The sequence below is a fragment of the Eurosta solidaginis genome, chromosome 3, assembly GCF_040869045.1.
Source record: "Eurosta solidaginis isolate ZX-2024a chromosome 3, ASM4086904v1, whole genome shotgun sequence".
In the NCBI taxonomy this organism is placed as follows: domain Eukaryota; kingdom Metazoa; phylum Arthropoda; class Insecta; order Diptera; family Tephritidae; genus Eurosta; species Eurosta solidaginis.
The window spans coordinates 86,882,374-87,026,552 of NC_090321.1; the positions used below are offsets into that span (position 1 = coordinate 86,882,374).

Sequence of the window (144,179 nt, forward strand, 5' to 3'; positions counted from 1 at the left end):
CAAACACCGGGATGTCGAACGTCGAAAGAAACCTGGCCTAAATGGGATCCTAAAAGGTCCCGTCACGTTTACAACCTAAGAAGGGATACAATTTCCACACTTGTAGGGGCACTAACGGGTCATTGCCTCATAGGTAGGCATGCAGAAAGGCTAGGAGCGCCTTATCGTCGTTGCTGTAGGAGTTGTAAAGAAGATGAGGAGGAGGAAACGGTGGTTCACCTCATTTGCAACTGCCCAGCGCTAAGCGGAGCACGGCAGCGCTTTCTGGGAGCTCCATTTCTTGATACTATGAGTCAGGTTGTGGAGCATGACGTCAAGGACCTGGTAGATTTCATCAGGTCCTCAAAATGGTTCGAAGAGGAGAGGTAACGGTGTTTTTCGTGGTATCACAACGGGCCTAGTACTACTGGCCTAAGTGTGCCCTCGGGCAGCCACCCCAACCTAACCTAACCTAACCTGTGTCACCCCTTTTATATCTTCTTTCTTCGCCCTACTCGCCTAACGTTAATCTCTCTCTTTCTTATCCGCTAATCGTTTGCGGTTCCAGTATAGCAATTTTTTTGTTTCTCCAATCTGTCTATATACCAGTCTTTATGCTACGTCCGGCAACCCTATCCAAAGCTCTATCTTTCGTTAAGTTCTTTTTGTTTTGTTGTCCGCCATCATTTTGACATACGAACACGCAAGCAAAACAAACCAAGTAAAAAAAATAATATCAAAGAAAATTTTCGTGATTGTCAACAATTGAAAATAGACTTAAAAATTTAACACATAGTGTACAAGTACAAGTGTGTTGACTTATCTGTCAAGCATTCTGACAGGCACTCGCTGGATTCGGAATGACAGCGAATTCAAAATGGATACCATTACCGAGTGCGCCGAATGATTGAAAAATTGAAAAAGTCGATACGATTGGTAGTCAAAAATGTTGTCGTTGAGACCAAAAATGCGACTCTAGACCTGAGATTTCCATCAGGTGAGCGAGGCTGTTTGTATTTTTGACGTTTATCGCTTAGTGAACACACTTGGTATAGGTACACTATGATTTAACAAAGAAATGTATTATAAAAATAAAGAAAAAATAATTATTAACATACGTTCACATTTCCGCCAAGAGAAGCCAGTAGTGTACCAGCAACAAAAAAGAATAGCCAAAAGTTGGAGAGAATGTCGTCAATGTCGCCATCGGAGCGAAGACTGCATAAAGAGTTGATGTCATTGATAAAGGAACCGCCACCGGGCGTTACCGTTGACCCCGATAGCATAGGACAAAATTTATCAGAATGGAAAATAAATTTTGCCGGTTTCGAGGGTACACTATATGAAAGCGAACATTCTCAATTGCTATTCAAATTTAATAATAAATATCCCTTCGATTCGCCTGAGGTGACGTTTGTTGGCAATAATATACCCGTTCATCCGCACGTCTACTCCAATGGACATATCAGCCTTTCCATATTAACAGAGGATTGGTCACCGGCGCTTTCAGTACAATCCGTTTGTTTAAGCATAGCATCAATGCTGAGTAGCTGTCGCGAAAAGAAAACATCCTGTCAGCCCAACGCGGGGAACAACCACCCCTGACACGCTAAACCTATCAAAAGCTTTTGATACGGTCAACCATGGCACGTTACTGCAAGAATTGGAAGGGTCTACCTTTCCCCCATGTCTTAAAAGGTTGACCGCAAATTATTTGGGTGGGCGGCAGGCACCGGTGCAATTCCGAAACAAAATATCAAAGCCAAGAAGAATTAAACAAGGGGTGCCTCAGGGTTGTGTCCTATCCCCACTTTTGTTTAATTTCTACATATCAAAACTACCTTCGGCACCAGAAAGAGTTACTATCGCTTCTTACGCGATGACTGCACAATAATGGCCTCTGGCCCGGGCCCAAAGATCGATGAGATTTGCAATAGAATAAACGGCTACCTCCCTGATCTCTCCGGTTTTTTCGCCTCGCGAAACCTGGCATTATCACCGACTAAATTATCCGCTTTCCTATTTACAACTTGGACGTCCCAACGGAGTCATCTCCGTAAGCATTTTGAGGAAATACGGAACCTGAGAACTCAGCCGCATGAAGCAAAAAAACAAGCAGGTCCTTGGTGAACTCCACAAACAGCCGTCGGACCTTTATGCCGGGAATTGCCCGATGAATCCAGTACTCGGGGAACAGTACCCAAAACTTGCGGAAGAAAACGCATACTCCCCAGGGAAACGCGAATCACTCTGGCTCAACTTCGTTGTGGATACTGTAACAGGTTAAACTCTTACATATCCAGAATCATCCCCGACATACAAAATGTATGCCCCGCTTGCAATGTGTCCCCACATGACACCAACCATCTCTTTAATTGTAATGTGGAACCAACGCCTCTAACACCCCTCTCATTATGGTCCACCCCTGTCGAAACAGCAAGTTTCCTTGGACTCCCGTTAGAGGACATTGATGACAATTTGTATTCGGTCGCAGCTATTAGGTGGAGCGAAACATTGCTACAACAACAGCAACAACAACCGTACAAAGTTGTGAAGAGGATCAGTGATGTCATCTACCACATACAAACAATTGGGAAGCCACGACATAGAAGGGTGGCTCATTTTGATAGGCTAGCAGCGGTTGGATCGAGAGATTTTATCTGATCGGGACGATCAGACTTAGGTGGAGGGCAGTGTGACGAATATTAGCATCACTAAGCTGTTAGTAAATAATCACACAATAAAAAAACATGAAGCAGCCACCCTTATGTATACGTACACCTTAAAGCAACACTTAGGTACAAGGCGACGAAGAGCTATCTCACATACCCAGATGTCGCCGAAGTAGTTACTCACACATACAGACGCATATGGCTATAAACTACAAAAATGCATGTACCAAGGCGAATCTATACCCTGTTGTTGTACTGTATGGAAAATAATCATGGTTCAATTATGTACAGGTTGGCTCATCTCATCAGCTGATTTTATTTATGTCATTGCATGGTCGAAGGGATTGTCAAAAGGAGATGGCAAACTCAAAATGAAACCAACACATTGGCAACATTTTACTTACACATACAAAAACTGCTAAGTTTTGTGTTTCCATTCCATACCATTCGCACCAACACCAATACACAGATTTTGACAATTTGAACAGACATATTTTGTTGCTTTACAGATGAGCCAACCTGTATATAGTTGAACCATGGAAAATAATCAAGAAGAAGCAATCAGCTGTTGGCAAGGCGAATTCAGTACCAGGTGATGTTATCCCAACAGCTGATTACTTCTTCTTGATTATTTTCCATGGTTCAACTATATACAGGTTGGCTCATCTGTAAAGCAACAAAATATGTCTGTTCAAATTGTCAAAATCTGTGTATTGGTGTTGGTGCGAATGGTATGGAATGGAAACACAAAACTTAGCAGTTTTTGTATGTGTAAGTAAAATGTTGCCAATGTGTTGGTTTCATTTTGAGTTTGCCATCTCCTTTTGGCAATCCCTTCGACCATGCAATGACATAAATAAAATCAGCTGATGAGATGAGCCAACCTGTACATAATTGAACCATGATTATTTTCCATACAGTACAACAACAAGGTATAGATTCGCCTTGGTACATGCATTTTTGTAGTTTATAGCCATATGCGTCTGTATGTGTGAGTAACTACTTCGGCGACATCTGGGTATGTGAGATAGCTCTTCGTCGCCTTGTACCTAAGTGTTGCTTTAAGGTGTACGTATACATAAGGGTGGCTGCTTCATGTTTTTGTTATTGTGTGATTATTTACTAACAGCTTAGTGATGCTAATATTCGTCACACTGCCCTCCACCTAAGTCTGATCGTCCCGATCAGATAAAATCTCTCGATCCAACCGCTGCTAGCCTATCAAAATGAGCCACCCTTCTATTTCGTGGCTTCCCAATTGTTTGTATGTGGTAGATGACATCACTGATCCTCTTCACAACTTTGTACGGTTGTTGTTGCTGTTGTTGTAGCAATGTTTCGCTCCACCTAATAGCTGCGACCGAATACAAATTGTCATCAATGTCCTCTAACGGGAGTCCAAGGAAACTTGCTGTTTCGACAGGGGTGGACCATAATGAGAGGGGTGTTAGAGGCGTTGGTTCCACATTACAATTAAAGAGATGGTTGGTGTCATGTGGGGACACATTGCAAGCGGGGCATACATTTTGTATGTCGGGGATGATTCTGGATATGTAAGAGTTTAACCTGTTACAGTATCCACAACGAAGTTGAGCCAGAGTGATTCGCGTTTCCCTGGGGAGTATGCGTTCTTCTTCCGCAAGTTTTGGGTACTGTTCCCCGAGTACTGGATTCATCGGGCAATTCCCGGCATAAATGTCCGACGGCTGTTTGTGGAGTTCACCAAGGACCTGCTTGTTTTTTTGCTTCATGCGGCTGAGTTCTCAGGTTCCGTATTTCCTCAAAATGCTTACGGAGATGACTCCGTTGGGACGTCCAAGTTGTAAATAGGAAAGCGGATAATTTAGTCGGTGATAATGCCAGGTTTCGCGAGGCGAAAAAACCGGAGAGATCAGGGAGGTAGCCGTTTATTCTATTGCAAATCTCATCGATCTTTGGGCCCGGGCCAGTGGCCATTATTGTGCAGTCATCGCGTAAGAAACGATAGTAACTCTTTCTGGTGCCGAAGGTAGTTTTGATATGTAGAAATTAAACAAAAGTGGGGATAGGACACAACCCTGAGGCACCCCTTGTTTAATTCTTCTTGGCTTTGATATTTCGTTTCGGAATTGCACCGGTGCCTGCCGCCCACCCAAATAATTTGCGGTCCACCTTTTAAGACATGGGGGAAAGGTAGACCCTTCCAATTCTTGCAGTAACGTGCCATGGTTGACCGTATCAAAAGCTTTTGATAGGTTTAGCGTGTCAGGGGTGGTTGTTCCCCGCGTTGGGCTGACAGGATGTTTTCTTTTCGCGACAGCTACTCAGCATTGATGCTATGCTTAAACAAACGGATTGTACTGAAAGCGCCGGTGACCAATCCTCTGTTAATATGGAAAGGCTGATATGTCCATTGGAGTAGACGTGCGGATGAACGGGTATATTATTGCCAACAAACGTCACCTCAGGCGAATCGAAGGGATATTTATTATTAAATTTGAATAGCAATTGAGAATGTTCGCTTTCATATAGTGTACCCTCGAAACCGGCAAAATTTATTTTCCATTCTGATAAATTTTGTCCTATGCTATCGGGGTCAACGGTAACGCCCGGTGGCGGTTCCTTTATCAATGACATCAACTCTTTATGCAGTCTTCGCTCCGATGGCGACATTGACGACATTCTCTCCAACTTTTGGCTATTCTTTTTTGTTGCTGGTACACTACTGGCTTCTCTTGGCGGAAATGTGAACGTATGTTAATAATTATTTTTTCTTTATTTTTATAATACATTTCTTTGTTAAATTTTTAAGTCTATTTTCAATTGTTGACAATCACGAAAATTTTCTTTGATATTATTTTTTTTACTTGGTTTGTTTTGCTTGCGTGTTCGTATGTCAAAATGATGGCGGACAACAAAACAAACAGAACTTAACGAAAGATAGAGCTTTGGATAGGGTTGCCGGACGTAGCATAAAGACTGGTATATAGACAGATTGCAGCAACAAAAAAATTGCTATACTGGAACCGCAAACGATTAGCGGATAAGAAAGAGAGAGATTAACGTTAGGCGAGTAGGGCGAAGAAAGAAGATATAAAAGGGGTGACACAGGTTAAAATGAAGACAGTTTGAAGTGTTAAAGTTCTGGCATACGACTGCCTCCGCGCCACGGTGTAATGAAGTTTGGGTTTGTGGTAAATTTTCATTGTGCGTTTTTTAAAAAAATAATTTAAAAAAATAAGTTTTTGGCGTTCCGGCAACAAAGGAGGTTCCCGAGACGAGGATCGGAGTTCCAGGGCAGCAGATTGAAGGTGAGCAGAGTTAGATAGCTTAGAGAAGTAGGAGTATGTGCGTACATATGTATATACATACATATATGAGTACATATAGGTAAATGTAGGGTTAATAGTAATTTTATAATAATTTCTTTTGCTTAAATGGGGGTAATCGGAAATTTTTTTTGTACATAAATTTTTTTTTTATAGTTTTGTCGCAAAAATCAAAATAGTTTTAATGCCTGTAGATTCAAATTGTCCTGCTTATGATAGATTTTTTTTAAATTTGAAATTTTAATCTCCTGAAAATTTATTGTCCATCTAATTTAATGGCTCAATAATTTAATTATTTGCTAAATTAAAAGCTATGGTAGATTAGTTAAATGAAATAAATAGGGATCCTGTATATAGGACGTTGAGAATAATTGGCTTAAATTTTTGATATGCGCACATATCGGTACGGACATATATACGCACGTAGGAAGGTAGTCACCTTAATTTACGAAATCCTGACATTTTGACTTAATCCGGTGTGTCATAGGAAAGACAATTAGTGGCGAGTCGAGAAGAGTGACTGGAGTGACGACAGTGTTGTTGTTGTAAATCGAACAGTGCGGCGACGTGTAAGTCCCAAAATAAATATTTTTTTGAGTTAATCGGTTTTGTGATAAGATCTTATTGTTTTATAGTGTGCCCGGAAATTTTGACGTGGAGGGACTAGGCACAACTCGCCGTAAGTCGTTATTTCTAACTTACCTTTTTTATATATATACGTATGTCCAGTTACATAATTTTTATGCACCCGATGAGCCCAAAAGCAAATTAGAGGACCTAGGAAAGACGTCCCGTTAAATATATATGTGGTTACATATACATTTTTGTTTAATACACTGAGGCAGGAGAATACCGTTAATGGTATGCCTCGTGATTTTTCACCAGAAAACCAAAGCGATTTTTTTCTTAGCAATCTTTCTGAGCGCCTATTTTGTTTTGCGGTGTGCCTTCGACACAGAGATCAAAATTTGAATTTCTCGACATATACCGTTTTGCTATAATAGCCAATGTCCAAGTCAAAAATTAATATTTTTATGCATATCCGGTTTCACCGTGAGACTCCAATATAAGGCACAAAGGCCAATAAGAAGCAGTACAAAATCACCCAAGAAGTTGGTTTCGGATTTTACGTATATTTATAATATCTTTATGCATATATATTTCTTGTAGTTTTTAGTTTTTTTGTGTTTTTACGTTTTTTTTTTGTTGCGTACACGCATGCACACACGCATATATGAAAAAATTATTAAATTTTTTCTAAATTTTCGTGATATACATATTTTTGGTACAATCAAGACTTTTTTTCGTACATTTTGTACACACCCTATTGAGGTTATGGTAACGAACCAAAAGCTTTTTATGTGTGTTTTATAGTGTGCGGGTTGTTGGACTTGCCAATTAAAGTTTAGCTATCTGCGTGTTTGCAAGCGAGCAAAGCAGTCACATTAGAGTGACCAAATTTCTTATTTTTTGTTAAGCTGAAATTAATTGTTAAGAAAATTATTGTGATTATGTTAGATGTATAGTATCGTTGTCCTCTATATGATAAGCGGTTCTGCCCGCAAGGAACGTTGATATCGAACACTTTTTTTTTGAGAAATTCTTAAAATTTCGTACATATCTACATACATACGCAGGGGTAAAACCAACTAAGAGAGCTCGATTAGGTAGGATCCCTTACCCTTAACCTAGTAAAATTTTAAAATTCATTTTTATATGTTCTTGTTGTTTTTATTGAATGATCGGCAGGACGTTTCATCATAGTCAAAAATTTTTTTAGCCTAAATAATAAGATTAGTTTTTTATTATGATTCATTGTAATTCTTTTTATGATTTCAATATATTTTGAGTTTGTTGTTAAGAGTTAAAATGCGGAGTTAAGCACTTTTTGGGCGGGAGGTGAAGATGGCGTGATAGAGAGGTAAGTGGAGGGGACGGAGCATGGCGAGAGGGAGACCGCTGAAGTTAGGGTACATGAAACGAGCGGTCCAAGGTAGAGCGGGCTTCCTGAGGTGAGATGTGTGTGAGGCTGATAGGGTGGCTGATGAGAGGAATAAATATGCGTCCGTACGGCTCCTTGGTGGTAGGGTTGAGGACCACTGCCCCTCTTATACTGAGCTAGTCCGGGGACCCCAAGGAGCCAAACAATACGTGTACGTGACATATTTACGCCCAATCTAAAATACAAGAAATGTACATATATTCGCATAGTTATATGCAGGTATAGGGTACATAGAATTTTAAAGTAACATCAGCGCAACAAACGAAAACAAAAAAAAAAAGGTTTAAATTGGCGCCCATACAGCTTAAGTTTCAAAAAAAAAAAAAAGAAAGACTTTCAATTTTTTCGTTTTCTTGCATTTTAAAAAATTTATTTAAACCTTTTTGATTCAAATCATTCATCGAAAAAGGGTTTGATTAACGCTGTCAGCTGTGCGGCTTAGGTGGCTTACTTATAAAGTTTTTTTTGTAGTTTAATTGCACTAAGGCGTTAGGTGATAGCACATCAATCCCCAAACAATAGCCAAACAATAGCCAAACGGTGACATAGTTACCGAACATTAGGGTGATCTATCTGCACCGCCACAGTACAATGCAAAGATAATTTTCAAATTTCTTTTTTTGGTATAATTTTTTTTACATTTTCTTTTTTGATTAACAATGTAAATCAGTAGTTTCTATGTATGGAGACCGAAATTGAAAGTTTAAATTTTGATGTTCCACGCATATATACATACAAACATATTTAAATAGAGTAGTTAGTGGCCGCAACACTCGTTTAGATACAAAGGTTGTGAAGCATAACTTTTTTCTGGATATACATATTTATATTTTTTTTTTTATTATTAAATAATCAGTCCACACACGAACTCATACAGGAACGATAAACTATGCTCCAAACCCTCTGTTTGGAAAAACCTCTTCGGGAGTCATGCCATCTGAACTCCTGCAAAGTAGAACATTGTTAGAGTTTTGAAATTACAATACGGGTTTGCTTTACACAAGCATATTAGAAGTTTTGTGTAAAATATTCGAAATTACAATAAGAGTATTTTTTTATTTGGATTTTTTTTATTTGAAAACAATTTGGCGCTTAACATACATGCGTACATACTAGGTATTTTAGGTCTTATACGAGTTTTGTGTAAAATACAAGGGTCCGAAAGACATTGCGCTTTTGATTATATTTTTTTTTTGGTGAAGAAGAAGTAATCAGCTGTTGGGATAACATCACCTGGTACTGAATTCGCCTTGCCAACAGCTGATTGCTTCTTCTTGATTATTTTCCATACAGCGCCTTGTACTCAGGGATGATAAATGGATTTTTTCATTTTGTACCAAACGAGGTAAAAATATATACCAAATCATCCAAAAATTTACCAAAAGTCTCCGAATGTGTATTTAAACCAAACTAGAGCTATATTCAGCTTCCTTGTCCAAAAACTGTTTTTAGCCAGGAAACTTTCTAACACAAATTAAAGGGAAATATGCTTTATGAAGAAATACTTTTCCGGTAAATATAATAAAAGAAGTACAATTATGTACATATATAAAACCACTTAGTTTTAATTAAATTTTGTATAGAAAATATCCTTTCTACGTTTGTGGATGAATGTGGAATCGACAATATGCCTTGAACTATTCTATAAATATTCGAAAACATTTTCGCATTTAATTCATTTTTAACCGATCTTAATTCTTCCTAAAAGCTGCATATATTTAAATTCTTAAATTTTTTAAGGCTCTCATGCTCTGCTAAAGCTCTAAATTCAGAATAAATTTTCTCTATTTTATCAAATGCAGATTTCGGAAAGAAGTCCATAACTAAAGGCACAATACTATTTGTTTCACCGCTTAAAATACTTTCTGGTAAAAGCTTTGCAGCCCACAACAAAGTTTTATCATTCAAATTTACTTTCTTTACTAAAGTACTACAAAATTGTATATAAAATTGTCTAGCACAGCTCTTAAATATGTGTAGGTATGTCATCTTTTTCGAAAAGGTTGTTTGATAGAATAATATCCACATTAACACGGCAGTAAACTTCATCTGGGGTTAAGTGATTTTCATCTGAATCAATATTTAACATCCAAATAGGACTGGAGTCTAAATAAGATTTTTTTATAAAATTTTTAATTTGGTAATAAGTCAATGTATGCGAATATCTTCAGACTGCATTTCTATACTCACATTATTTATTTCATTTAAAATATAAAAAGCAGTGTAAAATATACTTTGTTAATAGGACTTTGAAAAATTTCATATATATTGGTACGAATATTAGCAACACTACGGGGTACTGCCATCTCTAAGCCGATGCTAAGCACTGACTGTATGCACATCCATAAATCAATCATGTATCTACATAAACGAATAAATCATTATGTCTACACATATGTACGTACACGCAGCGGAGAAGAGATGCACAAACACATGCAGATATCCTATCTGGGATGTTCCCAAAAGTATTCAATTGTAATTGTGGAAGTATCGCTCACAAACACACGCGCATATGAGAAGCTATATACGTGCATCTGTAGTTATAATTATATGGTGGTAACTAAGTAAATTCTGGAAGCGCCTAGAAGATGCCACGAGGAAATCACAGAGTATAAAAGCACCAACAATAGAGACGCGAGGGGCAGTTTTTGATTAAGACGCTATCTGGCGAGCAATAGCAGTATTATTTATTGTGAGGTACTTCAACTTATTCAATATTGGAGTTATTTATTCAACAGTTTAGTGATTCGAACGTTAGCAGAAGATTGCAAATAAGGGGCATTGCAGTAAATTCGTTACAATTGGTGTCAGAAGAGGAATTGTTGAATAAATTCCGAAGACTTCGAATACAACTTGGACATGGCAAAGTGGAGTGAATTGAAGATCTAGCAGCTGAAGGAGGAGTTGGAGAGCCGTGGATTGAATACGAGTTTCGGCAAGCAATCCAAAAGTAAAAACACCATCCTTTGACGGTTCTGTTCCTTTCCAGGTCTTTAAGTTACAGTTACGCAGCAGTGAACAACTGGAATGCTGAAGATAAAGTTGCAGCTCTATTTGTAGTATTGAAGGGGCAGGAGCCGAAATCCTACAGACGATTCCCGAAGGGGAGCGGAACAACTATGAAGCACGAATCGAATATTAGCAACACTAAGGGGTACTGCCATCTCTAAGCCGATGCTAAGCAGTGACTGTATGCACATCCATAAATCAATCATGTATATACATAAACGAATAAATCATTATGTCTACACATATGCACGTACTCGCAGCGGAGAAGAGATGCACAAACACATGCAGGTATCTTATCTGAGATGCTCCCAAAGGTATGCAATTGTAATTGTGGAAGTGTCGCTCACAAACACACGCGCATGTGAGAAGCTATATACGTGCATCTGTAGTTATAATTATATGGCGGTAACTAAGTAAATTCTGGAAGCGCCTAGAAGATGCCACGAGGAAATCACAGATTATAAAAGTACCAAAAATAGAGGCGCGAGAGGCAGTTTTTGATTAAGACGCTATCTGGCGAGCAATAGCAGTATTATTTATTGTGAAGTACTTTAATAAAGGCCATTTTTCCATTATTCAATATTGGAGTTATTTATTCAACAGTTTAGTGATTCGAACATTACCAGAAGATTGCAAATAAGGGGAATTGCAGTAAATTCGTTACAATATGATTAATATTTTGATTACTGCTTTTATTTTCAAATACGTAAAAGTTAAAATATTACTTTAGGGCATCCCATTGCTCAAGAATTCTATCTATGACTGCTTGTCTAGAAAGCCACCTTGTAGTAGCGTACTTTAGTATAACATGCATTTCTGTACCGAAGTGTTCTTGAAAACTCTGAAAGTCTGCCTTTCTAAGGGGGCTGTTACAAAAATGATAGTTTACGTCTTTTAAAAGTGTATCAATTTTGTTGGCAAATACATCACAAGCGGCCATTGAAGCTAAATTTAAAATGTGACAAACACATCCATTAACATGCAGATTTCGAACAACTTGTTTAAGACTTGCTTGCATTCCGTTGTTTGCTCCCATCGTAACCGAGCAATTGTCGGCAATGAAACCAATAATTTTTTCAAGTGGTATTGAATGGTCTTTCAAAGATTTAATAATGGCATTAAAAATACCCTCCGTGCTACTATAGGTCAAAGGTATTAAATCTAAAAATCTATCAACGCACTTTTTTATCAAAAACTCGAATCGAAACTGCCAAATTTTTTGGTATACATATATCAGTAGTTTCATCTATTATTAGAGAGTAATAATTCTTCTCACAAAATGCAATTATAGATTTATAATTTTCTGGCCCCGTTATTTGAGTTATTATTTTCTGTGCTTTAATTTTATTGATGCAAATTTTGTTCACAATTTTAGAATCAGTTATGCTATTTTCCATAAGCATATTTAAAAGATCCATAATTGCAAATGGCAAATTGTGCTCGGCAACAAAATAAAAAATAAAAATAAAAAATTTTAAATTTTGTTGTATATTCAAAGCTGCTTTGCAAATGACTTGAACTGTAATGCTGTATTTTACAAAAATGTACCAAATATGTCAATGTAGTACCAACGTACTTTCGGGAAGCGAAATGTACCAAAAAAAGTAGAAATGTACCATGATTATCATCACTGCTTGTACTACTCCAATATGTCAATTAATCGAAATCAATGAAAATTTTGTTTTGATTTGACATTCTTCTGCACGGCGAATTGGCTGTGCCACCACCTGGTATGGATTCGCCTTTGCATGTACTCATATAACTCAATACCAAGCAGGAGATACCAGAGTTCTAGAAGGTGAAACGTTTAGATCTTTGGAGAAATATGCGAACGAAGCAAGGGAGAGTATAAAAGTAGCTCAAGCTGGAAAATCAGCACCCAGTTTGATTTAAACACGCTGTTGTGAAGTACGTGATATTCAAGTGTAATTGTACTACTCCCAAGTAGTCTAAATAAAGACCATATTGCAATACTGAATATTGGAGTGATTTATTCAACAGTTTAGCGATTCGAACGTTAGCAGGTTTGGAATAAGAGGAATTTTCCCAAAAATTCGTTACAATAATTTTTTTCCAATGTCAAAGACGCTATGCGTCTGAATCACGAGTAATTTTTAATTTTTTTTTATATTGCCGGTTATCATTCAAAAATTTTTATTGGGGATCGCAAATGACGTCTTTTTGTACACATAACTGTAAAATTTTCATATAAGGCACATATGCTAACTGCGTCAATTGTATGACGAACTTTTGTGAATCCTCATCGCCTGTCAAACCACGTATTTTATTGAAGAAGTAGCGCCAGAGCTTGCACGCTACGTAACTCATTCTCTTAAATAACTGAAACAGCGCCTGCCAAAACTTCCATTGTATTTAGAGTAGTTCGTACGTAGAAAAACATTTTATTTAGCGCCAAATTCCCAGCAAACAACTTCGTGAGTTTTCTTGACAGCTAGTGCACACTATTGTGACATTCAAGACTCATACGCACTGTTGTACAATAACTTTTTTCTTTCCATGGCGTTTCATAAACACTTTCTCACTCACATACGACTTTTACATTCAGCTCTCATTCAGCAAAATAATGTGCACAATAATTAACAGAATTTCATGAAAATTTGAAATGTAAATTTTGTGTGCAAATGAGTTTTCAATAAGTGTACATTTTTCAGTTTTCACAGTTAGGGATTTAAGCTGGAGACATTGGTGCTTTATCGGTAACCGTATCGGTAGCATTATAACAGCTGATTCGACCTATCTTATGAGAATCAATGCAATCGATTATTGGTGCCGCTAAGGTCGTAACCGTATCGTAGCCAAGCAATTGGGTTTTGGTTTAAGCCGGAGTCATTGGTGCCGTATGTCGTATCGCTGTATCCGTATTCCTAACGTAATCAGCTGTTTATCGTTACGACGGTGAACCAAAACCCAATTGGTTGGCTACGATACGGTTACGAACTTAGCGGCACCAATAATCGATTGCATTGATTCTCTTAAGGTTGGTCGAATCAGCTGTTAAAAGGTTACCGATACGGTTACCGATAAAGCACCAATGTCTCCAGCTTTACCGTCGTAACGATAAACACTGATTACGTTAGGGATACGGGTACAGCGATACGGCATACGGCACCAATGAATCCGGCTTTAACCCCCTGTTATTGGATCATGAGGCCCGTTTTAACTTTTACGACTTCAAATGTTTGCTGGGAATACGTACATATGGGATTGTTTTTGTTGATTTTCTTTGTGACAGTTATTCTTATGTATGCATATTTTGGATGTTGAAAAATTGTTGATAGTCGTAAAATTTGGTTTTATAAAATAAATAAAATAAAAAAAAAAGCTTAGCCATATTTATATTTGTTCCATTAAATTCTAGATTCAGAGTTTATTAAGAATTGGTATATATTCCAGTGCTCCAGTCAACAGCACTTGGAATGATGTGGTAGAGGCAGAACGTATTGCGTATATAACGAAATCCATGTTTGCTAAAGCCGAATTCCAATAAAAATTTATTGAAAAAATTTAGTGAAAAATTAAGTGAATAAGTGAATTTTGTCATTTTCGTACAAGTTACTCCATTACAAAAATAAGTAAGTATACCATATGTATATAGTTTTTAATGTCTCGTACACCCATTCAGGGCTAAGCTCATATTCATATTCATACCAGGTCCTGCCTGTCACTACGGCACCACTTCTAAAGTTATTGAATGGTGTTTTTCGTATTAACATCAGCAACAAAATCGAGGGAATTGATTGATACCCGTAAAATTTTGCATAAGCGCACCACGTTTTCACAATAAATATAGTTTTTGCTTATAAGCTACTCATGGCAGAAATACACTTGTAATGTATGCCAAATAACTGCCGCGGGGCGACGTCGCGAAAGACTTTAACCTAATTGAAAAAACTTGTTTCTAAATTTTTGATGTTGCTTTGCCCGGGAGTTGAGCCAAGGATGTTCGGTGTGGTAGGTGTAGCACGCTACCACAACACCACGGCGGCGTAAAGGGCCGATCGGAGTAGAATTCAAGGCAGTTTGTATGGTAGACAACCGTATAAAATATTCTTGCCGAACTTGTTGTTATTGTTGTTATTGTTATTGTTGGTGTTATTGTTGTTGTTGTTGCTGTTGTTGTAGCAATGTTTCGCCCACCTAATAGCTGCGACCGATCACAAATTGTCATCAATATCCTCTAACGGAAGTCAAAGGAAACTTGCTGTTTGTTGTTGTTGTTGTTGTAGCAGTGCTTCGCCCCACCTAACAGCCACTACCGATCACAAATTGTCATCAATATCCTCTAACGGGAGTCCAAGGAAACTTGCTGTTACAACAGGGGTGGACCATAATGAAAGGGGTGTTGGAGGCGTTGGTTCCACATTACAATTAAAGAAATGGTTGGCGTCATGTGGGGACACATTGCAAGCGGGGCATACATTTTGTATGTCGGGGTTGATTCTGGATAGGTAAGAGTTTAACCTGTTTCAGTATCCGGAACGAAGTTGAGCGAGAGTGACACGCGTTTCTCTGGGGAGTATGCGTTCCTCTTCCACAAGTTGTGGGTACTTTTCTTTGAGTACTGGATTCATCGGCCAATTCCTGACGTAAAGGTCCGACGCCTGTTTGTGGAGTTCACCAAGGCCCTGCTTTTGTTTTTTTGCTTCATACGGCTGGGTTCTCAGGTGCCGTATTTCCTCAAAATGCTTACGGAGATGGCTCCTTAAGCCCCTGTTGTTGTTGTTGTTGTAGCGAAAGGTTACTCCCCGAAGGCTTTGGGGAGTGTTATCGATGTGATGGTCCTTTGCCGGATACGGATCCGGTACGCTCCGGTACCACAGCACCATTAAGGTGCTAGCCCGACCATCTCGGGAACGATTTATGTGGCCACATTAAACCTTCAGGCCATTCCCCCCTCCCCACCTCCAAGTTCCATGAGGAGCTTGGGGTCGCCAGAACCTCGTCTGTTAGTGAAACAGGATTCCCCGCGGATAGGTGAGGTTGACAATTGGGTTTGGAGAAGCTATATATTGCGCTGGCAATCTGAAGGGTTGCGCTACACATCCCCTTGAATCTGGTATTTTAGTCGCCTCTTACGACAGGCATACCTACCACGGGTATATTCTGATCCCCTAACCCGCTGGGGTCCTTAAGCCCCTAGGCGGTGTTGGCTCAATCAGATGTCTGTTTGGATGCCCAGGTTTCTGGGTATTCAACAGGAACTGTTTGGTTAGCATCTCATTTCTCTCCCTGATGGGGAGTATTCTCGCCTCATTATCTACATAATGTTCTGGGGACATAAGAAGACAGCCCGTGGTGATTCTGAAAGCAGTACTTTGGCAGGCTTGGCGACCATATGGGTGACGCGTAGCACGAAAACGGCTGGCCAATTGCTTTGTATGTAGTAATGAGCGTTTCTTTATCTTTTCCCCAGGGTGTTAAAGGCGTTGGTTCCACATTACAATTAAAGAGATGGTTGGTGTCATGTGGGGACACATTGCAAGCGGGGCATACATTTTGTATGTCGGGGTTGATTCTGGATAGGTAAGAGTTTAACCTGTTTCAGTATCCGGAACGAAGTTGAGCAAGAGTGACACGCGTTTCTCTGGGGAGTATGCGTTCCTCTTCCACAAGTTGTGGGTACTTTTCTTTGAGTACTGGATTCACCGGCCAATTCCTGACGTAAAGGTCCGACGCCTGTTTGTGGAGTTCACCAAGGCCCTGCTTGTGTTTTTTTGCTTCATACGGCTGGGTTCTCAGGTGCCGTATTTCCTCAAAATGCTTACGGAGATGGCTCCTTAAGCCCCTGTTGTTGTTGTTGTTGTTGTAGCGAAAGGTTACTCCCCGAAGGCTTTGGGGAGTGTTATCGATGTGATGGTCCTTTGCCGGATACGGATCCGGTACGCTCCGGTACCACAGCACCATTAAGGTGCTAGCCCGACCATCTCGGGAACGATTTATGTGGCCACATTAAACCTTCAGGCCATTCCCCCCTCCCCACCTCCAAGTTCCATAAGGAGCTTGGGGTCGCCAGAACCTCGTCTGTTAGTGAAACAAGATTCGCCGCGGATAGGTGAGGTTGACAATTGGGTTTGGAGAAGCTATATATTGCGCTGGCAACCTGAAGGGTTGCGCAACACATCCCCTTGAATCTGGTATTTTAGTCGCCTCTTACGACAGGCATACCTACCACGGGTATATTCTGATCCCCTAACCCGCTGGGGTCCTTAAGCCCCTAGGCGGTGTTGGCTCAATCAGATGTCTGTTTGGATGCCCAGGTTTCTGGGTATTCAACAGGAACTGTTTGGTTAGCATCTCATTTCTCTCCCTGATGGGGAGTATTCTCGCCTCATTATCTACATAATGTTCTGGGGACATAAGAAGACAGCCCGTGGTGATTCTGAAAGCAGTACTTTGGCAGGCTTGGCGACCATATGGGTGACGCGTAGCACGTAAACGGCTGGCCAATTGCTTTGTATGTAGTAATCAGCGTTTCTTTATCTTTTCCCCAGGTACTGCCCGCAAGGGATTTGAGGATTTTATTAGGGCTCTGGATTTTCGGAACAATTGCAGCTGCGTGCTCACCAATGTAGATCCTGATCAAACGTCACACCCAAGATTTTGGGGTGTAGGACAGTCGGTAGCGTAGTGCCATCGACGTGGATGTTCAAAATGGTCGATATATGGGACGTCCATGTTGTAAATAAGGTCGCGGAAGATTTAATCGGTGATAATGCCAGGTTTGTCGAAGCGAAAAAACTGGAAAGATCAGGGAGGTAGCCGTTTATTCTGTTGCAGAGCTCATCGATCTGTGGGCCTGGACCTGTGGCCATTATTGTGTAGTCATCAGCCTATGAAACGATAATGACTCCTTCTGGTGGTGAAGGTAGCTTAGATATGTAGAAATTAAACAAAAGTGGGGATAGGACACCACCCTGTGGCACCCCTTGTATAGTTCTTCTTGGTTTTGATGTTTCGTTCCTAAATTGCACCGATACCTGCCGACCACCCAGATAATTTGCGGTCCACCTTTTAAGACATGGGGGAAGGGTAGACCCTTCCAAGTCTTGCAGTAACGTGCCATGGTTGACCGTATCAAAAGCTTTTGATAGGTCTAGCGCTACGAGTACTGATTTAAATCGCAATTTATCTGGGTGCTGATGGCATTTAGCGCGGTGGTGGTGCTATGGTGTTTTCTGAAGCCATGCTGATGACAGGCTAGCTGCAAATTTGCTTGGAAGTAGGGGAGCAAAATGGCTTCAAGCGTCTTTGCTTCTGGCGATAGGAGAGATATCGGACGATACGACTCTACTATATTAGCTGGTTTCCCAGGCTTTAGTAGCGGGATCACCTTGGCCATTTTCCATTTTTCGGGTATGACAAAGGTGGAAAGAGACGGGTTGAAGACATGTGCTTAGTATTTGAAACCCTCTTTCCCTAGGCTTTTAAGCATCGGCATGGCTATGCCGTCTGGGACCACTGCTTTGGATGGTTTAGCGTGACCAATGGCATCTTCAACCTCTCTGACGATGATGGTAATTGGTGACGCGCTGAATTTATGTTTATGTGCGTGTCTGTTGGCCCTCCGTCTATCTTTGTCGACCGTAGAATGCATTACATATTGACGGCAGAAAGCGCTCGCGCATTTGGTCGAATCCGACAGCACTTTATCGCCGAAGGCGATGGAAACTTTGTCAATGTGCTTAGACGGATTCGATAGGGACTTTACGGTGGACCAAAGTTTACCCACACCGGCAGAGAGGTTACAACCTCTTAGGTGCTCCTCCCATTTCGCCCGCTTGTGTTCATCCACAAGCAATCTGATACGTTGGTTTATATTCCATATTTGGGGATCGCCTGGGTCGAGCTGTCTGATAAGGTCACGTTCTCTCGCTAAATTTGCGTCCTCCGCCGGGAAGTGGGGCCGAATTTCGGGAATTCTCGCGGCGGGAATGAAACGTGCCGAGGAGGATTCAATGACTTTGCGGAAAGCACGCTCCCCTTGGTGGGATAGGGAGGGCAGCAAAGAGGTTGTCTGTAAAAGATTTGTATTCGTCCCACTTTCCTTCTTTAAAGTTTATGAAAGTGCGTTTTTCTGTAACGATGAAGTCGGTGGTACGCTCGAACGAAATAAGTATTGGCAGGTGGTCGGATGCCAATGTTACCATCGGCTGCCAGTTGACGCAGTTTACGAGTTCTGCGCTCACGATTGAGATATCCGGCGAACTGTGACAGCTTCCTACCATACGTGTGGGGGCGTTGTTGTTGTAGCAGTGCTTCGCCCCACTTAACAGCCGCGACCGATCACAAATTGTCATCAATATCCTCTAACGGGAGTCCAAGGAAACTTGCTGTTTCAACAGGGGAGGACCGTAAGGAAAGGGGTGTTAGAGGCGTTGGTTCCACATTACAATTAAAGAGATGGTTGGTGTCATGTGGTGACACATTGCAAGGGGGCATATATTTTGTATGTCGGGGTTGATTCTGGATAGGTAAGAGTTTAACCTGTTACAGTATCCAGAACGAAGTTGAGCCATAGTGAGACGCGTTTCCCTGGGGAGTATGCGTTCCTCTTCCGCGAGTTGTGGATAATTTTCTTTGAGTACTGGTTTCACCGGGCGACTCCCGGCATAAAGGTCCGACGCCTGTTTGTGGAGTTCACCAAGGACCTGCTTGTGTTTTTTCGCTTCATACAGCTGGGTTCTCAGGTGCCGTATTTCCTCAAAATGCTTACGGAGATGACTCCTTAAGCCGCTAGGCGGTGCTGGCTCATCAATCAGATGTCTGTTGGGATGCCCAGGTCTCTGGGTATTTAACAGGAACTGTTTGGTCAGCATCTCGTTTCTCTCCCTGATGGGGAGTATTCTCGCCTCATTATGCAGATGGTGTTCTGGGGACATAAGAAGACAGCCCGTGGCAATTCTGAGAGCAGTATTTTGGCAGGCCTGTAGCTTCTTCCAGTGGGTAATTTTTAGGCTTGGCGACCAGCTGGGTTCTCAGGTGCCGTATTTCCTCAAAATGCTTACGGAGATGACTCCTTAAGCCGCTAGGCGGTGCTGGCTCATCAATCAGATGTCTGTTGGGATGCCCAGGTCTCTGGGTATTTAACAGGAACTGTTTGGTCAGCATCTCGTTTCTCTCCCTGATGGGGAGTATTCTCGCCTCATTATGCAGATGGTGTTCTGGGGACATAAGAAGACAGCCCGTGGCAATTCTGAGAGCAGTATTTTCGCAGGCCTGTAGCTTCTTCCAGTGGGTAATTTTTAGGCTTGGCGACCATATGGGTGACGCGTAGCACGTAATCGGCTGGCTAATTGCTTTGTATGTAGTCATGAGCGTTTCTTTATCTTTTCCCCAGGTACTGCCAGCAAGGGATTTGAGAATTTTGTTACGGCTCTGAATTCTCGGAACAATTGCGGCTGCATGCTCACCGAAATGTAGATCCTGATCAAACGTCACACCCAAGATTTTGGGGTGTAGGACAGTCGGTAGCGTAGAGCCATCGACGTGGATGTTCAAAATGGTCGACATTTGGGACGTCCATGTTGTAAATAAGGTCGCGGAAGATTTAGTCGGTGATAATGCCATGTTTCGCGAGGCGAAAAAACTGGAGAGATCAGGGAGGTAGCCGTTTATTTTATTGCATAGCTCATCGATCTGTGGGCCTGGGCCTGTGGCCATTACTGTGCAGTCATCGGTGTAGGAAACGATTGTGACTCCTTCCGGTGGTGAAGGTAGCTTAGATATGTAGAAATTAAACAAAGGTGGGGATAGGACACCACCCTGTGGCACCCCTTGTTTAATTCTCCTTGGTTTTGATGGTTTCGTTTCTAAATTGCACCGATGCCTGCCGACCACCCAGATAAGTTGCGGTCCACCTTTTATACATGGGGGAAGGGTAGACCCTTCCAGGTCTTGCAGTAACGAGCCATGGTTGACCGTATCAAAAGCTTTTGATAGGTTTAGCGCTACGAGTACTGTTCTATGGTGGGGGTTTTGATTTAAACCGCAATTTATCTGGGTGCTAATGGCATTTAGCGCGGAGGTAGTGCTATGGAGTTTTCTGAAGCCATGCTGATGAGAGGATAGCTGCAAATTTGCTTGGAAATAAGGGAGCAAAATGGCTTCGAGCGTCTTTGCCACTGGCGATAGGAGAGATATCGGACGATACGACTCTCCTATGTTAGCTGGTTTACCAGGCTTTAGTAGCGGGACCACCTTGGCCATTTTCCATTTCTCGGGTATGACAAAAGTAGAAAGAGACAGGTTGAAGACCTGCGCTAAATATTTGAAACCCTCTTTCCCTAGGCTTTTAAGTATCGACATGGCTATGCCGTCTGGGCCCACTGCTTTGGATGGTTTAGCGCGACCAATGGCGTCCTCAACCTCTTTAGCGGTGATGGTGATTGGTGACGCGCTGAATTTGTGTTTATGTGCGTATCTGTTGGCCCTCCGTCTATCTTTGTCGATCGAAGAATGCATTATATATTGTCGGCAGAAAGCGCTCGCGCATTTTTTCGCATCCGACAGCACTTTGTCGCCAAAGGCGATGGAAACTTTGTCTTTGTGCTTAGTCGGATTCGATAGGGACTTTACGGTGGACCAAAGTTTACCCACACCGGTAGAGAGGTTACAACCTCTTAGGTGCTCCTCCCATTTCGCCCGCTTGTGTTCATCCACAAGCAATCTGATGCGTTGGTTTATATCCCTTATTTGGAGGTCGCCTGGATCAAGTTGCCTTATAAGGTCACGTTCTCTCGCTAAGTTTGCGGCCTCCGCCGGGAAGTGGGCCGGATTTCGGGAATTCTCCCGGCGGGAATGAAACGTGCCGAGGCGGATTCAATGACCTTGCGGAAGGCACGCTCCCCTTGGCGGGCATCAGTCGGGATAGGGAGGGCAGCAAAGAGGTTGTCTGTAAAAGATTTATATTCTTCTCACTTTCGAAGACACTGTCCCTGCGGTCGATGTCGGGATCAAATATATGATATTGCACAGTGTGGTGTATGATAAACGCGAGGCCGCCTCCATTTCCGCTCTCGCGATCTTTTCTGTGGACATTATACCCAGAACAGGTCTGCAATGCAGATCTTGCTGTGGGTTTAGTCTCTTGAATCGTTGTGCCGCTTCATGAAGTCGAATATCTCCGTGATCTTCCCATTACAGTTTAACTGCAGAATTCTGAAGTGCATAGGGGGGACGTCATCACTCTGGGAGTAAGTGACGGGTGACTACGCCTGGGTTGTGAAAGGCCAGAAAGCGATTGCTGTTGTGGCCCTGGGACTAGACGTCCTTGGGTAGGCATTGGGGTACCCGCTGTATTTGGGTATGTGGCCTGGCAACATGGCGCAATGAAACCCGTCGGGGGTTTACCGTCGCGGAGACCAGAACATCTAGGAAAGTGGCACCGTCCATGGCAAGAGCTGCATTTGGCGGATGTCGCAAACGTATATATTCTGTGCTGGCAAACGGTGCAAAGGGAGGTAGGGACTAAGAGTCTGTTTCCCTGACCTACACAATTGCTGCCGGAAAAGAGGGGGGAAGAAGACGGGGGCAGGGGCTGATGCTCGGCATTGCTCCCGACTCTACTACGGAGATTGTAGGTATGAGTGGGAGCAGCCGTGTGAGTTGGTGGCGCCGTGGGGCGCGAGTAACAGCGAGTACTTGTTGTGGCTTGCTGAGCAGGGGGGCTGCTGGAAGGAAGCGGGGGGGGGCGCTAAGGTGCAGACAACGGGACGTCCTAGGACGTGAACAGCATGGAGCTACAAAAGATTTATAGAAGTTACGTGGACGTCTGGTTTTGGGGTCTAGCCCAGAACAACCTGTCCGATGCAACCATCCCTTACACGAGACACACTGACAAGAGTATGACCGTCCTAAAAAGATTCTTTTCCGGCAGATGCAGCAAAACCATTTCTCAGGACCGGGGTCAGGAGACGGACCCGGATTGGGTTCGACACCTTCCCGGAGAAAGAGAATATGGAGCAGTCCCGCTGCAAGGAGCTGCTGGGAGGATGACAATTTGTGGGAGGGACGCAACAAATTAAATGGGGTTACACTGAAATGGCAGTCCTTGGTCGGGAAAAATCCCGAGTCGCTTCGGTACATAGAACCGACGGCCTTGGGAAGCGATGCCGAACTTGTCGGATGAAGCATTATATCTCTTGTGCGGAAAAATACATACTGGATTATTTCAGCTAAGTAAGGCCAGAGGTATACTAAATCTCAAATCAAGAAGCGGAAACATTAGCAGAAGTGTATACAAACAATTTGGGTGCAAGGTATAGTACCAATGTAGTTACATTCTGACCAAGGCAGAAATGGTGCACCTGAAATATACTGCCTCATCTGGCCATGACTTTGTGCTCTGGGCCCTTTTGCTCTGCTGCAAATCTCGCAGTTGGCAACCCACTCAGTGACCTACTGACGGCAACCAACCCAATAGAATCTCTGCTTAATTTTTCGAGTGCCTTCGTTATTCCAAGATGACCCCCGCTTGGACCGTTATGTAGCTCACTGAGAACGTCCTCACTCTCCTACATTCGATGCAGACAACCGGATATATATCAATTGTAAACTTTGGGGAGTGTTATCGATGTGATGGTCCTTTGCCGGATACAGATCCGGTACGCTCCGGTAACACAGCACCATTAAGGTGCTAGCCCGACCATCTCGGGAATGATTTATATGGCCACATTAAACCTTTAGGCTATCCCTCCCTCCCCACCTCCAAGTTCCATCAGGAGCTTGGGGTCGCCAGAGCCTCGTCTGTTAGTGAAACAGGATTCGCCGCGGATAGGTGAGGTTGAAAATTGGGTTTGGAGAAGCCATATATTGCGCTGGCAACCTGAAGGGTTGCACTACACAGCCCCCTGAATGTCTGCTAACATCTCTCTATTTGGTCCTTCGTTTCGTTCGAGCCCTTACATACATAACATATCCATGTCACACTAATCCGTACATGTTATAGTCATAAGCCGGACATCTATGATGTCTTTTTTTCCATGGGTACTACCTTTTCGATGGTCAATGGAAAAGTCATAGCTTTGTAGCCGCTCGATCCACCGAGCCAATTGCCCTTTTGGATTACGGAACTGCAGGAGCCAGTTACGGAACTCCTCGGGCTTCGGGGAGTGTTGCTCCTAAGGATTTTGGGGTCGCCAGCGCCTCGGCTGTCAATGAAACAGGATTCGCCACGGACAGGTGAGGTTGCGCTTAGTTCATGCAGGTTCTGTAGCTTCGGTCAATCCTTTACAGCTTCTATCTTTTCGTTCGCAGTGCAGATGCCCTCTGTCGTTACTTAATGGCCCGAATAACTTACTTCCTTTTTAAATAGTGAGCACTTTTTTGGACATAGTTTCAGACGAGCACCAGATATTCTTTGGAAAACCTCTTCCAATACGATGATGTCGTCTAGGTACACCAAGCTTGTTTTCCAATGTAGTGCTTTCAGTGCCTGATCCATAAGTCTCTCAAAAGTAGTTGGAGCATTATATAGTTCAAAGGGCGTTACCTTAAACTCCCAAAGACCATATCCTACACCCCAGCGGGTTAGGGGATCAGAATATACCCGCGGTAGGTATGCCTGTTGTAAGAGCCGACTAAAATACCAGAGTCAAGGGGCTGTGTAGCGCAACCCTTCAGGTTGCCAGCGCAATATATAGCTTCTCCAAACCCAATTGTCAACCTCACCTATCTGCGGCGAATCCTGTTTCACTAACAGACGAGGCTCTGGCGACCCCAAGCTCCTCATGGAACTTGGGGGTAGGGAGGGAGGGAATGGCCTGAAGGTTTAATGTGGCCACGTAAATCGTTCCCGAGATGGTCGGAGCGTACCGGATTTGTATCCGGCAAAGGACCATCACATCGATAACACTCCCCAAAGCCTTCGGGTAGCAACCTTATCGCTACAACAACAACAACAACAACCATATCCTACACTGAAGGCTCTTTTCCCTTGTCTTCCTCCATCCACTTGCCAGTAGCCGCTTTTCAAGTGCAGTGTGGAAACCCATTTTGTACCAGATAGCGAATCCAGAGTGTCGCCAATTCTTGGCAATGGGTAGCTATCCTTTTTCGTACATCATTTAACTTCCGATAGTCTGCTCATTTTTCCATAATTTTGTGTACAACTACCACCGGTGAGCTCCATGGACTAGCTGATGGTTCGATTACGCCGCTGTCGCTCATTTCATGTATTTGTATCTTTGATTCACAACTTCCGCTTGACCAGTGGAATGCTACGAGGAGCTTGACGGATCGGCCTCGCATCTCCAGTGTCAATTTGATGTTTCACAACGTTGGTGCGGCCTGAACCATCCTGGTCAAATATGTTTGCGTACTGTAGGAACAGTTGCTTTGCCTTACTCTGATAGTCTTCCTCTAGCCCCTCCGTCCATGTCGTGATGTCTAATGAATGATCAATCTTGCTAGTTGAAACGTTTTCCTGGAGCTGTTCATAATTAATTACTACTTCAGCCTCTTGTGGCATCTTCCCAAGATAGTTCCTTTGGTCAGTTTCAGGGGTGACTTAAACTCATTAAGTAGTCTTACCGGAATACGTCCATCCTGTTTTGCAATAGCCAGGGTTTTTCCTACAAGTAAGTTCGATGTCGATTTGTTTGCTGCTTCGACAACCAACAATTTCTTTGTCCCAAAATCTCCATCAACCTTTACCCAGATGACTGCCTCCGAATTTCCTGGTATTTGCTGATTTTCCACCACCAGTTTACTGCTGTAGCCTTTCTCGTAGCCGAAATTAAGTGGCACATCCATGTTCTTATATCGCATTCTTTGCATTTCAATATTGATGCCTTGGTCGATTAAGAAGTCCACTCCAATTATAATTTCATCAACAATCCCTGCCACTATAAATTGTGTAGTAACTTGACGTTCCCAATTGCGCTTCAAATGCTACTTCTCCCATTACGTTGGTGTCCTCCAGGGGCTGTACGCAATCTTGCTCCATGCAATGGTCTTATACTTTTGTTGAATAAATCCGATCGAATGATGAATTGAAATGCGCCAGTATCTACAGTCAGTACACGTTCCTTTCGATTGCTCGACCTTCTTCAAATTTGCGAGATAGAGATTATGCGGCATTCAATTGCAGGAGCCAGCTGTGGGGGAGGGACGCAACAAATTAAATGGGGTTAACTGAAATGACATCCCTTGGTCGGGAAAATCCCGAGTCGCTCCGGTGTATAGAACCGGAGCTAGCTGTGGCCCCTTGCGGCTGACTGGCTTTAGTTTAACGATTGAGTGGACTTGGAGATCTGCTCACCTCCTTCAATTCTGCGTTCACGACCATCCACACTGTTGGAACTATCAGTGTTGGTGCTGCAATAACGTACAATGTGCCCTGACTTTCCACACTTAAAGCATTTGACTGCATCATTATTCTTCTCTGCGTTCCCTTCAATGCTTCCAAAATTGTGTCTACCCACTCGGGTCTTTCTACTTCCACACGATGGGCATTGTATGCTGGTTTACTCAAAAGTGAGGCAGTTTCCTGAGTCAGTGCATGGGATACCGTTTCAACAAATGTTGGCTTTGGGTTTGCGTATGTAGCTCGCTTCGTTTCCACGTCCCGTATGCCATTTATAAAGCTCTGGATTTTCATCCACTCGGTGTATTTCACGGGTGCGTCCGCATTTGCTATATGGGCCAGCCATTCGACATCGGACGCAAACTCCTGCAAAGTCTCGTTTGCTTTTTGTAGCGGCCACCAATGCTTCATAACTGTTCCGTTCGTACTTTGGAATAGTCTGTAAGATTTCATCTGCAGCCCCTTCAATGCCACGAACAGTGCAACAACCTTATCTTCAGCATTCCAGTTGTTCACTGCTGACGTCTTCTCAAATTGAAGCTTAAATACCTGGAAGGAACAGATCCGTCAAAAGATGGAGTTTGTACATTCGGATTGCTCGCTGGAACAGCTGGGCGATTAAGTTTTAACTGCTCCATACGACCTTTTTAATCCGCTTCCCAAGGCAGTCGGTTCTATGTACCGGAGCGACTCGGGATTTTTCCCGACCAAGGACTGTCATTTCAGTGTGACCCCATTTAATTTGTTTCGTCCCTCCCACCTTTTAAATCATCGACTTCTGCCTGAAATTGCGCGATTTTTGCATCCTGCGCTTCAAGTTTGGATGATACCCTTGCTTCCTGTGCTTCTATCTGTGAAGACATTTGTGCCACCTGCAATTATAAGCGCTTCTCCTGTGCTTTCAATTTGAATGCCATATATGTCTTCTGTTTATCCAGTTGTATTTCCATCTTGGATGTTACCGTGTCTCCTAAACTACGAGCTGGTTGATATTTGTGACGACATTTGGTTCAGCGCGGCTAGTATCGCGTTAGTGTCTACACTTGCCAATGGATTCGTAGTCTGTATCTTCTCCTCCATTTTAATTGCTGACTCTTCCACATCAGGATGAAAAATGTGTTCATCAACGTCGATTCCTTCCGATTCCATAGCTTCCCTTAGTCCTGATTGTAGTTCGGATTTATTGCACGTAGTATTCAATCCACGGGCTTCCAACTAATTTTTCAGTTGCTGAATCTTCAATTCACTCAACTTGGCCATGTCCTTGTCCTCTGGAATTTATTCAAAAATTCCTCTTCTGACACCAATTGTTACGAATTTTGGGGAAATTCCCAAATTCCTTCTGCTAACGTTCGAATCGCTGAACTGTCGAACTCAAATATTCAGTATAGCTAAATGTGCTACTTTATGAATAGTACTTCACAAATTAATTACTCGTGTGCTTCACTAAAAGCGTGTTAAAATCAAACTGATTGATTGCCGCTTGCACCGCGCTGCTTTTATATTCTCTGTTAGCCTCGTTCACCAATTTCTCCTAAGGTCTAGATTTTTCTCGAACATGCCTTCTGGAACAGTTGTATCTCGTTCGTGGTTATTTACCTACATGAACCAATAAACAGATCCCGCATTAAAAAATGACAGAGCAAAAAAATCATAGTTGGCTGGGAAATAAATATCTCGACGTGACGTCACGCTTTTGACAACATGTTTTATTGCTGACGCAGTGTTCAGACTTTATTTCAATCGGAGTATTTTGCTCCGCTCTTACCTCCTACTACATTTTTTATTTTAAAGATTTATTTGGGTCGAGTTGAAAACTAAATAGTATTAATGCCTAATATCTTTTAGTTGAACTTTTCAATGCATATGTACGTATGAAAAGCTGATTGTTTACAAGTGATGATTGGACGAAATGATTGTTCGTGTCTTAAGACATGTTTGTGTCTTAAGATTGTTTGTTCACATTTTTTGTACGGAATCAGAATAGAAGGTGTAAAATACAAGCAAAAAATGTGTCCGGACGCAATTTGTAAATCCCGCCTAAATTCAACATACTGCTCTTCTTGAAGTTTTATATAAAAATGAAGTACGTTGAGTCAGTGAGGTCAGCTAACCCTGTTCTGCGATAACAGTCGCCAATTGGGAGCACCAAGCAAGGTCAAAGCTTCCTCCAACTGTCTCAGCAAACTCAGTGAAGGTCTTCTCTCTCCTCATAACATGACCCAGCTAGCGAAGCTTTCTGTTTTTATTCGCTGCACTATTGTCATATCTGCGAAAAGCTCATATAGCTCATCATTATACCTCCTTCGATACTCGCCGTCGACATCACGGATAGGACTATAAATCCTCCGAAGAACTTTTCTCTCGAATACTGCAAGAACCATCTCATCTTCTCTCGACACCTTCCATTATTCCGAGCCATACATCAGTACAGTTATGATGAGTGAATTGTAGAGCGAGAATTTTGTTCGTCGAGACTTTACGTTTAAATTGCTTAATGAAGCACTTGTTGGCAAGAGTTATTCTCCGTTTGATTTCTAGGCCGGCATTGTTTTTGCTTTTAATTCTGCTTCCCAAATAGACGAAATCCTTCACAGTCTCCAATTTATATCCGTCAACAGTGACGTGGCTACAAAGGCCACGATGACAGCAAGTACTTCGTCTTGTCCACATTTACTGCAAGACCCACTTTTTTTGCTGCTTGATCTTATACCAACTCTTCGCCTCTGTACGTCAGTTACCGTATTATTTGAAGCAGATAGCAAATATTGGTATAGAAATTCCATATATAAAAAAATTAAGTGGTGGAGGGAGTAGTTAGCAATGAAATTCAAAGTGGAGGTAGGAACGAGTGGGAGTGCCACAAAAATCTAAAACTTGCTATATATTCAGTATATATTAGATTATAACGAATTTTGGGAAACTCCTGCTTATTTTGCACATTCTGGTAACGTTCGGATCGCTGAACCATCGAATAAATAACTCCAATATTCATAATGGCAAAATGGTCTTTATTTACAAAATTCACAATTACAATTATCGCGTACTTCACTGATAGCGTGTTTAAATCAAACTGATTCTTAATTCCTCAGCTTGCCCTGCTTTTATACTCTCGGATACCTCATTCACCCATTTCTCCTAAGGTTTAGACTTTTCGCGAACAGCTGCTTATTTATGTCTCCTTTATGTATCTGGTATTTACGTTTCTCTTCTAGTTATATGCGTGTATAAGCGAGTAACAACTTCTGCTCTTAGCTGCCGACTACATATATGTATGTATGTGAAATATTCTCTTTGCTGTTAGCTTAGCGGTTTACATATAGGTGCGGCTGCATACTTTGCTGTTGTGCATTTATTTACTAGCAGCATAGTGATGCATAGAACTGCTAATATTCTTAAAAAAGGTAAAAAGAGTGAAAAGAGGAGTGAGGTCGGATGTGCAAAAGAGAATGAAAATATGAGAAGGAGTGAAACAAAAACTAAAATTCGCGTATCTATGTATGTAATTATCTTAAGAGGGTATATAATATTTGATATATAAATTCTATGTACATATGTATAATGTTAAGCAGGTGGAAGAGGTAGAGGGCTTGGGAGTGGAAGCGCGAGTGGTAGAGGAATGAGATTGCGACTGAAACACATATTTAATTTCGCTATATCTCCGTAAATATTTGAAGGAGTATACCATATTTGTTGCATATGTGGATTCTATAATTAAATTCTTTATATCGACCTATCCTAAAAGAAAGGTCGTAACTTAAAAGTTTTATTAACAAGGACGTATCTTATACATTCTGTCGTATCTCGGGAGACCGACTGAAAAAGTTATAACTGAAAAAAATATTTTGTTGTAAAAAAATCTTTGAATTCAACTGAAATTATTTGCTTTTTTACAATTCGCAAACGACATTCTTAGCGTTACCGGTAAAATAGTACCCAGAACATTAAAATCGTTACCACTTGTTTTATTCGCGATTCTGGCCAAAGTGGTAACGCTGTCATCACCGAAAAACTCACCAGTGTCTGTGGTGAAATTTAAAAGTTGGGTTTCTGCGCTTTACCCAGGGCGGAACGATACAAGGTGGAAGCATGGGACAGCTGACTATAAACTTTTTTATTTAATTTGATACATCAACTTCCGGCGCAGTACGATTTGGACATTTGTCCATCGAATTTACAAAAACGAAGTACATGGAATTTTTATTTATGTTTGTATGTATGTCATCATGCAGCCACCGTGTATGGTTCCGCCATGCCTTTACCGAAAATGTGTCACTCGTAGATACGATTTTAACGAATAAACGGGACGATGTGTATATACATATGTGCACACATGCATACGTTTTTACATATCTATATTGTAATATATACTTTGAAAGTACATGGAAACAAATATGTATAGCAATAGGCAACACTTTTTTACTATTATGTTTACTTATTTGCGCTCACAATTCTTTATTTTTCAGTATTGCCTTTTTCTAAACAACAGCTTTTGTGTGGTTACATCGATGTTACCACCTATTTTAGTGGGTAAACAATTATCCTGCTACTTTCGTGGGCAGAATACCAAGAGGGTACAAAAGTTACCACATTAAGAAAGTTGCAGTGGTGAAGAAAGTTGTTACCACATTAGAATCAGGCTGTAATTGGGAAACTAAAATATAGACTCATGTGTCTTCTATGGTATAGTTAACGAATTGTGAAAAGAGATGAAACTAAATTTAGTTCATATCTCTTTTGTCAATTTTTATCTCAATTAAATAAATAAATATAAGGCGCGATAACCTCCGAAGAGATTTTAGGCCGAGTTTCTCTTCCAATTTCCGTCGTGCTCATTTTCAGTTTTTCCTACAAATTGCCGGAACCGGACCTACTTGTTTTATGCCGACTCAGACCGGCATCTGCAAGGCAGATGAGTTTTTCACTAAGAGCTTTTCATGGCAGAAATACACTCGGAGTGCTTGCAAAACACTGACGAACACAAAAAGTCTGAGATACGACCGCTTCAGTATTTGGTATATAGATTCCATATATGAGATAAATTGGTGGAAGAGTTAGAGGAAGTGGGATCAGGAGTGAGAGTGTGTATGAAACAAACATTTCATTCCTAATGCCTCTGTATTTTTTTTAGTATCCAATATTTGGTATGTATATAAATTCCATATAACTATGAAGTAATTTAGATGGAAAAGATAGAGAGTGGAAGAGTGGGAAAGGGCTTGGGAGTGAGAGGGAGCATTACAATGAGAATGGAGTGGAGATAAAGGCAATAAGAAGGAGATGAACAAAAAATAAAGTGGCAGAAAAAGTAGTAAAGTTGCAGCCCATTCGATGATATAGAGTGTGATAGAGGGAAGGCAGTACACCTTCTGCCGGCTAGTATCATATTGTAACGAATTTAGTGAAACTCCGCTTATTTTACACCTTCTACTAACGTTCGTATCTCTAAATTGTTGAATAAATAACTCCAATATTCAATAATGCAAAATGGTCTTAAATCAAACTGATTAGTCATGCCTCAGCTTCTGCTGCTTTTAAACTCTCTGCCCAACTGTCAAGACGTTTCCTCTGCTAGAATTTTCTACTTGGTTGCCAGCTATACGCTACCAGCTATAAACTACAGATACACGTTTATAGCCTCTCGGATAGCCATATGCGCGTGTAAACGGGAGTACTACTTCGACCGATGACTATACCTGTATGTGAGTTATCTCTTCGTTGCCTTGTGTGTATGTGGGTAAATGATGATTAATGTGTTTATATAGCTTGCTTAATGTTTCTGTTGTTGTGCCTTTATTTAATAACCTTAGGGATGTGAGACAATTATTGATGCTAATATACGTCACAATATATAAAAATAGGGTCATATAAAAAATAAGGCGCATATCGGACGACCATCGCAAGAACGAAATTGCTTTCATATCTGACTCCTAAATGAGCTCAATGAGCGTAAACGATCCGATCTAGGGCTCCTTTTTGATTAATTTTTGACTCTGAAGGTTTGCTGGCTCCTAACTGCTATAACGTCATAAATATTATTTGAAAACGGGTATTCATTAAAGACTGGGAGATTTTTCTCATTTATCTTTGTTATAAGAAAAAAACATATGAGCAGTTCCAAATCAATTATTGCAAAAAAAAACAAAGTTGACCTTCTCAGCGCGGCTTCAGCCAAGATTTTCACGATACGTAAAATCATATAGACTGCTCACGATCAGACATGAAAAATCTTTTTACTTCCTTTATATTAGGTCGCTTTCATTCACCTATTCATTGCAACATTTCCACGATTATTATCATTTAATGGCAGTTTATTGTACCTGCTGAACAATTTTAAAATGTGGACACATGCCCTTTTATTAATAAACGTTTCAATCAATTTCTACAGTTTTGTACAATCCATGATCCAAAAATTGCAAAATAATAAACTGTTTTGGCGTGTTGTTTGGTGTGTTGTGCATATATTGTTTTGTACATTGATCAAAATTATACAATTGTAAATTAAAATGTACTAAACAGGCTATTAAAAAATTTAGAACTGGAAAATTGGAAAATGAAGAAATTATTACCTCACGAGTTTTTAAAATTTTCATGCTTATTTTCTAAAGATACTCGACATTATTTATCGGGTTTCTTCATCATTCCTTGAGGATGCTCTCTGTACCCATAAAAGATCCGTTGAGGATCCTTACGGAATAATTTCGTATTGGTATGGGATTTGTTGGGATCCCTTCCTAGAATGGCTTTGGTACGATTCCGTATAAAAATTGGTATCTTACGTAATAATATAGGTACTACTCCAGAACCAGTTCGCATATCTGCGAGGATATCGGAGGCCTACTTCAGGAACTTTTACGAATTATTTCGGAATTACTTTGGAACTTTTACGAAACCATATCGGGGTCACTTTTTATCGAAAGTGTATCGGTTCGCTATCGAAAACAACCTTTATCGGATCTCTATCGCTTCGTTATGGATTTGCTATCGAAGTGTTATCGGCGGGCTATGGGTATGTTATTGATTTGTTGTCGACGAGTTGTCATTTTGGTATCGAAGCATTATCCGTTTACTGTCGGTTTTTAACGACGAGTTATCGAAGTGTTATCGTTTTGGTACCAGTTTCTTATCTACGGATTATGGGCGGGATATAGGTTGGTTTGACGATGTATTGATTTGTTATAAATGTAAACCATTTTGGCCGGGTTATCGATTTGTCATCGACATGGGATCCATATTGATTATAGGCGCATTAGCGATATTTTAGCTACGAGTTCGTGGTTTGTTATCGAATGATATTTGTTTTTATCGGTGTTCTATCGACAAGTTATCCGAGAATTTATCGATAATATGCCTATAACATTTAAATAACAACCCGATAACCTGCCGATAACAAATCGATTACTTACAAATAATACCTCAATAACAAAGCGAAAGTACGTCGATAACACGCTGTGTACCATTTTTAATAAAGATATCTCGGCGTGTTATCGGTGTTATATCGACAAGTTATCCGATAATTTATCGATAGTACGCCTATAACGCTTAAATAACAACCCGATAAGCTGCCGATAACAAATCGATTACTTACAAATAATACCTCAATAACAAATCGAAAGTACGTCGATAACACGCCGTGTCAACTTTAATAAAGATATATCGGCGTGTTATCGGTGTACTATCGACAAGTTATCCGAGAATTTATCGATAAATGCCTATAACACTTTAATAACAACCCGATAACCTGTCGATAACAAATCAAGTACTTACAAATAAAACGTTAATAACAAAGCGAAAGTACGTCGATAACACGTTGTGTGTCAACTTTAATAAAGACATCTCAATGTTTGTTATCGTGTTTACGGGCGTACACGGCTCAACTAAACTCCTTTTCGATGCTAATAATCTTGATATATGGAAGTCTACATCTATGTTCATTCTTTTATACCAAAACCGGACTGAGTTGCTGAGCATAAAAGGGTAGCTTGGATACCAAGCCAATTTTTCCACTATGGAGCAGTCTATCTCTTTGAACAAAAATTTACGCTCGCTCGTTTAGATTATTCCTATAGGGTAGATACGCGCTTGTCGATTATAACTCTACAGACATCTTCGATTATTTATATTTTTGAGAAACTATGACATCATTGTGTTTACAAATGAGCGAAGTCGTCCAACAGCATTGCACTGAATGTTAGCAAAACGAAAAACCAAAATTATTTTGTGTTTACAAATCAATTTTAATCTACTGAATCCACTTAAAGGACGTTTTTCTGTGTTATCCGTCAAAGATAATAATGTGCTTTTGAAGTTAATTAATTTTTAATTATTTATACCTGTGAAGCATTTCAAAATAATCATCCACAAGGAAAGTTGCTGTGTTATGTTTCATTTCAAAGCAGTATAAATCTACATACATACGTTCCAAACTTTGTTTACATACATATGTACATATATTGAGCAGACCTGTAAAAAGTAAGTACTAGTACAAGCATAATTTGTGTTTTGTGTTCTTTGTTTTTGTTAAGAAATTATATATTTTGTCAAAAAGTATATTGAAATACTTGTATGTACATATGTATGTATTTGATAAGTATGTTTATTAGAGCGTAGATATCACTTAAATGAGTTGAAGATGTGCCCGCCAGGCTCGAACACTTACTACGTGGTTTCAAAACTGGAAGAAATATTTTTTCCAGCACATTGTAAAAATAGTGAAATTACTTCTTTCTTCATAAATTATCTTTTTGACCGCTGATTTTAATTAGTTATGTATATATATGTATATATTCCCTCGGCAGTGTTTGGCAAGCACTCCTGGGTATTTCTGCCATGAAAAGCTCTCAGTGAAAAACTCATCTGCCTTGCAGATGCCGTTCGGAGTCGGCATAAAACGAGTAGGTCCCGTCCCGCCAATTTGTAGGAAAAATTAAAAAGGAGCACGACGCAAATTGGAAGAGAAACTCGGCCTAAAATCTCTTCGAAGGTTCTCGCGCCTTACATAAATTTTTTGTTATTTATTTTTATGTGTATATTGTTGTAACAATATATATTGTTGGCAAAATGCGTCCCAAGAACTGATTAACCTATCTGGCCACGTTCCGCTTTTATCGATGTTTGCCTAAAACATATACCCTTTATACGAGCGATATAACAATAATTAAGTACATTTTTAATTTAACACTTTTCTTAATTTTTTATGTTGCTTTGCCCGGGACGCAGAAGATTCAGTGTGACAAGCAGAGCACGCTACCAAAACACCTCGCCGCACAGTGTTTCGTGTAGAACAAGCTAGCTGGACAAAAACAAAGTTCTTATTCCAAGAAAAGTGTAATGAGAAATGAAAGAAAACAAACAAAATAACGGGATTTTTGCTTTTTTTTTATATTTTTGCTCATATATATTGAGTAATTGAAGTAAGAAGGCAGGAGTGGCCGTAAAATGCATTGATTAATTAGCAAAATTCTTGTTGAATAATAAGCTTCATATTTCTTTTAAGTGAACACTTTTATATAATTTTTTGATGGATTCTAAGCTCGAAGGAAAGTAAAATTTTTTAATAGTAATTCTTTCGCAATTAGAGTATTTTCAATATATTTAACATTCCGCTATTAAGAAGAAAAGGTATTTTTTCTCTATATTTTTAACTTTAGGGACAAAAAAGTTACATACATCCCCGGACACCCGGGCTAAATTTTACATATGTTATAGTCGCAATATTCTCCAATAGTCGAAAGAAAAAACCATTGCGAATTCTTTGCACATCTATTTTTAATTTTTTTTTGTAGATTTAGTTCTCTACATATAAAATAGGACGTATGTACGTACCAGCTCCGACGAGATATTTGAACCTTTAAAGCTGATCTACAAACGGCAAAACCAATTCCCAGGTACAGGGAACAAACACGTAGCCATAAAACACACAAAAATAAACGCGCAAGGTCAACAAGAGCACACCAAAAGCAAAAAGGCGAAGATCACTGACTTCAACCTGCCACAACCTACCGCACCAGTCACCAAGGCATAAAAACAGGTACATACAAAGCAATCCTAATGCAGGTCTAACCACACAGGAACGCTACACAAAACAACCCCATTTGGTAGCATCTACGCCAATACCTGAATGTAATATAAATACTGCACAACTGATAACAAATCAGAACGATCAACGACACTTAAGATGGCAGCACAACAATCATCAACAATTCACCCTGTCGGAAAATTAACAACACAAAGCAGTTTAGTTATAACCTACCAAGAACGGAGTTTTTTGACATTTGGGTTCAACATTCGAAGGAAACCAGATATAAAGAATTATTGAGTTTTGTTGTACTTAAGTACGATTTCAGCGAAGCTGCCGAATATTTGATAAAAAGTTGAAGCTTACAAATATCGGCATATTCGTCGAGGCTGGATCAAAAGTGGAACACTTCTGGAAGACATAAGGAGCGATTTTTGAATAAAAACTCGGAGTGGCTTTCGGGTCCAAACATTTACAATAACGGTGGATTCAAAGTTGCCATCAGACCGAACAACCACTTCTTCAGGTAACCCCGGCCCCGGAAGACGAAAGAAGGACTTTGTTAGCTGCATTGAAAAAACCAAACGGCGTCGAGTGGATGACCTCTTGCAATCTAGAAGTCCTGGTGAGTTACTTTATGCGTCAGAAGTATCAACGCGTATGTCCGGCAACAGAAATGTTGCTAACATTATAAAAAAATCACAGGAAACCACTCAAATATCCGGCAAAAAGATAAGCCAGATGCAAGATGCTTGAGCAATGTAGAAGCTTTAGCATACTACGTAGATAGCAAGTCGACGACTCATGGGTACAAAACGACTCGGAAGTGAGCATCAAGGCAGGCCATAAGGTTTATCTATCATTTTACAGTCTAAGAAAAGCTAAGGCAGAATGCTATCCAAATGAAATTGATGTGGGTGAAACACGTGCTGAAATTAAAGTCCAGTCCGTATTAGTTAAAACTGTTGAGCGTTTAGTTTTAGCAAATCAAGAAGTTTTTGTTAGTTTATTACCTACAAACTTGACGTATACTTTAATCAGCAAGTGGGGTTCCGATGGAAGCTCTGGCCATAGCACATATAAGCAAAAGTTTATATGCAGTTCTGACACTGATGAGTTTTTGTTTATATTTTCTTTCGTTCCTCTTCAATTACAGGATGAAAAAGGTAACATTGTTTGGCAGAATCCTCGACCTTCTTCTACCATGTATTGTCGTCCAATTAAATTTATTTTTTTCTAAAGAAACAAAAGATTTTATTGTTTTTGAAACGAACAAAGTTTTAGAAGAGATAAATGCGTTGCTGCCAACAAAGTACATGCTCGAACAATACGAAGTTTCCGTAAATCACAATATGCTTCTAACAATGATTGACGGAAAAGTTTGCAATGCTATGACTGAAACTTCTTCCGCACAAAAGTGTTATATTTGTGGTGCCACTCCAAAAGATATGAATAATGAGTTACGGGACTTTACGCCTAACCGAGATAATCTTGGTTTTGGTTTGTCTACTCTCCATGCATGGATAAGATGTTTTGAATGCTTGCCTCACAAAAGTTATCGCCTCGAAGTAAAAAAATGGCAGCTTAGGAATGAGGCAGATAAAGAGAGTGTAAAACTACGTTCCAACGAAATCCAGAATAAATTTAAAAGTGTACTTGGATTGATAGTAGATAAACCAAAACCAGGTTCCGGCAATACCAATGACGACAACACTGCTCGTAGGTTTTTCGAAAATTCTGAGGCTAGTGCTGAGATTACAGGATTGGATGTAACTCATCAAAAGATTCAACAATCTCCTTCGCGCATTAGCATCTGGGTACAATATAAATATCCAAAGATTTGAAAAATTTGCGGTCGAGACTATACATAGATCTCTATCCATGGTTTAACATGCCTGTTACAGTTCATAAAATCTTAGTGCATAGTACTGATATTATAAAATGTGCAATTTTACCTATTGACTGACTTCAGAAGTCTTAAATTTACTGTCCCCGATAATGTTGAGGAGTCAATAAATACCCCAGTTGTTTCAAGCTTTCATAGTAGTGTTGCTGATGCTCATTACTATTCCACAAGTCACTCATCGAATGAAAGTGATGATAGCGAATAATAATATAATTATAAAAGATAACCTACCCTATAACTTTTTGTTGGATCAGGTTTTATTTAATTTAAATCTATTGTCTTTTCTACGTTGTATGATACTTTACTTTTAAGTTTTTGTAATAAGCAATTTTCACATAATTAATTAAATTATTTACATTGTTATTATTATTGTAATTCACTTTTACATTCCTGACTGGTACTATAAAATAATTTTGTAAAAATTGTAGTGCCAGGATAAATACTCAAATAAATACAAAATATGTATGTATATGTATTTTAACTTATTTCCCATAAGAAAATTTGTCACGATCTATAAAAAAAACTAAATTATATTTAAAAAATGTTTGAAAAATTCGACGAATTTTCATAAAAAATTTTAATTTTTTTTTCCGAAGTTTTGGAATTTTTTAGAGTATTGAGATTTGTAGTCCATTCAATTTAAGTACAATAAAGTAATATTCTTAAGTCCTTTAAATTTTTTTGTATCTATGTCACTTATTCACATGAGTTACTGTATATGAAATAGGCAAATGTATGCATATGAAGTAAAATTTTGGGAAAAAAAAATAAAAAAAAAGAACATATGGCTGAAAAAAATGACGTAGTTGTAATAAATGACTGCATATGAAACGGAAAATCTCATTAAATAATTTTGTCCAGCTAGCTTGTTCTACACGAAACACTGTGCGCCGGCCAATTTGTCATATCACCTTCATTATTAATTGTACAGCGTGATTTATGTTCGTCGAGAGAGGACCTTGTCTTTGCCTACTCAGTCCAAAGTAGCACCTCTTGGCAAGAGTTATTCTCCATTTGATTTCTAAGCTGACATTGTTTTTGCTGTTAATCGAAAAAGTGGGCGTGTTATAGTCCGACTCCGTTAATTTTAAATAGCGATCTGAGATGAGTGTCCAAGAACTTACATACCAAATTTCATTAAGATACCTCAAAATTTACTCAAGTTATCGTGTTTGCGGACAGACGGACGGACGGACGGACATGTCTAAATGAATTTATTTTTTCGCTCAGATCATTTTGATATATAGAAGTCTATATCTATCTCGATTAGTTTATGCCGTTATGGGGTACCGTTATACGAACAAAATTAATATGATATGTGAGCTCTCCTCAGCGGAGTATAAAAATTTCGAAGGAGTTTTTGTGGCGAATGTTGACATCACTAGGCAACAAAAACATGAAGCAGCCACTCTTAAATACATGTCCACGTTAAAGCTAGCAACACTTATGTAGAAGGTGACGAAGAGATATCTCTCACACACACACATGTAGTCATCAGCCGAAGTAGTTACTCCCACATACACACGCATATGGTTATAAACTACAAATATACACGTATATAGCTGGTAACCAAGCATGAGCTACAAGAGTTCTAAGGAAAGGTCCAGACCTTTGGAGATACTATGCGAACGAAGCAACGGAGAGTATAAAAGAAGCGCAAGCTGAGTAATCAGTTTTCAGTTTTGATTTAAACACGCTATTGGTTGTGAAATATAATTGTGAAGTACTACTCTCAAAGTAATCTAAATAAAGACCAGTTTGCAATACTGAATATTGGAGTGATATTTTCAAACCAAATTTACAAACTTACACATTTTTTATTTGAAAATACATGCATATGTTTTCGCCTTTTTTATACTCAGTTGAGCAGAGCTCACAGAGTATATTAACTTTGATTGGATAACGGTTGGTTGTACAGGTATAAAGGAATCGAGATAGATATAGACTTCCATATATCAAAATCATCAGTATCGAAAAAAATTTGATTGAGCCACGTCCGTCCGTCCGTCCGTCCGTCTGTCCGTTAACATGATAACGTGAGCAAATTTTGAGGTATCTTGACGAAATTTGGTATGTAGGTTCCTGGGCACTCATCTCAGATCGCTATTTAAAATGAACGATATCGGACTATAACCACGACCACTTTTTCGATATCGAAAATTTCGAAAAATCGAAAAAGTGCGATAATTCATTACCAAAGACGGATAAAACGATGAAACTTGGTAGGTGAGTTGAACTTTTGACGCAAAATAGAAAACTAGTAAAATTTTGGACAATGGGCGTGGCACCGCCCACTTTTAAAAGAAGGTAATTTAAAAGTTTTGCAAGCTGTAATTTGGCAGTCGTTGAAGATATCAGGATGAAATTTGGCAGGAACGTTACTCCCATTACTATATGTATGCTTAATAAAAATTAGCAAAATCGGAGAACGACCACGCCCACTTTGAAAAAAAAATTGTATAAAGTAAAATTTTAACAAAAAATTTAATATCTTTACAGTATATAAGTCAATTATATCAACATTCAACTCCAGTAATGTTATGGTGCAATAAAATACAAAAATAAAATAAAATCTCAAAATGGGCGTGGCTCCGCCCTTTTTCATTTAATTTGTCTAGGATACTTTTAATACCATAAGTCGAACCAAAATTTACCAATCCTTGTGAAATTTGGAAGGGGGTTAGATTCTAGGACGATAACTGTTTTCTGTGAAAAAGGGCGAAATCGGTTGAAGCCACGCCCAGTTTTTATACACAGTCGACCGTCTGTCCTTCCGCTCGGCTCTTAACACGATAACTTGAGCAAAAATCGAAATATCTTAATAAACTTAGTTCACGTACTTATCTGAACTCACTTTGTATTGGTATAAAAAATGGCCGAAATCCGACTATGACCACGCCCACTTTTTCGATATCGAAAATTACGAAAAATGAAAAAATGCCATAATTCTATACCAAATACGAAAAAAGCGATGAAACATGGTAATTGGATTGGTTTATTGACGCAAAATATAACTTTAGAAAAAAATTTTGTAAAATGTGTGTGACACCTACCATATTAAGTAGAAGAAAATGAAAAAGTTCTGGAGGGCGAAATCAAAAGCCCTTGAAATCTTGGCAGGGATACTGTTCGTGGTATTACATATATAAATAAATTAGCGGTACGCCACAGATGATGTTCTGGGTCACCCTGGACAACATTTTGTTCGATATCTCGAAAACGCCTTCACATATACAACTACCACCACTCCCTTTTAAAACCCTCATTAATACCTATATTTGATACCCATATCGTACAAACACATTATAGAGTCACCCCTGGTCCACCTTTATGGCGATATCTCGAAAAGACGTCCACCTATAGAACTAAGGCCCACTCCCTTTTAAAATACTCATTATCACCTTTCGTTTGATACCCGTATTGTACAAACGCATTATAGAGTCAACCCTGGTCCACCTTTATAACGATATCTCGAAAAGCGTCCACCTATAGAACTATGGCCCACTCCCTCTTAAAATACTATTTAATATCTTCCATTTGATACGCATGCCATACAAACACTTTCCAGGGTTACCCTAGGTTCATTTTCCTACATGGTGATTTTCCCTTATTTTGTCTCCATAGCTCTCAGCTGAGTATGTAATGTTCGGTTACACCCGAACTTAGCTTTCTTTACTTGTTATTATTAATTTTCTTCATAAAATTGGTTCCGAGATGAGAGCAGTAACCATAAATTAAAGCCTGGAAATATTTATTGAGCATTTTTTCCCCCTTGAATAATTGCTCAAGAAATGCCAAAGAAGTCCTTGTACGTTTCAATTGATGCATACTGACAACACCTTGAACGAAATTTTGTAAAGAATGTGAATATCGATAAGGAAAAATACATATTTTCAAATAAAACAACTTCAACTTTGGCTTACAAGGGGGAAAAAAAAATAAAATTGTGCAGCATTTTCTTACGATGTGGATAACGCGCTAAAGCAAAAACAAAAACTGTGATAAAATATCTAAATTTTTCCAGTTGGTAAAGTAACGAGACTTAAATTGAAGGGGCTGTGAAGCAGCCTAAATGTTTTAAAAAATTCTATAAAGCATTTCAAAAATTATTTACATTTTTCAAGTATGCAGTTCATTAGCTTGAAGAATCATCACTACGAATTGCCTCTTTAAATTTGGCCCAGTACCGTATTTAACGGTTCGTGATCGAAATCAATATCTCTTATCATCGGACTTATTTGAATTACGGAAATGATAATTTGTTATCATTTTTATAAACAGTTTGACAGTTTCCTATTTACGGTTAGGTGAAAATGGTTTTCGATATGTGTAATGTGGCTTGATTACTCTAACACCAACCGTTGCCGAGATATTTGATTTTAAAAAGAGTATTAAAAATTGTTATTATTATTGTTACGAATATTAGCAAAACTAAGGAGTGCTGCCAGCTCTAAGCCGATCTAAGCAGTGACGTGAATGCACATCAATAATTCAATCATTATGTATCTACATAAACGAATAAATAATTGCGTCTACACATATGTACACATTCCGACGAGCAACATTTACATACAAGGCAGCAAGAGATGAGATGTCACACACCGATGAATTTACTTATACGCTTATGTGTGTGCGGGAGACTGTAAACTACAAACACATGCATATACCTTATCTGAGTTGTCACAAGAGAGAGCAATAATTTGTGCACGTAGTTGTGGCTGGCGATTTTGTAGCCGAAACAACTAGTAACTTCTGGAAATCGAAGAGCCTAGAAGTATGCAGCGTAAACTATAAAAGCGATGCAGGCGAGTAAGAAGAATTCAGTTTGATTTGAATTGTCCAGCAGCTACGAGTAAGACGATATCTAGCGAGCAATAGCACTATTATTTTGAAAGTCAGTTTCCTTTAAGATATCAGTTTGGTTATTAAGCTATTCGTTGCACAGTTTGAGTGTTATTGTGAAGCATTTTAATAAAGGCCATTTTTCCATTATTCAATATTGGAGTTATTTATTCAACAGTTTAGCGATACGAACCTAGCAAAAGGGGCAAATAAGAGGATTTGCAAATAAAAATTCGTTACAATTGGTGTCAGAAGAGGAATTGTTGAATAAATTCTAGAGGACAACAAGGACATGGCAAAGTTAAGTGAATTGAAGATCCCGCAACTGAAGAAGGAGTTGGAGAGCCGTGGATTGAATACAAGCGGCGTTAAACTCGAACTTCAGGCACGGCTACGAGAAGCAATGGAAGCAGAAGGAATTGATGTGGAAGAGCATGTCTTTCATCTTGATGGCGAGGAGACAACAAAAATTGAAGAGAAGAACGAAACATCGCAGACGGTTACCAGTACAGACTTGAACATGATTTTAGCTGCAATATCTGCTCAAACATCGACAGTGTCATCTCAACTGGCAGAACAGCAGACATATATGGAATCGCAGGAGAACCGTATAACATCCAAGATGGAAGAACAGAAGACATATATGGCATCACAACTAGAATCGCAGGAGACACGCATAACATCCAAGATTGAAGCACAAGAAACGCGTATGTCAGAAATGTCGACACAGATTACATCGAAGATTGAAGCACAAGAAACGCGTATGTCAGAAATGTCGACACAGATTACATCGAAGATTGAAGCACAAGAAACGCGTATGGCAGAAATGTCGACACAGATTACATCAAAAATGGAGACACAACTGAAAGCACAAGAGGCACGCATAACAGTACAACTCGAAGCACAAGAGGCGCGTATATCATCAAAACTCGAAGCACGTATGGACGAGAAAATAACGCAGTTTGAGGAAAAAATCGAAGCCGAGGTGGATGCTTTGAGAGGTCGTATACAAGAGTTGCAATTAAACCGCCCAGCTGTTTCAGCAAGCAATACAAAGGTAAAAACACCATCCTTTGACGGTTCTGTTCCTTTCCAAGTCTTTAAGCTACAGTTTGAGAAGACCGCAGCAGTGAACAACTGGAATGTGGAAGATAAAGTTGCTGCACTATTCGTGGCATTGAAGGGGCCAGCAGCGGAAATATTACAGACGATTCCCGAAGGAGAGCGGAACAATTATGAAGCATTGATGGCTGCTGTAGAACGACGTTATGGAAGCGAGCATAGGAAACAGATATTCCAAATTGAGTTGCAAAACCGCTACCAAAAAGCAAATGAGACATTGCAGGAGTTTGCTTCAGATGTTGAAAGGTTGGCTCATCTCGCAAATGCAGACGCACCCGTGGAATACACCGAGAGGGTAAAAATCCAGAGTTTTATAAATGGCATACGAGACGTCGAAACAAAGCGAGCTACATACGCAAACCCAAAGCCAACATTCGCAGAAACGGTGTCACAAGCTCTGATTCAAGAAACAGCGTCGCTTCTGTGTAAGCCAGTTTTCAAAGCACGCCGTGTGGAAGTAGAAAGGCCAGAGTGGGTAGACGCAATATTGGAGGCACTGAAAGGATCGCAAAAGCGAAGTGAAAAAGTTATCAAATGCTTCAAATGCGGGAAGTCCGGTCACATAGCACGTCATTGCGATCTTGGTCTTAATAGTTCCAACAATGTGGGTGGCCGTAAACGCAAAGCTGGAGGAGATGAGCAAGAGCGAGTAAGAGGTAGAGAGCTAGATCCAGCTATTGAATGCCCTGTGATATCTGTGTCGCAAATTGGAAGGAAATCAAGCAGTCTTACCGTCAGAGGGAATGTGGATGGCAAAGAACGAATACTGACTGTAGATACGGGCGCATCTCATTCCTTGATCCGATCTGACTTGGTCAACAGGAGAGTAAAACCGTTACCTGGAGCAAAGTTGCGTACGGTCACTGGCGAGTATAACCAAGTTCAGGGAGAAGTGATATGTGAAGTATTGATTGGGAAGGTCATGGTCCTACACAAATTTGTTGTGGCGGAGATTGTTGATGAAGTTATATTGGGAGTAGATTTCTTGGTTGACCATGACATCAAGATCGATATGCAGAGAAGGGTGATGCGTTATGAGAACCAAGATGTGCCACTTAACTTTAGTTTGGAAAAAGGGTTCAGCAGTAAGCGAGTGCTGGTCGAGGAGATTCGACAGAGACCACGAAAGTCAAGGAAAGTAGATCGAGCAAAGGTTGATGGATCGCATGTGCCAAATAAAGCGAAATTAAAAGTACCTGCGAGGAAAAGACCGGCATCAACAAACCCTAATGGACGCACTAAATTCACTGAAAGAATTTTTCAGAAAGAATGCAAGGATGATTTCAAGCCAGCGCGCACTTTTGTTGGGAAACGTCGGAACGATACTGAGTATGTGAAGCCAATCCGTCAAGAACAAGCTCTACAAAGTAGTTCTTCATTGGCCAAGCAACAGAGTGCGAGAGAACGATCCAGAATAATGAGTAGTAAGATGGAACACAGGTACGACAGGGAAAATAATTCGGAAGGTTTCCGGAATGGAGATTTGGTACTGTTAAACAACCCTCACCGGCGGAAAGGTGTCCCAGCCCAATTTCGGTGCAGTTGGGAAGGCCCGTACAAGATTGTGAAGAAGCTCAGTGATACCATCTACCGCATACAAAGCATTGAGAAACCACGGAGTAGAAGAGTGGTACATTTGGCGATGCTAGTAGCGTTTAGATAGAGAGATTTGTCTGATCGGGACGATCAGACTTAGGTGGAGGGCAGTGTTACGAATATTAGCAAAACTAAGGAGTGCTGCCAGCTCTAAGCCGATCTAAGCAGTGACGTGAATGCACATCAATAATTCAATCATTATGTATCTACATAAACGAATAAATAATTGCGTCTACACATATGTACACATTCCGACGAGCAACATTTACATACAAGGCAGCAAGAGATGAGATGTCACACACCGATGAATTTACTTACACGCTTATGTGTGTGTGGGAGACTGTAAACTACAAACACATGCATATACCTTATCTGAGTTGTCACAAGAGAGAGCAATAATTTGTGCACGTAGTTGTGGCTGGCGATTTTGTAGCCGAAACAACTAGTAACTTCTGGAAATCGAAGAGCCTAGAAGTATGCAGCGTAAACTATAAAAGCGATGCAGGCGAGTAAGAAGAATTCAGTTTGATTTGAATTGTCCAGCAGCTACGAGTAAGACGATATCTAGCGAGCAATAGCACTATTATTTTGAAAGTCAGTTTCCTTTAAGATATCAGTTTGGTTATTAAGCTATTCGTTGCACAGTTTGAGTGTTATTGTGAAGCATTTTAATAAAGGCCATTTTTCCATTATTCAATATTGGAGTTATTTATTCAACAGTTTAGCGATACGAACCTAGCAAAAGGGGCAAATAAGAGGATTTGCAAATAAAAATTCGTTACATTATTATTATTAATTAGTCTGGAAGCACTGCGACCTTTGTGCAGATCTATTTTGCAAGACCTTTCAGCCTAATTTTGTATCTGGAGGCTCTTGATGTATCTAAGTACCTCTTCAGGCTTTTTACTCCATATCACATGGGGATTAAGAATCCCACCACCTAGATAGGATAGTCTCTCCTAGCTGGAGCGACGCATTCGCAGAGAATGTGAACCGGCGTTTCATCATCCAGCTCACAGAAACGACAAATTTGGGTATCAGATAGATTTAATTTACTTAGGTGATATCGTAGACCGCAGTGTCCCGTGTAGTACCCAGTAAGAGTTCTTAGGTCCTCCCTGCTTAGGTTAATGAGTTTGGCTGATACTTTCGTTGCCGGAAGTATAAACAGTTTGACCTGCCCTTGCCCTGGGCAATCAATCCAGTGACGTCTGAATTGTTTAGTTTCCCAGTTACTTATAGTTTCCCTGGTGTGTGCTTTTGTGAGTCCACAAAAGGGCTCTGGGCCATAGAATGCTGATGTTGTTGTTGTTGTTGTTGTAGCGATAAGGTTGCTCCCCGAAGGCTTTGGGGAGTGTTATTGATGTGATGGTCCTTTGCCGGATACAGATCCGGTACGCTCCCGTACCACAGCATCCTCCCTCCCCACCCCCAAGTTCCATGAGGAGCTTGGGGTCGCCAGAGCCTCGTCTGTTAGTGAAACAGGATTCGCCGCGGATAGGTGAGGTTGACAATTGGGTTTGGAGAAGCTATATATTGCGCTAGCAACCTGAAGCGTTGCATTACACACCCCTTGAATCTGCCATTTTAGTCGCCTCTTACGACAGGCGTACCTACCGCGGGTATATTCTGACCCCCTACCCGCTGGGGGTAGAATGCTGATGTAGCACCCTGCTTTGCTAGGTAATCTGCATGTTCATTACCTTCATGTCCCTGATGTCCGGGAACCCATCCCAACAAAACCTTGTTTTTGGCTCCCAGGGCATTAAGGATTTCAGTGCATTCATCCACCAGCTTAGATGTAACTATGTAGGATTGCAAGGCACGCAGTGCCGCCTGGCTGTCCGACATAATGCAGATGCTCTTCGATGTTGAGCCTCTCCGCAGACATTCTCTACCACAGACCTCTATTGCATGAATTTCTGCCTGAAATATGGTGGGGTAACAACCCATTGGTATCGATTTTTTGAAGTTTGGCCCATAGATGCCAGCTCCCGTTATTCCGTCATCGAATTTCGATCCATCCGTGTACCATACCTCTGAGTCAGGGTCGTTATAAGGATTCCCTATTTCCCAGTGGGTCCTGTCTACAATGGACACTTCAAAGTTCCGTGAGATTCTGAGCTTAGGGGACATTACGTCACGCAGTTGTAATGAGGGATTTCCTATGAATTTGCATATTACTTTCATATGCCCTATCATATGTCCTTCCTTCAACTCAGAAATATTTGGAAGTCTTAGTGCACCTAGTATTACCTCTTTCTCTATCAGAATAGGGAAGGGAGGTATTCCCACTAAAGCACTAAGTGCGTCAGCAGGGGTGGTTCTCATCGCACCCGTTATGCCAACGCAAACTAATCGATGCAGTTTGCTTAGTTTAGCCGTTGCCTTTCTTTGCGTGGCCTTCTGCCACCAAACTAGAGAAGCATAGGTGACTATTGGCCTTACGACAGTATTAAATGTCCGATATACCATTTTTGGATAAATACCCCATGTTTTGCCGTAGAGACGAGTACAGGCGAAGAAATCTCTTGTTGCCTTGTTTAGGATAGCATTCAAATGAGCATTCCACGTGAGAGTTCTATCCAGTGTGACCCCTAGATATTTAGCCTCCATTGAGAATTGTATTTTTTTACCACCCAGGGATGGTTCTGGGATAGATACTTTCCTTCTGCGGGTGGAAGGCATTATAACAGTTTTGTTAGGATTTATAGACAATCCTTTGGTATCGCACCACGTCTCTATGATGCAAAGGGCTTTTTGCATGCGATCTGATATTGTATCTTCGTGCATCCCTGTGATGAAAATAACTAGGTCACCTGCATATCCTGTGTGTCAAATCCCTTGGTTTTCATTAACTGAAAGAGGTCATCAATGACCAGGGTCCACAGGAGAGGGGAGAGCACACTTCCTTGTGGGCAGTCTCTTGTGGCCGCAATTGATTCAGTTGTTCCTCCCAGTTTCAAATGGATTTTTCTACTCTTTAACATAGGCAGCACCCATCGTATTATTATAGGGATGTCCTTGTCAATCATAGCTTGTTCGATAGCTTGATGTGTTGTGTTATCGAAAGCCCCTGATATATCAATAAAAGCGCAGAGGGCTATATTTTTTGACTCTACAGCCTTTTCGACTTTTACCGTGGGACTATGAATAGCCGTCTCCGTGGATTTCCCTGACTGGTAGGCGAACTGATTCCTACACAGAGAGAGTTTATTTAGATTGACCTCCCTGATATGCTGATCTAAGATTTTCTCCATACCTTTTAGGAGAAACGAGCTGAGGCTTATTGGTCGATACCACCAGGGCAGTTGCTCGGGTTTCCCTGGCTTTGGTAAGAATACTACCTTAACCTCGAGCAGTAGTGATGCCTTATAAAAAGTGGAAAGGACTGGGGCTATATGCTTTATCCCTTGCTGTAACAGACAAGGGTAGACCCCATCCGGTCCTGGTGACTTGAATGGGCTGAAATTAGACAGAGCCCATTGCACTCGTTTCACAGTGGTGAGCTTTGTTGCTAGGCTTTTTTCATTACCACTGATCGTTGGCAAATCTGCCATTATAGGTGTTGATTGATAGCCTGCAATGCAGTCAGGGAAGTGTGTTTCGAGTAATAGTTTGCTCATCTCTTCCGGCCGCGTGGTGTAGCTCCCATCTGTTTTTGTTGTTGGGTCTATCTTATAAAAGTCGCTATATATTAATTAAATATACGAAATCTCGACTTGATTTTTATCCACCCTCGCGAAACGGTTTGAGGGACGGAGATCCAACAATTTATTTTATTAAACACCCTAGTGTACATACATACATACATATGTGTGTATATTTAACACACATATAACACATGCACCCATCTTTTCTGTTTTAGCGTTCTTTAGTATGCTTTGATTGAACTGCGACTATGGCACGATGCATAAACGTTCGGTCTAGAAATATTTATCCCGTATGTAACCCACGTAAGTTCGATTACCACAACCTAAAATCATCTTCGAAAAAAACTTAAGTAATTAACGCCATAAACGTTTTTAAAAATATATAAATATTATATGTATGCATGTATGTAAGTATGTATGTAGTTTTAATAATAAATTAAACAGCTTATCAACTATGGGTTTTCAATAAATTTGCAATTGTTTACTCATGTTGTTCAACAATAATATTGGAGCTGTAAAATAAGTATTCAGACTCAGGCTTATAGACTTATAACGTAAAAAGAATAGTTGTATAGTCTAAACTCCCTAAGTTACAATTTTTGCTTCCTTGTATAATGCTTGGTTTTTATTAGGTGAAAATTCAAATTTGTCATGCCGTTGGGCAATTGTCGTTTTCACTTATTTCGCAATTTAAGTGTCCTTTATAGTCAAAACGAACGGCAAATATATCTGATGTTGTAGGACAAGCCGTTTTCATGATACGGCCAAGTCTGTGGTCAAATTTGACTTGCAAAAACCAAGCATAAGGAAGCTTGCTAAGTGTAAAGGCAAAAATTTATGACCAAATTGCAGTGCATTGCATGCTGTGTTGCCAGAAATTTTTCAGAAGAAAGACTAGATGGACAACATAAAAAAGCTGAAAAAAGTTGAATAAAAATTGGTTAGAGTAAAAAAGCTAAAAGTCGTAAAGCAACTTTTCAAACGTTTTACATTTTTCATAAAAAACATAAAAGCATAAACATATTATACATCTATTAAAAATTTAAATTAGTTCGTACTCCAATTTCATAAAAAATAAAAAAATAATTTACAGGCGCAATTTGTGTTTTTTTAAATTTTCTAAATTCAAGTATTTGACTGTTTTTCTAATACTACTACAACGACTATTGCAGTGTTTGCAACAGTATATCTAAAAAACAGGTGTGTTAACATAAATAAGTCTTAAAATATCATAATAATACAATATAAATATCACAGTTTTCAACATTTGATGAATGAGAATAAAAATGTATTTGAATTGTTATTAGTTCAATGAGACCGTACTATACATATAAATATGTTAGGTAGGTTGAACTGGCCGGTCCATGAGGACCTCACATAGACTGATTGAGTCCGTAGTGTTACCAGAATTTTGTTTTAACGACCAATCTGAAAAACCCTATCAAAAACCAGGACCTATGTTATAAAATAACTCCGTCCTCTTGGCAAATACTAGAAGCTTCCTAGGACTTAAGCCACTTGCTGCTTCTAGATCTGACAGCTGTATCACTCCTAATAGCTGGAGTCTTAGCCTGGCAAGTGCAGGGCACGAGCACAGAACGTGCTCGATCGTTTCCTCCTCCAACCCGCACTTCCTACACCTGCTATCACTGACCAAGCCTAATTTAAAGGCATGTGACGCCAGAAGGCAGTGTCCAGTCAGAATACCCGTCATGAGTCTACAGTCCTCTCTTTTTAATGATAGAAGCAACTGTGTTAGTCTAAGGTTGTAAGACCTACACATAATCTTCGACACTTTACAGCCCCGCGCTTGAACCCACGCCTTTTCTGCTTGGTCGATCATGTGCACCTCTCGCCTTCGCTTAATCTCGCCCAATCTAATTGGGACGTCTACGGAGCAAGCTTCAAGGGATGCGCCCTTTTTAGCTAATTCGTCCGCTTTTTCATTCCCATCTATTCCCATATGCCCTGGGACCCAATATAGATGTATGCTTCTCCCTGTCCCGATTCTCTCCAGAGACTGTCTACACTCTAACACGCATTTAGATGCTGTGCTATGCGAGATTATTGCCTTAATTGCTGCTTGACTGTCAATATAAAAGTTAACACGGTTGCAGCTTAAGCTATTCTCTTCCAGGGTTTCTACTGCTTTGGTTACGGCTAATATTTCCGCTTGGAAAACGCTACAGTAATCCGGCAGCCTGTAGGATCTGCTTAATTCCGGATCAGCGCAGTATACCGCAGACCCTACTCCTTCCACTATTTTGGAACCATCGGTGTACACATGTATCGCCTCGTCCGCCATTTGCGCACCCTTGCGCCAACCGTCCACCTCTATTGTGGCCTTAAGATCTCCCTCAAAGTGCAGGTAGGGAATCATGTAGTCTGTTCGTCTTGTGACTGAGGACGCTATACTACTATGGCCATATGGTCGGCGCTCAAGCTGCCCCGAAGCATCGAGCCTGGTTGCGGTCGTTAACGCTTTGTTCTTTGCTACCAGGTCTACACGTGGAATGTGCAGAATGGCATACAGTGCAGCCGTCGGGGTTGTTTTCAGGGCTCCCGTAATGCAAAGCATCGATAGTCTGCATACCCCCTCTAATTTTTTGAGGTATGTTGTTTTTTGTGTGGCTTTCCACCAAACAAGAACTCCATAGTATAGAATAGGGCTTACAATCGCTGTAAAAACCCAATGAGAAAGAGAGGGCGATAGGCCCCACGTACACCCCAGCATTCTTTTACATGCATAGAGTGCCGTTGAGGCCTTCTTGACCCTCTCCTCCACGTTGAGCTTCCATGACAGCTTAATGTCTAGGATGATTCCTAGATATTTTGTGCAAGGTTTCTCCTGTAAGGTCACCGCTCCTAACTTAGGCCTGGTCCAATTTGGGACCTTGTATCTCTTTGTAAACAAGACCATATCCGTCTTCTCCGCATTGACTTTCAGCCCGACATTAGATGCCCAGGTATGAATATCCCGAAGCGCCCGATCCATCAAAGAACTAATCGTTGGAAGGCATTTTCCACTTATGACAATTGCAACGTCATCTGCGTAAGCCGTAAGTTTTACGGGTCCCTCATCGAATTGCCTGAGCAGTTGGTTGATGACCAGTGTCCACAGCAGAGGTGATAGCACCCCTCCCTGCGGCGTGCCCCTGTCCACTGATTTCGTGGCCTCGTACAATCCCCATTGTGATGTAATCTTTCTGCAATTTAACATGCAGCCGATCCATCTGATTAAGGCAGGATGTACTTTAATGTAATTAAGACCATCCATAATCGCCCATTTTGCAACATTATTGAAAGCCCCGGCAATGTCCAAGAAGACTCCTAGAGCATACTCCTTATATTCCAGGGATTTCTCTATGCTTATTACCACCCTATGCAATGCGGTGTCTACCGACTTGCCTTTGGTGTACGCATGCTGTGTTGTGGAGAGCAGCTTTTCATCCACGTTGGACTTTATGTACACATCTATCAGCCTCTCAAAGGTTTTGAGCAGAAATGATGTTAATAAAAATGTTAAACTGAATCTAATATTTTTAAATGAATTTTCTTGCGCGATTCGTTTTTACTTTATTTATAAGGACTGCGTTCGAAAAAATTGTCGTCTATGTTTTTAACCAATATTACCCTCTCATCTTAATCAATTTGGAAAATTTTTGCTGTTTGTTCTGAATTTGATTATCTGCTAATAATGGGAAATTACTCCACCTTCTACTAGGTTAGGTTAGGTTAGAGTGGCCACCGGTGCGAGCACCAGTGTACTTAGGCCCAAAAAGGTCCCATTGTGATACCACGTGGATCTTTCCCCTATATAAACCAACAGCAAATGTCAGGAATTTCTTAGGTTCCAACTTAGTCAGATCACAAAGATCGTCAAAGAAGGGATATCCCAGAGATTTCTTCCTCTTGCGCCAAAGTGCCGGACAATAGCTCGGAACATGCTTGACTGTTTCTATCTCCTCTTCGTCTTTGGAGCTCCTACAGTAATCATTATAGGAAGCACCCAGCCGTTGTGCATGCTTCCCGATTGCTATGTGGCCACTTATAAGTCCAACCACCAGAGATAGCCCCCCCCCCCCCCCCCCCCCCTTCCAAGAAGAAGGAAACTTCTTGTGCGTCTCGATTCCTATTCAACACGAGCTTGGTGTGGTAGCAGGATTCGAGATTGCTCCATCTCACACCCGCTTCCCTAAGGAAAATCCCTTTCAAAGTGAGCTTGCAGGTTACGAGCGGCATGCTCAACCCCTTCCAGGACGACGAAAGTGGAACGGATGTGCCTCCTCTTGCAAGTTCGTCAGCCATATCATTGCTCGGTATATCGGAGTGTCCTTCTACTAATGTAACATAAAATCCTTGCGATTAAAAATTATTTTCTAATTTTTGGTTCGGTTAGCTCTAAAAGCGTAGTTTTTTGTTTTTTTTTTAAGTATTATTTATTTTTAAATTTTAGGTCGATGTATTTTGTTTGTAGATTTTCATGTTTTTGAGTACGCTCCGACTTCGGCCATTTGATTGAATGTGAAGGACCTTGACCGTTTGGCTGATTGATGCTTGCGCCTGAAGAAAATTTGGAATAAAAAATTCAGCGGCGTTAATTTTCCTATATTCTTTTTTGACTCAAATGTGAAATCCAGTAAAAAAGCTATTATAATTTAAGGTAAAATTGATTCTGCGGAGCTTGTTTGCTTTTGTGTTTGTCTCACTTCAGTAAAAATATGGCTATGGTCTTTTTACCGAAATGGTCATGTGGTCGAACGGAAATTTCCTAAATGTCCCCAACACCAAATTTTGATGAGCCTTAAAGTCAACTTGGCCTATGGCCGCTTTAAATTGCCATTTAACCTTATGACCAATTCAAAATGGCCATAAGGTAAATTAGCTTTAGACCGCTTTGAAGTGGTCATAAGGTCAATTGATTTTATGTCCTTTGAGCTTATCTCGACTCACCATCAAAATATTGCATTGCCATCGGTCCTTAATACGTGTGCAAAGTTTCAACTAACCTTGGGGCCATTCTAAATAAGGTCAATTGACTTATGTCCATTAAGCTTTTGTCACCCCTCCATCAAATTATTGCACTGTCACAGGTCTTTACTACGTAGGCAACGCACACTCTCTAGGGAAGCGCGAGTCACTCTAGCACAACTTCGATCGGGATACTGTAGTAGGTTAAACTCTTACCTATCCAGAAACAACCGCTACACACAAAATGTATGTCCTGCTTGCAATGGTATTCACATGACACCAACCATCTCTTCAATTGTAACGTGGAACCAACGCCTCTAACACCCCTCTCATTATGGTCCACCCCTGTTGAAACAGCAAGTTTCCCTGCACTCCCGTTAGAGGATATCGATGACAATTTGTGACCTATTGGATGGGGCGAAGCACTGCTACAAAGATTCCGTTACATACCTACATACTGTGACGAATATTAGTATCACTAAGCGATACTACCATTACTAAGCCGATAATAAGCAGTATGTACGTAAACAAAGAATCATCATGGACACACATACATACACGGCAGCAGAGAGGTACTCACACACGCATATGGATACAAACTACAAATATACATGTATATAGCTAATTACAAGTAGGAGATATTTACAGCAGTTCTAGCAGGCGAAACGTCTAGACTGTAGTAGAAACATGCGAATGAAGCAGCAGAGAGTATAAAAGAGCGCAAGCTGAGCAATCATGAAGCAGTTCGATTTAAGCACGCTATCAGTTGCGAAGTGAAGTTTAATTGCGAAGTACTTTCAAAGTAGTCTAATAAAGACCATTTTGTAATACAGAATGTTGGATTGTTTTAGTTAACAATTTAGCGATATGAACGTAAGCAGAAGGTTGCAAATAAGCGGAATTTCCCTAAATTCGTTACAATACATACAGACAAAACAAGGTAATAAAAGCTACGTAAAAACGAGGAGGATTCCAAGTCACGTATCATGCCTTTTTCTTGTAGAACATTGAGTCAGCTTAATTTCGACCCAAATTGGACTCTGTTCATCAGATCTGGTTTGACAAAACGCTTGAAAAATTAATTTAAACCAAACTTCCCAGAATTGCGAGCAATGGAACGATACCGGGTCACTGGCATGCAAAAATAAACTTGAGTTGTCCATACCGTCAAAAAATTTGGAAAAAAATATAAGACAGTCAAATATTACTTTTCTGTGAAAACTAAGAAATTCCTTTTTTGCTTCCTTCAGGTTTTCTTTAGAAGAACATTGAAGGAAATAAAGTCGAAATTCATCAAGCAAAATCAAGTGTGCACTTTCTTTCCAGAACATTCTTTATAAACCAAATTTAACTCATTCAGCAAAACCAGAAGTGCTTGCTATAACTTAGAAACAATTTAAAATTTCGAAAAGTTGGCAATTATGGAATTTTTTTTTTTTATTTGCGGCAACCAAAAATTATAAAAAACACCAAAAAGTCGACCGAAAAATTTCACCCAGCTTTTAAATGTTAGTGGAAAATAATTTCCGAGTATGAAATTCTTACCCTATGGGGAAAATCTCTAGTTCAAAACTGGTGCGCTTCTACTTGCTTTCAACTGGCGAATTTAACATGGCGATATCCTGCTGCATAATCTTTTCTGTAGTGGAAATTGTCCCGCTTTCCACTTTAGAACTAGTTGGTTTATTGGTACTAAGGTATCGAATCCAGGATTATCCAGAGACTGTTATTTTTGAATTTTGATTCAAAAATAATGATGTAATATAAATGCATACGAGTAGTTAAATATACATATGTATTTATTTAGTCCAATGTTTTAAGAATAATTCAGGACAAACTTTATAAACAAAGACACAATTTTAAACAAAAATAAATAATTTGTCTTGTACACTTTAACAAAAGTGTTACATTTGAAAGTTCAGCCAATTCAAAACTTCTTTATTTTAAAGAATACACTCGTCATATTAAGGCAAATGCAGTTTCATCCGAAAGACTTGATTTTAATTTGTACCGCATGCAACCGGAAGTTAAGAAACATCTCTCGGACTCCACACTAGTAGTAGGGAAATTGTTGATAGCATGTTTTACATCATTAGAACTGAGAACACGAGATCCACCGGATGGAAAATGTCTATTTCCTTTGATTTCAGATCATTGAGTTTTGTAACGTTTAAAAGAGGCTGTATGTTACCCGGAAAAGATGATTTCCTTTGATGTAAATAAGGTCTTGCAAAAATAAAAAACAGGGATATCATTCGACAGTTAAAGTTTTTAAATTTGCACTATGACATCCCAAGAAAACCCCGGAATCGCGGGATTTTAATAAATATAATCCCGCAATTTCGGGATGGCAAAGAGGATCGGATATCCCGGTATTCGGGATCGGGATTCCTGCACCTCGATGTCTTAGTTGGCAATTTTTCTTTAGCTCCGAACTAGTGTACATAGGACAGACTGATCTGAAGAAAATTATTCAAGAAAAAATTTACAGTTCAGGTCTCTTTCTTTTGTTCGCATTATTTCGTGGGCGTGGTCATAGTCGGATTTCGTTAATTTTTTATACCAAGATAAAGTGAGTTCAGATAAGTACGTGAACTAAGTTCAGTAAAGATATGTCGATTTTTGCTCAAGTTGTCGTGTTAAGTCCTTCCGCATAGACGGACGACTGTGTATAAAAACTGGGCGTGGCTTCAACCGATTACGCCCATTTTCACAGAAAACAGTTAACGTCATAAAATCTATGCCCCTACCAAATTTCAAAAGGATTGGTAAGTTTTTGTTCGAGTTATGGCATTAAAAGTATCCTAAACAAATTAAATGGAAAAGGGCGGAGCCACGCCCATTTTGAAATTTTCTTTTATTTTTGTATTTTGTTGCACCATATCATTACTGGAGTTTAATGTGTTAAAGTTTTACTTTAAAAAATTTTTTTTTTAAAAGTGGACGTGGTCCTTCTCCGATTTTGCTAATTTTTATTAAGCGTACATATAGTAAAAGGAGTAGCGTTCCTGCCAAATTTCATCATGATATCTTCAACGACTGCCAAATTACAGCTTGCAAACGTTTTAAATTACCTTCTTTTAAAAGTGGGCGGTGCCACGCCCATTGTCCAAAATTTTACAAATTTTCTATTCTGCGCCATAAGTTCAACCCACCTACCAAGTTTCATCGGTTTATCTGTCTTTGGTAATGAATTATCGCACTTTTTATGTTTTTCGAAATTTTCGATATCGAAAAAGTGGGCGTGGTTATAGTCCGATATCGTTCATTTTAAATACCGATTTGAGATGAGTGCGCAGTAACCTATATACCAAATTTCATCAAGATACCTCAAAATTTACTCAAGTTATCGTGTTAACGGACGGACAGACGGACATGGCTCAATCAAATTTTTTTTTGATCCTGATGAGTTTGATATATGGAAGTCTATATCTATCTCGATTCCTTTATACCTGTACCAAAGAGTATATATTTGTCAAGAGGCGTCACTCGATACTTTTGTTGTTGCCAAAGCAAATTACTCGATGTTTTCTCAAGGTAGTCGTTGGTTTTTTTTATCAGATGTATTTATAAAAACGCCTTCTATACATTTTCGTGGGGTATTTGTGTTTATTTTATTGATTGTATTAAATTAATTAATTAATTCTCTTTCCAAATATCGTAATTATGCAAAGTCACTTTACCGCATAACTATATAGGATTAAATTTAAAAAAACTAAACAAAACTTCCTTGAGAATCACATTCGACATGACAGGGTTGCTTTGGCAACAACAAAGTATCGAGTGACGCCTCTTAACAAATATATACTCTTTGCCCGTTATCCAATCAAACCTAATATACTCTGTGAGCTCTGCTCAACTGAGTATAAAAAATCCATGGAAAAAGGGTGCATCTAGAACATACAATGGATGTTAATTGAAAGAAAACAAGTGTTTCTTTTCGTGTTTAAAAAAAATTTATTTATATAAACAAAATTGTCTGTATTCGTAAATAACCTACAAAAAATTAGTTAACTGTTATTCGTTATTTGAATAAATTTTGCCCGACTCTGCATATAAATAGGTATCTTATTAATAACCCATACATAGCTAGTTTACCTATTTTTACATATTGAAAGCATTTTCTTATTGTTATGAGTCTTTTGTTTAAATTAATCCAAATTTAGTATGTCGACCTTGACACAGTTTCCACAGCAATATCACAACCTAAAAAGTTGATTAGTTGAAATGGACATACATACACACATACATGTATGCATGTTTTATGCACATCTATTTGTAGATACATTTATACCTGTAAACATGCCCAATGGGAAATACGAAATGCATTACCTAAAACTAAAATCTCAAGGAAATGTAACGTCACTGGACAAGTATTAAACGTTATAGACTTACAGACAGCACGTTAGTCTGGGATTATATGACTTATTTGGAATAATGAAAGACATTTTTCAAATCAAGGTTTGTTATGCTCTGAAACTTCCCGATAAGCCACAAGCTTGAAACTTGCAATATAGTTCAGAACCCGATGACAATGCAATAATAAGAAAAAAACTCCGATAGGTGGCGCATGGATCGAAATATTTCAAAAAATCGTATTTGTGGTCCGATTTAGTTCATATTTGGAACACATACATACATGAAAATAAAGCGACATATGATGTCCGATTTGACTCATATTTGGAACAAATACTACATATAGTCCGGTAGAAGTGACATCAAAATATTTTGGAACTCGAGGAGGGACAAGCATACGTGGCGCAGAGGCGAGTAAGGTCTTTGGAAGGATTATGTATTGAGGACTTAGATTGTAACAAATTGTCAGGAAAGAGTTCTTGTAATAATGAGTCACTAAATGAACTAAATAGAATAAGAAATAATAGGCAATTAAATAAAGACTAATAACTTGAAAATTAAATAATTAAAAAAAAAAATTTAAGTTAAACGGTTTTATTGAAAACAATACTTACATGAAGTAATAATAATACTAAAAGCTGGAAAATAATTAGGTAGGTTCTAGGTACTAGTCATCACACTCCTCATCAATCTAGAGCGTTGATCAGACAGTTAAATAAAAGAATAGAATAATAAAATAGAATAACAACTTTCGACTTTTACCTCACTGGAAGAAAAAGACTGGTAAAATCAACCGAAATACGGGTCAATTCAACCGAAATTTCTGTAAATTTTTATCCATCGCAACAAGATGTTGAATCAACTGCGCACAAATCGTTGATTCGTAATTGACCGTTTTAGTAGTCAAATGAACAAAAAAAGTTGTTGCGAAAGCTTTGTACGTAAGTACCTATGTTGCCATATACATACATACGTAAATATGTGAATACATAAATACGCATGCTTGCTACATATACATACATATGGACGCACTTACTAACCGAACTTCAATTGGGCGTACATCAAATATGCTGGCACACATTAAACATTATACACTTTATTATTTTGTTTTATTAAACGGACTTTCACCAAATTTTATATTTTATAATTTATTTAATTTATAGTTTTGAACTTCGCTTTGCAAATAGAAATGAAAATAGTAGTCACAAAACTGATTCCCAATTCTTTCAGTTGCAGCTCAGCTCATTCTCAATTTCTTCTCTCGCATGTAGTTGCCACACTTAATTGTTTCGAACAAAACTTGTAGTATAAATGTTGGACATAACATTTTAAATAGAGAACCTGTAAGTTATAGAAAAGTAAAGAATCAAATCGCAGGAGGGTAATTCACCACTGGAATAACTTTTTTATTATCTTATTAGATTCGTTCGCGTGAGTGAAAATTCGTAAAAACTTGAACAAAATGTTACTAACGAAAAATCCTGTTCGTTCAAACAAAACTTTTGCAACAAGAAGGCGCAATTTTGCATTTCGCTTGGAGGAGAAGTTGCAAAATTGTAGCCGATAAATAGGTGTCCCGGTATCTCATAATTTTTTGTACAGTAGATTCAAAAAAGGGGTTTTTCGTTTTGTATTGATAACTGAAAACTAGTTTTTTGTTGTTTTCCCACTTTGTGTGTGTTTTTCGATTTGGTGGTTTTCTTATTTTGGTGTTTTTTTTTAACAAGTGGCACCATCGTCATAAGTACAAAGTAGAGAGCGCAGTGAGCGTAAAATTCTCTTTGAAATTTGGTCATGTATTGACCGTTGATCGCTGTTGAAATGACCAGTGAGATAAGTTGTGTTAACAGAAAAATCGGTTAGATTGATTAGGAATCTGTCAATTTTACAATATTTTGTTAACTTAAGAGCGACAATTTCTCTTCTGTTGAAAGACTAAACTAATTTGTTAGCTTGACAAAGAACTCGGTCGAATTAACCATAATTCGATCAATTTCCCCGAATCTCCGTTAAGTCAAGAACAACAGAACCTATTTGTTGCTTTTACTAGCACCATTTCTTTCTATGTGGCAGGGGTGGGACAGAGCGAATACTGTTCGATACATACATATATCTAATATAAAAAATATTATATTAATAATTTTATATTGAAATCAGCTTCATTAAACAAAGATGAAACAAAAGAAACAAAAAAGATAAACAACGGTAATTGTTTTTCTTATTAATCACTCGAATGTTTAATCACAAATTGTTTGGCAGCCCTTTCAAAACAAGCTATGTATATCAACATTATTGAAATAGTTAAAAGAGCCCTTCATTTTAAGAGGGAAAAAAGTTTTTAAAGAATAAACTAAATATTGGAATTCAGAATTTTATGTATTTGACGTTGAAAACATTGCTATACCAAATAAAATCTACGGATCGTGAGCAACTTTTTAATTTTAAATTATTTCTTTGCATTTTTTGTTGTGTTTTGACATTTATGCAATTGAAAATATATGTGGGGTGAAATCATGATTCAATTACTAGAGTTTTGTTCTCCAATGATGGCAGAGCCTTTACACTCCTAAATTTAAAAAGCTGGATGGGTTGCTTTTATGAAGTAAGGAAAACAGGGAATAATTCAGTCCCCTTCAGCGAAAATTGTAGTAGAAAAGTACCTTTAGTAGTATGTTAGTAGTGATAATAACAATTTTTGGGGGAAATAATTCATTTTCTACTAAATATTTCGTGAATTGATAGAGAGTTATGTTGGTTTGGTCATTCTGTCAGAATTTGTTTGAAGAATGCCGTGCGTTAGAATTTTATTCAAAAATACACTATCCCAAAATTTGTTTCAAGAACACCCTATCTGAGCATAAGTTCAATGCATTTTGACATAAGAGGGAGTTAATGAAAAGCATTCTGAGATAAGGCGTTCTTCAATCTAATTCTAATATAGGGCGTTTTTGTGACAAATCCTAAAATGGGAAATTTTTGAAAAATATTTGGAGATAGGACGATTTTGAACACGCAGCCGATATGGACTGACAAAAACAAAATAAAAGAAAATGACTTATTGTCTTAGAACTTTGTATTCCGGCCTTGACTTTGACAGAAGAGTTCAGCTTTTATGCGGTCCTGCTACACAGGGAGTATTCACCTTTTTATTCTGAAATTTCGGAAAGCTCTTTTCCGTTAAGGATTCCGTGTTCCGGATAAACCGTTAATTTATAATTTTCGGAACGCGTTCGTTTGAAACTACCTCACGAGGACCGTATGTATGAAATAAGTATATACATAATATTCCAAAAATAAACAGATTAAGTTAATATGCTCAATGAGTACATTTCGTTGTGGCACCTTCATTATGTACTAATGACATTTTTACGTGAATTTTCAATTGGTTTAGGGGTCGTATGTTCATAGGTTTACGAAAGTTCACGATTCCTTGGTGTCCGTACTTTTCATAAAAATACCTATGGTCAGCCCAGCCACACCTAATTCATCATAAAATTAAAAAAGTTATTCTAGGGAATTATGTATGCAGTTCAGTACTTCTCGGGTATTTGTAAACTGTTTGCTTCCTATTTCTACTACTAATATTTTTCGAAAAATCGCAAAGAAACAACACCTTCAACGGATGTCAATTCGATTTGGGAGCAAAATGGCTGCAATTGTCAAAATATGTGTCAGCCGAGCAAACCTCTTATGATTGAATCATGGGGAGAAATAGTAAAATGAATTTCTCAGGAACGCCTACAGATAAATTGCTGAAATTTTGCACACTACTTGATAAATGCTTCCACTACCGGCTGGTATTTTCATTACACAAATTTGTTGGAAAATCGTATTTGGCATTAACTGTAAATAAACAATTGCAAAAATCCACTTATGAAATTAAGGGTAACAATTGACTCTTATACATACGTATGTACGTATATTTGATATTTTTCTTTAGCTAAAATTTCTACATTATTGTCGTTTTAATATTTGGAATTTAATGATGACCAAAGGAGCTGAGGTTTAATATAAGCATTACGCTAATACGTACATTAACTACTGCTTAACTTCGAATTTATTAGCTTGATGATACCTACATATGTTTAATATGTGTTCATGTTGCCTTTTTTTTCTCTTTATTGTCTTTTCAGGAGCGATAGATTGAATTGAAAAAATTTTAAACGTCTTACTACAGACACTCAAAGTCGAATACTTTCCGACGTATTGCGTCTTCGACGGCGTTAATATGGGTCAGCTTATTGTAAAACTGGCGGAGCCGCTACAACATTGCAGTGACAGTGTAGCGAATATATTAGCAGGACGACGTAAACGAAAACGTTCCATTGACTCAAATAGTTCTTCAGATAATCTGAGAAATATTGATACACAATCGCCAAAGAAGTAAATAATACAAATATTTATTTTCTCTTCAACGTTACCTTCATTCACAAAATCCCCAACCAACACTTACGAAACTACGTTTTTTTTAAGAATTTGGAATGATATAATAAAAACACTCTAATTAAAATTTTTAAAGTGTTAGTAAATATAAATAGCTTCAAATAACTTTTTTGTTAGCTCCTTTGTGAATTAAGGTAACGGTATATACATACGAGGGTTTTACATATCGTACGTTTTATTCTAAACTGATGTAAACCAAAATTTAAATTTTTCGAAATTTTAAGATACCCTACAGCAGCCAAATGGTAAGATTATGCTCACATACATAGAATACTCCTAGGGGCGAAGATGTCCGGCCCAGGGGTCTTTGAACTTAATTTTTGTAATGAAACCATAAAACTGTGTTTGCATTTTTCCAACAAATTAAAATTTTGAGTTACACCTGTTTATAATAAAACGGGCGATATGTTCTAGGCTGCGCCAGAGAACTCTAAATAAAAAGCTAGAAGTTTTCGCAAAAATTTCTCCAATTTACAACTTTTTTCGAAAACGTTTTCGAGATTGATGTACACTTCGAGATTGATGTACACACTGCTATTTTTCTGTTCGCTGCTGTAAGTGTCACAAAAGCTTTGTAGTAACCCTCGTAATATTGACCTATCAACGATAATTCACTGTTTGTTTTTCGTTTAGAAAAAAACTACTCACCACAACACAATACATTTACCAAGCACTTTTTAAGGAGCAGAAAAACTCAGATATTGCTGTTATGGCATTGGGCAAAGTATGGAACCTTCACAAGGTTTACCTCTGCCAAAGTCCATATTTTTATAGTATGTTCAATGGCTCATGGAAGGAGTCATGCCAGGACTTTGTACATATCAAAATTTTAGACGAACGCATTACGTTGGAAGGTAAGTGAGGCAACCCAAATTGAATTAACTGTATTTTTGTGCTTTGTGTGGCAGCAGCCATTGTCAATATGGCGGTCCATAAATATCAAATGAACAATGGTTTTTTATAAGATCGGTTAATTCCTAGAATAACTGTATGTGATGGGCTTGTGATCCATCTGGGCAACGGTGCATAATCTATTACATAATTACGAACTCACTTAATTGGCGCTTAATACGAATTTCACCCAGAGGATTAATGAAATAATTGGTCAAGTTTTCAACACTAAAGCTTTTATAATAATTTCGCATAGAAGCTTAATATGGTCTAAATGTAATTAATGAAATAATTAATTTTTTTTTTTCACACAGGGCCACTTCATCAACGAGCATCCGTCAGCAGCCCTAAAAAATATTACGTTTTCTACAAAAATAGTTAAAATGGAAAACAGCTTTAACTACGAAGATAATGACAAATAAATACATGCGCTACTATTCATAGATGTTACACCTTACTATATATGTGCCTTTTTTACTTCCTTTATATTAATTTAGTTTTCTAGATGGGACAGAGATCGAGATATTTAGTCAAACTCTCTACATAGAAGCCCTTTATGAACTCAATCTTCCATTAAAAACAGCACTTTCTTGATTACCTCATTATCGCTTTATTGAATGCCTAATGGAGGCAACAATCTAGTCCGGTTTTTTTGTTTTCAATTTTTTTGGCAATGTAACAAACTACAATCAAAAACAAGTAAGGAATGCTAAGTTCGGGTGTAACAGAACATTACATACTCAGCTGCCAAAGTACAGCTTGCAAAACTTTTAAATTACCTTCTATAAAAATTTTACTAATTTTCTATTCTGCGTCATAAGGTCAACCCACCTACCAACTCTCATCGCTTTATCCGTCTTTGGTAATGAATTATCGCACTCTTTCGGTTTTTCGAAATTTTCGATATAGAAAAAGTGGACGTGGTTATAGTCCAATTTCGTTCATTTTAAATAGCGATCTGAGATGAATGCCCAGGACCTTGCATACCAAATTTCATTAAGATACTTCAAAATTTACGGGCGGACGGACGGACTGACATGGCTAAATTACCATCGGTCATGCTAAGCCATCCAAAGCAGTGGGCCCAGACGTCATAGCCATGCCGATGCTTAAAAGCCTAGGGAAAGAGGGTTTAAAATATTTAGTACATGTCTTCAACCTGTCTCTTTCCACCTTTGTCATACCCGAAAAATGGAAAATGGCCAAGGTGGTCCCGCTACTAAAGCCTGGGAAACCAGCTAACATAGAAGAGTCATATCGCCCGATATCTCTCCTATCGCCAGTAGCCAAGGGCATTTTGCTCCCCTACTTCAAAGCAAATTTGCAGCTAGCCTGCCATCAGCATGGCTTCAGAAAACTCCATAGCACCACCACCGCGCTAAATGCCATCAGCACCCATATAAATTGCGGTTTAAATGAAAACCCCCAACATAGAACAGTACTCGTTGCGCTAGACCTATCAAAAGCTTTTGATACGGTCAATCATGGCACGTTACTGCAAGACCTGGAAGGATCTACCCTTCCCCCATGTCTTAATAGGTGGACCGCAAATTATTTGGTGGGTCGGCAGGCATCGGTACAATTTAGAAATGAAACATCAAAACCAAGAAGAATTAAACAGGGGGTGCCGCAGGGTGGTGTCCTATCCCCACTTTTGTTTAGTTTCTATATACATATCTAAACTACATTCGCTACCAGAAGGAGTTACTATCGTTTCCTACGCCGATGACTGCACAATAATGGCCACAGGCCCAGGCCCAAAGATCGATGAGCTTTGCAACAGAATAAACGACTACCTCCCAGATCTCTCCAGTTTTTTAGCCTCGCGAAACCTGGCATTATCACCGACTAAATCCTCCGCGACCTTATTTACAACATGGACACCCAAATGTCGACCATTTTGAACATCCATGTCGATGGCACTACGCTACCGACTGTCCTACACCCCAAAATCTTGGGTGTGACGTTTGATCAGGATCTACATTTTGGTGAGCACGCAGCCGCAATTGTACCGAAAATCCAGAGCCGTAATAAAATCCTCAAATCCCTTGCTGGCAGTACTTGGGGAAAAGACAAAGAAACGCTCTTTACCACATACAAAGCAATTTGCCAGCCGATTGCATGCTACGCGTCCCTTATATGGTCGCCAAGCCTAAAAATTACCCACTGGAATAAGCTACAGGCCTGCCAAAATACTGCTCTCAGAACCGCCACGGGCTGTCTTCTTATGTCCCCAGAACACCATCTACATAGTGAGGCGAGAATACTCCCCATCAGGGAGAGAAATGAGATGCTAACCAAACAGTTCCTGTTGAATACCCAGAAACCTGGGCATCCCAACAGACATCTGATTGATGAGCCAACACCGCCTAGGGACTTAAGGAGTCATCTTCGTAAGCATTTTGAGGAAATACGGCACCTAAGAACTCAGCCGTATGAAGCAAAAAAACACAAACAGGTCCTTGGTGAACTCCACAAACAATCGTCGGACCTTTATGCCAGGAATTGCCGGTGAATCCAGTACTCAAAGAACAGTACCCAAAACTTGCGGAAGAGGAACGCACACTCCCCAGGGAAACGCGCGTCACTCTGGCTCAACTTCGTTCTGGATATTGTAACAGGTTAAACTCTTACATATCCAGAATCAACCCCGACATACAAAATGTATGCCCCGCTTGAAATGTGTCCCCACATGACACCAACCATCTCTTTAATTGTAATGTGGAACCAACCCCTCTAACACCCATCTCATTATGGTCCACCCCTGTTGAAACAGCAAGTTTCCTTGGACTCCCGTTAGGGGATATTGATGACAATTTGTGATCGGTCGCAGCTATTAGATGGGGCGAAGCATTGCTACAACAACTAGAAGTTTATATCTATCTCGATTAGTTACGGGGTACCGTTATGCGAAGCTTGTGAGCTTTGCTCAGCTAAGTATAATAAATTATTTCCAATAATTTACAAAAATTTGAAAAACAAAAAAAATTCGAAATTTTATTTTTGCAGCAAAAAAAAATATGGCTTTTTCAAAAATAGGTACATACTTGGTTAGGGGCAACAACTATGTACTTTTAAGAACATGTAGACTTTATTTTGAATGCCTTTAAAGTTGAGGAGGAAGCGCCTGCTATCCAAAGGGTTATCTTTTTTGAGGGCTGCAGACGGATGTTCGTCAATAAAGCAAGTGACCCTGTGTGAAAATTTATTATCTATCTTCTGAACGCACCGTTGATAGTTACGATCCGCTCAACGTTTTGTATTTTAGAAACTACTGAACAGAAATTTGTTTTGCTACGTTTGCTCAACGTGTTTATTCGGCTGTCTGGCAGTTCTCTGTCATTTTAAAATGCTAGTTAAGAATAAAATATTTCCCCTTAATATTATGGTGAAGTGTAAAAAATAATTTAAGTAATTTTCCTTAAAATTTCTTTTGGCAGTTGGCTCAACTCGCCGTTCATAAAACTAAATTTCTATCACTTGATTGATGGAAACATGTTTGCAACGTATCAACAAAAATAGTGTTTGCTAAATTGCCCATTAAGTTTCTTATGAATTTGGTATAACCGCTTCTTTTCTACTTTAGCTCTTGATGCAGTTTTCGGTTCAATGTACTCTGACGAGATAGAAATCGATCCGAAAGCGGTCATATCAGTTTTGGCCACAGCAACACTTTTCCATTTAGAGGGTATAATTGATAAATGTGCTGAAGTAATGATTGAAACCATAAATGGGGAAGTACGTCTTATAAGTGATATAACAAAAGTTCCAAAAAACGTATTTACACATTCTCTATTTACAGACTGCCATCAGTTATTATGAAGCTGCTTGTCAATACGGTAGTGTAAATGTGAAAAAGGCTGCAATGGTATGGTTGGAAACCAATTTGCTATGCATTTATCCTAAAGATGAAAACTTATTGCGTCAAATAAGTATAGAATTAATGACAAAATTAATATCTAGTCCAGATTTGTATGTTATGCAGACGGAGTTTTCTTTATATACATTGCTACGTACATGGATGTATTTACGTTTGCATCCACAATATGATCCAGAGAATTCTTGTGACATAACATTACCTTCAACTGAAAATAAAAGAGGTAGAAGTGGTAGTAGTAGCAGTAGCAACTGTAGTGAAGCTCAAACTCTTGCCGACCTAATACAAGCATACTTCGGCAATCGCAGTGAAAAGCGTCCATTCCTGGCCACACCTGATGGTCAACAGTTTGTACCACCATTCCAAGCGCTTCGTACGCAGTACTTAACAAACCATCATACGGATATAAAAATCGTACTTAATGACAATATCATTCCAAAGGACTGGTTACATAGCCATGTATTGAGTCATTGGCATTCAATTTTGAAGGTCGATCATTTGCCGGAAGAAGGGTGAGTAAATTTAATGTGTTGATCGTTTTGATATTTGTTTTTTAATAAGAATGTGTGTGTTCGCGCTCGAAAAACTTATCTCCAAAATCCAGCAAAGTTGGTGAAAATGTTTTCATTGTTGGGCACATTACCTGTGCATAAGTAGTGACCGAAATATGAACAAACTTCGATGATACAGTTTGTCGAAATTCATATTTTTATAATTTCGGAAGAAGTGGTACAAGAATCATCTAAACTTTTTTTGTACGCAGGGAAAAATGCGAATTTTTGACGCCCTGTATCATCGCGGTTCATTAACATTTTTGCCTATCATTAGCCATATCATTAGCTAAAAGTGTGAACAGACTAAGTACCATTTAGGTCAAAAATTTCTTTAAGATGCATCTTGGTAGAGCAGGAGATACCACATCAGCCGAGAAAAACAGTAACACAATATAGTGGCTATTAACGGAGTATGCCAACTCTATGTTGAAATTACTTTCTATGACTTAGATTGGCAGGTTTACACTCTTAACCAAAAATATGTGTACTTGCATGTTTTAAATAAAATATTGCTTGCAAGGATTCAAATAAGCTTTGATTAATCAAAAAATTTTACAGTTAGCAGCTATTCGCGAAGGAATTACACTGATTCAAAGCAACGACAGGTTTCGGTTTCATTATTGCAAAGCTCTTTTTCATCAAAATTATTTCCTTTCGTTTCGAAATCGGGTTTCGTTTTGTTCCTTATTCCCGTTCTGGCTGGTGTTTCGCAATAAAAATATGAAAACAAGTTCGAAAAAGCAAGTATACATATATTCATATTGAATATTGTTCTTCTTTCGAGAAATAAGGAGATTTTTCAATTAATGACTAACTGTCTTAGGATAATATCACATGAGTAGCTATCATGGAAACTAAATATTCTCGAAAAAACTATGATGCGTTTCGCTTTCTTTTTACTGCGTCCGGCGCCATTCGTTGCATACTCTCATCAAGGGTAGTATTGTTCAACTCAAAAGTTCATCGCTCACTATCATTTTGGAGAGCTTATAAGCAAGTAAGATGAACCAAAGGTTCGACGAGGTCGAAAAAATAATTTCCATCGCACCAGAGCGTAAAGAATTCATAAACTTTCTGGAAGAGTTGTTGTCGTTGTTACAACAAATACTACCAAGCAATTCGCCATATAGAATGGTGGTACACTTCTGTACTCTCAGTTTGGTGCAATACTAAACATTAAAAGTTTTTGAAAAAACCGAAATACGGGTCAATTCAACCGAAATTTCTGTCAATTTTTATCCATGGCAACAAGATGTTGAATCAACTGCGCACAAATCGTTGATTGGTAATTGACCGTTTTAGTAGTGAAATGAACAAAAAAAAGTTGTTGAGACAGCTTCTGTACGAAAGTACCTATGTTGCGGCATTTGCAAGGCAGATGAGTTTTCACTGAGAACTTTTCATGGCAGAAATACACTCGGAGTCCTTGCCGAACAGTGCCGAGGGGCGACCCCGCTTAGGAAACTTTTCTTCTAATTGAAAAACCTTATTTCTAAAATTTTTATGTTGCTTTGCCCGGGGTGTGAACCCAAGGTCCGGTGTGGTAGGTGGAGCACGCTACCATCACACCACTGCGGCCGCCATATACATACGTAAATATGTGCATACGTATAGTACACAGCATACATAAGTACAAAGTAGAGAGCGCAGTGAGCGTAAAATTCTGTTTCAAATTTGCTCATGTATTGACTGTTGATCGCTGTTGAAATGACCAGTGAGATTAGTTGCGTTAACAAAAAAATCAGTTAGATTGATTAGGAATCTGTCAATTTTACAGAATTTTGTTAACTTAAGAGCGACAATTTCTCTTCTGTTGAAATTACTAAACTAATTTGTTCACTTGACAAAGAACTCGGTCGAATTAACCATAATTCGATCAATTTCACCAAATCTCCGTTAAGTCAAGTGTAATGATAAAATGACCCAAGTCATCTTTTCACTGACACATATGGCAACACTATAACTTTCATTACTAACATGTCATTGTGAATGCTAAGAGGAATAGGAAATATATATATAAATAAGTATTCAGCCATTGTAAGGCTGTTAGGCAGAAAGAATAAGATACATATGTGGGGTGCAATATGAAAATGACGATTGGCAAGAGTGTCCTCGACATTTTCATATTGCACCGCCATTGATTGTAATTTTGGCACCGACAAACTCGGACGTCTCTTCCGTGAATTTTACTAAAAGCGAAATTTAATATGAAATAAACTTGGCTCTTATTTAAATGGGTGTTTGGCGCACAAGACCGCCCAGAAATTCCACTTAGACATAATAACGGCAACCATCTTGAGGCGGCGCCCTCCACGGCATAGGAGCTAACCTGGGTGAGTGACGAACGGCTGGTGAAGTCATTTTACGTTGGTGACATGGCGACCGTGACAGGACCCGCTTTTATTAAAATTCACGGAAGAGACGTCCGAGTTTGTCGGTGCCAAAATTACAATCAATGGCGGTGCAATATGAAAATGTCGAGGACACTCTTGCCAATCGTCATTTTATATTGCACCCCATATATGTATCTTATTCTTTCTGCCAAACAGTCTTACAATGGCTGAATACTTATTTATATATACATTTCCTATTCCTCTTAGCATTCACAATGAAGGCCGCGGTACAATGAAATTTTTCATATAGATGGGTTTAACACAAGCTTATGCATTCCAATAACATCGCTACAATCAACCAAGATGTTGCGTTTGTAAATATGAAGGAACTTCAGACTTGGCAATTGAAGTTTATTACGCCAAGCACTGTTGTAAACAGTCTCCCTGTACAACAAAAATACTTGCTAACATATTTGGTGTCGTATTCGATTGTTATATTGCAGTTTTTAATTGCGAAAAATGTTAGGAAATTTACCAACCAGTGGGAAAAATAATTTCACTTGCAAAGTGTGCCGACACCCTTAGCCAAAGCAAATGTCAAATTCTTCTTCTTATGATTTGCTTGGAACAAAATTGGGGAGTTGGCTAATTTTCAATATCAGATGGCGCCAGTGTCGCTCATTCTACCGTTCTCCATAAAAATACGTGCAATCTACTCATAATGCATAAGCATGTGTTAAACTCATCTATATGAAAAACTGCTTATGTGTCGGACCTATGAAATGTTAGTAATGAAAGTTATAGTCTTGCCATATGTGTCAGTGAAAAGATGACTTGGACCATTTTACCATTACACAAGAACAATAGAACCGATTTGTTGATTTTACTAGCACCATTTCTTTCAGTGTAAGTTTTAACTCGATATCCATAGTTTTTATCTCATGGGGCACGAGCGCGATGAGTTGACTAGATGTTCATTTTTATTACTGAATTTTTGTCGATATATCATATATCCCGACTGGGATAAGAGTTTTTGCTGGTATATCTAAAGCTAACACTAATTCTTCAGGCTATTATGTCTTAATTCCACTGTCTTCTGAGTCGAGTATGCAATATTGAAAAACTCTGCCTCTCTCAAAGTTTATCACTACAGTATTTGGTTCTGGAGATAATCCGACAATGCCAGACTTGTGCACTGCGACAACAACAACAACATTCGAGCATTGTGATTTGTGGACTCATGTAATACTGTTTGCGCTAAAGAAAAATTGTAAGCGTTCAATCTTAGGGAGTTTAACTTAAATATGTCTACAGAAGTTAAATGTTTAAAAGCAAGTTTATCTAGGTTAATCTCGAGTTGAAAGTATGAGGTTACATTGATGATACCTAAGCATGGTATATTGTATATACATAGCATTGTTCAGACTAATTATTAAGTATGTTTAGACCGCCGAGGGTTCTAAATACAATCAGGTCTAAACCAGTGTTCGCATTTGCTCCAGCAGAGTAGTAGCAATGAAAATGTGCTCTTTGGCTCCACTCTGAGCTATGTCGTGTTTTAGAGCGGGGCAAATAATAGATAAAAGCTATGTACGAAATGCTATTATTAGTGGAGCGATTGAAAAAAAAAAATGTATTGCTATTGGCTCTGTTGGGCAAAGCCTTACACAAAAGCTTAAACAAAAGCGTGGCTGTTTCCTGAATCAGTGCATGTGATACCGTTTCAGCGAATGTTGGTTTTGGGTTTGCATTTGCAGCGCGCTTCGTTTCAACGTCCCGTATTCCGTTTATAAAGCTCTGAATTTGTACCCTCTCGGTGTATTCCACGGTTGCGTCCAGATTTTCGAGATGAGCCAATCTTTCTATGTCCGACGCGAACTCCTGCAATGTTTTATTAGCCTTCTGGAAGCGGCTCTGCAATTAAATTTGGTATATCTGCTTCCTATGCTCGCTTCCGTACCGCATTTCCACTGCGGCCGTCAATGCTTCATAATTGTTTCGTTCTCCCTCTATAATGGTTTGTAAGATTTCAGCAGCAGGTCCTTTTAACGCCACGAAAAATGCAGCAACTATAACTTCAGAATTTCAGTTCTTCGCCGCTGTCTTCTCAAATTGTAGCTTAGATATCTGGAAAGGAACAGAACGGTCAAAAGTTGGGGGTTTTACCTTCAGAGTAGTCGTTGAAGTAATTGAACTGTTCAGTTGTAACACCTGGACTCGTTCGCCTATTTCTCCTATGGTCTAGACCTTATTGTTGTTTATCTATTTCTCATTTCTGTACCTTAGTTGGTTATTTAGATATAAACATATACATATATATGTGCGTAATGTCATCTTCGCTCTTAGCTGATTACATGTATTTGTGACTATTTCTCTTTCTTCTTCGTTCTTAGCTGCTGATTATATGTATGTATATGAAATATTCTCTTCGCTCTTAGCTTTGCAGTTTACGTGTATGTGTGCTTGCTTTGATGTTGTACATTTATTTACTAACAGCATAGTGATGTATAGAAATGCTAATAATCGCCACAATATATAATTTTTACAGTCCACAAAATCTCGATCCGGATGTTTTTTATAAAAATTGTATGCGTTGTGGGCGCATACTACTCGAGCCCGGCTATCAAAAGTGGCGTTGGACTGGATTCAATTTCGGTTTGGATCTAGTGCTAGTCGCAGACTCACGTCTACTTAGCATAAGACGGCATCATCGCAACGAGCACGAACGTTTGCTTAGCCTACAGTCAAAACGACAATTTATGATAAGGTAAGACTATATATGTACGGTCGCGAGCACTAATATAGAAATAAGCAACTCTAATTTGCAGTATATAAAATTACTTCAAGCTTGGGTTAATGTTTGTATTTATTTATCGCCAGGTTGATAAAATATGTCCTAAGACAAAATTAAACATAACCACTAGACTGGGTTGGTCCACATACAAACTAAAAAAGTTGGAAGTTGGAAGTGCGCTCTGAAATTTGAAGCTTATGTTGAGAGGGTCTCGGGAAAACTTTATTTTATTCTTTTTGATCCTTGCAAATACAGCCGAAATTTCTTCTTACTTGTAACCAGGTTATTTGACATCAGATTTTTAAATATTATATGTTTTTATTTCGGTGGTTGTTGTTGTAGCGATAAGGACACTCCCTGAAGGCCTTGGGGAGTGTTATCGATGTTGCGGGCCCTTTGCCGAATACAGATCCGGTACGTTCTTGTAACAAGCACCATTAAAGGACTAGCTCAACCATCTCGGGAACAATTTGGTATGACCACATGCGATCTTCTAGGCCAGCGATGGGCAAAACGGCTCGTATGAGCCTTTTGCTCATACGGGCACGCTTTGCACATTTAAGTGCTAAGCGAGGGACGATCTAGTGCAGGTATGTGGGGCGAAGAACACCGGAAGAGAATAATATACAAACATACATAAGATTGATAAATATTTAACAGTTACCAAGCTATGTGGAAAATAGAGCTGCCACCGCTCTTATTATGTTCAAATTATTAAGCGTTTTAGGATAAACTAGCCTTTACCGGCGGCTTCGCTCGCACTAAAGGCCACAAATATGTAATGTCGCTTTTGTGATTCACAACTCGAACAGAATTTTCAGTAGTAATTTTAAAAGTTCCTTTATGATTCAAATTATAAACAAAGCAAGTTTTAAAATTAGAAAAATGGTCGCCGTAAATTAAAGACACATGCAACACATGCTCCATCAATTTTTGCAGTGTGGATTTAACGATATATGTATGTGAGCTGAAGAAATTTGAAAATTCCTCGATAATTTGAAATTTACAAATGAAAGCAGTTATGTTTATAATAAAACTGGTAAAATTAGTCGTTGTTTATGCGATTGGTACCTTTTTTTATTTGTAAACTGATACATTTCTTTCTAGGCTCACGGCAACACTGCCAACAAGTCTGAAAAGGGTTTCGTTTTCCCACGATTGTATACGAAACGTGCATTAGTACATTTTTCTACTACTACTTCCTCTAATGCTACTACTTTAAATATACTTTTTTAAATACTTTTATATATATATTGCAAAATGAATCGGCTTGCATATAATTAAATGTATGCGGAGGCGAAATGAATGTCAATAATGCGCTGCTTAACATAAAGTCGACTTCAGTCTATGGTTATTCCGTTTTTTGTATTTCGGATTTCTTGCCAAAAAATGTATGTTTTTGTTTTCGTACTATTGCAACACAGTTTGGGAGTTGGTTTTCGAGGTTGAGAGAGAATATTTTAATCCAGTTTTTTAGCGTTTACGCAACCTTCTTACGATGAATATCGTTTGAGGCGAAGCGTCCGATATTTCCAATGGGTTTTTTTACTCCCCTAATACCCCAAAATACACAAACGTCTCACCTAGCATTCGCTGGCACTGAAACTGATTTAGGAGCCGAAAATAGGCCCATCCCTGTTCTAGGCCATACCGCCCTACCATCCCCAATGAGGAGTTCGGGGTCGCCAGAACCTCGGGTGTTAATGAAACAGGATTCGCCACGGCTAGGTGAGGTTGACAACTGGGTTTGGAGAAGCTATATATTGCGCTGGCAACCTGAAAGGCTTGCGCTAGACAACCCCTTGAATCTGGTATTTTAGTCGCCTCTTACGACAGGCATACCTATAGCGGGTATATTCTAACCCCCAGCGCACTACTCACGGGTGAAAATCTCTAGGCAATTTCAAAGCCCACGACGATATGTGGAAATCTGATGTACAGGCGGACAGAAGGGATGAGATGCTGGTGGACCAAATAGAAGAAACGGCTTTCTGCACGATAAACGGGGACGCTCCCACGCATATGGTTGGAAGCTGTCACTGTTCACCAGACATCTCAATTGTAAACCACAATTTACACTTCTACATATATCAACTTTTAAATAACTATGTAATTTATATCTTTTTATACTTTTCTTTGATTTTCATTTTCGATATGAAAAATATCATTCATTAAAAAAAATAATTATAATTTGTTAAATCAACTTTTAATATTAATATTTAAACTGACGCAGGCGTCGTATTCCCGTCCACTGCTACGCTAACGCAACTCAAATGTATGACCGCTGAGATAGTTGGCGTTTCAGTTTCCAATGAAGTTCCTGCCGCTGGCGTATCTCAAGTTAATGATATAAATGCTGTTTCTGCTGTTGGTACTACTGCCGACTGTACCGCTATCGTTGATGCCGCTGCCTTTGTTACTACTGCCGAATGTACCGCTGTTGATGTTGTTGTTGTAGCAGTGTTTCGCCCCATCCAATAAGTGCGACCTATCACAAATTGTCATCAATATCCTCTAACGGGAGTCCAAGGAAACATGCTGTTTCAACAGGGGTGGACCATAATGAGAGGGGTGTTAGAGGCGTTGGTTCCACATTACAATTGAAGGGATGGTTGGTGTCATGTGGGGACAAATTGCAAGCAGGGCATACATTTTGTATGTCGGGGTTGCTTCTGGATAGATAAAAGTTTAACCTGTTACAATATCTAGATCGAAGTTTCCCTGGTGAGTGTGCGTTCCTCTTCTGCAAGTTTTGGGTATTGTTCTTTGAGTACCGGATTCACCGGATAATTCCTGGCATAAAGCTCCGACGCCTGTTTGTGGAGTTCACTGAGGACCTGCTTGTATTTTTTGCATCTTACGGCTGAGTTCTTTCTTAGGTGCCGTATTTCCTCAAAGTGCTTACGGAGATGACTCCTTAAGTCCCTAGGCGGTGTTGGCTCATCAATCAGATATCTGTTGTGATGCCCAGGTTTCTGGGTATTCAACAGGAACTGTTTGGTTAGCATCTGATTTCTCTCCCTGATGGGGAGTATTCTCGCCTCATTATATAGAGGTGTTCTGGTGACATAAGAAGACAACCCGTGGCGGTTCTGAGAGCAGTATTTTGGCAGGTCTGTAGCTTTAGGCTTGGCGACCATATCGGGGACGCGTAGCTTGCAATCGGCTGGCCAATTGCTTTGTAAGTGGTAATGAGGGTTTCTTTGTCTTTTCCCCAAGTACTGCCAGCAGGAGATTTGAGGATTTTATTAGGCTCTGGATTTTCGGTACAATTGCGGCTGCATGCTCACCAAAATGTAGATCCTGATCAAACATAACACCCAAGATTTTGTGGTGTAGGACAGTCGGTAGCGTAGTGCCATCGACGTGGATGTTCAAAATGGTCGACGTTTGGGACGTCCATGTTGTAAATCAGGTCGCGGAGGGTTTAGTCGGTGATAATGCCAGGTTTAGCTAGGCGAAAAAACTGAAGAGATCAGGGAGGTAGCCGTTTATTCTGTTGCAGAGCTCATCGATCTGTGGGCCTGTGCCTGTGGCCATTATTGTGCAGTCATCGGCGTAGGAAACGATAGTAACTCCTTCTGGTTCTAGCGCAACGAGTACTGTTCTGTGGTGGGGGTTTTGATTTAATGGCATTTAGCGCGGTGGTTGTGCTATGAAGTTTTCTGAAGCATGCTGATGGCAGGCTAGCTTAAAATTTGCTTTGAGGTAGGGGAGCAAAATGGCTTCAAGCGTCTTTGCTACTGGCTATAGGAGAGATATCAGGCGATATGACTCTCCTATGTTAGCTGGTTTCCCAGGCTTTAGTAGCAGGACCACCTTGACCATTTTCCATTTTTCGGGAATGACAAATGTGGGAAGAAACAGGTTGAAGACATGTCCTAAATATTTGAAACTCTCTTTCCCTAGGATTTTAAGCATCGGCATGTCTATGCAGTCTAGGCCCACTGCTTTGGATGGTTTAGCATGACCGATGGCATCCTCAACCTCTTTGGCGGTGATGGTAATTGGATGGAGACGCGCTGAATTTATGTTTATGTGTGTGTCTGTTGGCCCTCCGTCTAACCTTGTCGACCGTAGAATGCATTATATATTGTCGGCAAAAAGCGGTCGCGCATTTTTTCGCATCCGACAGCACTTTATCGCCAAAGGCGATGGAAATCTTGTCATTATGCTTAGACGGATTCGATAGGGACTTTATGGTGGACCAAAGCCTACCTACACCGGCAGAGAGGTACAACCGCTTAGGTGCTCCTCCCATTTAGCCCGCTTGTGTTAATCTACAAGCAATCTGATGCGTTGGTTTATATCCCTTATTTGGGGGTCGCCGGGATCGAGCTGTCTTATAAGGTCACGTTCTCTCGCTAAATTTGCGGCCTCCGCCGGAAAGTGAGGCCGAATTTCGGGAGTTCTACCGGCGGGAATAAAGCGAGCCGAAGCGGATTCAATTACCTTACAGAAAGCACGCTCCCCTTGGCGAGCATCAGTCGATATAGGGAGGGCAGCAAAGCGGTTGTCTGTAAAGGATTTGTGTTCATCCCACTTTCCTTTTTTAAAGTTTATGAAAGTGCGTTTTCCTGTGACAATGCAGTCGGCGGTAAGCTCGAGCGAAATAAGTGTAGGCAGGTGGTCGGATGCAAATGTTACCATCGGCTGCCAGTTGACGCAGTTTACGAGTCCTGCGCTAATGATTGATATATCCGGCAAACTGTGACAGCTCCCTACAATACGTGTGAGTGCGTCTCCGTTTATTGTGCAGAACGTCGTTTCTTCTATTTGAACCGCCAACATCTCACCCATACTGTCTGTCTGCAAGTTTGAATGCCATAGATCGTGATGGGCATTGAAATCGCCTAAGATAATGCGATTATTGCCAGTGAGTAAGGCGCTGATATTAGGACGGTGTCCACTGGGGCAACAGGTGGCAGAAGGGTTGTAGATGTTGATGATTTCTAGGTTTGCATCGCCTGACCGGACAGATAAGCCTTGACGTTCTAAGACATTGTCCCTGCGGGCGATGTCCGGGATCAAATATGTGATATTGCACTGAGTGGTGTATGATAAACGCGAGGCTGCCTCCATTTCCGCTCTCGCGATCTTTTCTTTGGACATTATACCCAGAACAGGTGTACGGAGTGGATCTTACTGTGAGTTTAGTCTCTTGAATCGCAGCAATGCGGATGTTGTGCCGCTTCATGAAATCGACTATCTCCGCGATATTCCCAGTTAATCCATTACAGTTTAACTGCAGAATTCTGAATTGCAACGGGGGAGACGTCGCACAGTGTTTCGACTGTATGGAGTTAGGTGGAAAAAAGTCAAAACCATTATAGTTTTGCTCCTATATTAACTTAACCACTGAAATTGGATTATACAGAAGCCCCATGCTTCTAATACTAAAAATTTTTTTCCCAACTCTTACCCTTTTAAATCCTTTTTATTGTAAAGATAATTATACTCAGATTTGATCAACAGTCGTTTATTTAATAAAAATAGAACTTCAACGTACTTCTAAATAAGGTTATCATTGACTTACGTATTTACTTTAAATAAATATTTCAAAACTTGCAATCGTCTTTGACTTTTTTTGACTTTTGCTTGATTTGGCTTTTTCTTTCATTAAAAATGCTTTCGTTCTCTCCTTGGATTTGCCAAACTTTTAGGGGAAATCTATATGATATATGTAATAAAAACTCGAATGTTTTTATCAGTGCATGGAGTGTAGACACCCCATAATCATAATTTCCAGTCTTTGCAATGTAAGAAGCAACTGGTATGTTCATTTGACTAGGTTTGACATCGCAAATGTAGCAATTTTGGTTTCCCTTCGTCCCTGAGAGTATGTTACATATTTTTCCATCAACCATTGTTGAGAGGAGAGTATGTTTCACTAGGAAATATTTACAATCAGTTGGCCTCAATTGATTAATCTGAACCCTTATATTATCTGCTTCACGTTTCACTAAATCTGGTGGTTCTTTTTGAAAAATAAATTTGATTCGACGACAATATCGTGTTGATGAGGGTTTGGAATTTATCCAAATTGGAGTATCGTGGTCATCATTCTACACAAGCTTTAAAGGCACGAAACAAATTAAAAATAAGTACTCGTCAGTTGGAGGAGCATTTTCAAACTTTTGTTTGTACATGCTATGCCCTGAGGTCCCATCTAAGCCCCATTTGCAAATAAGTGTTGCTGATTGGACTTTGTCAGCTCCAGAAAGGGACAAAGTGTCTAAGATGCGCTTGGTGGTTATGTCTAGCAAAGACTGCAATGTAAAACTAGCAGAAATCTCATCCACAAGACTGCATTCATCAGGTGGAAAGTATATTTTCTTAGATTTCGTTAAACTATAGAACGATGGAAAGAAATCGTGATCTACACCCAGAGTTACATTTCTCAATAATTTATAGCTATTGGTAGTTAATTTAACGTCAAGGTAGAGGCCTATCGCTTCATCACCAGAGAGACACCTTTGTTTTGAAGCATTTACCTGCGCATTTTTCATATCTTTAGCACTGTCTAAGTCATCGCTTAGGTCTTTAATAATGCTAGCAGCATCTTTTATCTTTGCGAGTCTAGGGCGTGCTCGGCAGCGAACAAAATTTCCTCCAAAGTGTAATTGTTAAGTATAAATTCTACTCTTTTTATTTTAGTTTTCTGCCCACAGTCTTGGAAGTCCTTTGAGGGTCGACCGAATTGTTGTTCTTTTGTAAAAGTTTCTCCAGCATCATACGAAGGAGTATCTGGTTCCTCCAGCAGAAAAAGTATATCCTCACCATTCAACCATTGCTCATACTTAGAAGAGAACCGCTCAATCCGTTTAACAGCGAAATTCCACTTCTTATCAATTTTCAACATCAACAATTTTATGTTTCTTTTTAGTTCACCTTTCGAATTATCGGATATTATACAAAGGTTAATCTTTGTAAGTATGTTACTATATATTTTTTCAAGTCTTTCGTTTTTAGGGTAGCTTTGCCACAATTGGAAACATTCTTTTCGTGAAATTATATAAGATGGAACTGAAAATCGAAAAATTTAAAAAATTAAAAATTACACATTTTTGCAAATCCGTGCGCTACAATCGGCTTATATCAGCAGAAACTAGATAAAATTCTCTACAATATGAATCAACTTTTATTGAGGAACTAAGGGGTACTCACTTTTTTTCTACTAATCTAAAAAATTTACAATTCCTTGTTTTTTTAAGAAAAAAACACCAAAATCAATGATAAATATTTTAACTGGATTATCCATGACTCGTACTGCATAGATATCGTTTAAAAAATTACAATTATTATATTAAATTTATTACCGCTTAACGCACTTAAACCGATTAATCAATATCGCCAGAATTTCACAAATTTCCACGCATATGCACCGTTTGTCGAAGACTGATGGCAGGTAATTACCCGAAATTTAACTATGTAACTATGACTTTTTTCCACCTGCCGCCTTATAGTCGAAACACTGTGCATCGTCACTCTGGGAGTAAGTGACGGGTGACTACGCCTTAGTTGGGGGAGGCCAGGACGCATTTGCTGTTGTGGCCCCGAGACTGGACGTCCGATTACAGAGGTTTAAATAAATTACCAATAAGCGATAATTACCCGCTACATTTAATAAATGACTGCATTGAATATTTAGAAGAAAAAAATATATTTAGTGTATTAGACTTAACAAGTAAGGACGCGACTGCCTTCGGCTCTGCCGAAGACTTCATACCTTTCATGAATGGGCCTGAACAATAATCTTATCCCGTTCGTAATCTCCAAATAATCGGATTATAAGATAAGAAATATATAGCGAACAGATGTACATACCTAAACGATTTTTAAGATAAATATAAAATTAAAAATAGGTAGGTACTTTGTGTGAGGATGCAAAGTTTCAGGTTTTTTGTGGTCTGCGTGTAAAAACTATGACTACGAATCACGTATTTCAACAATATATGACGTAAACGTAACTATTTGATGAAATTTGATGAATTTTGAAGCTTCTAGCCGTAAAAAAGGGGCAAATATTACAGTTTATATGGGGTATATAATATATATACCACCGATCTCTGTGATTTTTTCACACAACAATATATGCTATACAGGTAAGCATTTGGTGAAATTTGAACATATCTAAACGATTTTTAAGATAAATATAAAATAAACAAGTAAGGAAGGCTAAGTTCGTGTGTAACCGAACATTACATACTCAGTTGAGAGCTATGGAGACAAAATAAGGGAAAATCACCATGTAGGAAAATGAACCTCGGATAACCCTGGAATGTGTTTGTATGACATGCGTATCAAATGGCAGGTATTAAAGAGTATTTTAAGAGGGAGTGGGCCATAGTTCTATAGGTGGACACCTTTTCGAGATATCGCCATAAAGGTGGACCAGGGGTGACACTGGAATTTATTTGTACGATATGGGTATCAAATGAAAGGTGCTAATGAGCATTTTAAAAGGGAGTGGGCCTTAGTTCTATACGTGGACGCCTTTTCGGGATATCGTTATAAAGGTCGACCAGGGGTGACTCTAGAATTAGTTTGTACGATATGGGTACCAAATAAAAGGTGTTAATGAGCATTTTAAAAGGGAGTGGGCCTTAGTTCTATGGGTGGACGCCTTTTCGAGATATTGCCATAAAGGTGGACCAGGGGTGACTCTAGAATTAATTTGTACGATATGGGTATCAAATGAAAGGTGCTAATGAGTATTTTAAAAGTGGGTGGGCCTTAGTTCTATGGGTGGACGCCTGATATTGCCATAAAGGTGGACCAGGGATGACTCTAGAATGCGTTTGTACAATATGGGTATCAAACGAAAGGTGTTAATGAGTGTTTTAAAAGGGAGTGGGCCTTAGTTCTATAGGTGGACGCCTTTTCGAAATAACGCCATAAAGGTGGACCAGGGGTGACTCTAGAATTAATTTGTACGATATGGGTATCAAATGAAAGGTGTTAATGAGTATTTTAAAAGTGGGTGGGCCTTAGTTCTATGGGTGGACGCCTTTTCGAGATATCGCCATAAAGGTGGACCAGGGATGACTCTAGAATTTGTTTGTACGATATGGGTATCAAATGAAAGGCGTTAATGAGTATTTTAAAAGGGAGTGGGCCTTAGTTCTATAGGTGGACGCCTTTTCGAGATATCGCCATAAAGGTGGACCAGGGGTGACTTTAGAATTTTTTTACGATATTGGTATCAAATGAAAGGTGTTAACGAGTATTTTAAAAGGGAGTGGGCCTTAATTCTAAACGTGGACGCCTTTTTGGGATATCGTTATAAAGGTGGACCAGGGTTGACTCTAGAATGCGTTTGTACATTATGGGTATCAAACGAAAGGTGATAATAAGAATTTTAAAAGGGGTGGTGGTAGTTGTATATGTGAAGGTGTTTTCGAGATATCGACCAAAATGTGGACCAGGGTGACCCAGAACATCATCTGTCGGGTACCGCTATATTATTTATATATGTAATACCACGAACAGTATTCCTGCCATGATTCCAAGGGCTTTTGATTTCGCCCTGCAGAACTTTTTCATTTTCTTTTACTTAACATGGTAGGTGTCACACCTATTTTACAAAGTTTTATTCTAAAGTTATATTTTGCGTCAATAAACCAATCCAATTTCCATGTTTCAACCCTTTTTTCGTATTTGGTATAGAATTAGGGCACTTTTTTCATTTTTCGTAATTTTCGATATCGAAAAAGTGGGCGTGGTCATAGTCAGATTTCAGCCATTTTTTATACCAATAGAAAGTGAGTTCAGATAATTATGTGAACTGAGTTTAGTAAAGATATATCGAATTTTGCTCAAGTTATCGTGTTAATGGCCGAGCGGAAGGACAGACGGTCGACTGTGTAAAAAAACTAGGCGTGGCTTCAACCGATTTCGCCCTGTTTCACAGAAAACAGTTATCGTCATAGAATCTAAGCCGCTACCAAATTTCACAAGGATTGGTAAATTTTTGTTCGACTTATGGCATTAAATATATCCTAGACAAATCAAATGAAAAAGGGCGGAGCCACGCCCATTTTGAAATTTTCTTTTATTTTGTATTTTGTTACACCATATCATTAGTGGAGTTGAATGTTGACATAATTTACTTATATACTGTAAAGATATTACATTTTTTGTAAAAATTTCACTTTAAAAAAATTTTTTTTTAAAAGTGGGCGTGGTCGTTCTCCAATTTTGCTAATTTTTATTAAGCATACATATAGTAATAGGAGTAACATTCCTGCCAAATTTCATCATGATATCTTCAAGGACTGCCAAATTACAGCTTGCAAAACTTCTAAATTACCTTCTTTTAAAAGTGGGCGGTGCCACGCCCATTGTCCAAAATTTTACTTATTTTCTATTCTGCGTCATAAGTTCAACGCACCTACTAAGTTTCATCGCTTTATCCCTCTTTGGTAATGAATTATCGCAATTTTTCGATTTTTCGAAATTTTGGATATCGAAAAAGTGGGCGTGGTTATAGTCCGATATCGTTCATTTTAAATAGCGATCTGAGATGAGCGCCCAGGAATCTACATACCAAATTGCGTCAAGATATCTCAAAATTTACTCAAGTTATCGTGTTAACGGACAGACGGACGGACGGACATGGCTTAATCAAATTTTTTTTCGATACTGATGATTTTGATATATGGAAGTCTATATCTATCTCGATTCCTTTATACCTGTACAACCAACCGTTATCCAATCAAAGTTAATATACTCTGTGAGCTCTGCTCAACTGAGTATAAAAATAGGTAGGTACTTGGTGTGAGGATGCAAAGCTTCACGTTTTTGGTGGTCTGCATGTAAAAACTATGACTACGAATCACTTATTTCAAAAATATATGACGTAAACGTAAATATTTGATGAAATTAGATGAATTTTGAAGCTTCTAGCCTTCTAGGGTATATACCACCGATCTCTGTGATTTTTTCACACAACAATATATGCTATATACGTAAGCATTTGGTGAAATTTGAAGCTTCTAGCTGTTAAAATGGGGCTAAAATTGCGAAAATATATATATATTCTATATATATATACTATATATACCACCATATATATACTATATATACCACCGATCTTTATGATTTTTTCAGACAACAATATATGCTATATGCGTAAGCATTCGTTGAAATTTGAAGCCTCTAGCTCTTAAAAAAGGGCAGTAATTACGAAAATTTTCTTATCTGAACAATCGGTTGTGGGGGATATATACTATATACACGACCGATCTCATCAATTTTTTCAGGCAACAATATGTGCAATATACGAAATTATATGGTGAAGTTTTGAAGCTCCAATCTGTTAAATTGAATAAGATATGACAAAAATCCCTTTTTTCTGAAAAATCGGTTGTATGGAGGATATATGCTATAGTGGTCCGATCCAGCCGGTTCCGGCAAATGTCTAATCGGACACCCAAATACACCCGCTCACCAAATTTTATCAAGATATGTCAAAAATTGAGGGACTAGTTTGCATACAAACAGACAGACGGACAGACGGACATGGCTAAATCAACTCAGCTCTTCATGCTGATTATTTCGGTATACTTAATGGTGGGTCTATCTATTTTCCTTTAAGGACTTACAATTTGGGTTTCGTGACGAAATTAATATACCATTTCACTTTCATGAAAGGTATAAAAATAGGTAGGTACTTTGTGTGAGGATGCAAAGCTTCACGTTTTTGGTGGTCTGCATGTAAAAACTATGACTACGAATCACGTATTTCAAAAATATATGACGAAAACGTAACTATTTGATGAAATTTGATGAATTTTGAAGCTTCTAGCCGTAAAAAGGGGGCAAAAATGTATATGAAGTATATAATATATATACCACCGTACTCTATGATTTTTTCAGACAACAATATATGCTATATACGTAAGCATTTGGTGAAATTTGAAGCTTCTAGCTGTTAAAATGGGGCAGAAATTGCGCAAAATTTCTTATCTGAACAATCGGTTGTATGAGATATATACTATGTATACCGCCGATCTCAATGATTTTTCAGACATCAATATATGCTATACACGTAAGCATTTGGTGAAATTTGAAGCTTATAGCTGTTAGAATGGGGTAGAAATTGCGAAGAGTTTCTTATCTGATCAATCGGTTGTATGAGATATATACTATATATATAACCGATCGCTATGATTTTTTCAGACAACAATATATCTAATATATATTATAAATGGCAAAGTTTGGATGTGAAGATGTTTGGATGTTTGGATGTTTGGATGTTTGGATGTTTGTCCAGACGTTTGTCTTTGTGACTCAATAACGCAAGAACGGCTGGACCGATTTGGATGAAATTTTGCACACATATAGCCAATAGTCTAGAAGGATCTACTAGCTATATATTTTTCAAAAGGGGCGTGGTCCCCGCCCCTAGGAACAGTTATAATTTAATTATTATATTTTTTCGTCTTTGCGACTGAATAACGCCAGAATGGCTACACGGATTTTGATGAAATTTGGGACACAGACAGTAGTCTACTAGCGAAATTTTTTCGAACATGGAAAGAGGGGTGGGGGTCCCACGACCCTTTCGAGCAATTACTATTTAATAATTTTTACACATTATAACTTTACGTATACTGGCCTTCACCAATATCACAGACTCAAGGGGTCAAATAAGTCGAGGGATTACAAAGTAAGCAGTGACACCCTCCGCCCTCCCCCTTTATCACCCCTCTGGTGTAAAATCTATAAATTGTTATAACTCAATATAAATTTTCTCCTAAATCAATAGTTTTTGGTATCTGGTACATACAGAACGAGATCTAGACAATTTTGGAGGAACGATCAGTGGCCCTCTCCTCTACTCCCGCCATCCGCCATCCGTCAATTGTTTTTATTAGCACGCTTTTATTAGCTTTACCTGTATGTTTCTATGTAACCTTTTATTCGCTCCAATGCGCCTGCTGCCTTATTAACATGGTTTTATAATTAGCTTCACCTTATTTGTAATCCCGTAAGGGTCATATCGAGACCCTTATGGGATCATTTCTGGATGGTTTTCGGGATCGGTCCGGGATTACGTCGGGGTAATTTCGGGACTTTTTCGGGACTATTTCGGGATCATTTTGGGACCCTTCCGGGATCATTTCTGTATAGTTTTCGGGATCCGTCCGGGATCCCGTCGGGGTTATTTTGGGACATTTTCGGAACTATTCCGGAATCATTTCGGGACTATTTCGCGATCATTTGGGGACCCTTCCGGCATCATTTCTGGATGATTTTCGGGATCCGTCCGGGATCCCGTCGGGGTACTTTCGGGATCATTTGCGTACCTTCGAGAGATAAGTTCTTGATGGTTGCCGGGATCATTTCGGGACTTTTTCGGGATCATTTGGGGTCCCTCCGGCATCATTTCTGGATGGTTCTTGGGATTCGTCCGGCATCCCGTCGGGGTCATTTCGGGACTTTTGCTCGACTAATACGGGATCATTTGCGGGCCCTTTCGGTATCATTTCTGGATAGTTGTCGGGATACGTTCGGGATCCCGTCAGGGTCTTTTCGGAACTATTAGGAGACCATTTGAGGACCTTTCTGGCATCATTTCTGGATAGTTTTCGGGATCCTTTCGGGATCCCGTCAGGGTCATTTCGGGACTTTTCCGGGATCATTTAAGGATGGCTTTCAGGATTCGTCCGGGATCCCGTCAGGGTAATTTCTGGACTTTTCTGAGACTATTTCGGGATCATTTTGGGACCTTCCCAAGATCATTTCTGGATGGATTTCGGGATCAGTCCGGGATGCCATCAGGATCATTTTGGGACTATTAGGTGATCATTTGTGGAACTTTCCGGCATCACTTCCGGATGGTTTTCGGTATCCGTTCAGGACCGTCATGGATCCCCTCGGAGCCATTTCGGAACTTTTTCTGGAGTATGTCGGGGTCATTTGGGGACTTTTTCGGGATCATTTGGGGTACCTACCGTCATCATTTCTGGATGGTTTTCGGTATCCGTCCGGGATCTCGTCGGGGTCATTTGGGGGCTCTTCCGGCATCATTTCTGGATGGTTTTCGGGATCCGTTGGGGATCCCGTCGGGGTAATTTCGGGACTATTAGGGGACCATTTGGGGACCTTCCGGAATCATTTCTGGATAGTTTTCGGAATCCTTTCGGGATCCCGTCAGGGTCATTTCGGGACTTTTCCGGGATCATTTAAGGATGGCTTTCAGGATTCGTCCGGGAACCCGTCAGGGTAATTTCTGGACTTTTCCGAGACTATTTCGGGATAATTTTGGGACCTTCCCAAGATCATTTCTGGATGGATTTCGGGATCTGTCCGGGATGCCGTCAGGATCATTTTGGGACTATTATGTGATTATTTGAGGACCTTTCCGGCATCACTTCTGGATGGTTTTCGGTATCCGTTCAGGATCCCGTCGGAATAATTGCGTGACTTTTTCGGGATCATTTGGGGTCCCTTCCGGCATCATTTCTGGATGGTTTTTGGGATTCGTCCGGTATCCCGTCGGGGTCATTTCAGGACTTTTTCTGGAATAATACGGGATCATTTGCGGGCCCTTTCGGTATCATTTCTGGATAGTTGTCGGGATCCGTTCTGGATCCCGTCAGGGTCTTTTCGGAACTATTAGGAGATCATTTGAGGACCTTTCCGGCATCATTTCTGGATAGTTTTCGGGATACTTTCGGGTCCCATCAGGGTCATTTCGGGACTTTTTCGGCATCATTTAAGATTGGTTTTCAGGATTCGTCCGGGATCCTGTCAGGGTAATTTCTGGACTTTTCCGAGACTATTTCGGGATCATTTTGGGACCCTCCCAAGATCATTTCTGTATGGTTTTCGCGATCCATCGTGGATCCCCTCGGAGCCATTTCGGAACTTTTTCTGGAGTATGTCGGGATAATTTAGGGACCCTTCCTGGATATTTTCGGAATGGTTTTTGAGATCCGCCCTGGAGCCCGTCAGGGTCATTTCGGAACCTTTTCGGGATCAGTTTGGAACACCTTCAGGGATTATTTCTGTGTGGTTCTCTGGATACGTCTGGAATCGTGTCGTTGTCATTTTGGGTTTTTTTGGGACTTTTCCGGGAACTTTTGGAGACCCTTCCGGGGCATTTCTGGATGGTTTTCGCTATAGCGTGGGGGTCATTTCGTAGCTTTTTCTGGACAATTTCGGGATCATTTGTGATCCTATCAGGTTATCAGCTCATTTAGTTCTTTTTTTTACTCAATTTCAAAAATAAAATGCATTAGACAGAAAACAAAATTTTAAACAGATAACTTGATAAGCAGGCTAATGCGAAGAGCCCATATATTTAAATTTCTCCTTGCGGACGGGGCCGCGGGTAAAGGCTAGTATGCTATATACGTAAGCATTCGTTGAAATTTGAAGCTTCTAGCTGTTATAATGGAGCTAAAATTGCGAAAATATATATATTTTATATATATCTAATCTAATATCTAATATCTAATCTAATCTAATATCTAATATATATTATAAATGGGAAAGTTTGGATGTTAAGATGTTTGGATGTTTGGATGTTTAGATGTTTGGATGTTTGGATGTTTGTCCAGACGTTTGTCTTTGTGACTCAATAACGCAAGAACGGCTGGACCGATTTGGATGAAATTTTGCACACATATAGCCAATAGACTAGAAGGATCTATTAGCTATATATTTTTCAAAAGGGCGTGGTCCCCGCCCCCTAGGAACAGTTATAATTTAATTATTATATTTTTTCGTCTTTGCGACTGAATCACGCCAGAATGGCTACACGGATTTTGATGAAATTTGGGACACAGACAGTAGTCTACTAGCGAAATTTTTTTCGAACACGGAAAGAGGGGTGGGGGTCCCACGACCCTTCGAGAAATTATTTTTCATAATTTTTACACATTATAACTTTACGTATACTGGCCTTATCACAGACTCAAGGGGTCAAATAAGTCGAGGGCTTACAAAGTAAGCAATGACACCCTCCGCCCGCCCCCCTTTATCCCCCCTCTGGTGTAAAATCCATAAATTGTTATAACTCAATCTAAATTTTCTCCTAAATCAATAGTTTTTGGTATCTGGTACATACAGAACGAGATCTAGACAATTTTGGAGGAACGATCAGTGGTCCTCTCCTCTACTCCCGCCATCCGCCCTCCATCAATTGTTTTTATTAGCACGCTTTTATTAGCTTTACCTGTATGTTTCTATCTAACTTTTTATTCGCTCCAATGCGCCTGCTGCCTTAGTAACATGGTTTTATAATTAGCTTCACTTTATTTGTAATCCCGTAAGGGTCATATCGAGACCCTTCCGGGATCATTTCTGGATGGTTTTCGGGATCGGTCCGGGATTACGCCGGGGTAATTTCGGGACTATTTCGGGATCATTTTGGGACCCTTCCGGGATCATTTCTGTATAGTTTACGGGATCCGTCCGGGATCCCGTCGGGGTTATTTTGGAACATTTTCGGGACTATTCCGGAATCATTTCGGGACTATTTCGCGATCATTTGGGGACCCTTCCGGCATCATTTCTGGATGGTTTTCGGTATCCGTGCGGAATCTCGTCGGGGTCATATGGGGACTTTTTCGGGATCATTTGAGGGCTCTTCCGGCATCATTTCTGGATGGTTTTCGGGATCCGTCCGGGATATCGTCGGGGTCATTTGGGGACTTTTTCGGGATCATTTGGGGGCTCTTCCGGCATCATTTCTGGATGGTTTTCGGGATCCGTCCGGGATCTCGTCGGGGTCATTTGGGGACTTTTTCGAGATCATTTTGGGGCTCATCCGGCATCATTTCTGGATGGTTTTCGGGATCCGTCCGGGATCCCGTCGGGGTCATTTCAGGACTTTTTCGCGACTAATACGGGATCATTTGGGAACCCTTTCGGCATCATTTCTGGATGGTTTTCGGGATCCGTCCGGGATCCCGTCGGGGTCATTTCGGGACTTTTTCGCGACTAATACGGGATCATTTGCGGACCCTTTCTGCATAATTTCTGGATAGTTGTCGGGATCCGTTCGGGATCCCGTCACGGTCATTTCGGAACTATTAGGGGATCATTTGAGGACCTTTCCGGCATCATTTCTGGATAGTTTTTGGAATCCTTTCGGGATCCCGTCAGGGTCATTTCGGGGCTTTTTCGGGATCATTTAAGGATGGCTTTCAGGATTCGTCCGGGAACCCGTCAGGGTAATTTCTGGACTTTTCCGAGACTATTTCGGGATCATTTTGGGACCTTCCCAAGATCATTTCTGGATGGATTTCGGGATTTGTCCGGGATGCCCTCAGGGTCATTTTGGGACCATTAGGTGAGCATTTGAGGACCGTTCCGGCATCACTTCTGGATGGTTTTCGGTATACGTTCAGATTTCCGTCGGAATAATTGCGGGACCTTTTCGGGATCATTGGGGTCCCTTCCAAAATCATTTCTGGATGGTTTTTGGGATTCGTCCGGCATCCCGTCGGGGTCATTTCGGGACTTTTTCTCGACTAATACGGGATCATTTGCGGGCCCTTTCGGTATCATTTCTGGATAGTTGTCGGGATCCGTTCGGGATCCCGTCAGGGTCCTTTCGGAACTATTGGGAGATCATTTGAGGACCTTTCCGGCATCATTTCTGGTTAGTTTTCGGGATCCTTTCCGGGTCCCATCAAGGTCATTTCGGGACTTTTTCGGCATCATTTAAGATTGGTTTTCAGGATTCGTCCGGTATCCGTCAGGGTAATTTCTGGACTTTTCCCAGACTATTTCGGGATAATTTTGGGACCCTCCCAAGATCATTTCTGGATGGATTTCGGGATCTGTCCGGGATGCCGTCAGGTTCATTTTGGGACTATTAGGTGATCATTTGAGGACCTTTTCGGCATCACTTCTGGATGGTTTTCGGTATCCGCTCAGGATCCCGTCGGAATTATTGCGGGACTTTTTCGGGATCATTTGGTGTCCCTTCCGGCATCATTTCTGGATGGTTTTCGGGATTCGTCCGGCATCCCGTCGGGGTCATTTCGGGACTTTTTCTCGACTAATACGGGATCATTGGCGGGCCCTTTCGGCATCATTTCTAGATAGTTGTCGGGATCCGTTCGGGATCCCGTCAGGGTCTTTTCGGAACTATTAGGTGATCATTTGAGGACATTTCCGGCATCATTTCTGGATAGTTTTCGGGATCCTTTCGGGGTCCAGTCAGGGTCATTTCGGGACTTTTTCGGGATCATTTAGAGATGGCTTTCAGGATTCGTCCGGGAACCCGTCAGGGTAATTTCTGAACTTTTCCGAGACTATTTCGGGATAATTTTGGGACCTTCCCAAAATCATTTCTGGATGGATTTTGGGATCAGTCCGGGATGCCGTCAGGGTCATTTTGGTATTAGGTGATCATTTGAGGACCTTTCCGGCATCACTTCTGGATGGTTATCGGTATCCGATCAGGATCCCCTCGGAATCATTGCGGGACTTTTTCGGGATCATTTGGGGTCCCTCCCAAGATCATTTCTCGATGGATTTCGGGATCTGTCCGGGATCCCGTCAGGGTCATTTGGGGGTGCGTTCGGGATCCCGTCAGGGTCATTTCGGGACTTCTTCGGGAATATATCGGGATCATTTCTGGATGGTTTATGGGATCCGTCCATTACCCCTTAAGGGTCATTTCGGGACTATTAGGTGATCATTTGAGGACCTTTCCGGCATTACTTCTGGATGATTTTCGGTATCCGTTCGGGATCCCGTCGGAATCAATGCGGGACTTTTACGGAATCATTTGGGATTCCTTCCGGCATCATTTCTGGATGGTTTTCTGGATTTGTCCGGGATCCCGTCGGGGTTATTTCGGGACCTTTTCGGGGCTAATACGGGATCATTTGGGGATCCTCTAGGGGTCGTTTCGTGACTTTTTCTGTATTATTTCGGGATCATTTTGGGACCCTTTCGGCATAATTTCTTGATGGTTTGCCGGATCCATCAGGGTCATTTCGGGACCATTTTGGGATCATTTGGGGACCCTTCCGAGATCATTTCTGGATCCGTCCGGGATGCCGTAGGAGCCATTTCGGGATTTTTTGTTACTTTTCCGGGATAATTTTTGCACCCTTCCGGGATCATTTCTGGATCTGTGCGGGATCCCATCTGGGTCAATTCCGGACTATTTCGGGATCATTTTGGAATCCTTCCGGAATCATTTCTGTATGGTTTTCGCGATCCATCGTGGATCCCCTCGGAGCCATTTCGGAACTTTTTCTGGAGTTAGTCGGGATAATTTAAGGACCCTTCCTGGATATTTTCTGGATGGTTTCTGAGATCCGTCCGGGAGCCCGTCAGAGTAATTTCGGAACTTTTTCGGGACTATTTCGGGATCAATTTGGTACCCTTCAGACATCATTTCTGTGTGGTTATCTGGATAAGTCTAGAATCGTGTCGTTGTCATTTCGGGTTTTTTTGGGACTACTTCGGGAACTTTTGGAAACACTTCCGGGGCGTTTCTGGATGGTTTTCGGGATCCGTCCGCGATAGCGTCGGGGTCATTTCGTGGCTTTTTCTGGATAATTTCGTTATCATTTTGGGATCCTATCAGGTTATCAGCTCATAAAGTTCTTTTTTTTACTCAATTACAAAAATAAAATGCATTAGACAGAAACAAATTTTAAACAGATAACTTTATAAGCAGGCTAACGTGAATAGCCCACATATTTCATTTTCTCCTTGCGGACGGGGCCGCGGGTAAAGGCTAGTATATTATAAATGGCAAAGTTTGGATGTGAAGATATTTGGATGTTTGGATGTTTGTCCAGACGTTTGTCTTTGTGACTCAATCACGCAAGAACGGCTGGACCGATTTGGATGAAATTTTGCACACATATAGCCAATAGTCTAGAAGGATCTACTAACTATATATTTTTGAAAAGGGGCGTGGTCCCCGCCCCCTAGGAACAGTTATAATTTAATTATTATATTTTTTCGTCTTTGCGACTGAATCACGCCAGAATGGCTACACGGATTTTGATGAAATTTGGGACACAGACAGTAGTATACTAGCGAAATTTTTTTCGAACATGGAAAGAGGGGTAGGGGTCCCACGACCCCTTCGAGAAATTATTTTTCAATAATTTTTACGCATTATAACTTTACGTATACTGGCCTTCACCAATATCACAGACTCAAGGGGTCAAATAAGTCGAGGGCTTACAAAGTAAGCAGTGACACCCTCCGCCCGCCCCCCTTCCTTTATCTCCCCCTCTGGTGTAAAATCTATAAATTGTTATAAAAAAAAAAAAAATGTAAGGCGCGATAACCTCCGAAGAGATCTAAGGCCGAGCTTCTCTTCCAATTTGCGTCGTGCTCCTCTTGATTTTTCCCTACAAATTGGCCGGACGGGACCTACATGTTTTATGCCGACTCCGAACGGCATCTGCAAGGCAGATGAGTTTTCACTGAGAGCTTTTCATGGCAGAAATACAATCGGAGCGCTTGCCAGACACTGCCGAGGGGCGACCCCGCTTAGAAAAATTTTCTTCTAATTGAAAAATCTTATTTCTAAAATTTTGATGTTGCTTTGCCCGGGAGTTGAACCCAGGGCATACGGTGTGATAGGCGGAGCACGCTACCATCACACCACGGTGGCCGCCATAAATTGTTATAACTCAATATAAATTTTCTCCTAAATCAATAGTTTTTGGTATCTGGTACATACAGAACGAGATCTAGACAATTTTGGAGGAACTATCAGTGGTCCTCTCCTCTACTCCCGCCAACCGCCCTCCATCAATTGTTTTTATTAGCACGCTTTTATTAGCTTTACCTGTATGTTTCTATGTAACTTTTTATTCGCTCCAATGCGCCTGCTGCCTTATTAACATGGTTTTATAATTAGCTTCACCTTATTTGTAATCCCGTAAGGGTCATATCGAGACCCTCCGGGATCATTTCTGGATGGTTTTCGGGATCGGTCCGGGATTACGCCGGGGTAATTTCGGGAATTTTTCGGGACTATATCGAGACCCTCCGGGATCATTTCTGGATGATTTTCGGGATCGGTCCGGGATTACGCCGGGGTAATTTCGGGACTATTTCGGGATCATTTTGGGACCCTTCCGGGATCATTTCTGTATAGTTTTCGGAATCCGTCCGGGATCCCGTCGGGGTTATTTTGGGACATTTTCGGGACTATTCCGGAATCATTTCGGGACTATTTCGCGATCATTTCTGGATGGTTTTCGGGATCCGTCCGGGATCCCGTCGGGGTACTTTCGGGATCATTTGCGTACCTTCAAGAGATAAATTCTTGATGGTTTCCGGGATCATTACGGGACTTTTTCGGGGTCAGTTTGGGTCCTTTCCGTAATCATTCCTGGATGGTTTTAGGGATCCGTCCGGGATCCCGTCGGGACCGTTTCGGGGCTATTTCAGGATCATTAGGGGTATCTTCCGGCATAATTTCTGCATGGTTTTCGAGATCCGTCCGCGATCCCGTCAGGGTCATTTCGGGACTATTTCGGGATAATTTGGGGTACCTGCCTGCATCATTTCTGGATGGTTTTCGGTATCCGTCCGGGATCCCGTCGGTGTCATTTCGGAACCATTTGGGGTCCATTCCGGCATCATTTCTGGATGGTTTTCGGGATCCGTCCGGGATCCTGTCGGGGTCATTTTGGGACTTTTGCGGGATCATTTGGGGTCTCTTCCGGCATCATTTCTGGATGGTTTTCGGGATCCGTCCGGGACCCTGTCGGGGTCATTTTGGGACTTTTGCGAGATCATTTGGGGTCTCTTCCGGCATCATTTCTGGATGGTTTACGGGATCCGTCCGGGATCCTGTCGGGGTCATTTTGGGACTTTTGCGGGATCATTTGGGGTCTCTTCCGGCATCATTTCTGGATGGTTTACGGGATCCGTCCGGGACCCTGTCGGGGTCATTTTGGGACTTTAGCGGGATCATTTGGGGTCTCCTCCGGCATCATTTCTGGATGGTTTACGGGATCCGTCCGGGATCCTGTCGGGGTCATTTTGGGATTTTTGTGGGATCATTTGGGGTCTCTTCCCGCATCATTTCTGGATGGTTTACGGGATCCGTCCGGGATCCCGTCGATGTCATTTCGGGACTATTACAGCATCATTTGGAGTACCTTCCGGCATAATTTCTAGATGGTTTTCGGGATCCATCCGGGATCCCTTCGGGGTCATTTCGGAACTTTTTCTCGACTAATACAGGATCATTTGGGGAACCTTTCGGCATCATTTCTGGATGGTTTACGAAATCCGTCCGGGATCCCGTCGGCGTCAGTTTGGGACTTTTGCGGGATCATTTGGGGTCTCTTCCGGCATCATTTCTGGATGGTTTACGGGATCCGTCCGGGATCCTGTCGGGGTCATTTTGGGATTTTTGCGGGATCATTTGGGGTCTCTTCCAGCATCATTTCTGGATGGTTTTCGGGATCCGTCCGGGATCCTGTCGGGGTCATTTTGAGACTTTTGCGGGATCATTTGGGGTCTCCTCCGGTATCATTTCTGGATGGTTTACGGGATCCGTCTGGGATCCTGTCGGGGTCATTTTGGGACTTTTGCGGGATCATTTGGGGTCTCTTCCGGCATCATTTCTGGATGGTTTACGGGATCCGTCCGGGATCCTGTCGGGGTCATTTTGGGACTTTTGCGGGATCATTTGGGGTCTCTTCCGGCATCATTTCTGGATGGTTTACGGGATCCGTCCGGGATCCTGTCGGGGTCATTTTGGGACTTGCGGGATCATTTGGGGTCTCATCCGGCATCATTTCTGTATGGTTTTCGGGATCCGTCCGGGATCCTGTCGGGGTCATTTTGGGCCTTTTGCGGGATCATTTGGGTTCTCTTCCGGCATCATTTCTGGATGGTTTACGGGATCCGTCCGGGATCCTGTCGGGGTCATTTTGGGACTTTTGTGGGATCATTTGGGGTCTCTCCCGGCATCATTTCTGGATGGTTTTCGGGATCCTTTCGGGGTCATTTTGGGACTTTTGCGGGATCATTTGGGGTCTCTTCCGGCATCATTTCGGGATGGTTTACGGGATCCGTCCGGGACCCTGTCGGGGTCATTTTGGGACTTTAGCGTGATCATTTCGGGTCTCCTCCGGCATCATTTCTGGATGGTTTTCGGGATCCGTCCGGGACCCTGTCGGGGTCATTTTGGGACTTTTGCGAAATCATTTGGGGTCTCTTCCGGCATCATTTCTGGATGGTTTACGGGATCCGTCCGGGATCCTGTCGGGGTCATTTTGGGACTTTTGCGGGATCATTTGGGGTCTCTTCCGGCATCATTTCTGGATGGTTTACGGGATCCGTCCGGGACCCTGTCGGGGTCATTTTGGGACTTTAGCGGGATCATTTGGGGTCTCCTCCGGCATCATTTCTGGATGGTTTACGGGATCCGTCCGGGATCCTGTCGGGGTCATTTGGGGATTTTTGTGGGATCATTTGGGGTCTCTTCCAGCATCATTTCTGGATGGTTTACGGGATCCGTCCGGGATCCCGTCGATGTCATTTCGGGACTATTACAGCATCATTTGGAGTACCTTCCGGCATCATTTCTAGATGGTTTTCGGGATCCATCCGGGATCCCTTCGGGGTCATTTCGGAACTTTTTCTCGACTAATACAGGATCATTTGGGGAACCTTTCGGCATCATTTCTGGATGGTTTACGGAATCCGTCCGGGATCCCGTCGGCGTCAGTTTGGGACTTTTGCGGGATCATTTGGGGTCTCTTCCGGCATCATTTCTGGATGGTTTACGGGATCCGTCCGGGATCCTGTCGGGGTCATTTTGGGATTTTTGCGGGATCATTTGGGGTCTCTTCCAGCATCATTTCTGGATGGTTTTCGGGATCCGTCCGGGATCCTGTCGGGGTCATTTTGAGACTTTTGCGGGATCATTTGGGGTCTCCTCCGGCATCATTTCTGGATGGTTTACGGGATCCGTCTGGGATCCTGTCGGGGTCATTTTGGGACTTTTGCGGGATCATTTGGGGTCTCTTCCGGCATCATTTCTGGATGGTTTACGGATCCGTCCGGGATCCTGTCGGGGTCATTTTGGGACTTTTGCGGGATCATTTGGGGTCTCTTCCGGCATCATTTCTGGATGGTTTACGGGATCCGTCCGGGATCCTGTCGGGGTCATTTTGGGACTTGCGGGATCATTTGGGGTCTCATCCGGCATCATTTCTGTATGGTTTTCGGGATCCTGTCGGGGTCATTTTGGGCCTTTTGCGGGATCATTTGGGTTCTCTTCCGGCATTATTTCTGGATGGTTAACGGGATCCGTCCGAGATCCTGTCGGGGTCATTTTGGGACTTTTGTGGGATCATTTGGGGTCTCTCCGGCATCATTTCTGGATGGTTTTCGGGATCCTTTCGGGGTCATTTTGGGACTTGCGGGATCATTTAGGGTCTCTTCCGGCATCATTTCTGGATGGTTTACGAGATCCGTCCGGGATCCTGTCGGGGTCATTTTGGGACTTTTGCGGGATCATTTGGGGTCTCTTCCGGCATCATTTCGGGATGGTTTACGGGATCCGTCCGGGACCCTGTCGGGTCATTTTGGGACTTTAGCGGGATCATTTCGGGTCTCCTCCGCATCATTTCTGGATGGTTTTCGGGATCCGTCCGGGATCCTGTAGGGGTCATTTTGGGACCTTTGCGGGATCATTTGGGGTACCTTCCGGTATCAATTCTAGATGGTATTCGGGATCCGTCCGGGATCCCGTCGATGTCATTTCGGGACTATTTCTCGACTAATACAGGATCATTTGTGGACCCTTACGGCATCATTTCTGGATAGTTTTAGGGATCCGTTCGGGATCCCGACGGGGTCATATCGGGACCATTTGGGGTACCTACCGGCATCATTTCTGGATGGTTTACGGGATCCGTCCGGGACCCTGTCGGGGTCATTTTGGGACTTTAGCGGGATCATTTGGGGTCTCCTCCGGCATCATTTCTGGATGGTTTCCGGATCCGTCCGGGATTCCGTCGGCGTAATTTCGGGACTATTAGGGGGTTATTTGGGGACCTTTCCGGCATCATTTCTGGATAGTTTTAGGGATCCGTTCGGGATCCCGACGGGGTCATATCGGGACCATTTGGGGTACCTACCAGCATCATTTCTGGTTGGTTTTCGGGATCCGTCCGGGATCCCGTCGGGATCATTTCGGGACTATTTCGGGATCATTTGGGTACCTACCTTCATCATTTCTGGATGATTTTCGGGATCCGTACGGGATCCCGTCGGAGTCATTTCAGGACTTTTTCGGGATCCGCCTGTGATCCCGGCGGGGTCATTTCGGGACTATTTCGGAATCATTTGGGGAACCTAGATGGATAGTTTTCGGGATTCGTCCGGGATCCCGTCTGGATCATTTCAGGACTTTTTCGGGATCATTTGGGATATCTTCCGGCCACTTTTCTAGATGGTTTTCGGTATCCGTCCGGGATACCGTCAGGGTAATTTCGGGACTATTTGGGGATAACTTGGGAACCTTTCCGGCATCATTTCTGGATAGATTCCGGGACCCTTCGGGGATCCCGTCAGGGTCATTTCGGAACCCGCGACTAATGCGGGATCATTTGGGGACCCTTTCGCCATCATTTCCGGATGGTTTTCGTGATCCGTCCGGGATACCGTCAGGGTAATTTCGGGACTATTTGGGGATAACTTGGGAACCTTTCCGGCATCATTTCTGGATAGTTTCCGGGATCCGTCTGGAATCCTGTCAGGATCATTTCAGAACTATAAGGGGATCATTTCATTTTTCATCTTTCTTTAAGGGGATCATTTCACATTCCAGCATCATTTCTGTATACTTTTGGGGATCCGTCCGGGATCCCGACGGGGTCATTTCTGGCCTATTTCGGGATCATTTTGGGGTACCAACCGGCATCATTTCTGGATGATCCGGGATCCGTCCGGGATCCCATCGGGGGAATTTCGGGAATTTTTCGGGATCATTTGGGGTCCCTTCCGGCATCATTTCTGGATCGTTTTCGGGATCCGTCCGAGATCCCGTCGGGTTTATTTTTTTACTTTTTCGGGAAAATTTCAGGGAATTTCGAGACTGTTCTTGGATCATTTGGGGATCCTTCAGGGATAATTTCTGGATGGTTTTAGGGATCCCGTCGGGGTAATTTCGGGACTTTTTCACGACTATTTCGGGGTCAGTTGCCCTTAAAGATCATTTCTGGGTGGTTTTCGGGATCCGTCCGGGATCCCGTCGGGGTTATTTCGCGCCTTTTCGGGACTATTTCGGGATCATTTTGGGACCCTTCCGGGATAATTTCTCTATGATTTTCGGGATCTGTTCGGGATCCCTTCGTAGTTTTTTCGCGACTTTATCTGGGATAAATTGCGGACCCTTTAGAGATCAATTCTGGATGGTTTTCGGTATCGGTCTGGGATCCCCTCAAGGTCATTTCGGGACTTTTTCGGGACTATTTCGGAATCATTTTGGGACCCCTCCGGCATAATTTCTGGATGGTTTTCGGTATCGGTCTGGTCATTTCGGGACTTTTTCGGGACTATTTCGGAATCATTTTGTGACCCCTCCGGCATAATTTCTGGGTGATTTTCGGGATCTGTCCGGGATCCCGACGGAGTTTTTTCGGGACTTTTTCCGGACTATTTCTGGATTATTTGCGGACGTTTCAGAGCTCAGTTCTGGATGATTTTCGGGATCTGTCCGGGATCCCGTCGGAGTTATTTCGGGGTAATTTTGGGACCCTTCCAGGATAATTTCTTCATGATTTTCGGGATGGATCTGAGTTTTTCGTGACTTTCGGGACTATTTCGGGAGCATTTGCGGAACCTTCAGAGATCAATTCTGGATGGTTTGTGGGCTTTTCCGGGATCATTTGGGGATCCCTCCAGAGTCATTTCTGGATGGTTTTCGGGATCCCGTCAGGGTCATTTCGGGCCTTTTTCGTGACTACTATTTCGGAATCATTTTGGGACTCCTCCGGGATAATTTCTGGGCGATTTTCGGGATTTGTCCGGGATCCCGTCAGAGTTTTTTCGGGACTTTTTCGGACTATATCGGGATCATTTGCGGACCGTTCAGGAATCAAATCTGGATGGTTTTCGGGATCCGTCCGGGATCCCGTCAGCGTCATTTCGGGACTTTTCGTGACTACTTCGAGATTATTTTGGGACCCTTCCGGCATCATTTCTGGATAGTTTTCGAGATTTGTCCAGGATCCCGTCGGCATCATTTCGTGACTATTTGGTGTCATTTAGGGACACTTCCGGGATCATTTTAGGTCTCTTCGAAACCGGTAGTTCAGCACACATGGCCGTGGATTTACGGCAAATTATTCGTAATTAAAATTCGGTATGTTTTATCTTTAATATATCACAGCTTTTTCGTTCTATTTTTAAATGAATCCTGTAACGAACTATTACAACTATAATTAAAATTTTTGTAATATTTTAACCAACTAAATACCCGAAAAAGCAACACTGCTTTCATTTAAAAACTTCTTTTTGGTTTTAGCTAATTGCAGTTTCACTCCTTTGTTCTATGAGTAGTAATTCTTTCACCCCTGTCATATCAATTAATTTAACTTAGAAACAAAATGTATTTTTTTTAATTCGAAAAAAGTGTATTGTACTATTCATGTAAGCGTGCCCATCAGCTCAGTTAGTTCTTTGTTTTTACTGTATTAAAAAATAAAATACATTGACAGATAAAATTTTTAAACAGACAACTTGATAAGCAGGCTAACGTGAATAGCACATATATTTTATTTTCTCCTTGCGGACGGGGCCGCGGGTAAAGGCTAGTATATTATAAATGGGAAAGTTTGGATGTTTGTATGTTTGGATGTTTGGATGTTTGTCCAGACGTTTGTCTTTGTGACTCAATAACGCAAGAACGGCTGGACCGATTTGGATGAAATTTTGCACACATATAGCCAATAGTTTAGAAGGATCTACTAGCTATATATTTTTCAAAAGGGGCGTGGTCCCCGCCCCCTAGGAACAGTTATAATTTAATTATTATATTTTTTCGTCTTTGCGACTGAATCACGCCAGAATGGCTACACGGATTTTGATGAAATTTGGGACACAGACAATAGTCTACTAGCGAAATTTTTTTCGAACATGGAAAGAGGGGTGGGGGTCCCACGACCCTTTCGAGCATTTACTTTTTAATAATTTTTACACATTATAACTTTACGTATACTAGCCTTCACCAATATCACAGACTCAAGGGGTCAAATAAGCCGAGGGCTTACAAAGTAAGCAGTGAAACACTCCGCCGCCACCTCCCCCCTTTATCACCCATTCTGGTGTAAAATCTATAAATTGTTATAACTCAATATAAATTTTCTCCTACTTCAATAGTTTTTGGTATCTGGCACATACAGATCGATATCTAGACAATTTTGGAGGAACGATCAGTAGTCCTCTCCTTCTACACCCGCCATCCGCCCTCCTTCCATTGTTTTTATTAGCACGCTTTTATTAGCTTTACCTGTATGTTTCTATGTAACTTTTAATTCGCTCCAATGCGCCTGCTGCCTTATTAACATGGTTTTATAATTAGCTTCACCTTATTTGTAATCCCGTAAGGGTCATATCGAGGCCCTTCCGGGATCATTCCTGGATGGTTTTCGGGATCGGTCCGGGATCCCGCCGGGGTAATTTCGGGACTTTTTCGGGATCATTTTGGGACCCTTCCGGGTTCATTTCTGTATAGTTTTCGGGATCCGTCCGGGATCCCGTCGGGGTTATTTTGAGACATTTTCGGGACTATTCCGGAATCATTTCCGGACTATTTCGCGATCATTTGGGGACTCTTCCGGCATCATTTCTGGATGGTTTTCGGGATCCGTACGGGATCCCGTCGGGGTACTTTCGGAATCATTTTCGTACCTTCGAGAGATAAATTCTTGATGGTTTCCGGGATCATTACGGGACTTTTTCGGGGTTATTTGGAGTCCCTTTAGGCATCATTTCTGGATGGTCTTCGGGATTTGTCCGGCAACCCGTCGGGGTCATTTCGGGACTTTTTCGCGACTAATACGGGATCATTTGGGGACCCTTTCGGCATCATTTCTGGATGGTTTTCGGGCCAAAATGATTCCTGGATGGATTTCGGGATCTGTCCGGGATCCCGGCGAGGTCAGTTAGGGGGCCGTTTGAGATCCCGTCAGGACATTTCGGGACTTCTTCGGGACTATTTCGGGATCATTTCTGGATGGTTTTCGGGATCCGTCCGGAATTCCGTCGGGGTTATTTCACGACTTTTTCGGAATCATTTTGGGCACCTTCATCATTTCTAGATAGTTTTGGGGATCCGTCCGGGATCCCGTCGGGGTCATTTAGGGACTTTTTCGGGGACAATACGTGATCATTTTTGAACCCTTCCGGCATCACTTCTGGATGGATTTCGGGATCTGTACGGGAACCAATCAGGGTAATTTTGGGACTTTTTCGGGACTATTTCGGGATCATTTGGGGACCATTTAGGGGTCATTCCATGACTTTATCTGTATTATTTCGGGATCATTTGAAGACCCTTCCGGCATCAATTCTTGATCGTTTGCCGGATCCATCAGGGTCATTTCGGGACCATGTTGGGATCATTTCTGGATCCGTCCAGGATGCCGTAAGATTCATTTTGAGATTTTCTTTGTTACTTTTTCGGGATAGTTTTGAAACCCTTCCGGGATCACATTTGGATCCGTGCGGGATTCCATCGGGGTCATTTTCGGCCTATTTCGGAATCATTTTGGGACCCTTCCGGAATCATTTCTTTATGGTTTTCGCTATCCGTTGTGGATCCCTCGGGGTCATTTCGGAACTTTTTCGGAGCTTTTTCTGGACTATGTCGGGATAATTTAGGAACCCTTCCTGGATGGTTTTTGAGATCCGTCCGGTAGCCCGTCAGGGTAATTTCGGAACTTTTTCGGGACTATTTCGGGATCAATTTGGTACACTTCAGGGATCATTTCTGTGTGGTTCTCTGGATAAGTCTAGAATCGTGTTGTTGTCATTTCGGGTTTTTTTGGGACTACTTCGGGAACTTTTGGAAACACTTCCGGGGCGTTTCTGGATGGTTATCGGGATCCGTCCGCGATAGCGTCGGGGTCATTTCGTGGCTTTTTCTGGATAATTTCGTTATCATTTTAGGATCCTATCAGGTTATCAGCTCATAAAGTTCTTTTTTTACTCAATTACAAAAATAAAATGCATTAGACAGAAAAAAAATTTTAAACAGATAACTTTATAAGCAGGCTAACGTGAATAGCCCACATATTTCATTTTCTTCTTGCGGACGGGGCCGCGGGTAAAGGCTAGTATATTATAAATGGGAAAGTTTGGATTTGAAGATGTTTGGATGTTTGTCCAGACGTTTGTCTTTGTGACTCAATCACGCAAGAACGGCTGGACCGATTTGGATGAATAGTCTAGAAGGATCTACTAGCTATATATTTTTCAAAAGGGGGGAGGTCCCCGCCCCCTAGGAACAGTTATAATTTAATTATTATATTTTTTAGTCTTTGCGACTGAATCACGCCAGAACGGCTACACGGATTTTGATGAAATTTGGGACACAGACAGTAGTCTACTAGCGACATTTTTTTCGAACATGGAAAGAGGTGTGGGGGTCCCCTTCGAACAATTACTTTTTAATAATTTTTACACATAATAACTTTACGTATACTGGCCTTTACCAATATCACATACTCAATGGGTCAAATAAGTCGAGGGCTTACAAAGTGAGCAGTGACACCCTCCGCCCCCCCTCCCATTCTACCCCTCTGGTGTAAAATCTATAAATCGTTATAACTCAATATAAATTTTCTCCTAAATCAATAGTTTTTGGTATCTGGCACATACAGATCGAGATCTAAACAATTATGGAAAAACGAGGAGCGGTACTTCTCCTCCCGCCATCCGCCCTCCATCAATTGTTTTTATTAGCACGCTTTTATTAGCCTTACCTGTTGTTTGTTTGTAACTCTTCATTCGCTCCAACGCGCCTGCTGCCTTTTTAAAAATGGTTCTACAATTAGCTTCGCCTTATTTGTAATCCCGTTGGGGTCATATCGAGACCCTTCCGGGATCATTTTTGGATGGTTTTCGGGATGCGTCCGGGATCCCGCCGGGGTCATTTCGGGACTTTTTCGGTACTATTTCGGGATAATTTTGGGACCCTTCCGGGATCATTTCTGTATAGTTTTCGGGATCCGTCTGGGATCCCGCCGGGGTTATTTTGGGATATTTTCGGAACTATTCCGGGATAATTTCGGGACTTTTTCGCGAACATTTAGGGACCTTTCCGGCAACATTTCTGGATTGGTTTCGGGATCCGTTCGGCATCCAGTCGGGGTATTTTCGGGATAATTTGCGTACCTTTGAGAGATAAATTCTTGATGGTTTCCGGGATCATTACGGGACTTTTTCGGGGTCATTTTGGGTCCCTTCCGCCATTATTTCTGGATGGATTTCGGGATCCGTCCGGGATCCCGTCAGGGTCATTTCGCGACCTTTTCGGGATCATTTGGGGTCCCTTCCGGTATCATTTCTGCATGGTTTTAGGGATCCGTTCGGGATCATTTTGGGGCTTTTCGGGGATCATTTGAAGACCTTTCCGGCATCATTTCTGCATAGCTTCCGGGATTCGTCGGGGATCATTTCGGGACTATTAGGAGATCATTTGAAGACCTTTCCTGCATGATTTCTGCATAGTTTCCGGGATCCGTCGGTGATCTCGACGGGGTCATTTCGGGATCATTTCTGCATAGTTTCCGGGGTTCGTCCGAGATACCGTCGGGGTCATTTCGGGACTTTTTCTCGACTAATACGGGATCATGTGGGGTCCCTTCCAGCATCATTTCTGGATGGATTTCGGTATCCGTCGGGGATCCCGTCTTGGTAATTTCGGGACTTTTTCTCTACAAATACGGGATTATTTGGGGACCCTTTCGGCATCGTTACTGGATGGTTTTCGGGATCCGTCCGGGATCCGCGCGGGATCATTTCGGGACTCTTAGGGGATCATTTGAGGACCTCTCCGGCATCATTTCTTAATAGTTTCCTAGATCCGTCGGGGCTCTCGACGGGGTAATTTCGGGACTATTTCCGGATCATTTGGGGTACCTACCGGGATCACATCTGGATGGTTTTTGGTGTCCGTCCAGGATCCCGTCGCGGTAATTTCGGGACTTTTTCGGGATCATTTGGGTCCCTTCCGGCATCATTTCTGGATGGTTTTCGGGATCCGTCCGGGATCCCGTCGGGGTTATTTTGGGACTTTCGGGATCATTTGGGTTCCCTTCCGGCATCATTTCTGGATGGTTTTCGGGATTCGTCCGGGATACCGTCGAGGTCATTTTGAGACTTTTTCGGCATCTTTTGGGGTCCCTTCCGGCATCATTTCTGGATGGTTTTCGGGATCCGTCCGGGATCCCGTCGGGGTCATTTTGGGACTTTCGGGATCATTTGGGTTCCCTTCCGGCATCATTTCTGGATGGTTTTCGGTATTCGTCCGGGATCCCGTCGGGGTCATTTTGGGACTTTTTCGGGATCATTTGGGGTCCCTTCCGGCATCATTTCTGGATGGTTTTCGGTATTCGTCCGGGATCCTGTCGGGGTCATTTTGGGACTTTTTCGGGATCATTTGGGGTCCCTTCCGGCATCATTTCTGGATGGTTTTCGGGATCCGTCGGGATCCCGTGAGGGTAATTTCGGGACTATTAGGGGATCATTTGAGGACCTTTCCGGCATCCTATATGAATGGTTTTCGGTATCCGTCCGGGATCCCATAGGTGTCATTTCGGGACTTTTTCGGGATCATTTGGGGTACCTACCGGCATCATTTCTGGATGGTTTTCGGTATCCGTCCGGGATCCCTTCGGGGTCATTTCGGGACTTTTTCTGGATTTTTTGGGGTCCCTTCCGGCATCATTTCTGGATGGTTTTCGGGATACCGTCGGGGTAATTTCAGGGCATCATTTCTGGATGGTTTTAGGGATCCGTCCGGGATCCCGACGGGGTCATTTTGGGACTATTTCGGGATAATTTTGGGGTACCTACCGGCATCATTTCTGGATGGTTTTCGGGATCCGTTCGGGATCCCAGCAGGGTAATTTTGGGACTATTAGGGGATCATTTGGGGACCTTTCCGGCATCGTTTCTGGATAGTTTTCGCGATCCGTTCGGGATCCCGTAAGGGTCATTTCGCGACTATTTCGGAATCATTTTGGGGTACCTTCCGGCATCATCTCTAGTTTTCGGGATCCCGTCGGGGTCACTTCGGGACTTTTTCTCGACTGATAAGGGCTCAAATGGGGACCCTTTCGGCATCATTTCTGGATTGTCTGCGGGATCCGTCCGGGATCCCATCAGGGTCATTTCGGGACTATTAGGGGATCATTTGACGACCTTTCCGGCATCATTTCTGGATAGTTTTCGGGATCCGTCCGGGATCCCGTCGTGATCATTTCGGGACTTTTTCGGGGCTATTTCGGAATCATTTGGGGTATTTTCCGACATCATTTCAGTATGGTTTTCGGGATCCACCCGGGATCCCGTCGGGGCCATTTCGGGATCATTTGGTGTCACTTCCGGCATAATTTCTGGATGGTTTTCGGGATTCGTCCGGGATCCCCTCGGGATCATTTCGGGACTTTTTCGGGGCTATTTCGGAATAATTTGGAGTATTTTCCGACATCATTTCAGTATGGTTTTCGGGATCCACCCGGGATCCCGTCGGGCCATTTCGGGATCATTTGGTGTCACTTCCGGCATAATTTCTGGATGGTTTTCGGGATCCGTCAGGAATCCCGTCGGGGCCATTCTTTTTCGGAACTAATACGGGATGATTTGGGGAGCCTTTTGGTATCATTTCTGGTTGGTTTTCGGGATCTGTACGGGAACCCATAAGGGTAATTTCGGGACTTTTTCGGGACTATTTCTGAATCATTTTGGGACCCCTCCTGGTTAATTTCTGGATGATTTTCGGGATCTGTCCTGGAATTTTAGTATCATCCTGGGACCCTTCCGGGATCATTTTAGGTCTCTTCGCAACCGGTAGTTCAGCATACATGCGTTTTTAAATTATGAGCTTTTATGGGCGTGGATTTGCTGCTAATTATTCGTAATTAAAATCGGTATGTTTTATCTTCAATCTTACACAGCGTTTTCGTTCTATTTTTGAGTTTTTTAAATGAATCGTGTAACGAACTGTTATAACTATAATTACACTTTTGTAATATTTTAACCAACTAAATACCCCAAAAAGCAACACTATTTTCATCTAAAAAATTCTCTTTGGTTTTAGCTAATTGTAGTTTCACTCCTTTGTTCTATGAGTAGTAATTCTTTCACCCCTTTCATATCAGTTAATTTAATTTAAAAACAAAATGTATTTTTTTAATTCGAAAAAACTATATTGTACTATTCATGAAAGCGTGCCTTTCAGCTTGTCTTCTCATTAAGTTCTATTTTTTTTTACTAAATTACAAAAATAAAATACGTTAGACAAAAATAATTTTTAAACAGATAACTTGATAAGCAGGCTAACGTGAATAGCACATATATTTTATTTTCTCCTTGCGGACGGGGCCGCGGGTAAAGGCTATATACATATATATATGGCGGGTCGATTTAAAAATCGCTCATTGCTCTGTAAAAATCGTATTCTAGGGATCAAAATAAGAAACTTTGCCGAAGGAACCATACCTCAAAAACGAATTCTGATGCCCCCCCCCAATTTGGGTCGAACTTTTGGGTAGGGGCAAATTTTGAAAAATTTCACTTTGACCCAGGGGGGTCCAGGGGGTGTGCCACTGGCATCGGTGGGTCGGGCCTCCAAAGTTAGTGGGGTCGGTCATACAATTGGACTCGATTGGAGCACTCAAAATCGACCCAAATTGAGGGGGGGGGGCGGGGGGGGTACATCAGAATTCGTTTTAGAGGTATGGTTCCTTCGGCAAAGTTTCTTATTTTGATCCCTAGAATATGATTTTCACAGAGTAATGGGCGATTTTTTTGCCTCCCCACAAATCGACCCGCCCTAATATATATATATATATATATATATATATAACTCTTATAAAATAAAGTCGCTAAATGCCATGTATGCACATAACTTCACACAGAATGCTCCGATTTTAAAACGGTTTTTGGCATTTGAAAGCTGAGCTACGTGAGATGGTACAGTTAATATAATTTGAAGATATATATTATAGGGGCGTGGCAAATTGCCAAAATGTAGTAAAAAAAACTTTTGTTTACACAGCTATAACTCATAAACGGATGGATGGATTTAAAAAATTCTACTTTTCAGTAAAACTTTGAAATATTTACCTTCGATCTGCATCAAAAAAAATACTTGATTTCTTTCTTGTATAAGCCAAATTGTTTAAACAAAAGTAACATTTTTACCAAAAAATTCGTGTGTGTGATTGTTCGGTGTCAACTGTGCGCGCTAATTGCCTTTGAGTGAGGCGATGCGACACATATGTACATAGCATTCACTGCGTTATTTAACTTCGGGCGTAGGTTTATAGGCAGGTATGACTGTACATATGTATGTATGTATTTTCATATCATATCAGCTTGACATAGTACATATGTACATACATATTTATGCAACACCGCTGGTGACTAGGGTCTCGAGATATAGGCCAAAACGTGGACCCGGATACCCCTAGAATGTGTGTGTAATATGGATATCAAATGAAAGCTGTTGCTCAGAGCTTTAAAGTAATTTTCATTGTGATATTCGATTTAGTCGCATCAACCTGTCAAAACTGATAAATATGCATGAATTGATAATACCCACATACCTATTTACACATACATCCTATTCGATTTGCCTGAAATTTGGTATATAAATTTGCCTATATTTTTCGGGAAAGTAGACCAGAGACGGGCTGGGAATGAGATTAGCACTAGGATAGGGACTGAGAATCGGAGTGGGACTGGAAATCGGAATGGGACTGGAACAAGATACATACCACCCTTTGGGACTGGCAATAAGGGATGAAGAAGAATGGGAAAAACTTGAGAGAAGAGAAAAGAGGGAAGGATAAGCAGACTGAGAAAGAGATATAGTGAGACGAAAATGGAGATAGATGAAGCGAAAAAGACGGACGGAGGAGTGAATAAAATGATTAAGAAGAAGTGAAGAGGAGAGGGCAGAGTTAGAGAGAAAAAGCTTATTAAAATGTATGCAGATAGACCAAATTTATGGCAGAACAACGTCTGACGGGTCTGCTAGTATACTGTATATACCACCATATATATGTATACTATATATACCACCGATCTTTATGATTTTTTCAGACAACAATATATGCTATATGCGTAAGCCCTCGTTGAAATTTGAAGCCTTTAGCTCCTAAAATAGGGCATTAATTACGAAAAGTTTCTTATCTGAACAATCGGTTGTGGGAGATATATACTATATACACGACCGATCTCATCAATTTTTTCAGGCAACAATATGTGCAATATACGAAATTATATGGTGAAGTTTGAAGCTTCAATCTGTTAAATTGAGTAAGATATGACAAAAATCCTCTTTTTCTGAAAAATCGGTTGTATGGAGGATATATGCTATAGTGGTCCTATCCAGCCGGTTCCGACAAATGTCTAATCGGACACCCAAATACACCCGCCCACCAAATTTTATCAAGATGTCTCAAAAATTGAGGGACTAGTTTGCATACAAACAGACAGACGGACAGACGGACATGGCTAAATCAACTCAGCGCTTCATGCTGATTATTTCGGTATACTTAATGGTGGGTATATCTATTTTCCTTTAAGGACTTACAATTTTTGGTTTCGTGACGAAATTAATATACCATTTCATTTTCATGAAAGGTATAAAAAGTGGATTTCATCAAGTCAAGATGTCACCAGAATCTGTTCAATATACTGCTTTTGTAACGCAGAATGAGCAACATGAGTATTTAGGAATGCAATTTAGATTAAAAAATGCACCTGCTGTATTCCAATGATTTATAAATACGATTTTTAAAGCCTTAATTGATTCAAAACAACTAATTATATATATATGGATGATTTAATAGTAGGTTCGCGAAGATTTGACACGTATTTCAGAAAAAGGCCTAAAGTTAAATCTTAACAAATGTAAATTTGGCTTTCACATTTCAAGGCAATTATCGTATACCAAGAAACTAAAAAGAGTTACACTCTTGCATAGGACTTTTTTCTTTTTTTCGACGCTTTGTACCATCATTTTCTCGGATTGTGAAACCACTACAGCAACTGCTTAAACAAAATGTAAGCTTTGATTTTAACGAGCAGTGTGTTAGTGCATTTCAGGAACTTAAAACTAAATTGACTGAAAGTCCATTTATAATCCTTTAAAAGAAACAGAACTACATTGTGATGCAAGTTCATTGGGGTTCGGAGCAGTTTTATTGCAGCGTCAAGATGATGGTAAATTTCATCCAGTTTCTTATTTTTCAAAAACTGCTACAAGTGCTGACAGCAGATACCATAGTTTCAAACTTGAAACTCTAGCAATAATTTATGCGTTGAAAAGATTTAGAGTATATCTTGAAGGTATTCCATTTAAAATTGTTACAGATTGCAATTCACTTGCATTGACTTTAGGAAAGAAACAGGTGAATGCTCGTATTGCAAGATAGGCATTAGAACTTGAAAGTTTTAATTATACTATTCAAAATAGAATTATCAAGTTGCTAGCATAGATATTAGTGAAGCTGAATTTCAAATACAGCTAGCCCAAGAACGTGACAATGAAATAACAGCTTTAAAAGAACGCATGGAAAAAGAGGAAGTAATACACTTTAAATTTTCAAATAGTTTAATTTATAGAGACAAAGGAAAAGTAGCACTTTATGTGCCAAAAGAAATGGAGGACAATATTATAGTACTGATACTGTTCAAAAACACCGTGACGACGTTATTTTTACATTATTGGCTTCCGGAAATTAAACAAAAAGTTGAAAAATTTATACAAAACTGTCTCAAGTGTACTATTTATGCAGAGCCCGTTCAAGTAAATGAACGAAGTTTGTATAATATACTAAATAACCTGAACCATTTGACACAATTCATATTGATCATTTTGGTCCTCTACCTTCAATTCAATCTAAACGGAAACACTTGTTATTAGTAGTTGCTGTTGTTGTTGTTGTTGTTGTTGTAGCGATAAGGTTGCTCCCCGAAGGCTTTGGGGAGTGTTATCGATGTGATGGTCCTTTGCCGGATACAGATCCGGTACCACAGCACCATTAAGGCGCTAGCCCGACCATCCCGGAAACGATTTATGTGGACACATTAAACCTTCAGGCCATCCCCTCCCTCCCCAGCGCCAAGTTCCATGAGGAGCTTAAGGAGAACAGAGGGGTGAAATAGTGGATGAGTTCACAGAGTATTTAGATAATAGAATAAATGTTGATGAAACGCGTAATCTGGAACAAATTAGATTAAATGCATCTGTAGCAATTAAGAAAAAGCAGGAATATAATTTAAACTATTTAAAAAAAAACATGTGAGGGCAAAAGAATATGAAGTGGGAGATTTTGTAGTCATAAGAAATGTAGATTCGGTTGTGGGAACAAACAAAAAACTCATACCGAGGTTTAAAGGTCTTTACATAATAGATAAGATTTTAGGAAATGATAGATATGTGGTGCGAGACGTAGAAAACTGCCAGTTGACTCAATTACCGTATGATGGCGTTGTTGAAGCTAATAAAATGAGAAAGTGGCTTGGAAATAATAATAATGGGATCATTTGTATTGAAGATTTAAATGAGTTATTTTTTAACTTAATTTAGTTTTTAAGTTATATGACCGGGGACGGTCTTAAGACACGTTGGCAGAGTTGTAAACCACAATATACACTTGAACATTATCAACTTTTAAATAACTATGTTTGTAATTTATGTGAAATATCTTTTTATACTTTTCTTTGATATTCATTTTTGATGTATAAAAAATATCATTCATTGAAAATAATTAAAGAAAATAAATATTGAATAACCAAACAAGAAAGCTTTAAAGTAGGTATAGAAAAGAAGAGGAGATGAATGCAAAGGAAGGGGGAGGAAAGGTAGGTAAAGGAAAGAAGGGAAGAGAGGAAAAGGAAATGATATAAAAGAAAGGAATAAAGTATAGGAAAGGAAGGGGAGGGAAAGGAAAGTAGGGAAAAGAAAGGAAATGAGAGGACAGGAAAAGAAAGAAAAGGAAAGGTATGATAACCCTTACGTTATAGTGTATTATTGTGGTATATGGTAAACTTAGTATCCCCTGTAGTAGCTGAATTTCAATCACTATTCCTAATAAGCGTACAAATCAAAACTATTAAATGTTTCATATAATCAAAAATAATTTGCAACTAAAACAATTACTTTTTTTTTTACTTCTCAGAACATCTGTCACATCAATCAATTCACAACGGCAACCCACATTCACACAAAAAACCGAAATAAGCTCACTAAGCCTGGAGAAAAATCAAGAAGTTACGATAATGCTTATGGATACCAAATTAGTACATCCATTGCTTATATCCGTTAATCTTTTGGTTGTACCACCCACTTCACAACAATTCAAACAACACGTTCTAAGCAATGAAGAAATAGCCAATGCAGCAGTTCCTATATCAGAAATCGGTGCAAATTGTAATCCTGCCGGTGGTGATGCGGCATCATCAACATCGCTACAACAACAACGACCCATTACACCAACAAATGCTTCCACATCAGCAGAACGCATGCTTATGGCAGGTGAGGATTCTGCGGTATGTGTTGTGCCGCATTCACCGCCAAATGCGGCAGCAGCTTTACTTATATTGCCACCAACACACCGTGCGGCATCAACCACATCCACCGTATCGACAACATCATCCGTTGCTTCGGCTATATCGGTTGCATCGGCGGCGTCATCATCATCGGCATCGGATTTTGTATAAATAAAGAAATATCATTACCTACATACATATATATGTATGTAGATATGATGAATATATCGCGTACATATTTTGTGATTACTAATATAATCGTGTAATAAGTTCGTCTTAAGAAGTTGCTTTCATTTGAAATATGTCAAAATTTTTTTAAATGTATTAACCATGAATTTCGCCATATTTTGTCCTTATTTAAAAAGATTTTTCTTTGGACAATTTTAAATTAGCTTAATCAGGTTTAAACTTACCTATGTAAAATATGTATACGCTTACACAAAAAAAATTTACAACCCTCAAATTAATCTATTTTGCACAAGAAGTCTAAATGTGTAAATTTACACATTACTAGCAATAGTGTTCGGAAAAATTATTGTTAATTGTTTTCGTTATTTAATTATATTGAGTTCAAGGTCGAGGTAATTAAAAAATAATTTGGATCCTTTGAAGAGTCTTCTAAGCATATTTTTTGTTTTAAAATTTTTCGAAAATCAAATATCTAGTTGGTTTCCTATAAAACTTCTCTTAAAAATGTAAATAAAAAAAAATGCAATTAATGAATTTCGGCAAAAACGCACATAATGAAGAAAATTAAAAAATTTGTAGAACTCGTTTCAAAATATTCCCCAACGCGGTTAACGTAATACTTTAAACCTTGCAATATTCTATTTGTAAATATATTTATATTATCATGAATTGAAGCACATTTATTTATATGCAAACAAACTTATTAATATGGGTAGATCTTCTTATTTGTTTTTTACTTTGTATATACGGGCATATACATTCATATATTTAAATGTATACTTATGTCGTGCATACATAAAATACATGTATTAAGGAAATCTTTGAATCGAAAAGAAACTATTGTTGTTTTTTTTAAGTTGGGTGATAAGCCGCCTATGGATTATATACATAAGAAAATACCTGTTTCTAGTCAAGCATGTAGTTCAGCTAATTTAGCCAAAGTGGACTTTGAAATAATTAACATCTACATCCCTCCTGCCACCTGCTGTCCAAGTGGCTATCGCCCTGATATCAATCAGTACGCTACTCTAGCGAAAACCGCCTTATTTTTGGCGATTTCAACGCTCACCACGACCTCTGGCACTACAGCTTGCCAGTCGACAGCAGAAGCAGGCAGCTAGCAGAGCAAGTAGACAATACGACTTTCTGCACCATAAAAAGCGATGCCCCACCAAAATTGCAGGTACTTGTCACAGCTCGCCAGACATTTCTATCGCCAGCGCAGGGCTCATCAAATGCGTCGAATGGCAGCCGAGGCATACTTTAGCATCTGACAACCTGCCCATACTCTTTTCAATACAGTGACCTGCTAATTTTATCACCTTTGAATAGCGGAATTTTATTAACTTTTATTATAATATAATAGACCAAGACGGAATAGCCATGCCAATGCTAAAACACCTTGGCGCTTAAGGAACAAACTACCTAATGCACGTTTTCAACCTATCGCTGTCTTTGTCATTCCCGAACAATCGAAAATTGGAAGGATAATTCCACTACTAAAGGTGAGTTGAGTCATATCGAAAAATAACGAAGACATTGGAAACCATCTTGCTCCCTCATTTCACGGCAAATCTTCGGCTAGCCACCCACCAACATGGCTTCCGCAAAATGCATAGTACCACCACCACGCTAAACGCCATAAACACTCAGATAAATTGCGAACTAAATCAAGAAAACCCCTATCACAGGACGGTGCTCGTGGAACTTGACCTGTAGAAAAGCTTTTGACTCGGTCAACCACGGCACGCTTCTCCAAGACATTGAAGGCTCACACTTTCGACAAGCGTCGGTTCAATTTAGGAACGAAATCTCAAAGCCTAGGAAACTTAAATAGGAAGTACCACAGGGTGGTGTCTTATCCCCGCTTCTGTTTAATTTCTATATATCCAAACTTCCTTCCCCACCAGAAGGAGTTACAATCATTTCTTGTGCCGACGACTGCACCTGCAACGGGACCTGAACCTACAACTGATGAATTAGTTCCTAAAATAAACCGCTATCTCCCCGATATTTCTAGTTTCTTCACCTCGCGCAACCTGGCATTATCACCGACAAACTCCACGGCCACTCTGTTTACGACGTGGAAGGAACAGATAACGGACATATTGGAAGTTTACGTTGATGGTAGCACTCTACCGACTGTCAGTCATCCAAATATCTTAGGAGTAACGTTCGATAATACTCTGACTTCAAGGCGTATGTTACCGAAATTTTATCTAAAGTACAAAGCCGCAACAAAATCTTCAAGTTGCTTGCCGGCAGTACCTGAGGCTCACGGCCGCTCATGTGCTACGCGTCACCGCCTGGTCTTAAAAACACTGGAAACGGCTGCAGGCCTGTCAAAATGCTGCAATCAGAACTGCCACGAGATGCCTCCTTATGACCCTCGAACACCACCTACATAGTGAGGCTAAAGAGCTCAACATTAGAGAGCACAACGAAATGCTGAACAGGCCGTTTTTGCTAAACTGTTACAAACCAAGACATCCTTGCAAATAACTGCTTGATCTAGCCCCACCTCTACGGGGTTTAAGGGAACATCTCCATAAGCACTAAGATTCAACCCCCACATACGTAATATATGTCCCCGTATGCGATGTGTCCCGATGTAATGTGGAACCTACGCCGCTAACACTGATCTCCATATGGTCCGCCCCTGTTGAAACAGCCAGTTTTCTTGGACTCCCGTTAGACGACTTTGATGACAATTTGTGAGTGGTCGTGCCCATTGAATGGGGCGAAGCACTGTTAACACAACAACGGCACACACAAAAAGTAGCCGAAAACTCACATACTTAGAAGTATTTAGAAGTACTGCATCCGAATTTGAGGTTCGTAAATCTGGTACACCCTAAACATTTATAAAGTAGAAATTGGAACGTTGAACGGTGGCCGCCCTGTTCTTCGCCTTCCACACCGAAAACAGTTATGGACGTCCAACAAAGCGCGCCAATCGCTTCTTCGTTGTGCAAGCTGCTAACTAAATTTAAATCGTTTCCACCAGGTCCTTCCAGCGGAGTGGTAGCCGCCCCTTCCTCTTCTTCTGTAGAAGGGTTTCGATAAAAATACTTTTTTAGCCGGAGCATCATCTTTCATTCGCATCATATTGCCGCTGTGTTTTAAATCGCTGGACTATGTTGCTGTCTGCGCAATGCTCGTGCAGCTCATGATTTAATCTTCTTCGGTACACGTCGTCGCCGCCAACGGGTGAAGTCCGTAAATCTTTCGAAGAACTTTTCTCTTGAGCACTCCAAGCATTAGGCAGTGGTTTTGCCTAATAATATTTTAACGAATTTACTTGCAAATCCTCCCCCTTCTGATAAGTTCGAATCACTAAACTGTTGAATAAATAACTCCAATATTGAATAATGAAAAAATGGCCTTTATTAAAATACTTCACAATAACACTTATACTTTGCAACTAGCTTGCTTAGCAACCAAACTGATTGATAGTTTAAATGAAACTCTACTATTGCCCACCAGATTGCGTGCTTAATCAATAACTGCTTGATAGCTCAACTCAAACTGAATTCCAGCGCCTCTACATTTGAAGCCTTTTATACTCTCTGATTTCAACGTTGCATCTTCTAGGCGCTTCCATTTCCAGAATCTTCTAGTCCATCAGCTCTCAAACTTCTCAGCTGTAACTACAATTGCACGATTTTATAGCTTCTCTCACTGCATACTTTCAGGAGTATCTCAGATATATGCATGTGTTTGTGCATTGACTCTCCGCTGCTCGTATACGTACATGGTACATATGTGTATACGCAATTATTGTTTCGTTTATGTAGATACACAATGATTGAATTATTGATGTGAATTCACGTCACTGCTTAGCATCGGCTTAGAGATAGCAGCACCCCTTAAATATTCGTAACAATATTGATATAATAGTGAACCGCGGAAGCACTGCTAATAAAAGCAATACTATAAATATTCAGTGTTACTAAGATTAAAGCGCGCCTATAAAATATTCCACACAATTAGGATTAACAGCATATAGAATTAGTATGTACCAGACCTGTTAAATAATGATTACTAATGGTAATGATTAGCCGTTCCATTGATTATTTTCTTTAAACGCCATTTAATGATTACTTGCCATTATTTTCTATTTTTCATAATTACTTTTCAATTGATAAAAAAATCCTAATTTTTTACGATTATTGAAAAAATATCAAAAATAATCAAAAGTAATCAAAAATCAAAGAATTTTTTTTAGATTTTTTTTTTAATTTTTTTGGATTATTTTTGATTATTTTTCGGCTTTGTTGAAAGAAAATTCTCTTTTGTTGCATGCACCGGATAATTTCCACAAACAAGTACATTTTAGGATGCAATAGTAAATCGTAAGCGCTTACCGAGTCGAACATATACATGCAACATATAGGGCAAATAGTATATGAGCGTTGATTCAAACATATTCACAGGTAAGTACATATATACACATGTGCATTATTACACTCATTATATAAAATAATAATGTTTTCATACTTAAGTCAAGCCAATTTTGTTTTGTATCCTAAATTAATATATCCGCTATTTTGGGTTAAGTTATGAATATGCACTGATTGTTTTGTAATCAAAGTTTATCATATTGCTCACTTTATTTTAATAATATTGGTTTCATATCATCGCCACTATGTGAGTGTTCTTCGTACCATTTGGAGAGCTTTAATAAGCATTTTTTTCGTTAATATCTTTTGAATGACTCAAAATTAATTTTTGTGTTCCGCCTTCGGATTATTAATACTGAGGTCAAGCCAAGTCTTTTAGGACACGTATTAGCAGTCGACCGCTGTTATAGACTTTTACAATATACATATTGTAACGAATTTAGTAATTGCAACGAATTTAGTGCAATTCCTCTTATTTGCAACCTTCTTCTAACGACCGAATCACTAAACTGTTGAATAAATAACTCCGCTACTCAATAATGCAAAATGTCCTTTATTAAAGTACTTCACAATAACACTTCTATTGCTCGCCAGATAGCGTCTTAAATCGTGCCTCTACTGTTGCTGCCTTTTATACTGTCTGCTTTCCTCGTTGCATATTTCTAGGCTTTTCTATTCTAGAATTTACTAGTTAGTTATCCGCTATAAAATTACCAGCTATAATTACGTTTATAGCTTCTCATATGCGCGTTTATATGTGATTGATACTTGCACAAATTATTGCTTTCTTTTGTGAGCATCTCAGATAAGATATATGCATGTGTGTCTGCGCCTCTTCTCCGCTGCTCGTATAGACATATGGGTAGATATAATGATTGATTTGTTGATGTGCATACGAGTTACTGCTTAGTATCGGCTTAGAGATGATAGTACCCCTTAGTGTTGCTAGTATTCGTCACACTGCCCTCCACTTAAGTCTGATCGCCCCGATCAGACAAATTTCCTGATCTAAACGCCGCACAGTGTTTCGTGTAGAACAAGCTAGCTGGACAAAATTATTTCATGAGATTTTCCGTTTCATATGCAGTTATTTATTACAACTACGTCATTTTTTTTAAGCCATATGTTCTTTTTTTTATTTTTTTCCAAAATTTTACTTCATATGCATACATTTGCTTATTTCATATACAGTAACTCATGTGAATAAGTGACATAGATCCAAAAAAATTTAAAGGACTTAAGAATTTTACTTTATTGTACTTAAATTGAATGGAATACAAATCTCAATACTCTAAAAAATTCTAAAAATTCGGAAAAAAAAAAATTTTTTTTATGAAAATTCGTCGAATTTTTTAATTATAATTTAGTTTTTGTTATAGATCGTGACAAATTTTCTTATGGGAAATTAGTTAAAATAAATTTGCGAAAGCGAAAATTGTAAGAATTATCCAAAAAGGGGTGTCTACTTATTTATGTGAGTGGCTGTACACATATGTACATACATATTTTGTATTTATTTGAGTATTTATCCTGGCACTACAATTTTTACAGAATTATTTTATAGTACCAGTCAGGAATGTAAAAGTGAATTACAATAATAATAATAACAATGTAAATGATTAAATTAATTATGTGAAAATTACTTATTACAAAAACTTAAAAGTAAAGTATCATACAAAGTAGAAAAGACAATAGATTTAAATTGAATAAAACCTGATCCAACAAAGAGTTATAGGGTAGGGTAGGTTATCTTTTATAATTATGTTATTATTCGCTATCATCACTTTCATTGGATGAGTCACTTGTGGAATAGTCATGAACATCAGCAACACTACTGTGAAAGCTTGAAACAACTGGGGTATTTATTGACTCCTCAACATTATCGGGGGACAGTAAATTTAAGACTTCTGAAGTCAGACTTTTAAATTTTTTCTTAGGTATCTCCCTAAAACTGTTAACTAAAGGGTCCGATGTTATAAGCAACATATTCATAAGATCTCTATTCGTGGCTTCACGCGACTGCTTTTGTGTGTTATCAGCCCTGAATCGTCTCAAATCTTTGTTACGGGCTTCCTGTGCTTCCTCGTAAAGTTGGCCAATAGGTAAAATTGCTGATTTTATTTTATAATATCAGTACTATGCACTAAGAATTTATGAACTGTAACAGGCATATTAAACCATGGATAGAGATCTATGTATAGTTTTTTTAGTCTCGACCGCAAATTTTTCAAATTTTTGGATATTTATATTGTACCCAGAAGCTAATGCGCGAAGGAGAGTGTCGAATCTTTTGATGAGCGTTACATCCAATCCCTTAATCTCAGCACTAGCCTCAGAATTTTCGAAAAACCTAAGAGCAGTGTTGCCGTCATTGGTATTGCCGAAACCTGGTTTTGGTTTATCTTCATCAATCCATTGTATGTACCTGTTTTTATGCCTTGGTGACTGGTGCGGTAGGTTGTGGCAGGTTGAAGTCAATGATCTTCGCCTTTTTGCTTTTGGTGTGATCTTGTTGACCTTGCGCGTTTATTTTTGTATGTTTTATGGCTACGTGTTTGTTCCCTGTACCAGGGAATTGGTTTTGCCGTTTGTAGATCAGCTTTAAAGGTTCAAATATCTCGTCGGAGCTGGTACGTACATACATCCTATTTGAAATGTAGAGATAACTAAATCTACAAAAAAAAAAAATTAAAAATAGATGTGCAAAGAATTCGCAATGGTTTTTTCTTTCGACTATTAGAGAATACTTGCGACTATAACATATGTAAAATTTAGCCGGATGTCCGGGGATGTATGTAACTTTTTTGTTCCTAAAGTTAAAAATATAGAGAAATAATACCTTTTCTTCTTAATAACGGAATGTTAAATATATTGAAAATACTCATATTGCGAAAGAATTACTATTAGAAAATTTTACTTACCTTCGAGCTTAGAATCCATCAAAAAAATTATGTAAAAGTGTTCACTTAAAAGAAATATGAATCTAAATATTCAACAAGAATTTTGCAAATTAATCAATGCATTTTACGGCCACTCCTGCCTTTTTAGTTCAATTACTCAATATATATGAGCAAAAATATAAAAAAAAAGCAAAAATCCCGTTATTTTGTTTGTTTTCTTTCATTTCTCATTACACTTTTCTTGGAATAAGAGGTTTGTTTTTGTTCAGCTAGCTTGTTCTACACGAAGGACTATGCGCCGCTAGCATCTCCAAATGTACCACTCTTCTATTTCGTGGTTTCCCAATGGTTTGTATGCGGTAGATGGTGTCACTTATCTTCTTCACAACTTTGTACGGGCCTTCCCAACTGCACCGAAATTTGGATGGAACACCTTTCTGCCGGTGAGGGTTGTATACCAGTACCAAATCTCCCTCCAAGAAACCTTCCGAATTATTGTTCTCATCTAACCTGCGTTTCATCTTACTACTCATTATCCTGGATCGTTCCCTCGCACTCTGTTGTTTGGCCAATGAAGAACTACTTCGCAGAGCTTGATCTTTACGGTTTGACTTTGCATCACCAGTATCGTCTTGACGTTTCACAACAGTAGTTTGCGCTGGCTTGAAACCACCCTTGCATTCTTTCTGGAAAATTCTTTCAGGCATTTTAGTGCGTTCATTAGGTTTTGTCAATGCCAGTGTTTTTCTCGCAGGTGCCTTTGGTTTTGATTTGTTTGGCCCATTCGTTCCATCAACCCTTGCCCGATCTGCTGCCTTTGACTTTTGTGGTTTTTGTCCAATCTCTTTCACCAGCACTCGATTACTGCTGAACCCTTTTCCAAACTGAAGTTAAGTGTCACATCCTGGTTCTCATAACGCATCACCCTTCTCTGCATATCGATCTTGATGTCATGGTCAACCGAGAAGTCCACTCCCAATATGACTTCATCAACGATTTCCGCCACAACGAATTTGTGTAGAACTGTGACCTTTCCAATTAAGACTTCACATCTCACTTCTCCCTGGACTTGGTTATACTCGCCAGTGACTGTACGCAACCTTGCTCCAGGTAACGGTTTTACTCTCCTGTTGACCAAGTCAGATCGGATTAAGGAATGAGATGCACCCGTATCTACAGTCAGTACACGTTCTTTGCCATCCACATTCCCTCTGACGGTAAGACTGCTCGATTTTCTACCAATTTGCGACACAGATATCACAGGACATTCAATAGCTGGAGCTAGTTCTCGATCTCTACATCTTACTGCCCATCCCCTCCAGCTTTGTTATTAAAACCACCCATGCTGTTGAAACCACTAGGATCAAGATCGCAATGACGTGCAATGTGACCGAGCTTCCCGCATTTGAAGCATTTGATAACTCTTTCACTCCGCTTTTGCGATCCTTTCAGCGCCTCCAATATTGTGTTCACCCAGTCTGGCCTTTCCACCTCCACACGGCGTGCTTTGAACGCTGGCTTACACAGAAGCGATGTTTTTTCCTGAATCAGAGCATGTGATACCGTTTCTGTGAATGTAGGTTTTGGGTTTGGGTATGTTGCTCGCTTCGTTTCGATATCCCGTATTCCATTAATAAAGCTCTGGATTTTTACCCTTTCGGTATATTCCACGGGTGCGTCCGCATTCGCTAAATGTGCCAGCCTTTCAACATCCGACGCAAACTCTTGCAATGTTTCACCAGACCTCTGGAAGCGGTGCAGTAACTCCATTTGGTATATCTGTCTCTTATGCTCGGTTCCGTATCGTCTCTCTAGAGCGCCGATCAATGCTTCATAACAGTTCCGTTCGCTCTCTGGAGTGGTTTGTAAGATCTCAGCTGCAGGCCCTTTCAATGCCATGAACAGTGCAGCAACGTTATCTTCAGCATTCCAGTTGTTCCCTGCTGATGTCTTCTCAAATTGAAGCTTAAACACTTGGAAAGGAACATATTCGTCAAAAGATGGAGTTTTACCTTCGGATTGCTTGCTGAAACAGCTGGACGATTTAGTTGCAATTCCTGTATACGACCTTTCGAAGCATCCACCTCGGCCTCGATTTTTTCCTCAAACTGCGATATTTTCTCGTCCATACGTGCTTCGAGTTTTGATGATATACATGCCTATTGTGCTTCGAGTTGTACTGTTGTGCGTGTCTCTTGTTCTTTCAGTTGTGCTTCCATCTGTGATGTAATCTGTGTAGACATTTCTGAAATACGCGTTTCTTGTGCTTCAATCTTCGATGTTATTTCTGACGACATTTCTGCAATACGTGTCTCCTGTGATTCCATCTTGGATGCCATATATGTCTTCTGTTCTTCCAGTTGAGATGACATTTGCGACGACATTGATGTTACTGTCGATGTTTGTGCAGATATTGCAGCCAATATCATGTTCAAGTCTGTGCTCGTAACTCTCTGCGATGTTTCATTTTTCTCTTCAATTTTTGTTGTCCCCCGCCCTCAAGAGGAAAGACATACTCTTCCACGTTAATTCCATTGCCTTTCGTAGTCTGAAGTTCGAGTTTATTGCCGGCTGTATTCAATCCACGGCTCTCCAACTCCTCCTTCAGTTGCTGGATCTTCAATTCGCTCCACTTCGCCATGTCCAAGTTGTATTCGAAGTCTTCGGAATTTATTCAACAATTCCTCTTCTGACACCAATTGTAACGAATTTACTGCAATTCCTCTTATTTGCAACCTTCTGCTAACGTCCGAATCACTAAACTGTTGAATAAATAACTGCGCTACTTAATAATGCAAAATGGCCTTTATTAAAGTACTTCACAATAACACTTCTATTCCTCGCCAGATAGCATCTTAAATCAAACTGATTGATTGTGCCTCAACTGTTGCTGCTTTTATACTGTCTGGTTTCCTCGTTGCATATTTCTAGGCTTTTCTATTCTAGAATTTAGTAGTTAGTTATCAGCTATAAAATTGTAGGCTATAACTACGTTTATAGCTTCTCATATGCGCGTGTATATGTGATTGATACTTGCACAAATTATTGCCTTCTTTTGTGAGCATCTCAGATAAGATATAAGCATGTGTTTGTGCGTCTCTTCTCCGCTGCTCGTATGGACATATGGGTAGACATAATGATTGATTTGTTGAGGTGCATACGAGTCACTGCTTAGTATCGGCTTAGAGATGATAATACCCCTTAGTGTTGCTAGTATTCGTCACAATATATATAGGTAATAAGTTTTTCAATTAGAAGACAATTTGTCTAAGCCGGGTCGCCCCTCGGCAGGGTTGCCAAGCGCTCCGGGTGTATTTCTGCCATGAAAAGCTCTGAGTGTAAGCTCATCTGCCTTGCAGATGCCGTTTGGAATCGGCATAAAACATGCAGGTCCCGTCCGAACAATTTGTAAGGAAAATCAAGAGTAGCACGACGCAAATTGGAAGAGAAGCTCGGCCTTAGATTTCTTCGGAGGTTATCGCGCCTTACATTTACTTATTTTTATTTTATTATGTATCAGTGCATAGCCATAACGGTAACCCAAAATATTGGATATATTTATTTTGGATATAACAAAATTGGCTAGACTTAAGGATGAAACCATAAAGGATTGTTGCTAAATGAAAGCTTTTGGACGCCAACCTATGAATCCAACATTTTTTTCATATTGTCTGGGCAATTAGAAAAACCGGCGTTTTCGATCCCACATTATTTTATATAATGAGTGTAGTAAAATATGCACATGTGTGTATACTTACCGGAGAATACGTTTAGATCAATGCCCATATACCATACGTCCTATATGTTGCATGTATATATGTGGGAATAACGAACACGACTCTTACTTTATCATAAAAGAACGTTTAATTAGAATTCATTAAAAGTATTTAAATGTACGATAATAAAGTATTTGAAAGTAATTGTATTTTATGTATTTTAATACAGTATAGTTCACTTAGATTACATTTTATTCATTTATTGTTCGCTTTGATAGCCGCACACTCACGACGACACAATACGACTTTCTTCTTCGGTTGCCACTTATACTCTACTCTTTTCTCTTTGACATTTACCGAGCGTGTTGCCATTCTTTGGTGAACTGGTGGATTGGATGGTGATGCCACCATTCCAGATCCCACATATATTCGCCTCGATAAGCGCTTAAGATTTACTATTGCATCCTAAAATGTACTTGTATGTAGAAATTAACCCGTGCATGCAACAAAAGAGAATTTTTCTTCCAACAAAGCGGAAAAATCATGAAAAATAATAAAAAATCAAAAATAATCGAAAAAATTATGATTTTTTTTTATTTTTTTTTCTAATGGTAATCAATTAGTAATTGCTTTTTTCGGAAAACAATCGAAATAATCATTAGCCATTAAAATAGGCATCTTATTAATTGATTACTATTGCTAATTCAAATTTAACAGGTCTGGTATATACCTAAATGGTGAGTAAAGGAATTGCAACAAAAAGGTAATACTTAGAGACCAATTGCAAAGCGAGCAGTGGGGCATTCATATGGCTGAGTGGTTAAAGGCATCTGCCTTTACACTAGTATAAAGTATGAGTCTTTGAGATTTCGAGTTCAATACTCAGCTCCCGAGAAGCTAGATGATGAAGAAGTGAAGTTCAGAAACATGCCTTAGTAACCATCGCCGATTGTAAACTTTGTAATTTTTCTCTAATATCAATACAAAACAATTGTATAAAGCAATTTGAGCATGTCTCGCTAATTAAATACAGATAAAATTTTTCTCTTGTCACACTTATGATGATACAATCACAAATATTTTGTGGGCTGTATTTTTTGATTTCAAATTCAAAATTCATTACGAGCATATTGTACTAGCAATATAGGAGCATTGCATATATGGTGTGACGCATAACGTGAAACTCCCACTCAAAGCAAGTTTGCTCCTACAGTCCACATCGAAAAACACGCGAGCTACATTTTTTTATTTTGGTTTAAACAAGTTTGCCCATATTAGTTTCAAGTTTTTTTTTTATGCAGAACGAAGCTTAATTTCAAAGTTTTGCTGCAAAGAAGAAATATTAAAACCGATCTATCCGGTTTTTGAGTTATAGCTGTGTTAATAAAAATTTTACAATTTGTTACTACATTTTGGAAAATTTCCACGCCCCTATAATATAAAATAACTAGCAGACCCGGAAGACGTTGTTCCTCTGCCCTCTACACTTTTTCCTAATCTTTTTATTCACTCCTCCCTCCGTCTTTTTCGCTTCATCTCCATCTTCGTCTCATTCTATCTCTTTCTCAGTCTCCTTCTCTCTTTTCTCTTCTCTCAAGTTTTTCTCCTTCTTCTTCATCTCTTATTGCCATTCCCAGAGGGTGGTATGTATTTTGTTCCAGTCCCATTCCGAGTCTCAGTCCCAGTCCCACTCCGAGTATCAGTCTCAGTCCCAGTCCTAGTCCTAATCCTAGTCCCAGCCCGTCTCTGGTATACTTCCCGGAAAAAAGCATCGTAAATACTAATATAGGCATGCATATTTATCAGTTTTGCCAGGTTGATGCGACTAAATTGAATATCACAATGAATTTTAGAGCTCTCAGCAACAGCTTCAATTTGATACCCATAATATAAAAACACATTCTAGGTGTATCTGGGTCCATGTTTTGGCCTATATCTCGAGACCGTAGTCTGCCAGCGGTGTAAAACTTACTCTGTACAAAAGCATACATCAACAGCTTCAATTTGATACCCATAATGTAAAAACACATTCTACGTGTACCCGGGTCCATGTTTTGTCCTATATCTCAAGACCCTAGCCTCCCAGTTGTATGAAAATTATGCTGTACTATAGCACTCATCAACAGCTTTCATTTGATATCCATATTGTATAAACACATTCTAGTGGTACCCGGGTCCACGTTTTGGGCTATATCTCAAGACCCTAGGCCCCCAGTTGTATGAAAATTATCCTGTACTATAGCACTCAACAGTTTTCATTTGATACCCATATTGTATAAACACATTCTAGGGGTACCCGGGACCATGTTTTGCGCTATATCTCAAGGCTCTAGCCTCCCAGTTGTATGAGAATTATCCTGTACTATAGCACTAATCAACAGCTTTCATTTGATATCCATATTGTATAAACACATTCTAGGGGTACCCGGGTCCACGTTTTGGGCTATATCTCGAGACCCTAGCCTCCCAGTTGTATGAAAACTATCCTGTACTATAGCACTCATCAACAGCTTTCATTTGATGTCCATATTGTATAAACACATTGTAGGGGTACCCGGGTCCACGTTTTGATCTCAAGACCCTAGGCACGTAGCGAAAAAAAAGGTAGACGTTGGCCGATTCTCAGACCTACCCAATATGCTCACAAAATTTCATGAGAATCGGTTCAGCCGTTTCGGAGGAGTTAAGCCTCTAACACCGTGACAGAAGAATTTTATATATTAGATAATTTTATAAAAAAAATTAAAATGATCTTTTGTTGTTCAGTAACAATTTTATTCTTCAGGAAATTTCAAAAATTTTAATTTTACATTTTCAAACTCATCAAAAATCTCAAAGAAAACTCTTTCACACCAAAGCCATACAGTAGAATAGCTTAACTACTCCCCCTTTTTAATATGAAACGTCCTCGTTTGAGTTAATAGGATTAATTCTAATATATTACTACAGCGTTTGGAATATCATAAGATATAATAACTTAAAATCAAAATTTAACAACAAGAATCTATTAAACAACATAATTAAATACATGTAAATATTGAAAATTGATATTACAATCAAAACTAATATGAAATTTTACTAAAAAAAATTTAATATGTTTCTTCTCATCTTAGATTGCTTTTATGAATCTTTTTTCCTTCGATTAAAACTCATGTACCAAGGTCCTTTTCAATTAGTTTTTCCACAAATATTTTATCAAATTTATTTCTTATTCGCCTATTTCTCCTTACGAAAACTTTTTCCCCAGGTTCATATGATTTCATTGCTTTATCTTTATTGCATCTTTCTAAACATGCCCGACGAGAGGGGGGGGGGGAGGGATGAGGGGGTCATTACCCCCGGGCACGGGCTTTGGAGGGGCCCGGGAAACCAAAATGCTATCCAAGCTTTTTGCTTACAGAAAGTAAACAAAACACACCTTTAATCACCTTTCGTATTTAGCAATCATTTTAAATTTCAACAAATTTTATAAATCTTTTAACGTGTCTGCACCCCGCATAAGGTGTTGTTGGTTTTTGGCGTTGGCTTTGTAGCATAAAGGTCTATTCGTTTTCTGCTCCAGCAGAAAAATTCGCTATGATGCAAATTCTTATACAGCGATATACATGTATGTATGTATGCAAAAACGTTGGCGATAACAGTTTTTTGAAAAAAAAAAACCAGATATCTTTTGGGTTTTGGGGAGTGTTTTGGTTGAAAAATTTACCCTTTTTTTGCCCCCGGTCCCGGATTTTCTCTCGGCGGCCCTGTTTCTAAAGTGTCTTCCTGAACCTTAAATAATCTTTCCCGAATTTTACTTAATTCACTAGCCGAACAATTTTGAAAAATTTTAATTGGTTTAGAGTTTATTGTTGTCTCATTTAACTGCTGTTGCTCTTTAATGCAACGAGTATTAATGGAATGTTGAGTGAAACCTCTACACCTGACCATTGGTTTCACTGTGTAGTGTGGGAATGAAAAATTGATCTATTGAAAATTTATCCCTTAACAAAGTTTTTATAACATTTGACTGAAAAGCCTTTTCATTGTCTGAAACAATTATTTTCGTGTTTTTGAAGACTAATAAAATTTCAAGTAAAGCATCTTTTATATCCAAAGTAGATCGGGATGCAATTGGTTTAACAATAGTAAATTTTGAAAATTTTTCTACGCAAGTTAAGAAAAACTGTTTATCCGTTATGAAAATATCAAGATGTAGGATAATTTGGTATTGGAGTCCTTCCAATTACTAGGTTAGGGGGCCTTCGCTCATATTTATTCTCCAAACATATTTTACAGTTTGTAATAATTGATTTTAAAGTTTTTTTAATATCAGGCCAAAGTCTCTAGATCACAGTGAATAGCATTAGTGCTACTAGGACTTACGACTTCTTTTAAACACAACAACAAATTTTCAACAGAATCAAAAACAATAGTATGGCGTATAAATTTGTTAAAAACAACCTTAGAAGTTTTAATAAAAGATGGTCCTTTTGTTAAAACAATTTGATTTCTAAATTGGTTAACAGGGCGCTTAACAGTTTCAATTACATCCGTTGAAGATTCTTCACTATGCACTGGTTCCAAAGTAATGGTATGGTTATTAATATACTGTCTTGAAAGAGCATCAGCTACTTTGTTCTCTTTTCCAGGCTTATAATGAAATGTTTGAGAAAATTCATCAATAAATGAACGATATCTTTTTATTTTTGTATTTGGGTTTTTTCCCGAAATAGAGAATATAAGTGGCTGATGGTCAGTAAATATCCTTGCATTTTGTGTCTCATACAAATAATGTCTCAACTCTTTCAATGCCCACACAATAGCTAACATCTCACGTTCGTTTGTTGCATAGTTTTGCTCAGTGGAAGAAAGCGTTCGAGAAATCATTGTGATTGGTTTACTATTTTGAGATAATACCGCTGTAATGCATTTAGTGAAGCATCAGTTGTTAGCTCAAATAGACAATTAATATCTGGATACTGTAAAAGTACATCTTCCGAAGCAAGTATGTTCTTAATTTTTGTAAAATCCAACTCTGCTTCGCGATCAAAATTAATTTTCACATGTTTCGATTTATTTGCGTCAATATGGCCATTCTCACCACGTAAAAATATTGTTAATGGTTTCACTATTGGAGCATAGTCTTTACCAAACCTGCGATAATAGCCAGCTAGCCCAAGAAAAGATCACATCCCCCGTAATGTCTCCGGCATTTTATAGTTAATTATATCACGAACTTTATCCGGTTCGAATACCATTTTGTGAAACCATGAATCCTAAAAACTCAACATATGTCTTAAAAAATTTCGACTTATCTGACGATACCCTCATTCCTGATTGCTCCAACATTTTTAAAATTTTATCTACATCTCTTATGTGTGTATCTTCTTCGCGTGAAAAAATGATAAAGCCATCCATGTAAACGTGACATGTCTTACCTATTTCGTCACGTAGAACATCATCAATTGCGCGCTGAAAAATGCTTGGGGCATTTTTCAATCCAAACGGCAAACGACAAAACTCATACTTTCCATTATTAATGCTAAAAGCAGTTTTTTGCCTGTCCTTTTCGTATAAATTTATCTGGTAGAAACCAGATTTCAAATCAAGAGTAGTGAAAACCCGCAATTTTCTTAAATTTGACAAAATTACAGAAATATCGGGTATTGCATATTTATCTTGTTATGGTTACGCATTTTCGGTGGAAGCAGTAAGGAAGGCGGTCGGCATGATGTGGTGGTGCACAGTGGCTAGTCATTGTCGGCTGGGGCGGGTCCTTGCCAACCTTACTGTTCCTGCGCCATAAACAGAAAAAAGTTCCTATCATGCCTATCAAAACTGAAAGCTGTCAAAATCAAAAACCCTGACAGAAGCGCAGAGACCGATTCAAAACGCTTATAAATTCAAACTAAACAACATCCGGTCGAACCGGATGTCACGGACAGACCGTTAAACATTCAAAAATTTAAAATTCAAAAAAAAGAAACTTCAAAAAAACTAAGCGCAAAAAAAAATTACCGCACCGAACATGGCCGGTTACCAACGTTGAAAATCAAACTAAAAAAACGGCTGAAAATTAAAAGAAAACAAAAGGAAAATAAACAAAGAGGGCCGAATATATATAGGGGGCGCCGCGGGTGTTGTTGCGACGCCCGGTGCTATTCCCACCCTCAAAAACCATGGCCACCGACGCACCTAAATTCCGGTGGCCCCTTACCTGTTTTACCCTATGCCCTCCAAATAAAGGGCGACGTCAGCATTCCCATTATAAATACAATTTTTATTCAATACTCGTTATTAATGCCTTAAATCTTTTCTCTGAAAAGTCATTGAACTATTAGCTAAATTCTAATATAAACCATACTCTCTAACAACAAAGGTATTCCAATAATTTGCTTGTATTTGGTTAACAAAAAAATATATATAAAGTTCTGTTTTGGTTATTATCATAAGGGGTTGCCCTTAAAGTACATTGTTACGATAATCACTTATTATCTGCTTTTTTTTCACTTACAAAAATTATTATGATGTTATAGTAGAACTTATTTAGCGGGTAACCTAATATCAAATAGGTATAATGCTAGTGCGCATAGTATAATGATAATAATATCTAATAGGTCCTAAGAAGAGTGTTTACAAAAGCAATAAAGATGAAATTGCGATAGCAATATGTATTAAGTGCACGTAGATTATTTTCGTCTTGTTGTTCGAAAGATATTGCCCGCAATAAGGATTCATATATATATTGCATTTGTAAGATATAAGAAAAAAAATTTAATTCAAAATCCTTTTGCCAATTCGTGCATAAACGACGAATGGATGCTGTCGCAAAAAAAAAAAATTCTTTAAATTTATGGCTGAGCTCCCAAAATGAATCGCTAAAATGTTTCACGTGATAGCGACGGCTTATTATCAATAAAATTCATAGAGCTAACTTCAAATATTTTAAAGCGACAAAATATATTCTTAAAATGATAAAAAAAAATGTATGCCTTTGATTTTTTTTTTTTGTAAAGCTAATGCTTAGGTAGGTATAGGTAAATGGAATTATACTCGTAAATTGCTGAATACAATTTTAGTCATATTTACAGAGTTTTGTTCAATATAATGTATATAAGATGCATTCTCAAATAAACGGCGTATGTTGGAATTAGTGTTGAGCGTTCTAACAGGTAAGTGCTGCTTGACCTGACCGAGACAAAACTGCCTGTTTATTTGTGAACAACCCTTTTAAAATGAGTAATTAATTTTGCATATTAAACTGTTGTTGCATTCTTTAATATCTTGTCAAGTTGCAAAACATAAGTGTTCATGTAGTAATTCTTTTGGTTAGATAATTAATACAAGCTAAACTTAAATAGTGGAAATCATTTATGTGTAACTTTTTTTTCTATAATAAGTTAAACTATCCTTTCATCTTTTATGTTGATAATTCTAAAAAAATGTCGTAATTTTGACGAAAAAAAGATCGATCCTTGTCGAATGGTTTACCCGGGCTGTATAAAACCCTCTAAGTACCACTTGGAAGTTCCTCTAACTACCCTGCAAAAATGCTCTCGTCATTCCACGCCATTTGACTAGTTATTATACAGTCATAGGTTATATTCCTAGTCACATTTGCATGGGCGTGGGTAAGTTTCGTGACCAGAATTTTTTGTAGGGTAATTATATCTAAAGTTATACCTTGCTGGTACTTACATGGCCGACAGAGTACGTACCATGGGTCTCTGCAGGCGTGTTGTTGCTGGTGAAGGTGACCTTGCCGGTGAAGCCGACGCTGTTGTTGGTTGTGCTGCGCGGTCTCGGGCGCGCCGTGTTGGTACTGTTGGTGGTTCCTGCGGTCTGGTCCGAGGTAATCGAATGAACCTGGTGGCGATAAAGCTTCGTACTGGCCTTTACGATCTGGATGACTTGGCCATTTTGACGTTAGTTGTATTACGCGGCAGCGTACTGGCCTTGGTGGTCGGACGCTTTTCCGAAGGTGGTAGGGTACTTCGTAACGTAGAGAAAGGGGTTTATCTTCGGATTACAATGGTTCTCATCAACATTTAGCTCAGTGCCGTCCGAATCCGTATCGGAATCACTAACACTTTCCTCACTAAGTGTGGCTGTGAAACGCCGACCTACTTCACTAGATATTATGTACGTTGCGCTTGTGTCAACACGACACCACCGTGATAAGGTTTATTCCCACTTGTTTGTTCTTCTAGTAGTTGGGCCTGCAATTCCTCGTTGCAGTCTTTTGGTTCTTCCACAATGCTCGTTGAACACGTGCACAGCCAGCTAGGGTGTTTGGCGATTCGTTAAATATAAGTGGGGATGTGCAGTTGACGTAGCAATAATGTTAATAAAGCAGTTGGCGCCTTGCTATTGAAGTTGTGTCAACCGATGTTACACGATCCCTTTTTTTTTATATATCGCCAGGCCGCCTCAATTTTAGCTGCAGCCAATCACACTTTTTTCCGGAAACTCATTCCCAATTTTCGCTAGTGATCGCCGGTCTGTTTTTTTCTTGTTTTCCAATACTTTTTATCGCAACTTTCGCCCCATCACTAGGTGTGTTCGCGCGAACACGCTCCCAAGTGGACCGTAACCGTAGACCGTAGCAGCAGACCCTAACAATCTGATATTGTTTTTTCATTGATTGTCCGGAAATCAATTACCATTCGCAACTTTTGCTTTCCATTTTCGTCTAGCCCCTTTTTTTTTTACAACGTGTATTGGAGAATTATATGGGGAGCACGATTTTCTAATTTTCTAATTATCTACATAATACAAAATGAAATCCGCAGCAGATATAGGATAACGATAACTTCTACTATAAATAGTATCATCTGTTACTGTACGTATTTTAGCTACTATATTTGTATTAAAAGGCAAAGCTCGATTTGGATACGCGAACGCATTGATAGTACTATTGCATCATTTCTCTGAAATGATTACGTACATGTTCCGGAACTGAATCTTCTGTTATCGTAATCAGGATAACTTGATTACAATTAAGCTGTTCAATTGCAACTCTACCATTTCGATAACACAAATATCGACTTTCTGTATAAATTTTCGCATCGATTTCTCTTAAAGTCATATCCTATAATACCGTTAAACGTGTTTAATGTTTCAAGCAAGTAAAACGTTGAAGTATGATCAAGTAAACTAACTAGACACTTCTGATTTATTAAATTGACCCCATTTATTGATTTTAATCTAAACGGATGTTTTATTAATTTTACTCCACGAAGAAATGAAAAATGTTTAATATAGTTTTTCGATGTACCAGTCACAATTAATTAATTAATAAGAAAAAAATTTATCATAACAATAATAATGATACAAGCTTACCTGCGGATGCCAGCATAGTTACATAGGACAAACAGGACGGCAAATAAGAACGAGGTTCAGAGAACATATTAGAGATTACAACAAAAAAATACGGAATCCAAACATTATACCCGAGCCTAACTTCGCGAATCACATGGTCGAGAATGAATGTTCCCCAGCAAACATCAATAAAACAGTTAGGGTTCTTCACATACAAGAAAAGGGCCGACGTCTCAACGTACTCGAAAACATGGAAATCTACAAACAGAAAACATTCGACGGTACAATAATAAACGAATAATAAACACAATTTCTGACACAATATTCGAGCCTTTAAAACTTGTTTACAGGAAACAACTTAATCACACAGGTACAACAGACAAACACACAACAACAAATAAACACAAAACAATTAACACACCAAAACAAAAAACCGACAAAGAAGGTCAAAAGACTAAAATCACAGATTTCTACCTACCCCAGTCAGCCACACAAATCGATTAGTAAACCACCCTCGGTTCTGAATGAACACACAGCACATACACATAACTAAATATACACAAGCATCAATTTGACAATACCTGCTCATATACCTACGAACTATAAATACAGGACAAACGACAACAACAGATCAGAACGAAAATCGACACTGATGATGGCACAACGCCGAAACCAGTTTGTCTCAAAACCAAATTTGACAAGGGATGACGGAAAATCATTCCAATATACATCAATGATAAAATAATTATTGTTAGGCCTTGAGCTCGATTCAAACCCGCGATCTTAAAAAATTTATCTCATCACTAAAATATGAAACTTGAATTTGGGACTCATTATCATCTAATTCAATCTCACCAATATTGTTTTCATTATAATTAAGTTCATCACAAAACTGATCAGTTTTGTCATGCATATAATTTACACGTTAAGTTTTTTCCAAAGGCCTCTCAAAAGAGCCAGATAGTTCCCTAGGGCGTTTAAATGGTACTAATCGATTCGGCAATTCCTCAGGATGAGCAATATTAGACAGGTGAGCAGAATTAACATTCCGTCTTGGAGTTATAAAACCATTTCCTAATGGCCTTTGCTTATACAACAATGACCCTGGATCTACTTCCATTTTCTGCGGTTTATTTTTAAAGTTTGAACCTGATAACGGACTACGTTTACTTGGAGTTATAGATGGACGGAAATTGTTGTTTTATCATATTACCTATAGCAAAAGTGTTTGCAAAGTCGTACCGTTTATGATTCGATTATAATTCCTTAGCAATGGCTAATGCAGTAAGTAATGCAGGACGACGGATCCCAGAGATGAAAACACGTAGAGCGTTTTCTCAGGCTTTCTCATTTAGCGCATATATTACTTCATTATTGTTACTGTAAGTCATTATATGCTTGTTAATTATCAGGATATTATAAGGATACTCAGTTCATTTTCTAGAACATATATGGGTCTTTTATCTGCGTACGTATAATCCAGCTTTCAATGATCGCTCCAAATTTAAAACAGTATTGAAAGATGACAATGTCATGTTGGCGGAACCAATAATTTTATTTCTAAGTATACCTAGAGCTACGTAATATTTTTCTGATCCCTTAGGGTAATATTTGATTGCGCAATTCACAGCAGAACGCCATGCTGGAAGCATCACTAGCAAAGTCCGGTAAAGATTTAACTAAATCTAAACTACAGTTCCCTGAATCAATTTTAGAAATTATTTCCACTGGCTTGTAAGCCTCTACATTTGGTACCTCTAACCGCCCAAGAGCCAAAGTAAGCCAATCTACTTTAGCCGTTAATTCTCGCTTAGCATTTTCACTTACCTCTATTTTATTATCTAACTCCTGTCTAGTATTATCATATCATTTGCTACCTTAATTATTTCCAATATCTGTTCCCGTGTTATACTCATTTTATTAACCCAAACTATCCTAAATTATTACACAAATAATTTAAATTAGAAAATATATTTAACTTAAATATTCTATATTTTTATAAGTAAAAGCGAAAAGGATCCTTTGTAAAAAAAAAGAAACTATAAAAACAATCTTAATATGTGCGCAGTACCCTAGAATGGTTTTCACAAAAACAAAAATCATTAAAAATCGCATATAAATCAAAAGATAGTATTTTCTTTTTAACAATAGGACTTTTTATGCCCTCATAATAAATTCAAATATTTAAACCAAATAGCCACATCAATTTGGATACCTACTTACAGTTTTATTTTATTTTTAGATATAGGTACTTGATCGAATAAAAGATTATCTGATTGAAGAATATAAATTGATTGAAGGATGGAAGTTGATTGTATTATTATTTTCTATTCCTACCGTTAAAGACTAACCCGTCTGGAATATATTTTCCTTTGCCTATAAAAATCGGCAATTGTTTTCAGGATTCGAGCGCTGCCTTACTTTTTTCCCCGTTAAAAATTGCTTGTTGTTTAGGGATTATGAATGATGCGGCGTATAGGATCTTATGATCCTTCGCTTCCCAAGGCAGTCGGTTCTATGTACCGGAGCGACTCGGGATTTTTCCTGACCAAGGACTGTCATCTCAGTGTAACCCCATTTAATTTGTTGCGTCCCTCCCACAAATTGTCATCCTCCCAGCAGCTCCTTGCAGCAGGACTGCTCCACATTCTCTTGCTCCGGGAAGGTATCGAATCCAATCCGGGTCCGTCTCCTGATCCCGGTCCTGAGAAATGGGTTTGCTGCATCTGCCGGAAAAGAATCTTTTTAGGACGGTCATACTCTGTTCAGTGTGTCTCGTGCAAGGGATGGTTGCATCGGACAGGTTGTTCTGGGCTTGATCCCAAAACCCGACGTCCACGTAACTTTTATAAATCTTTTGTGGCTCCTTGCTGTTCACGCCCAAGGGCGTCCCGTAGTCTACGCCTAAGCGCCCCCCCGCCACTACCTTCCAGCAGCCCCGCTGCCCAGCAAGCCACAACAAGTACCCGCTACTGCTCGCGCCCTACGGCGCCAACAACTCAAACAGCTGCTACCACTCATAACTACAATCTTCGTAGTAGAGTCGGAAGCAATGCTAAGCAACAGCCCCCGTCTTATCCCCCCCCCCCCTCTTTTCCGGCAGCAATCGTGTAGGCCAGGGAACAGACTCTTAGTCCCTACCTCCGTTTGCACCGTTTGCCAGCACAGAATATATAGCGCCATGTTGCCAGGTCGCAAACCCAAATCATCCGGGTACCCCAATGCTTGCCCAGGGACGCCCAGTCCCAGGGCCACAACAGCAATTGCGTCCTGGTCTTCCTCAACCCAGGCGTAGTCACCCGTCACTTACCCCCAGAGTGGCGACGTCTCCCCCCATATACTTCAGAATTCTGCAGTTAAACTGTAATGGACTAACTGGGAAGATTACGGAGATAGTCGATTTCATGAAGTGGCACAACATCCGCATTGCTACGATTCAAGAGACTAAACTCACAGCACGATCTGCATTGCAGACCTGCTCTGGGTATAATGTCCACAGAAAAGATCGCGAGAGCGGAAATTGAAGCGGCCTCGCGTTTATAATACACCACTCTGTGCAATATTATATATTTGATCCTGGCATCGACCGCAGGGACAATGTCTTAGAACGTCAAGGCCTATCTGTCCGGTCAGGCGATTCAAACCTAGAAATCATCAACATCTACATCCCCCCTGCCACCTGTTGCCCCAGTGGATACCGCCCTAATATCAGAGCCTTACTCACTGGCAACAAACGCATTATCTTAGGCGATTTCAATGCCCATCACGATCTATGGCATTCAAACTTGCGGGCGGACAGTAGGGGTGAGATGTTGGCGGATCAAATAGAAGAAACGACGTTCTGCACAATAAACGGAGACGCCCCCACACGTATGGTAGGAAGCTGTCACAGTTCGCCAGATATCTCAATCGTGAGCGCAGAACTCGTAAACTGCGTCAACTGGCAGCCGATGGTAACATTGGCATCTGACCACATGCCTATACTTATTTCGCTCGAGCGTACCGCCAACTTCATCGTCACCGAAAAATGCACTTTCATAAACTTTAAAAAAGGAAAGTGGGAAGAATATAAATCTTTCACAGACAACCTCTTTGCTGCCCTTCCTATCCCGACTGATGCCCGCCAAGGGGAGCGTGCCTTCCGCAAGGTCATCGAATCCGCCTCGGCACGTTTCATTCCCGCCGGGAGAATTCCCGAAATCCGGCCCCAATTCCCGGCGGAGGCCGCAAACTTAGCGAGAGAACGTGACCTTATAAGGCAGCTTGATCCAGGCGACCCCCAAATAAGGGATATAAACCAACGCATCAGATTGCTTGTGGATGAACACAAGCGGGCGAAATGGGAGGAGCACCTAAGAGGTTGTAACCTCTCTACCGGTGTGGGTAAGCTTTGGTCCACCGTAAAGTCCCTATCGAATCCGACTAAGCACAAAGACAAAGTTTCCATCGCATTTGGCGACAAAGTGCTGTCGGATGCGAAAAAATGCGCGAGCGCTTTCTGCCGACAATATATAATGCATTCTACGGTCGACAAAGATAGACGGAGGGCCAACAGACACGCACATAAACAAAAATTCAGCGCGTCACCAATCACCATCACCGCTAAAGAGGTTGAGGACGCCATTGATCGCGCTAAACCATCCAAAGCAGTGGGCCCAGACGACATAGCCATGCCGATGCTTAAAAGCCTAGGGAAAGAGGGTTTCAAATATTTAGCGCAGGTCTTCAACCTGTCTCTTTCCACCTTTGTCATACCCGAGATCTCTCCTTTCGCCAGTGGCAAAGACGCTCGAAGCCATTTTGCTCCCTTATTTACAAGCAAATTTGCAGCTAGCCTCTCATCAGCATGGCTTCAGAAAACTCCATAGCACTACCTCCGCGCTAAATGCCATTAGCACCCAGTTAAATTGCGGTTTAAATCAAAACCCCCACCATAGAACAGTACTCGTAGCGTTAGACCTATCAAAAGCTTTTGATACGGTCAACCATGGCTCGTTACTGCAAGACCTGGAAGGGTCTACCCTTCCCCCATGTCTTAAAAGGTGGACCGCAAATTATTTGGGTGGTCGGCAGGCATCGGTGCGATTTAGAAACGAAACATCAAAACCAAGGAGAATTAAACAAGGGGTGCCACAGGGTGGTGTCCTGTCCCCACTTTTGTTTAATTTCTACATATCTAAGCTACCTTCACCACCGGAAGGAGTCACAATCGTTTCCTACGCCGATGACTGCACAGTAATGGCCACAGGCCCAGGCCCACAGATCGATGAGCTATGCAATAAAGTAAACGGCTACCTCCCTGATCTCTCTAGTTTTTTCCCCTCGCGAAACCTGGCATTATCACCGACTAAATCTTCCGCGACCTTATTTACAACATGGACGTCCCAAATGTCGACCATTTTGAACATCCACGTCGATGGCTCTACGCTACCGACTGTCCTACACCCCAAAATCTTGGGTGTGACGTTTGATCAGGATCTACATTTCGATGAGCACGCAGCCGCAATTGTTCCGAGAATTCAGAGCCGTAACAAAATCCTCAAATCCCTTGCTGGCAGTACCTGGGGAAAATATAAAGAAACGCTCATGACTACATACAAAGCAATTAGCCAGCCGATTACGTGCTACGCGTCACCCCAATTGCTGTCTTCTTATGTCCCCAGAACACCATCTGCATAATGAGGCGAGAATACTCCCCATCAGGGAGAGAAACGAGATGCTGACCAAACAGTTCCTGTTAAATACCCAGAAACCTGGGCATCCCAACAGACATCTGATTGATGAGCCAGCACCGCCTAGGGGCTTAAGGAGTCATCTCCGTAAGCATTTTGAGGAAATACGGCACCTGAGAACCCAGCCGTATGAAGCGAAAAAACACAAGCAGGTCCTTGGTGAACTCCACAAACAGGCGTCGGACCTTTATGCCGGGAATTGACCGGAGAATCCAGTACTCGGGGAACAGTACCCAAACTTGCGGAAGAGGAACGCATACTCCCCAGGGAAACGCGAGTCACTCTGGCTCAACTTCGTTCTGGATACTGTAACAGGTTAAACTCTTACATATCCAGAATCCGCCCCGACATACAAAATGTATGCCCCGCTTGCAATGTGTCCCCACATTACACCAACCATCTCTTTAATTGTAATGTGGAACCAACGCCTCTAACACCCCTTTCCTTATGGTCCACCCCTGTTGAAACAGCAAGTTTCCTTGGACTCCCGTTAGAGGATATTGATGACAATCTGTGATCGGTCGCGGCTGTTAGGTGGGGCGAAGCACTGCTACAACAACAACAACAACATCCTTTTGCACGTTCAAAATTTGTGGAGTTATTTTATTTCACTTTTTAAAAAAAGTTTTAATAGAAATATTTAGGATTTTATGATCCTTTTAATGGTCACTATTTTATTTTTCACAAAGCGCATTCAACGGAGCTTCACATCTAGGATTTTATAATCCTTTGAAAAGAAAACTTTGAGACGGCCCCACGTTTTTATTTTACATTTTCAAACTCATCAAAAATCTCAAAGAAACTCTTTCACACCAAAGCTATACAGTAGAATACCTTAACTTATATACCTTCAAATTATATTGGAAATGTCTCATCTCAGCTGACTAAGCCTTCAAATGCAAAAAACCGTTTTAAAATCGGATCATTCAGTGTGAAGTGATGGATGTTCAACGGTATTTAGCGACTTTATTTTATAAGATTTATAGATGACTGCATACGAACAGCGTGGGGATTTCGTAATTTTTTTTTCACAGATTTATTGACAAAATAAAAATTATTCATTGCGGGCACTGCTTACGAAATGGATAAGCTAAGCTAAACAAGTTTGATTTGCGTTTGCTTAGCAATGCCTGTACACTTGTAGACATGTCGCAAATAGAGAAAAGAGCGCTTATTTGATTCTATCAAACCAACCAAGGCGAATCCATACCAGGATCGCACACTCCCTAGGGAAACGCGAGTCACTCTAGCTCAACTTCGATCTGGATACTGTAAAAAGGTTAAACTCTTATCAGAATCAACCCCGACATACAAAATGTATGCCCTGCTTGCAATGTGTCCCCACATGACACCAACCATCTCCTTAATTGTAATGTGGAACCAACGCCTCTAACACACCTCTCATTATGGTCCACCCCTGTTGAAACAGTAAGTTTCCTTGGACTTCCGTTAGAGGATATTGATGACAATTTGTGATCGGCCACACCTATTGGATGGGGCCAAGGCGAATTCAGTACCAGGTGGTGTTATCCCATCAGCTGATTGCTTCTTCTTGATAATTTTCCATACAAAGCCTTGTACAACAAAATGTCAGTTAATCGAAATCTATGAAAATTTTCTTTTGACTTGACATTCATTTGCACGGCGAATTGATTGAATTCGCTTTGCCACCACCCGGTATAGATTCGCCTTGGATGGGGCGAAGCACTGCTACAACAACAACAATCCATACCAGGTGGTGGAAAAGCGAATTCAACCAATTCGCCGTGCATAAGAATGTCAAGTCAAAATAAAATTTTCATTGCTTTCTATTATCTGGCATATGGTAGTACAAGGCGTTGTATGGAAAATAATCAAGAAGAAGCTATCAGCTGTTAGGATAACAGTGAATAGTGATAAGTGAATTCGCCTTGAAACCAATGCTTTTTTATGTTCTAATGTGTGTGCATTGATAAGCAAAGAGACAACACAGCAAAGAAATCAAAGCCACGTTATTGAGTTGTGCGTGTTTTTGTAGGATTTTAAAGCCCTATAACTCCTTTCCTGCATAACTTTAAACAACACTATCGTGATTGGAATCTATGTTCATTGAAAATTTAATGAAAATCGGTAAAGCCATTCGGAAGTTTTGCCCGGCCTCATTTTGGGTAGTTCGTTTTGTTTTAACTAGTTTCACAGGGAAGAAAAAAATATATGGGTATATGGCAAATTTTTGTAACAATAAATTTTTTCAAGCAATCCTCCCGAAATGACCGCAGAAAAAGTTCTGGCCTGACTCTAAAAGACGATCTCAACCTAGATTTGTTACAGTATCGAAAAACTGAAGCTTTTTAATTAATCTCAAGCTTACGCTTAACGTTAACATTTATTTAATTCAGATAACTGTTTTAATTTTACAATAATAGAATTGTCTTATATTATTAAAATATTTGCATGTACTATGGTATGTATATAAAGCCACAACGGAATAACAAGATATAACTAGGATAAGAGCTTACCGGTTTAAACATACTTATGACAAAAAGATTAACTCAATCCATAATTTTACAGGTTGCAATTTGTTACTAAATCTGTACAAGCAAATCACAAACTAATAATTAATATTAACATACTTGCCTAACTATGGTGAATCTATATAAGGTGAAATCAAAGCGAATTCACCGATCAACAGAATGACAACCCAAAAGAAAGTTAGGCGTAATCGTTTTATTAACATTCTCTTGCCAAGGCGAATCCATACCAGGTGGTGGCAAAGCGAATTCAACCAATTCGCTGTGCAAAAGAATGTCAAGTCAAAAGAAAAATTTCATTGATTTCGATTAACTGACATATTGTTGTATGGAAAATTATCAAGAAGAAGCAATCAGCTGTTGGGATAACACTATAAAAACGTAGCAAGAATTTTCCAGCAGCAAACTTGTCTGCAAATTTTAAAGTATTCTCTTACAATTAAAGAAGTTTAATTGAAGTTTGTACTGACTTATTTACTGGCGGCGGCCGACGTGGTGTGGTGGCGTGTTCGCCTATCACACTGGAGGTCCAAGGCCAGGGAAATCTTTAGGAAGCAGGTTTTTTCAAATAGAAGAAAAACTCTAAGCAGGGTTGCCATCTGCACTGGTTGGCAAGCTCTACGAGTGTATTTTTGCCATGAAAAGCTCCTCAGCGTGAATTTATCTGCTTTCAGATGCCCTTCGGAGTCGGCATAAAATACGTAGGCGGGACCAGTTCAGACCGACGCTAATTAGAGCGGAGGCGGGGTCTAAATCGTCTCGGAAGTAAATCGCGTCTTGTATTTATTTTTTTATATTTACTTTATTTTTAACGACGTATTTATATTGTTAATCAAAAGTTAAACATGTGTCACATTTAGACATTATTTCATATGGAAAATTTGGTTGAATTCGATTTGCTATTACCTTGAATAGATTCGTCTTGCAAAGAGTTTTGCTATGTGTAATAAAATTTTTTCGTAACATTATTAACTAGCAAAAAAGGCGACTATTAAAAATTACCAAAGAAAAGTTATTGAACTTCGAACGAGCTACTGTTTAATTGTATACTTTGTTATATGTAGGTATTTTTAATTAATAATAGAATAGCTCTGGAAAATTTGTCTCATAAATTGGCTTCTCTGCTTGCAGCTGCTGTGTTTTCGTATCACTTTGCGCTATTTGCCTTTCCACTGCTAATGAGTTGAAGAGATTATTGAGACGATTTTGTATCAGATCATGCTAAAGAATTAGAAAATAAAATTGTATATAGTATTTACAAATAGATGTTAAGCTATCTACACCGATTCTAATAAGTAGTTCATGAGCTAACAACATTTTCTTTTGGAAATTCAAGAGATTCAAGCGCTTGAAAATGCGATTGCACGACGTTATAAATTCAAAGCTCACCTACCTGAGGAGAATTCTGTTACAAATATAAATGTGTCATACACATATTTAGCAGGCGATGATCTGGCAACCCCAAGTTCCTCATGGGGCGGGATAACCTTGAAGGTTCAATTGGTTATATTAGATCGTTCCCGAGATGGTTGGGCTGGTGTCTTAATGGTGCTTCTGACCGGAACGTACTGGATCTAAATATATCCGGAAAAGGATCATGAACATCGAAAAAACTCCCTAAAACCTTCGGGCAGTGTCTTTATCGTTACAACAACAACACCCTTATCAATGTAAGTAAAAATTTGTCGGTATCCGCACAAAGCGAAATTCTTCAATGCATATACATGAAATGCACTTACGAGCGATGACGTGGCATCAAACGCATCCGAGGATCTAAGGAAAGTGTCGCCAGCCAGGGGCGGAAAATGAAGCATATATGCCCTTAAAGATTCCACATGGTCATATAAAAGCGTTCCCGAGATAGATCGACTAGGCCTTGGATGTGCTAATTCCAGAGAGTACCGGATCTATATCCAGCAAAGGAATATCAAAACCTCCGGATATTGTCGTTACAGCAACAATGACGTGCAACTCGATGACTGATCCTTCAAGTTGGGTGGCGCTGTA

The 144,179-nt window shown here is 40.0% G+C and overlaps 2 protein-coding genes across 8 annotated transcripts in view; one reads left to right on the forward strand and one right to left on the reverse strand.

The window, feature by feature from the left end:
- The first annotated feature begins 14,234 nt into the window (after nt 1-14,234).
- Nucleotides 14,235-114,415, forward strand: gcl (germ cell-less). 2 transcript variants are annotated; one of them, XM_067772646.1, is made up of 7 exons: nt 14,235-14,563; nt 62,893-63,142; nt 63,836-64,056; nt 67,680-67,831; nt 67,896-68,482; nt 73,406-73,624; nt 113,050-114,415. In XM_067772646.1, the coding sequence occupies exons 2-7, from the start codon at nt 62,988-62,990 to the stop codon at nt 113,588-113,590; spliced, it is 1,875 nt and encodes a 624-aa protein (XP_067628747.1). In that variant the 5' UTR covers nt 14,235-14,563; nt 62,893-62,987; the 3' UTR covers nt 113,591-114,415. The 2 variants fall into 2 exon arrangements, with proteins under 2 accessions (XP_067628747.1, XP_067628748.1); XM_067772647.1 differs by lacking the exon at nt 14,235-14,563 and adding an exon at nt 34,450-34,767.
- A 27,574-nt stretch (nt 114,416-141,989) lies between these two features.
- Nucleotides 141,990-144,179, reverse strand: part of stmA (Protein EFR3 homolog stmA) — a 226,373-nt gene continuing 224,183 nt past the window's right edge. For all 6 annotated transcript variants that reach the window (XM_067772649.1, XM_067772648.1, XM_067772651.1 and 3 more), the window contains one exon: nt 141,990-143,393. In XM_067772649.1, coding sequence (XP_067628750.1) covers nt 143,247-143,393 — 147 coding nt within the window. In that variant the 3' untranslated portion in view covers nt 141,990-143,246. The remainder of the gene's footprint in view (nt 143,394-144,179) is intronic.

Coding starts and splice junctions, on each gene's coding strand:
- gcl (XM_067772646.1), top strand. CDS start 62,988: ATGGGTCAGCTTATTGTAAAACTGGCGGAGCCGCTACAACATTGCAGT. Junction 68,483..73,405: donor GATCATTTGCCGGAAGAAGG/GTGAGTAAATTT, acceptor TAATTTTTACAG/TCCACAAAATCTCGATCCGG. Junction 73,625..113,049: donor AAACGACAATTTATGATAAG/GTAAGACTATAT, acceptor TTTACTTCTCAG/AACATCTGTCACATCAATCA.